This window comes from Ailuropoda melanoleuca, chromosome 14 (assembly GCF_002007445.2).
Source record: "Ailuropoda melanoleuca isolate Jingjing chromosome 14, ASM200744v2, whole genome shotgun sequence".
Lineage (NCBI taxonomy): Eukaryota > Metazoa > Chordata > Mammalia > Carnivora > Ursidae > Ailuropoda > Ailuropoda melanoleuca.
The window spans coordinates 10,468,727-10,609,338 of record NC_048231.1 but is presented as its reverse complement, the minus strand read 5'-3'; the positions used below and the strand labels follow the sequence as shown (position 1 = coordinate 10,609,338).

General features: G+C 53.0%; 1 protein-coding gene and 1 long non-coding RNA gene across 4 annotated transcripts; both read left to right on the top strand.

The window, feature by feature from the left end:
• The first annotated feature begins 30,451 nt into the window (after positions 1–30,451).
• Positions 30,452–124,221, top strand: ACTN1 (actinin alpha 1). 3 transcript variants are annotated; one of them, XM_034642784.1, is made up of 22 exons: positions 30,452–30,905; positions 80,937–81,051; positions 84,955–85,074; positions 92,669–92,755; positions 94,657–94,744; positions 95,313–95,391; positions 98,835–98,916; positions 100,214–100,299; positions 107,941–108,033; positions 109,341–109,571; positions 111,316–111,463; positions 114,414–114,564; positions 115,040–115,148; positions 115,472–115,612; positions 116,414–116,596; positions 116,897–117,031; positions 118,146–118,325; positions 119,018–119,164; positions 120,124–120,204; positions 120,672–120,737; positions 121,916–122,074; positions 123,479–124,221. In XM_034642784.1, the coding sequence occupies exons 1-22, from the start codon at positions 30,801–30,803 to the stop codon at positions 123,635–123,637; spliced, it is 2,745 nt and encodes a 914-aa protein (XP_034498675.1). In that variant the 5' UTR covers positions 30,452–30,800; the 3' UTR covers positions 123,638–124,221. The 3 variants fall into 3 exon arrangements, with proteins under 3 accessions (XP_034498675.1, XP_034498678.1, XP_034498676.1); XM_034642787.1 differs by lacking the exon at positions 120,124–120,204 and having other exon boundaries at positions 123,479–123,637; XM_034642785.1 differs by lacking the exon at positions 120,672–120,737 and having other exon boundaries at positions 30,455–30,905.
• Positions 124,222–124,813: 592 nt separating this feature from the next.
• Positions 124,814–132,661, top strand: LOC117796030. Its single transcript, XR_004620349.1, has 3 exons — positions 124,814–128,820; positions 129,222–131,742; positions 131,824–132,661. It is a non-coding gene; the product is annotated as an uncharacterized LOC117796030 (long non-coding RNA).
• Positions 132,662–140,612: the final 7,951 nt, after the last annotated feature.

Below are 140,612 nucleotides of genomic sequence, written 5' to 3'. Positions count from 1 at the left end.
CCTCCTTTTTCCCTGACCAGGGCTCTTTTAAAGGCTCCAAGCCTTAAAAGGGTAAGTTCAGAGGGATGAGTTCCAACTCTCCTGCCTCAGACAGCCTGGGGCTGCCTCCTGTCTTTGAAAGGGCCTTAGAATTCCAGGCTCCAGGCCTTAGAGCCTTTGTCTAGTCAAAACCCAGTGAATCATAGGCTGAGCTCCCATTCCTTCCTCTGGATTAGTTTGTGCACTATCTCTGGAATCTGGGGATTTTCTTTTCTTTCTGTTGAGCTCGGCTGTGTATTTTCAAGCGTTGTCTTATGCTCTGTGCAGCATATGGTAGCAAGGGAAAGGCAACCTGAAATTGCTCAATCCGACATGTTGCCTAAAGGATTCTGATACTTGATCTGCGTGTTGTCCAGGTAATATTGGTCTCCCCCCCTAGACTGTAAACTCCGTGAGGCAGGGATTCTGTTGGCTTTTGCTCCCAAAAAGGGCTGAGCATATGGTGAGAGCTCAATAAATATTTTTGAATGAGTGAATGAAGAAGCTCTCTCTGGGGACATTAGTATCTAATTCATAGGGCTGTTGGTAGAACTTAGCAAAAGAAGGTATGTGAGACGCTTGGTATATGGTGGGAGCACAGAGATGGCATCTGTCATAATCACCACGTCTATTAAGGCAGAAGCACTACCTGTGATGGTTTCCCTATAATTCAGCTCCCACCCCTCAGCTCAGACATTAGTTCTGGCCCAGCGGGGCAGACAGGTTCTGTGGGTCTGGCCCCCTGATCCTTCCTCAGAGGACAAAAATCAGGCCTGCCCACCAGAACAGCTCTCAGTTTTAACCTGAGCCCCAACGCCTGGATGTGAATTGGTGAAACTTGTCCCACCACCACATTCTGATTTATCCTGTCCTGTCTAGGGGTCCTTGGCCATGTCATTACCAGTGATTCCCTCCTATGGCCAGGATTTTTCTCTAGAAATCTTCATTTTTGAGAGGTTTGTGGAGGAAAAATGCACATAATAAGTAATCATTGGTCTATTTTTGCATCTTAATTAATCACAGGCATTTAACTGCCAGGGCTTCCAATCAGTGTGAGTGAGGTAAGATAATTTTAGCCCAAAGCAAGGAAACAGCATTTCAATCAGGCTGGGCAGCACCTCCTGGGTGAATGAATGGGGGACCCTCTCCCCATTCCTAACCCAGGGATTTGAAGACTCCAAATGAGAAAGTCCTGTCCCAGGGAGACCCCCTAGTAATAGCAATGCCTTACAGATCAGACCTAAGGAGGACACAAAGAACCTTCTAAGATGGGACCCAGGAGTAACCTTATAAGCATTACAATAATCCCAAGAAAATAGTTGGCAATGGTGTGAGGCAAGAGTGGGACTGACAAGGTGTACGATTGGATTCATGCAGCCTCAGGAGGAAGAATTTAAAATGTATATGTATGGGGAGGGTGGGTAATATCTTCTTGGGCATGTTGGAAGGTATACTCAACCAGTGAGGGGAACTTTGAGCTACGGACTATAAATAATAATGCCTATTAAAATCCTATCATGTATCAGGCACCCTATTTAAAATACTTGAAGCTATTCCTCAAAACCCACCTGTGAGGTTGATACCTCCCCCCCCCCCATTTTATAAATGAGGAAGTTGAGTCAGAGAAGTCTTAAGGAACTTGCCCAAGGTCATGTGGCTAGTAGGTCAAGAGCCACCTGTCTGACTCCAAACCAGCCTCCAGCCCCTGGAGACTGACTGTCCTCTGCATGAGGAATAACAGCGAGCGAGTATTGACTGCTGGTCGGAATCTCCTGGGGAGCTTTAAAAAAATATTGACGCCTGGGTCCCACCACTACAAACTTTTATTTAATGGAGCATCAGGATTTTTTAAAAGTTCCCCGTGGGGTTCTAACATGCAGCCACTGGCTTTGTGGATACCAAGCCCACCGAGGTCATTGGCTGTAAACGTTACATTACGTGGCCTGCCCAACCCCAGGATTAAGAAAAAGGCCAGAGAAGCCCAGGACACCAGCCCAGGCTCAAAGTCCAATGTCTGTAACTGGGGCTGGCCCGGAGCCAAACTGGAAACTAGGCACCACTAATGGTAACAGGATGTCAGTAACCGTGACAGGACAGTACTGTGGTCGTAATGTATTGAGCTTACAGGTGCCGGGCACGCTCTCTCCCCCAGCAACGTTGCTCACAGCAATGCTGGGAGGTAGGTACCACAGTGAATTTCTCCAGTGTGTAACTGAGGACACTGGGGCATAGGCCCGTTAAGTCCAGGGTCACTCAGCGAGGCTGGGTTGGGCTGTTGATCCCTGGCTTCTCTATGCTCTATGCTGCCTCTCCAATCCAAAACCACCTCCAACTTTGCAGCCCCTGGGCCCCCCCGGAAGTCTTGTGCCACCGACAGCCCCCAGTGTCTGATTGGCTGGGTGTCTGCTCTACACTGGAGAGGTGAGGTCGGCAATGAAGGTGGGGAAGGGGGAACCCTGTCCCCCACCCCTAATGGGTCTCACAGTCTGGTGGGGGGGGTAAGGCCAGAGAACCCGGGCTCGTAGAGCAAGCAGAGAGAGCCAGGACCTTGCGTGGTCGGGGACACATGGACACAGAGGAGTTGAGGGGGTTGGGGGTCCTTCTGACCTCCCGGCTGATGGAGGGATCCTAACCGCAGCAAGCAACCAAGACCCCTCCAACCCTCAGGGTCACATGTCAGAGGCTGGCTCCCTGGGCTCTCCTTCTGCCCCCACATAGCATCTGGACAGGGATAGAACAGCAGTCAAGACACACCTGGTTCAGGGCCAGACCTTCCAATCTGTGGACCCTGCTTGCCTTCCTATTACAGGCCCTCCCGGCAGGTTTGGGGGCGGGGGAGCCGACGGAGCCAGCCTGGCACTGCTCAGTGCCCCTCGCCCACAGCCGTCTCTGCCCCTTACCCTGTACTTCATCACCAGAGCCCAGCGTGGCTGTCGAGCCATTTCCCGAGCTCTGACTGTCATGATGAATGGAAACTCTGAGAGGGACCATGTCTCTTTGCATTTCCCCAGCAACCAACAAGGGCCTGGCACCAGGCTTCCTTGGAAACGCTCGCCAGGCTGAATTGTTCACGGCTGGCAGCGCGGCTCGGTGACTCAGCCCGTCCGGAGAGATGCCCACGTACCCAGGGCCTTCGTTCCAGTCAACGCCTATTAGCCAGCCCGGAAAGTCAGTGGTTCTTGGGCCCAGCCACGCAGGAGAGTCCGTGGGGGGCGCAGTAGGGTGGGAGGCAGGGGGCGTTCAAGTCCTGAGGCCCAGGGTGCCCCAGATCAGACAAAGCAAGGTCTCGGGGCAGAGGCCCAGGCAGCCTCTCACACAGTCCCTGCCGGGGTCCCCTGAGGGTCTTTGTGTTAGAAGACAGGACTGTTAGCTTACAATACGGCTTCCAGTCACAGGCCCCAAACCAGACAAATCTACGCCTTTGACCCATCCCAGGGGATTTTTGTTTCTTCTTTTCTTATGATTTTATTTGCACAGTAAGGTGGAGGAACTTCTGGAGGGCACCAGGGTGAGGAAGAAGCAGGCCCGGCCCCCAGGTGTACCTGGCGTGGTGAAGAGGTGGAGGGGGTGAGGCCCCAAGGGACAAGGAGGCACCTCTGTGGAGGGAGGGCCTGGCAGGGCCGGGAGGGTGGGGGCTGGGGGACTTCTTGCAGGAGGTGGAGCTCCATTCCTCTCATTCCTGAAGAATGAATTTCTGGAATTCCTGACTAGCTCAGTTGGTTGACAGTCCAGCTCCTGATCTCAGCTCAGATCTTGATTTCAGGGTTGTGAGTTCAAGCCCCCGTTGGGTCCCATGCTGGGTGTGGCGCCTACTTAAAAAAAAATGAATTTCTTTATTTTTTTAAGATTTTATTTATTTGTGAGAGAGTGCACACTAGAGTGAGCTAGAGAGAGCACAAACAGGGAGGAGAGGGAGAAGCAGACTCCCTGCTGAACAGGGAGCCCGCTGATGCAGGGCTTGATCCCAGGACCCCGGGACCACGAGCTGAGCAGACGCTTAACTGATTGAGCCACCCAGGTGCCCCAAAAGAACGAATTTCTAAGGGTAGAATTTCAAGGGTGGTAAACAGAGAGGCAAGAGGAGCTTTCACTTACTTATTTACTCATCCATCCATCCATTTACTTCCTCTAATGCACTCCTGGGGCTAATCAGCTCACCCCAGGGCAGCCTCCAAGGTCAGCTTCTCTAACCTCCCAGCCTGGCTGAAAGGACCCATGCAGGAACTCACACCAAACCCCAGGGAAAGCTGGACGTAGGACAGAGAAGGTGTGGGGGTGGCTTTTAGCCCCAGGAGAGCTCCAGAGCTCCTACTCCTAGTCCACAGATCTGACCCAACTGTTCCTGGGCCTGTGGAGCCCCAGGACCGGGAATGAAAGACCAGGATCTGAACGGCCCCCAGGGCTGGCTGAGGGGTCCTTGGGAGGCTGACCCCGGGGGCAGCAGCTGTGGCTCAGGTGACCACAGGCTCAGGAACAGGCCCTGGCTTCTGCTCTAGAAGCAGCTCTGGGGCAGACATGTGGTCTCTTAAGCGCGTTAGTCTAAGCTGAGACACCTTCCTCACAGCCCGTGTCAAGTGTCCAAGGCAACACACACTCACTCGTTCATTCGACACTCACTGTGGGCCAGGCACGGTGCTGGGCTCTGCAAGTTCGCTGTGAATGACACAAAAAGTCCCCGCTCTGGTGGAGTTTACAGACAACAAAACCATAAACACATCTGTGCAGAACCAAATCAAGTCTGTGGTGTCAGGAAGAAAGACGATGGGAGATAAGGGAAGAGAGGGTGGTTGGGGTGGAAAGGTGAGCTCTTCCTGCTCCTGCGCCGGGGAGGCCTCTGAAGAGAAGACACTGAGCAGAGGCCTGAGGGAAAGGAGTGGGACCGACAGATGGGAGGGAAGGAACCACAGATACCAGGTACCGAGGTTCTGAGGCCAGAAGGAACTTGAGTCGTGACAAGGAGGTCAGCATGGCTCCCGTGTTGGGAAGAAGAGTGTGGCTCAAATGGGGGTGCAGAGGTAGACAGGGCTGTGTCTCTGGAGCCCACAGAGCCCTGCTCTTTCTGTGTGTCTGACAGGAGGCCACAGGTTGGCTTGGGAGGTGCGAGGAGTGAGGGATTTGAAAGCTGCCAACTATTAGGAAAGCTGAGACGGGAGGATTCGATGCTGGGACAGAGGCAGGTGTGAGGAAGGAGGAGGCACGGCTGGTTCCTAGGTTTGCCTCTTGAGCTTCCAAGTCGACCGTGCTGGTGAGGGGAAGTTGAGAATTCTGCTCAGGACATGTGACGCCTGAGGTGCCCATCGAGCACCCCATGGAGGTACTGGCGTGGGGCTGGAGAGTGAGGCGGCAGAGTCTGGCTTGCAGGTGGAGCTGACAGCTGCGGGGGAGATGGGATCCCTGGGGAAACTTAGAGGGGCGGAGCAGGGAAGTGAGCCCCGAGCCCCCAGCCTCTACCCCGGAGGTCCGCAAGAGGAGGCTGAACCAGCCTGGGAGACCGAGCCAGAGGAGCCAGAGAGGAACGATGAAGCCAAGCGGGCGAGGTGTGCTGGTGAAGGCACCCGGCAGGAAAAGGGCAGGCTGACCTGTGCCCAGAGCTGCTCCCAGCTGAGAACGTTTAGACCGGCACGTTGGAGGCCGTGGGTGACCCGGACAAGAGAGCCTCAGCGGGGTCGTGGGGCCTGAGGCCTCAGAAGAGTGCGCACCGGCATGCATGGCACGGCAGGAGACCCAGAAGCAGGGCAGCCAAATCTCCTTGAGGGCATTTGCTACGCAAGCCAACAAGGAAACGGAGCCGTAGACCAGTCAGTCGGACCTGCAGGGAGGAGAAGGTGGGGGGCTGCGACGACCTTGCTGAGCGCTGTCAGCGTGCGGAAGTCGAAGGGGACTGCTCTGTTAGCCAGGAGGCTGGCAGGTCGTCCTGGACATTGGAGGGAAACGGGTAAGGAAGGGTAAATATGCAGATGACTGCGAAGGGGATGGGGGGCCTCTGCCAAAGCTCGTTCTCTCTGGCCTGAAATTTCACCTTGACTGTGTTTGGAAGTCTGACTTTCAGCAACCGAAGAGAAAGAAGCTACCTGAAGCGGCACCCCCTTATTACAGCCAAGAGCAGAGCCGAGATGGAGGCTGGTGGAGGAAGGCCCCCAAGTAAAGGGGGAGCTCTAGCTAGAGCCCTTTTACCCAAGGCTGCATAGGCCTGGGTGGGTCATAAGAGCGGGCCTGGCCGGGGCAGCACGCCCAGGAGAGCACATCCGCAAACAGTCTCCAGCCTCACAGCCCAGTGTTGCTTACTACCAGATGAGGCATTCACTTAAGAACCCATCAGCTCTGGCTGGGGGCCTGGTGACACAGAGGGATAATAGACCTCTGGCACGGAGAGGCCCTTCCTGCTGTCTCGCCATTCCCAGAGGGCTTCCTCCACCCACACCAGCGAAGTAATGAGGATGGACTTTTGCCTCTAGAAAAAGGATGTACTGGTTAGGATGCCTTCGGCCAACATAACAGTGATGATCGATGCTCAAAGTGTGGTTCCTGAACCAGCAGCAGCCACATCACCTGGGATCTTGCTAAAAATACAGAAGCTCAGACCTGCCGAATCAGCCTTACTTTAATGAATTCCCAGGTGACTCATAAGCACATAAACACTGGCTTCTGCTACTGGTTCTCAAATTTGCTACACCTTGGAATCACCAGATTTTTTAAAGTACTGATGCCTGAGTACCACCCTACCTTCTACAGCCCTCCCAGAAATGCTGATTTTACTGGTAGTGGCTGTGGCTTAGGCGTCAGGAAACTTAAAAGCTTCCCAGGTGATTCTAACATGCTAACTTAGTCACAAACTTTGAGAACCACTAACTGAAACTGTAAAGAAATTTATTTTGGGAGTTCGATTCCAGGGTGCCTCCAGGGTAGGTCCAGCAACCCTCCCCCCGCCCCATGTAACTGAGAACAAACCATTATTAGAGGGTTTTTTGATCCTTAGGCTGGTCACCTATCTCATGGTTGCAAGATGGCTGCCATAGTTCCTGGAATCATTCACCCACATGACAGGGGTCAAAAGCTGGGAATGAGGTGCAGGGCCAATGTGATGAGTCTGTTTTTTGACTTCTCTCCTTTTGTCAAGCGGGGAAAAAACGTTCTTAGATCCTTGCAGCAGATGTCCCCTTGGCTCTCATTGGTCAAAGACAGGTCACCCTTAGCTGCTGGGAGACTGGGAAAGTGAATTTTGGGGTTTTTCACTGTCCATAGCGGGAAGCGGAAAATGGAGAAGAGGGCTGGAAAGGCTCCCGGGCAGGCAGTCATCCGTGGCTGTCAAAAAATGCGCATCTGAAATACACCGCAGCAAGCTTAACACGTGAAATAACCAAGTCATTAGTTAACTCCCCCCACCCCTAAGCAAGAAGCCACTCCCCGACGACTCCCCCAACTGGGAATGTTCTCGGAAGCTTCTGGAGACCCCGCCCACTTGGCGCAGTTTATGTTTTGGTGGAAACTCTTAATATTTCCATTGTCTGACTTGAGAGTGTTGAAATTATTCATCTTAATTAAGTGTTGCCTAGGTGTTATTTTGACAGAGACTCTCACCCATTGAATTTTCTTTACCTCTTCTTTGTTTTAGAAGCCAAGAAGGAAAATGTGTTAGCGGGAGGGCAACTCTCCCACCTGCAGTATCTGGAAGAAACGACAGTCAGCTTGGCCTCAGGCTGGCCTGACTTCCCACTCAGCCGGTTTTTTAGAGACTTGAAAGCCAGCAAGAACTCCTTCTTTGCAGAAGTAGCTGCCAGGGTTCCAAGGTAAGTCGAATAACATCCCTTTCCTAAGTGGACCAGGTGCTGGTTTCACAAGTGGACGTGTATCCTCTGGACTAAACTGTGTGTTCCTAATGTGCGCAAGGAGGGTTTGTGAGGAGAGGGAGCAAGTCTAGGTTGGTGACCATGGGCAGCCTCTCAGAGGTGGTGGCATTTGAGCTGAGACTTGAATGGACATTCAACCATAAGCAAATCTGGGGAAACAGAGTTCCAGAGGAAACAACAAAGGAAAAGGCTCACGTGGGAATGAATTTGGCCATTTCTAGGAAAGGTGGAAGCCTGGGAGGTCTTTTTCTGGGATAAATTCCCACAACGGGGTGACAGGAACAAAGGTTATGATAAATTTTTACAAGATTTTATTTATTTGAGAGAAAGAGACAAAGAGCAGGGAGAGGGGCAGGAGAGGGAGAGAGAGAATCTTAAGCAGGTTCCACACCCAGCACAGAGCCCCATGCAGGGCTTGATCTCACGACCCTGAGACCATGACCCAAGAGTTGGGTGCTCAACTGACTGAGCCACCCAGGCTTCTCAGTTATAGACTGTTTTATGACTTTTGATACACACACATACATATATATGGCTGGCTTCTTTTCCAAATGTATATAGGATCATGTATCCAATTGCTAACAGTTGTTGTTCCTGAGGCGTGGGATTCAGAGGCTGACATGAGGAGAAAAGGGGCTTTGAAGTTTCCATCTTCTGCATGATTAGAATTTTGGCTATATATTTTGGTATATATCATTTGTAAAACTTAAAGTGACCTAATGTTTTAGAATATTGGTAACAAGCAGGGTGGTAGATATAGTGTTCTATTATTCTAAATATCATATATGTATTATGTGAATTCCATTATTAGTAAGAAATATTTCATAGCAAAAATTTGATTTTTAAAAAGTGTATTAATTTAGTATTAATTTATACACCACCAGGTAGCTCTAAATGTGACAGTTTCACCACATATACACAAAGATTGATGATTATTCCTTTTTAACATTTTTGCTTCTTTATTCGGGGTTAGGCTCTGATTTGCTCTGATAAGCCACTTTATACTCTGTAGCTTTCAGTTTTTTGTCAAATGAGAAGAAAGATCTGACTAACCTCTCAATTCCCTAACAGAATTGTTCAGGAAGTTAAATAGTAAATGGAAGGTACTCTGAAAATTTTTATTTTATTTTATTTTTTTAAAGATTTATTTATTTATTTCTTTATTTATTTAAGGGGGAGGGGCAGAGAGAGAGGGAAAGAGAGAGAATCTTTTTTCTTTTTAAGATTTTACTTATTTGAGGGGCGCCTGGGCGGCACAGTGGTTGAGCGTCTGCCTTCGGCTCAGGGCGTGATCCCAGCATTGTGGGATCGAGTCCCACATCAGGCTCCTCTGCTATGAGCCTGCTTCTTCCTCTCCCACTCCCCCTGCTTGTGTTCCCTCTCTCACTGGCTGTCTCTCTCTCTGTGAAAATGAATAAATAAAATCTTTAAAAAAAAAAAAAGATTTTACTTATTTGAGAGAGAGCAAGCATGAGTGGGGGGAGGGGCAGAGGGACAAGCAGACTCCCCCTTGAGCAGAGAGCCCAATGTGGGGCTTGATCCCAAGACCCTAAGATCATGAACTGAACCAAAATCAGGCCAAAATTAACAAGACAGGAAACAACAAGTGTTGGTGAGGATGTGGAGAAAGGGGAACCCTCTTACACTGTCGGTGGGAGTGCAAGCTGGTATAGCCACTCCAGAAAACAGTGTGGAGGTTCCTCAAGAAGTTAAAAATAGAGCTACCTTATGACCCAGCAATTGCACTACTAGATATTTACCCCAAAGATACAGATGTAGTGAAAAGAAGGTGTACATGCACCCCAATGTGCATAGCTGCAGTGTCCACAATAGCCAAACTGTGGAAGGAGCCAAGATGCCCTTCAACAGATGAATGGATAAAGAAGATGTTGTTCATGTATACAATGGAATGTTACTCAGCCATTAGAAAGGATAAAAACCCACCATCTGCATCGGCATGGATGGAACTGGAGGGGATCATGCTAAGTGAAATAAGTCAAGCAGAGAAAGAATTATCATATGATTTCACTCATATGTGGAATATAAGGAATAGAGCGGAGGACCACAGGGGAAGGGAGGGAAAACTGGGAAGAAATCAGAGAGGAAGACAAACTATGAGAGACTCTGGACTCTGGGGAAACAAACTGAGGGTTACAGAGGAAGGAGGTGGGGGTGGGGTAACCGGGTATTGCAGATGGCATGGGCTGTGATGAGCATTGGGTGTTACACACGACTAATATGTCGTCGAACACTGCATCTGTGTGCTGGCTAGCCGAACATACAAAAAAAAGTCGGACACCCAACCGGCCGAGCCACCCAGGCTCCCTTCTGTAGATTTTTAAATGCAATGGAATAGATTGGAGGAGGAAGGAGAATTAGGAAGGAATTTTCATCATTGGGAATGAATTCCCCCCTTTAATCACGTCTCACCAAAGCCAGCAGCTTCGCACTGCAGCCTTCCTAGACTTTCCCATTCACCCTGATCTCTCCACTCTCTTAATTCTGTCTCGAATGTTCTTAAATCTAAGGCTACACAATGTGACCCTTGGATGGTTTTGTGGACGTTGATGATGACCTCCCCCAGAGAAGGGCCCCGTGAAGGCACCGTGTCCTGATGGTGGGATCTGAGGCATTCGTGAGTAGGTAGAGAGGAGATAATTTGAGGGGAAAGGGTGGTCTTTTACACAGAGCTATGCGTGTTGGGAAGAGCTTCACATTAAGCTGTGGAAGAACCAAGTTCTAGTTTGAGTATTTCAGTGATGAGCTCTGAGCATGTCAAGTCTTTTCACCTCTCTGGTTTCAGTTTTCATGAGTTGTGGGGCAGTTTACACCTTCGTTCTGCCATTTACTACCTGTGAGTCATTAAATGTCCCTGTGGTCAACCTGCTCTATGTTCACCACTCTCCGGGCCTTCTCCCCTTCGCAGAGTGTGGAAGCCTCAGCCCTCTCGCGGTTGGGTGGGGCCATGGGACGAGTTCTGGCAAACGAAATGACAGAGGCAGCTCGCTTCCAGGCTGAGTGAACACCGCACGCCTAGTTCTCCAGGCTCTCTCCTGCCCTGCCACGGCAATTGTGGAGGAGGCTGGTGTGGACGTGGTGGGCCGAAAGGTCAAAGCAGCCCGATGGCTGAGTCACTGCCTGGAAGGCTGCAGTGTGTGTGGGAAATGCACTCCAACTCTGTAAAACCGCTGAGATTCTCGGGACTGTTCGTTACTACAGCCCAGCCCAACCTAGCCTAACGAACACACAGACTGAGCCTCAGTTTCCCCTCCTCTGGGGGAATGACACCTAGCTTACATGGCTGTGGTGAAGATTGAACAGGAGAATGGGTGTCAGATTCTGAGCTCCACGTCGGTTCACGGGAAGAGCTCACTCGGTGTGCACTTCTTGCCCTGCCCTAGCCAGATGCTCGTTCCCGGCAACGGCAGGCAAGGCCACGGGACCAGGCCTTCCTGTGGACCTCGGGGCATGACGAGGTCAGTAGGTCCTCAGGGAAGGAGGCCCACCGTCCTTGTTAAGCAGCACTTCTGAATTCTGTCTCTCTACACCTCCCGGTTCCTTCCGTGTAAACCCCAGGCAGTGATCTGGGTTGTTGAGCGACGTGGGACTGATGGCTTCTGACGTCCACCTTCCGCTAGCAACGAGCCGTGGCAGCGACACGTTCTCCCCACCACGGCCACCGGCTGCCTCCGTCTTGCTGGGAGGGGACTGCGGGGTGGGGGTGGGGAGAGAGCCTTCCTCATTGACCAGAAACTGTCCCCTGGGTGCCATGAAACAGGGAAGAAAGATTTGGAAATATGGGCACCTGGTAGGGCCTCCGTGCCTCACTTCGTCTATGCCTTGAGCCTAATAACAACAGAATAAAAATAAAGTGAAAACAAGCCTCTGAGGTGCAAGTGCCCTTTTTTTTTTAAGAGGAAAGTTTAATGAAATGGTGGTGCAAGGAGCCGAGCATGAGCTGAGAGTTCCGTGGGGAGAAACCATCCCCCCTGTGAGCGACGGCCGGCTCTGCGCGGTGGCTCTGGCTACCAGGGGGATACTTGCGGGTGCCTCAGGACAGCAATTTCTTGAATCCCACAGCGAGGGACAAGAGAGGTCAAAGCATTCTTAGGAATTTAAATCAGGGCGATGGCAGAATGTTCCAGAGCCAGTGACTCAGGATTGCTCACCTGGACACCTTCCCCACCGAAATCCACCCTCCCCCGCACACACGTCTGGTTATGGAGCAGAGGATGGGAGCAACTTGGAAATGCTTTTAGCTCAAACTTTAAAGACGCAAGAAAGTAAGTCCGTTTTCAAAGTCTGGGCCTGGCTGTGGTAGGGCCTGGTCCTACTTCAGCCACTCTCCTGACCCACAGGAGCTGTAGTCAGGCAAGTAATGAGCTATTCTAGAGAGTTCAGAAAGATGGATTCCACTGCCTGTGCTCCATCTTATGAGAAACAGATGACTCCCTGCTCTGAAATGGCGAGTGCCTCCAGGAATCTATCCTTGTCCCTTCTTTGTTCCAAAGCAAACACTTGCCTTGGCTTCTGTTCTCACGCCCAGACGTGCTCTATGGGAGTGGAGCTCCTGAGCCAAGGACCTGAGACTTGACTTTGAATGGAACTCAACAAGCCTACCCATGAGCTGTGACCACAGAGTAGTGGGACTGCCTTCATAACGAACCTTCCAGACTTACACATCCACGTAAGTGTCATTGCCTGCAACACAGTCACCTCGGTGTGCTACAGATTTGTAGCCAAGGTGTAATAATAGCAAGGTATCAACATTTACGGAGCATTTACTAAAATTTAGGCTCTGTGCTAAAAACCGTAGGGGTGTTTCTCATTTGACCCTCACAGTCCCATTACCAGATGAAAAAAACCAAGATCGAGAGAGATCAAGTCATGTGACCAGTGAGTGAGGAGGCTGGGAGTCAAACCCTGTCCCAAAGCTGTCCCCTGCAGGGTTAGAATGATGCTGAGGACTTGGAATGACTGCTGTCCGTTCAGATCTTCACTGATGGTGTGAGGATTCACCTTCACTCAGGTTTAGCCCCGGGAATCAGGAACTTTCACATTCCTTGCTATGTCGTTGAAATCTCCCCACAGGGAGGCAGGTGGACCATCATCCCAGCCCCCAGCCGTCCTCGGGACGAAGTCAGTGTCACTCAGGGAGGGTAAGGAACTTGCAGTAGGACGCAGTGCAATAACTCTTGCGAATGGACTCAATTTTTTTTTGAAACAGCCAAAAGTTATTTGGAGCCAAGTCCACTAATCTAGGTAATTCATCCAACTTGGCAAAATTAGGCATGTTCAGTATAAATTTACACAAGACTGCTCATCTTGTGGGGTTCATAGTCTGGTCATGAAGGCAATTCCAGAAGAGATGTTTCAGGAATGGTTAGAAATTTCTTTCTAGGGGCGCCTGGGTGGGGCAGTTGTTAAGCGTCTGCCTTTGGCTCAGGGCGTGATCCCGGCATTCTGGGATCGAGCCCACATCAGCCTTCTCCACTAGGAGCCTGCTTCTTCCTCTCCCACTCCCCCTGCTTGTGTTCCCTCTCTCGCTGGCTGTCTCTGTCAAATAAATAAAATCTTAAAAAAAAAAATTTCTTTCTAGTCTGAACCAAAATCTGCCTTCTTGTAATTTGCTCCTGTGGCTCCAGTTTGAATCCTGGAGCTGCAGACTTGGCCTCATCACCGGCCCTCCCCACACCCCACTCCGTCCTGACGAGCTCCGCGATCTGGTTTCGAAGCAGCGAATTTGAAAAGACGAGCGTGCACCTTAGAATCACCTGGGACCTCTCTGAGCTGCAATGTCCAGAGAGTCCCGCTTTATCCAACAGCCTAATGGATAAAAGCATAGCTGTGTTTTGAAGTTTATCAAGTGANCTGAGCCAAAGGCAGACACTTAACCGCTGTGCCACCCAGGCGCCCCTATCAAGTGACTTTCACACGGGGTTGAGAACCACTGTTAAGAGAGGAGAATTTAAACCCAGAGCAGCTCAGTTACTCCTGGCCCAAGCGTCACAGGAGCCATGCCCCAGAGCTGGGCTTCAAGCCACCGCCCAGCTGCCCCTTGCTTCCTCTGGACTTGCCCACCCTCCTTGGCCCACAGGGTTCCCTGAGCTTGGGGTCCCAGCAGGGACAACGAGGGAGGACAATCTCTGCAGCGTGCCCCATTCTGAAGGCGGTGCTTATCACCCCAACAAAGCTGGATTCCTCTTTCGGAAGGCATCTGTGTGGGATGTGCTGTCTGGAAAGCTGGGAAGCTGGGTGTAGATGATGCTCGGGTGCTCCTGGGTTCTGACTCTGCTCAGCCCCCACACGAGGATGTACCCCTAGAGACACGGATTGGGTCCAGAACCAGGAGAGGCCCCTGTTTGTGGACATTCTCTTGATTACACTGGATTGTTAGAAGTGGGTTCCTCTGGAACCATGATGTAAGCTCCATTGCAATAGGGTAAGAAATCTAACTTTCCAGTGAGATCTTACCTCCCAGGGTGGAGAGCAGGCAGGCACCCCCACACCCCCTCCAGAATTCCGAGGGCCAAAGGAAGCTTCAGAGTGATGCCATCTCTGTCACAGCCTTTCTTCTGATAAGATTGAACCTAGCCTTACAGGGATTGAGTGCAGCATCAGTCCCCGTAACCTTTAGCTGGGGACATGAGGAGGGCTGGCCTCCTGGCCCTGAGCCTGATAGGAATAACAGGCCTAAAGGAACCAAGGCAGGGATGGGCTGGGGTTGCTTCCACCGTGGCTCCTCTGGGAGTCTGCCCACTAGCCAGGCCTTGCCTCCCTGGTCCCTCTGTCTATAGCCCCTCTATTTCAGCCTCTCCAGTGGTCTTTTTTTCTTAATCCCAAAGTCTCCCAAGATGTTCTGGTCCCATCTCTCTGTGAGCTCTCTGCTCCTAACAGAAACCCCTATCTGGCCGCTCCTCCCCTTCCATTTCCCTTCCACGGCTATCCCCATTCCCTTCCCTCAAGTCAAGGACATGCTGAGAAAGGACAGGAGGGAATTTCAGGCCAAGAGCAAGGCACAGTTGTAGTGGTTACTCAAACGCCGACCATGGATTTACATGAATACAAATGAACGGCTTCCACAGACACAGAGATTTTGTGTGATAGTTTATGTTAGGGCCTGCTTGCCTGAGCCACAAGTGCCCAGGTATTTGGTCAGACATTATGCTGGGTAGTTGGTTCTGGAGGAGATTAACATTTATTTATTTATTTTAAGATTTTATTTATTTATTTGACAGAGATAGAGACAGCCAGCGAGAGAGGGAACACAAGCAGGGGGAGTGGGAGAGGAAGAAGCAGGCTCATAGCGGAGGAGCCTGATGTGGGGCTCAATCCCATAACACTGGGATCACGCCCTGAGCCGAAGGCAGACGCTTAACCGCTATGCCACCCAGGCGCCCCTGGAGCAGATCAACATTTAAATCAGTAGATGGAGTAAAGCTGATGGCTCTCCTTAATGTGGGTGGGCCGCAACCAATCAGTTGAAGGTGTGCATAGGCCAAAAAGGCTGACCCTCTGCTGAGTAAGGGAGAATTCATTCTGTCTGATGGCCTTTGAACTGGGATGTCAGCTTTTTTCCTGCCTTCGGACTTGAACTGAAACACTGGCTTTTCCTGGGTCCTGAGCCTGTTGGCCTTAACTACAGTATCAGCTCTCCTGCTTCTCAGACATTCAGACTCGGACTAGAACTGACCATCTGGCTCTCCCGAGTCTCCAGTTTACCAGTGTACCCTGCGGAGGCTGGGACTTGCCTGCCTGTATAATCAGGTGAGACAATTCCTTGTAATAAACCTCTTTCTCTCTCTGTATATCCTATGGGTCCTGTTTCTCCGGAGACCCTGACCAAGGTACCTTGCCTCACAGATATTGCTAATATTCCCATTTTATACGTGGAGAAAAGCCCCACCCCCACAGGTCTACACTGCCCTGCCCTCTCTAGCAGCACCATCTGGATCCCACTCACTCCAGCCCCACTCTCCTCCTCCTCTCCTCTCTCCATCCGGGCATCCAGCTCACCTTGTCTAGCTGGAAGCCCCACCTCCATCTCTCTGCCCGGCTGGGCCAGGCCATGCCTGGATCTAGGATCTGTGATTCTTCCCTGCTTCTTTCAGAAGCAAGTCCGTATTCCTGGGGGAGTTAAAACACACTTGCTGGCCTTCCCTGGTTCTGCAGTCACTTCCTTTTTAAACAGTTGGAAATATTTCAGTACCCACATGATTCCATTTGGTTGTCAAGCCACATCATTGTTTTGGAGAGCAGGCTATATTTCCTGGAGACTGTGCCTGGCCTCCATTTCTTTCCCCACCTCTTTACACATTCCTTTCTCACTCAGACCATCTCCTCCTGCCTGCGGATTTATTTCCAAACAGCTCAGGAAAAGGTGTTCAGCAGGCCCACACATTTGACCCCTGTGCCTTCCCAAAATCTAGGTGGCACATTAGCTTCTTCTTGGCCACAGCCTGGGTAATTTTTGTGCTACAGCAAATGTATTCTGAGTTTTAGATGGTAGAAAGAAAGGAAAGAAAGGAAGAACAAAGGAGAGGAAAGAAACCAATAGCAACACCCAACAGCCAAATTGATATGCACATTATGGTAATAATTCTGCAAGAACAGCTTGTACTTGCAGATAACTTAGCCTCTGGCCAACCAGGAACAGGGGGTACCCACAACCGCAAGCTGTATACCAACCACAAGACTATATTTGCCCAGTTTTTTTCCCAACCCTATTCAAAAACACTTCAGCACATCAATTCTCCTTCCTTCTGAGCATACAGAGAAACAGGTTGGCGAAGGGGATGGCTCAGGCGGGTGGACGGAGGCGGGAGACAATAAGATCTTTGAGGCCTGGACAGTGTTCTCTGGGAGGCCTCTCCTCAAGGCTGGAACCTGGGAGGGGGTGTCATAAGCTGTAGCACAATGAAGTTAGAGAAGGTGGAGGAAGGCTTTCCAGAAGGCAGGAGCATGAAAGAGGGATTGAAAAAAAGGCTTGTGAAGGGCGTGCCAAGAGGGCCATGAAGTAATGTTCCCAGAGCCCTCCAGCCCTCTGGTTAAAGGACCATTAAGCACGAATTATTATCCTGGCTATTATTTCTGTCTGCAATAACAGCCATGACAATGGATGCCGCAGAGGTCAACCCTGGGGCTCCTGTTGCCTAATCCATTTAGTGAGTGATGGAGGCGGAAATGAGCTGATGAAGTTTGTTGTCCATCCAGACACGTTTCAGCTGGCTGGGCCGCGCGAGGCCTGTGAGAAACTCCAGATGGAGTCCGTCTCCTCTGTGTCCCAGGCAAGGATGGCGGCTGAAATTGAACCTGAGCCCGTTCAAGGTAAGTCCTGACAGGGAGGAGGCATTCGCCCAGTTCAGGGCAGTGGCCCGCCGTGGTCACCAGAACACGCAGCTTGCCCACAGAAGAGGGGCCCTCGGCTCCCACCTCCCAAGCAGCGGCTAGACCCCCAGGAGTCTCGGCTGCCCCTTTCATCTGGAGGCATCTCAAATCCCACCAGGCACTGCAAAGACCCGCCCAGGGTCACCCAGTTAGATAGACGCTGAGCCAAGACCAGACGCTGGGGCCCTTGGCTTCTGGCCGGAGTATTTCCACCCCACCTGTCTGCAGCTCCCCTGCCCCACCGGAGGCGAGTAAGCTGCAGCCCTGAAGCCTCCAGCTGGAGATGTGGGGGTTGGGGAGCCTGACCGCCCCATTCCCTCCAGTCAGGCCTTCCAGCAAGTGCATACTGAGCACTTATGCATTTCATGCACTGCTCCATGTGGGGGATGAGGGCACGGAGTCTGGAGTCAGACCTCGGTCCTTTAATCCTTCTGAGCCTTGATTTTTTCATCTGGTAAATGGGCAACATTAACCCCTGTGCCTCACACATGAGTGCTCCATGAAAGGTGGCTGTATAAGACGAGGGCCTTGGTCTCCTAGGGCAGGCAGATCCATCAACGACCATACGCAGTACACAGGGACGCCGCGTCTGCGAGCGGAGGAAGGAGTGCTCCGCCGCTCAGCAGCCGGAGGACTGCGAGCAAGCTCCTCACCCTCTTCAGGGGGGCCTGAGTCCTCTTACCTGCGCATTGGGAGAATATAAAGAGCCCACAGAGTCAGGGTTATGGATCTGTGCTTTGGACCTGATAAATACCAAGGGCCTGGTGCTCGGGGGGCATCGAAGTAGGGGCATCGGTTTGGAGGTGAAGTCAGAGAATCTTCACAGGAGAGGTGACATTTGAATTGGGTTTTGAGCAGAGCCCTACAGGCGGAAGTTAGGCCGAACGGCCTGGACAAGGGCATGAAGATGCGGACACATGGCATATTCAGAGAAGAGCAAGCAGCTTGAAGAGCCTGAAGCAGGGAGTTGGTGGGAGAGGGGCGGACAGGGCTCTGGGGACAAGCTGTGGTGCCCGATGGAAAGAAACCTGAACTTTCGGACAACGAGGGCGACTGGAGGTTTTTGAGCTTAGGCAGGACAGGATCAAAGTGGCATTTTTAAGATCTACTTTGTTAGCACTTTATTGGCTGCTGGCTTTTAGTTTTGCCAAGAGCCATGTTGTAACAGCAATAATACAGCAGTGATAAACTCCTCAGTAACTGTCCAAACTCTATTGGTTGCAAGTGACAGAAAACCAATATCAGACTAGGTGTGCTGGTTTTCAGATATGTCCACAAATTCTTTGATCTTCCTTCCTTCCTTCGAGGCCCGATTCCCCTCCCCTTGAGTGTAGGCCTAAGGTCCTAAATCACTTCTAACAAACGGAGTGAGTGGGAGTGACAGCGTGCACTCAGAGACTAACTCAAAAGGCACTGCTCACTTGCTCTCTTGGATAGTTCATCCCCGGGNCCCCCCGGGGGGGGGGGGGGCGTCAGCTGCCATGTTGTGAGGACATGCAATCAGCCTCTGGAGAGCCCACGGGACAGGGAGCTGAGGGCTCCCACGGCCAGCCACGCGGCCAGCCACTGGGAAAGCACGTCCCTCAGGCCCAGTCAGGCCTTCAGAGTCCTTGCTAATACCCAGACTGAAATCCTCAGAGAGACTCTGAGCCAGAACCACTCAGCTAAGCACACTCCCGAATCCCTGACCTACAGAAAGTGTGAGACGAGAGATGTTCTTTTCAGTCTCCGCATCTTGCGGTAACTGTGCAGCCATGGGTAACTAACACCTCAGCTTATGCAACAAAACAGGCAATTAATTGGTGCACATCGACTGAGACGTCCTGAAGTAGGTACCACTTGATGCAGGGGATCACAATCCAAATATGTCTCCAGGATTCAATTTCCTTGCAGCCCCTAGATCTGTCTTCCTCTGCATTGGCTCTTTTCTCCGGTTCCGTGTGGTGGCTCCTGAAAGCTCGAGGCTCCTCTCATCTTTACAGCTAAGATCTCCAGGGGAAGAGACTGTGTGTCTCTCTCCCAAGAGTGTGTCATTGATTCTGATTGGGTCCCCTGCCCATTCCTAAACCAATTGTTGGACTCTGATTGGCCAGGCCCATAATTTGCCCAGCCCAGGGAGGGGGTGGTTAGGGGTGGGGTCACCCTACCCTGGGGCAGGATGTGGCCTGGGGCAAGGGAGGTGCCTCCCTAGAGGAAAGTCACCCGTGCAGTTGCCAGGAGGGGAAATGGTTGCTGGGCAGTGAAACAATGGGTATCTATTATACCCACATTTGCATTGTATTTTCCGTGCATGTGTGTGTGTGTGTGTGTGTGTGTGTGTGTGTGTGTGTGTCTGCTTTGAGTTATTCCACAAAGGCTACCTGACCTCCTGGGGGCTGTTCCTCAAATGCTTTAGCTTCCTCCATCTCATTCAGGACTTAGATGTTACCTACTCAATGAAACTTCCCCTGAACCTATGCCAGTTTAAAAATGTAACCTCCCTCTACTTCTCCACTGAGATATTGTAATTTTTTAAGTGTTTTTGTTTGTTTGTTTTGTTTTGCTTCGTTTTGTTTTTTAAGTAATCTCTACACCCAGTGTGGGGCTTGAACTCACGACCCCGAGATCAAGAGTCATGTGCCCTTCTGACTGAGCCAGCCAGGTCCCCTGGTATTGCGATTTATAATAAGAAATAAATATTTGGTTTTTGTGCCCATTTCTGGCACCAAGTTCCTAAAACCCTTGCAATTTCCTATGGAATAAGAGCAACCAAGGTGCTCTTATTGAACCCCTTTCCACAACACCTGAGTTTATGTCAATGAGGTGATTTTTGGAAAGTGCTGGGTGGCGCTGGTTGCCAGGGGAGCCAACCATGTGATGGAGGGTTAGAACCTTCAGTCCCATCCCCCTGACCTTTAGGAGAGAGAGGGATCAGAGGCTGGATCAATTGCTAGTGGGCAGTGATTTAATCCGTCATGCCTATGCAATGAATCCCCTGTAAAAACCCATAAAAGGATGGGGTTTGGCAAGCTTCTGGGTTGGTGAACATGTGGAGAACCCAGGAGAATGGCACCCTGTCCCCATAGGCATCTCTTCCATCTGGCTGTTCCTGAATAATACCCTTTTCTAATAAACCACTCATCTAGTAAGTAAAGCACGTCTCTGAGATTGTTGAGCCTCTCTGGCAAATTAATCGAATCCACGGAGGGGGCTGTGGGGACCTGGGATCTATAGCCAGTCCATCCAAAGTAGAGGGGACATCCTGGACTTGGGATTAGCATCTGAAATCTTGCAGGTGTGGGTACCTAGCCAGTGGGGCCTGATGCCAGCACCGGGTAGACAGGGTTGGAATGGAGGCGAATTGTCGGGCATCCCGTTGGTGTGAGGGAATTGCTTGGTGACGTTGGAAAACCCACATTATCCGATGCCCATACGCTGTTCCCTTCCCTGCTTTGTTTTTTTCCTTAATACTATCACACTATTTTCCTAATTTATCTTATTATCAGTCTCCCCACTGGAATGTCAGCTCCACAAGGCAGGGATTTTTGTCCATTTTGGTCACTGCTATACCCTGTGTGTCTAGAACAATAGTAGGTACTCAATAAATAATGATAGGATTTACATCCGGGGATGTACTGTATGGTGACTAACATAATATAATAAAAAAATCATTTAAAAAATAAAAAATAAAAAAATAAAAGGTGATAGTAAGAAATCTAAAAAAAATAATGATAGGATGAACGAATGAATGTTCACAGTCATCCTGTGAAGTGGGTAGAAGCAACGTGATCCTCCTTCTCTCTCTCTCTTTTTTTTAAAGATTTATTTATTTATTTGAGAGAGAACTTCTGCGTGGGTGGGGGTGGGGGTTGCACGGAGGGAAGAATCTCAAGCAGACTCCCTGCTGAGCGTGGAGCCCAAGGTGGGGATCCATCGCTCCAGCCCTGAGATCATGACCTGAGCTGAAATCAAGGGTCGGACACTTAATTGAGCCACCTAGGCGCCCTGGTGATAATCCTTCTTTTATATATAAGGACACTGAAACTTTTTTTAGATTAAAAATTTTTTTTCGGGGTGCCTTTGTGGCTCAGTAGGTTAAGTGTCTGCCTTCGGCTCAGGTCATGATGTCCTGGGATGGAGCCCTGCGTCGGGCTCTCTGCTCAGCGGAGAGCCTGCTTCTCCCTCTCCCTCTCCCTCTGCTGCTCCCCCTGCTTGTGTTCTCTCTGTCAAATAAATAAAATCTTTTAAAAAAATTGTTTTTTCTAAGTAAACTCTACCCCCAACGTGGGGCTCAAACTCCTGATCCTGAGATCAAGGGTAGTATGCTCTACCGACTGAGGCTGAAAAGGCACCCAAAAATTTAAAAAAAAATTTTAACTGATGTGTAATTTACATATAACGTTATATTAGGTTCAGGTATACGACATAACGGCTCGACAATTTCAGACGTTACTATGTACTCAGCATGATAGCAGAGCTACCATCTGTCACCACACGAAGTTATTACGGTATTACTGCCTATATTCCCTATGCTGGACTTTTCATCCCTGTGATTTATTTATTTTGTAATGGGAAGTGCGTACCCCTTCCTCCCCTTCACCTATTTTGCCCATCCCCCACCCCAGGCTATTGAAGCTTGAGAGAAAGATCCTCTTGGCAAAAAGATTAAAAAGAACTTAAAAAAAAAAACACCAAAAACCCAAACCTTTAATTGTTGAGTGCTAATGAGAACCCAGCAGAGGGGAACTTAACGCATTACAGTGTGTTCCCACCAAGCGAAGGTTAAATGGTGCCCTGATGCTGTGGTTCAGACTGAGAAAGTAGTAGGAGAACTGAGTCATCGCCTGGCACGTGGTGATGCCGGCGGCCACCTGCTCGATCACAGCGCGGCAGTCACGCTGGGCCTGGCAGATTCATTTCAGCCAATAGCAACAGTCACATTCAAATTAACGTGGCTACTTTGAGTCTTAGTGGTTTTACAGTTTCTTGTAGACAGGAATTCGTAAGCTTGTTTTGATTTTAATTGTAAACCTAAAACCTTAGGAAGTTTGTACCGAGTTTTATGTTCGTAAACATTTGAGAAACATTAAAACAAAAATTAAGTAACTTTGTGAGAATTTGTATCCTTTATAGAGGGCCTGGTTTATTATTGAAGATTGAGAAGCACGGTTTCAGAAGACCCAAACCCTCTTGTCATTGGTGGCTGAGAGAAGCAGCCTGGGAAGGATCTTCTTAGGACAGGGCTCAGGGCTTAAGGACCATCAAGCCCTTTTATGGTGCAGGTGAATAAACTGAAGCAGGGACAGGTCCCCTGATCCCAAAGGTCTTTCTCTGAAGTCATCCTGCCAGCCAGAGAAGGATGCCTGTCCTCCAGAAGATATCTTTATTTTTTTCTTTAATAGTTTATTTAAATAGTGACATAGGGCTCAAACTCATGACCCGGAGATCAAGAGTCGCATGGTCCTCTGACTGAGCCAGCCAGGTGCCCCCCCCCCCACCGAAGATGAAGATATTCTATCACTTCTAGGAAGTGCCCCAGGCAGGCCTCTGGGCTTGAGCTTCTGAAGACCAGCGGGACCCAGCTGCTAAGAGGGGGAAGCTGAGGTTAATTGGGCTCCCCTGCAACTCATTCCCCGGCCTGCAGTCTGCCTGTCAGCTCCTGAAGCGGGGCAGCGGAGTGTCTTACTCACCAGGAATTTCCCAGCTGTGATTTGGGTGTTTCGCTCTAGTATTTGCTGGGAAACGGAGATAGCCGGGAGAGCTCGCAGGCCTCCTCGGAGGACTCAGGTTGGGCAGCTATCAGGCATGACTATCTCTTGCACACGGAGCTGACCTCAGGGTAACTGTCTGAGCTGGAGATTTCAGAGGGCCTTGCTTGGATGTGACCCCTGGAATTTGGGGTAGAGATATATGCAAAAAGATGAAAAAGAGGGCACCAGAGAGGCCAGATGTTCCATCACCTGACACCCAAGGCCGGAGAACTGGGCAGAACTTGGGAACCAAAAAAACTTCTGCCCGCTCCAGGCCAGTCCCTTACCAGAGACACTGCAAGAGGGAAACTGACTGTGTTCTCTCCTCCCCTGAGCAGCCTGTGGTGGGAGGGGCAGGAACTGGCCTAGAGGCAAACAACCTTTCACTGGTGGTGAAGACATGGGCCTGGTGAGGGCTGGGAGCTGCTGGCTGAGGCATGGGAGCAAGATGGCCAAGTCGATGTCTCCAGCACTGGCTTCTTGGGTGGTCAGAAGACCTAGGAAATGCTTACATGGACTATGTCAAGGACTAGCCTTCCAGGGCCTCCCACAGCTTGATGAGAGAAACTGAGGCACAGAGATAGAATGTGCCTAATGCCATTTTTCATTCAGCAAAGACTGAACTGGACCACCTACGGTGTTCCACGCCCTGTGTTAGGCTGTGTGGGAGAAAGATGAGGGATGAAACCAGACAGGGACAGTAGGAAAGAAAATGTGGACAAAGGAACACAATAAAGAAGAGGGACTTATCGCAGTCATCAATGGTGCCTATGGGAGTTCAGGCGAAGAAGTGGTCATGAATTCGATTGCAACTGTGACTGGCAACCAAACTAAGGTCTCTGATCAACTGAGCAAGAGACCCAAGAAACCATGGTGATTTTCCCTCCCTCCTTTCAGCCTTCTACAGATCCCCAGTGCCCTTAGCTCTCCTAGGAAGAGCCGAGAGGAAGCCTATTACCATTAGGGGGGAGGGTTAAAGATTCAGGACATGGTGAAGAAAATCCCCAGCTCTTTGGGCTGGGAGATCCATGGTACTTTTAGTTTCCAGAATCTTGCCGCTTCTACTTTTTCCGTGTTTCCCCACGGGGACTCACAAGGCCAGTGACACATAGTAGCGAAAGAAAAAGGAACTTCTGAGCATCTAAGTGGTCTGCTGCATGCCAGGCACAGAGCTGCCACTCTACATTCTTGATGCCACCTCATGTGGCAGTCCAGTTTGTTCCCAGTCTCTCAGCCTGTGCCTGTCAGTTAAGTATCTGTTAGATGATGAATCTAGGGGAGAAAGCCCATTGTTTAGTCCCAGCTGGACAAGAAGGTTTGGGAGGAATTGGGCTCTTCTGTGTGTCTCCTAGTATCCTGCCTGGCACAGCGTGGGTACCAGTAAATACTCCCAGAAGTCATAGACATGAGAATTCCTCCTTCTTTCTAAGGCAACTGGCTTAGCTACTCCAGAGCAAGGTTCTTTCACTAGCAAGGCACCTACGGCTTTCTGGGAGACTCAGTACCAGCTGGACTGGGGCAGAAACAGCTGGCTGCGGGGCTGGTGGTGGATGGGGCTAGTCTCAGGGCCTGCTACTGCTGAGTCAGGACCTTTCCCTTCCTCGAGCAGCTCCAGAGAAAGGCCTGACTGGGGCCTGAAGGGACATCGATGCTGTCTTCCCTGCCTTGACTTGAGCAGACTTCTTGAGCCCCCTTTCCTGCCCCCCCCCGCCTGTAGAATGGCAAGAACTCTGCCCACAGTCTTGGTTCCTTTGTAGTTGCACCCAGAGAAACGCAAAGGATGAATGGAAAAGGGGCATCGGAGAATGAGCCTCTGGAAGGAGAGGAGTCAGGACTGCTTCCCAGATGAATCCTACCATTTTCTTTCATGACCTTACCTCACTCCATTTTGGCTGCCCACATGACTCCAGGGATTTTGTTGTGTTTTTAAAGAGCTATTTTCTCTTAAACTTTTAATTGAAAAGTCATATGAAATGGACATGTTGCGGCTTCCCACCAAAACAAGCCCAAACAAAACAGCTCCCGAGACGGTGCAAAGAGCTTCCCCAAACAATCATTCATGGACTACTTATTAAGCATCTACTATCTATTCTAAGAGGGACATGACCACTCTTGCATCTTTATCTAGCACGGTGCTGGGCATAGAGTAGTTGCTTGCTAAATATCGAATAAATTACATTTGGGGAAATTGATATCATATGTATGTCATTGTCCCTTATCTCAAGCCCCATGTCGGGTGCCCCTCAAGCAGCTAATACATTAAGAATCAATTGCTATTAAAATGAATGGCAGTGGGAATGGAAGTTTTTTATTCAAAAGGTTGGTAAGACTATGGCAAGATTAAACCCATAAAAAGAGACCACTCCTCACCCACTGTAATGGCTGAAATTTAGAAAAAAAAAATTGACAACATCTGGTGGTAGAAGGATGTGGAGCAACTGGATTTCTCACACCTGCTGCTGGAGAGTCAGTTGTTACAGCCAATTTGAAAAGCGTTTGGCAATATCTACTAAAAGGAAACACAGACCCACCCTATGACTGGATGATTCCATTCCTAGGTATATTCCCAAGAGGAACGAATGCGTATGTTCACCGAAATGCACATAAAAATGTTCATGTCAGGGATGCCTGGGTGGCTCAGTCAGTTAAGCATCTGACTCCTGATCTCAACTCAGGTCTTGATCTTGGGGTTGTGAGTTGAAGCCCCGACCTGGGCTCCATGCTGGGTGTGGAGCCTACTTAAAATAAATAAATAAATAAATAGTGTTCATGGCAGCTTTATTCATAGTGGCTCCAAACTGGAAACAAGGCAAGTACCCATGAACAAGAGAGTGGATACATCACTCAGCACATACTCACACAATGAAATAGCACACAGCGAAAACAGAAAAACAAAGACAAATTAACTACTGATACAAGCCATAACAGAAGCAAATCTCATAGACATTAAATTGAGTGAAAATTCCAGAAACCAAAGTGTATATACTGTGTGATTCCATTTATATAAAGTTCAAAAACAAGAAAGAACAATTATTGGCAGTAGGAAGTCAGAATATTGGTTTCCTATGTTGATTGTGAGTGAAGACTGGGAAGGGGCATGAGAAACCTGAGGTGCTGAAAATGGTTGATGCTGGTGTGGGTGGTAGTTTCATGGGAGTAAACCCAGGAGAAATGTCACTGAGCTGTATGCTGAACATCAGCACCCTTGGGGAAGGTGTTTTACTGTATGTTATACCCCATTTTAAAAAATTTTTATTTTTTTAAGGAATCTCAGTATCCCTAAAAAATTAACCTGTTTAGTAATTCTGTTCTCTCTATAGAAGGCGGTATTATATGGGACTAGTATCCCCAGTGCGATGGCCACTAGCGAGTCCTGGATGGAAAGACTGGTCAATTCATCACCTTCGGTCCATCCATCGGGGTCTCCTCCCTATTGAGAATACTAAGATCATCAGTAATTGCTTCAACCCACTCCCTTACCCCCTTCCCATTCACTTATGGACACCCAGGCCCATCCTGGGAACCCCTCCCCCCTCTCAGAACACCAGGGCCTTTCCTTTGTTTTTTTTTTTTTTAAGATTTTATTTTTAAATAATCTGTCTATCCAACAAAGGGCTTAAACTCACACCCCCAAGATCAAAAGTCACATGCCCTACTGACCGAGCCAGCCAGGTACCCCTCTTTCCTCTTTTTATTAGCCTGCCCTTTAGCCTGTGTCCTTGAATCCACATGGTACTGTCTCCTCAAGAACTGTGCCATCTCTCACTTATCTCTGGCTTGCCTTTTCAATTCTTTCCTCTCAACTGAATCCTTCCTTTCAGGCTAAATTTCTCCTATTCAAAAAAAAAAAAATTCCTTTTGGATCTCCTCTAGGAATGCCCTATATATATATTTTTTCCCTTCTATCCCTTCTTTTTTTTTTTAAGATTTATTTATTTATTTATTTATTTATTTATTAGACAGAGACAGCCAGCAAGAGAGGGAACACAAGCAGGGGGAGTGGGAGAGGAAGAAGCAGGCTCCTAGCGGAGGAGCCCGATATGGGGCTCGATCCCAGAACGCTGGGATCATGCCCTGAGCCGAAGGCAGACACTTAATGACTGCGCCACCCAGGCACCCCTCCCTTCTATCCCTTCTATATTCACTGTTGTCCTTTATTCACTGCCTAGTGTCTCTTAATTCACAGCTTGGCCACACTACTAAAATTCCACAGGCAAAGGACACTAGTGAATTTTCAATGATCACATGCAAGAATACCATGAGGCCTTATTTTCCGGATACATCTGATACTGCTGACTCCCCTCACTTTGAAACTTCGTATCTTTGACTTTCACGATGCCACGTGGTCCAGGCTTTGTGTGTTCCTGCTGATTTCTTCCTCTCTGTCTCCTTCAGGGGATCTCATTCTTCACACTCCCTTCTAAGTGCTGCTTCTCCAGGTTCCACCCTTGGTCCCCTTTCCAGCATCACTTAGGCATCCTTCGTGGGTGGTCTCATGGTTGTCAATACCATCTGTATACTGTTGACTCCCAGACCTGTTTCCCCTGAGTTCAGGGCCATGAGGTCAACTGATGGCTGGTAGAGTCTGAACATTCTCAGAGCACTTCAAGTTCAATGTGTTCAAACTCAATCCAGGATTCTACTCCCAAATCTGAAATTCTTTATCTCAATTGGCTGTACTGCTGCCATTCACCAGATCATCCTGACTAGAAACCAATAGTGAAGGCAGGGGTTCTCAACGCTGGTGGTATTGCTCTCTTGGGCTGGATCATTCTTTGCTGTGTGGAGACTGTCCCTCCCACTTGCAGATGTGGGCCTCTCTGGCCTCTCTCAACTCCATGCCAGTAGTGACCCACCAGTTGTGACAACTAAAAAATGTCTCCAGTCATTGCCAAATATCCCCTGGGGGAGAGGGTGTCAAACTATCCCAGGGTGGAGAAACACTGGGTCCAAAGCATGGGTTTAGGACTCACATATCCCGTGCAACCGTTTACTAGTTAGCCACCTTCCCGAGCCTTAGCTGGTTGTCCCTGTAAGGTAGAGACGGTTCTCATTGCATAGGTAGGGCTTCCCTAAATCATACAGATGAAGTGCATGGTCTGTCCCATATGGGCATTGGGCGAGAGGAGCAATGACTCCTCCCTGTCCTACATTGAAACTCTGAGCCCTCTCAGTTTTGTATTGTTTCTTGTCTAACCACTCTTCTCTGTTTGCGATAGCCTGAACGTTCATGTTCCGCAAAAATTCCTATGTTGCAGGCCTACCCCCCAGCGTGATGGTATTAGGAGGGTGAGGAGGTCATGAGGGCAGACAGAGCCCCTTGCACCATGTGAGGACGCAGAAGACGGCTTCTAGCAACCGGACCGCAGGGCTCTCACCGCACCGAATCTAACCTTGGACTTCCCAGCCTCTGGAACTGTGAGAAGTCAGCCACCCGATCGACAGTACTGTGTGCCAGGGGCCCAGATGGACCAAGACACCATTCCTACCTGGATTATCGCGACTGCTCTGCACCCGGCTCTCAGCTCCTGCACAGCCTGGGTCCCCTCAGATCCGCACTTCCCACGGCGCACAAGGCCTCAGGCCTTTGCGGTCTGGCTGCTGCCCACCTCCGCGGCCCCATCTCTTGCCTCTCCTGGCCTTGAATTTCTCGTCTAGCCACGCTGAAATGTTAGGCATTCCTTTTATACCAGGCAGTTTCCTGCCCCCATGTACTTACACTGATCCTTCTGCCTGGAACAGCCTCCCACACTCTGCATCTGGCTGACTCTTGTTTTCAAGGCTCACTTGAATTTCACCTACTCCAAAAAGTTATACCTGGAGCCTCCTCTCCGTGGCTGGGCTCAGGGGTCAGAGTGCTCCCCACCGGAGCTGTCTCCTTGCGCTATATTTTTGTTTCTGCATCTGTCTCTGCCGGGCTGCATGGGGAAGAAATTGTGTCTTTTCATCTCTGTATACATAACATCTAGCACGTCCCCTGACAGGCAGACGGGGCTCAGCAAGTATTTATTGAGTGAACGAATGGCCGCGGCACTGTATTACCCTCTATGTTAGGTTTAGAGCCATAGTTTAGAAATGGTTATAAAATAGTCCATAAATCTGCTCTCTCTGGCTCAGAGGCAGTGCTTCCTCAGCCAGGGGCTTGTGGCGCGCAGGGCACTGACGGTAGCACTTGCATCAATGTGAGGTTGACTAATGATGCAGGGAGCGACACCAGATATCTGCTTACAACAGCATCCGTTCCAGAGAGTCGGGGCACTTTCTTCACCTTTTACATCTGTAGCCCTTCCTGGCAATGCACTCTTTTTCTCACTCCTTCACCTGCCTCCCGGTTGACAAGCTGGAGTTTCTGCAATTGGCTCACCAACCCTCGGGGCACAAAGATAAAAGCACTCCTGGGTGCACGACCTGTCCGGAAGGCTGTTCTTCAGTCCCGAACCCCCTAGAGGAGCCCACCAGGAGGTCAGGCCTGCCTTTTCCCAGTATCTGTCATAGCTAGGCAGTGTATTTCCACTCTCCTTACTAGGCCTAGGGAAGGAAGCCCAGGCAGGCACCTAGAAGTCAGAGGTGTTTGGCCAATCTTGCCCTCCTTCCTCCTCCAGTAACAATAAGGCTTTGTCTGTCAGGCCTGAGGTTACAGGCTCAGCCTTGGAGTCCTGAAAACCTGTTACATGCCTTTTCCAACTCAACTCTTTGAGCCTCCATTTACCCATCTGTCAGGTGTGTATGCTGGGGGCGGGGCGTGGAGTAGGTAGACCACTCAGGGCTCTCCCTCCCAGTTTTCAGGGTGCTGCTGGCACTTGTAACAGGGTAGAACCCGCCTGCCCGCCTGCGGGGACCTGCAGGGGATCCCGGGAAGCCGGGCGACGTAGGCGCCAGCGGGAAGCCCCTGTGGCGAGGCGGGAAAGCTCTGTGGCCCCAGAACGCCGTTCGCCTGCCAGACACCCGGCTCTCAGAGGGCAGGGGTCGGCTGGGCTGCGACGGGCGGGGGCGGGCGGGATGGAGTCAGGAAATTCCCAGGAAATTCCTTTCCATTCCGGCATTCCCTGCCCCCTTTCCTTGGGTGCTGACTTCTCCGGACCTACGAAGGAGAAATGAAATGCTTTCCGGGTTTGCTTGTGTCCCTTCTCCAGCCCCTGGCCCCCCGGGGTTTGGAGCGCATGGGGGGCGCAGTCAGGCCGGCGCGCCCGAGTTCGCCGCCTTCCCGCGGGCGGGAAGCGTATCCAGTCCCCGGCGGCGACTGGGGCTCCGGGGCGCGCTGCCGCTCGGTCCCAGGGCTCGGGGAGGCGTCCCCCGGCTTCGGTCCCTTTCAGCTTAAGCTGGTGTCACATGAGCGGCGGGGGAGTGGGAACCCAGGGAGTGGGCGGGGGCGTGCGCGCCGGGAGGGGGCCGCCCAGTCCACCTATATGCGCCGCGGCCCGGCTGACGGATGCCAGGAATTCCCAATGAAAGGCGACGGGGGGAAGTTTGGGCAACTCGGCCTGGCCAATGGAGAACCTCGGGAGGGCTCTGCCCCTTCCCCCGCCCCCGCCCGCCTCGGCTCCCGCAGCGCGAGTGTGTCCGCCTCGCTCACTGTGCGTGGAGATTAGGTCCCAGGCAGGCAGTCCGCGAGCTCCAGCCGCCGCCCCCTCCAGCAGCAGCTATCGCGAGCAGCGCCGCGGCGGAACCGGGCGCAGGGAAGCGAGCCCGGCCCCGCTAACCCAGCCCAGCCCAGCCCGGCCCGACTCCCTCCCCACGCCGGGGCAGGAGCAGCAGCAGCCGCAGCCGCCGGGAGAGAAGGTGGAGGAAGAAATCCAGCTCGTAGCACGCGCGCACCATCATGGACCATTATGATTCCCAGCAAACCAACGACTACATGCAGCCGGAAGAGGACTGGGATCGGGACCTGCTCCTGGACCCGGCATGGGAGAAGCAGCAGAGAAAGGTCAGCAGCCTCCCCAGCCCGCCGCAGCCCCCCTGCCGGAGCAGCTCCGCCCGCCGCGCTCCCGGCTCGGAAAGGGCTCCAGGCTCGCACGAGCGGGGGCGGGGGATGCGCGGCCGCTGCGAGGTGGGGTGTTGGGTTACAGGCGCGGGCGAAAGGGGGAGAGCCCCTTTCCCAGAGCCCGCGAACGCCGAGCCCGAGCGCGGGGAGGTGGGGCCGCTGGCGGGCAGGTCGCCTTGGTGTCCGCGATTCAGGCCACCCGGCCTCAGCCGCACGGTCCCCGCGTGGGCAGGGGGTGGGAGGCGGTGCTTGGAAGGCTCGGCTGAGCCGCTGGCGCGGTGGCTGCCTGCTCCGGATCGATTTTCCCTTCCCTTCCCCGCCCCCTGGCCGCCTCTCCCTACGGCGTGCGGTGGCAGCGCGCTTCCTGGGTCGCCCTGGGCTTGGTACCTGCGGGGGGCGAGCAGTGCGGGACCCTGCACCTTCCAACCCCAACCCGCAGGCCGGGGGGAAAGCGGACGCCGCGGGGATTGGCAGCACCTTCGGGTCTGCCTGTAGGTGGACTTGCTGGAGTGGGGCTGGAGCCGGTTCCCCAGCCGGCCCTGTGGGGGCGGGGTCAGGACGGCAAACCGTTTTATTGCTTAACTCGGGCGGGCGGAGATGGGTTTGCGTCTGCGTCCTGCCCCTCCAACACCCGCTTATTCCGGGGAGAAGAATTTGGGCAACTTGATCTGAGCTGAAGGGCTCCAGGACAAGAGATTGTTTACTGGGATATTTGGGTCAGTCATTGGGGAATCCCTGCTTAGCCACCGTCCCCAGGCGTCCCAGACGAGGTGTGCCGGGTGCGCACCCCGCCACCCGGGCTGGCTCGGAGCTGGCGGTGGGACCCGGGCATAGTGGCCGGTGGCAGGAAGAGGTCAGAAACCACTCTTGTGGGGAGGGAGGGGAGGGCGCCCCAACCCTGCCTCTGCTTCCTGCCTGCATCCGGTCCCTCCTCTTCATCTCCCCCCCACCCCCCGCTGATCTGGGAATGGGGGGGGACAGGATGGCGCGTCCCTTTGGATAGTGCGGTTAGGGCTGGGCTTGAGGGAGAACGCTCATTTCCAAAAATGGTAACATTCATTCCCTTTTTTAAACTTAAAAGGGGGGGAGTTTAGGGAGCCGACTGAAGTTTTTTTTCAGCCAAAGGCATCCTGTATTAGCTCACTCAGGAATCCTAAGCCCTGAATCGCGCCCTTTTACTCACTTCATCAGACAAGCAGAGGTAATTTAAAACACACGCACAAAGGGCTTCCTCAAAGCCCAGCGACCTGAGACTCAGGCCCGGGCTTCTGCTGGACCCGGCCCTAGGGCTTGGAGCTGACTTACTTGCAGTGTGACAGTTCCTTAAACATCCCTCCCCCACTTCCTGTTGCCCACCCCCCTGGGGGGGACCTGGGGGAGAGGCTGTGACAGTCCCTCACTCACCAGGCTTATTTCCTGGGACAATTAGGCTGTTGGTGGAGCTGAGAATGGAGTGGGTAATTTGGAGATTATCGAGGGGTCAAGGGGGGGTGCTTTTTTAAATTCAGGGTGAGGCCTTCTTGAGACTAGATTTTAAATTGGATAGGAGGGGATGACATTGGGCGGTGGATGTCTTGGGATCTTCCATGGGGAGCAGAGGAGACACGGAGCACCTACTATATGCCTAGTTGGGGCAGGAGTGACAGGACTGTGGGATGAAGTTCCTGGGAGGGCAGAAGTCTCTTCTCCTCGGTGTGGGTCACTGGACCTGCATATAGTATTGTGTCTTATCAAACGAATGAATGAATATATTAAATATAGTTGGGGACAAAAATTATATTGTCTCTGTCTCTTTCTCTGTGTGTATATATACGTATGTAGACTCATAAAACTCTGCCGTGGGTGGCGGTGGGTGTGTCCCAGGCCACTGCGTAGCCAGGTGGGAGCAGGGTCATCTGGGAAATCTGGCGGTCTAGGGGGTAAACTCAGCGTGCGGGAACTGGCATTGGTGGATGTGAGCCTAGCACACTAGAGGTTGAGGAAATGAGGGGCAGAGGGAGAAGTAACAGGTCCAGAGTCCTAAATGGTGCAGGGGGCGGGGGGGGGGGTTTGAATGCAGCCACGTTAGGGGCAGGAAGGTTCCCCTCACTTGTCCCTGGGTGGTAAGGAAGGCAGGAAAGTTGGGCTTGGCATCCAGAGGCTGTCAGGATCTCTGGACCAAGGGGAGCCAACCTGTGCTTTGGTGGGGTTGATGGAGGGGGTGGGGGCATGGCCCAAGCTCTGGGCCTGACTTTGAAAATCCAAGGGTTGTTTTTTTTTTTTTTTTTTTCTGCCGTTCATTCCCTTACCTTGCATGGGCCTGTTTTCTTGTCTGAAAATTTCACCGAGTTCTCAGTGGGGTGGTGGGGATATGAGGAAGTGGTGTTACATGGGAGATCAGACCTAAAGTAACTTCTTTTTTAAAGAGTTATTTATTTGAAAGAGCGTGCACAAGTGGGAGGGGCAGAGGTCGAGGGAGAGAGCATCTCAGGCTGACTCCATGCTGAGCACCGAGCCCAACAGGGGCCCTGTCTCATGACACTGAGCTCACGACCTGAGCCCAAACCAAGAGTTGGATGCTTCCCCGACTGTGCCACCCCTGACGCCCCAACCTGGGTGTTGCTTTTGACAGCCTCTCTGCTGAGCGTGGGAGGTGAAGGCTGAGGGTGATCAGAGCAGGCTAGTGGACAGAGGGGGCTGGCCATTCCGATGCAGGAGGCTGAGTGTCTGTGGGTGGTTGGGGGGGTGGTGGGAGGACACAGTGCAGTGGGACACAAGGGCCTCTGGGTGGGAGGCAGAAGGCCCTGTTTTTAGCTGTGGTGCAGTCACAATTTGAGAGACTTCGGGCAAGTCCATTTCATTTCTCTGAGCTTTTATGAGAGTATTCAACAGATGCTTTTTGAGCACTGACTCTGGCCGGCCCAATTCCAAGGGCTGGGGCTGGAGCCCTGAATGCTAGAGACAGGTGCTTCCAATCCGTTTCCTCCTCTGTAAATGGGCTGCATTCCTGTCCTGCCCTGCCCTGCCCTGCCCTGCCCTACCGATCCCTCCGGGCTCTGACAGGCCTCGGATGAAATGATGTGGTAGGAAGTACTTCCCTGGTGACGGGTTAGGCCTAGGCAGCTGCAGGTAGAAATCCGTGCAGGCAGGAGGCATGACTCAAGAAACCCGCATCGGTGGGCTGTGGCTTGTCCTGTCTTCAAAGAATGCTTCCATGCGGAGTTCACGGGGCTGGACCCCCTGCCTCCGGACACAAAATGCGGTGGCTTGGGAGTTTGCTGGCCTGTGAGGCTGAGCTCTCAAGCCGCCTTTTTGAAGGGAGCAGGTCTGAATGCCCATCTTTGCAGGATGACGGGAGCCCCTGGTTTATTCCCTCACGTGCATCTCTGCACACCCTCCTGTGTGTGCCCCCGGACACCAGGCCAGCTGGAGAGAGCATGGGCTCTGACTAGCACCCTGGCTTTACACTTGCAGGCTTGTGACCTTGGGCAAGTTACTTTAACCTCTCAGCCTTCAATTCCTTATTTATAAAAAGGAGCTAATACCCCCACCTGCTGGGTTGACGAAGATTTGTAAAATGGCAGCTTTCAGCTGTTAAATTTTATTCCTTCTTCCCTCTTGAATCCCAGAGGCTCGAGTTTAATGGGTATTCCCACAGGTGCCAGCCCTCTTTTTTTTTTTTTCTTACATATAGGAGCTTAGTCAATATTTGCTGAGCTACTGGTGTTGAAATAGGCATTCACATGGCTGGCAGGTGAATGAAGGTGGTTTTCAGTAGGCCCAGGTCCCGAGCCTGCCAGGCCTTAGGAAAATGGGCCCTCTTGTTTACATTCCCTGCTGGACTGCAGGACCATTGCAGGAGCTAGCCAAGGCCACCGGTCAAGGGGGAGGCCTGCTACGGAGGGGTTTACCTGGGGAGGAACAGGACATCCATCTGCCTTGAAGGTTAGGGCTGCAAAAACCAGAGTGATGCCTGGTGGAAGTAAAACATGCGGGAGGAGAGAACTGACTCTCATTTCAGTCCTCCTGCTCCTCACTGTTCTGCACTCCTGCCTGCTTCACCCTGTGCCCATGGCTGTGGGTGCAGGGCCCAGCCTATTCTGTTCTCTGCTGAATCCCCGGTGCCTAGTACAGGACAAGGTGTCAAGAAACATAGCATCACGCATGGCTCCGAACTCCGGGATGGGAGGTGGAGATAGGGATGGAATACTTGACATTCCGGACGACCCAGCCCATCCTGGGGCTGTATCCTGGCTTCAGCCTCTGCAGATAGACGTGCTCTGGGCACACTGGGTTCAAATCTTGGCCCCTCTGTGGACTTCCTATGTGATCTTCAGTGAGTCACCTACCTGCTCTGTGCCTGATGATACCAGTGGGGAAATGAGGAAATTCATCATTCCTGCCTGATATAGTTGAGTGGAGGTTTAAACCAAGCAATGTGTAGAGGGAATTTAGCATAGTGCCTAACAGGGAGCGCTCAGAAACATGTTAACTCTTTGAGGAGCCAGAGTTGGTGTGGCCTTTATCGTATATTCTTGGAGAGAAGGTATAGTATATAGACCCATCTAGTTGGCTCTGAGTATCGCACGAAGTTGTGTTCTCCTTGACCTTGGACCCTGAAGTGAACTCGGGCTCATTCTGTGTCACTAGACCTTTCTGATTGCTCAGTCCTGTCACTGTAGAGTGGTGTGGACTCCCTTGCCTACCTTTACCTACCTCCTGGGTCTCCAGGCTGAAGAAATGGATGTGAAGTGCTCACTTTGTCGGTTTGTTCCAGTGCAGGTAAAATGACCTCAGAGTATGAAATTCCTCTAGCGGATACAGCCCGGAGTGTCTTCAGGCCCCACCGTCACGTAGTTGAGGGCATTCTGGAGGCCCTGCCCGTGCCTCCCAGCCCTGCTCTGCTCTCGGACCGGTCACAGCCGCATCCTCTCCCAAACCTGTCTCACGTGGGTGCTCTGAGAACACGTGCCCCACGGTTTGGCAAGCTGATCAACAAAGCCTGAAAGAGAGCTGGACGGGGGCCCGCAGCATCGGGGCTGCCTCTGGCTGCCACCTAGGCTTCCCTGGGACAGATGCGAGAAGGCCCGGAGCCCACTAGAAGCAGATTGTCCAGTTTTGAGGAATGATGAGATCTTGAGAGGCTGTTGGTCCCTGGAGTTGGGCTTGTAGGAGTGATAGGCCCACAGGCTCCTGCAAGGTCTGTGGTCACCAAAGGAAAAGGAGGAAAGTGGTTTCCTGAAGCTGTCTGCTTGAGGAGGATTACCAAGGCTGAGCTCACCACAGTGGGGGTGCGGTTGGGGGGAGCCCTGGACCCCTGGGCCCTTGCTTGCAGGCGGTTCTAAGGGTGAGGAGGTCAAACCAAATGGGCATCCTATAGTTTATTGTTGGTGGTTGGGATTTGGGCCTCCCCTCTCCTCCTCCAGGCAGGCCCGGAGCTGGGCGCCTGGCCAGGGGCCACAAACTGTAAGCCTGGCTTGAGGACTTGTCGCACAAGACTCGGTGCCTCCTGTGGTTCTTGGAACCAGCGTGGGCATTCCAAGCCTGAGACCTGAGATCTGCTGCAGTGTGTCTCTAGAGAAGAGCCGGTGTCTCTGTTCCACTATTCTAGTCCCTTCTGAGTGTAAGAGCACCAATAGTTTCTCCCAGCAGAGTCCATCAGTGAGCACTGGTTGAATCCCTGTCAGGTATCCGACGCTTCACCCATCTGGGGTCATGCCATCATGGTTTAAGTGGAGAGGGAAGCAGAAAGAACATCATGCCAGGCAGCGCCCAAAATGGCCAGAGGCGTGGTGGTGGCCGCTGCGGGGCGGTAGCGAGCACTGCTCCCTGCCTGCGTTGGTGGAGAGGGTGAAGAGCTGCTGGCATTTGAGCTGCATCTTGAAGGATAGGCGGCGTTGGAAGATTCTCCTGGAAGCTTCCCCCTTCCCTGGCAGCTGGGCTGTGCGTGTGTACGAAGGAGGGCAGGGCAGGAGGGAGCCAGGAGAAATGTGGAAGGGCAGACCAGAGGGCAACCATGTGTAAGCGGCTGCAGGCCAGGCAACACCCGCTCCCATTGTTCTTCTCACTGTCCCTTGCGCACAGCCGACCTCTCACCTTTCTGAGAGGCCAGGCTGTTTGTATAGCTCACAGGTGGGGGTCTTGATTCCCACAGCTGTGCAGGTGTTGTGGGGACCATCCCAGCAAGTTAACCCCACCTGAGCTGCCCCCATGTGTAACCCACCCAAGCTTTTCCTAGGATGGGGTGTGGAGCCAGTGGGCTGTGGTCTCAGGGCACCATCCCCACCAGCCCTGCTTTTCTCCCTTCTGAGTATACTCAGGGGGCACATATCTCTGCAAGGGCTTGGGGAGCTCGGCTCGGTAACTTGCCAACGACACCGGAGAGGTTCCAGAGCCCACCAGCTGGTTTGGATGGGTTAGTCTGCAACTCCCCAGAGAGGTCATGGCTGGGAGGCCATAGGCAGAGGAAACCCCTTAGCCTGGTTCCTTCGTCCTGGCCACACTGGTCAGCCCGCTCAGACTCCTGATTCAGGCCCAGGGTTGTCTCCCTGCTGAGGCACCAGTGTCCTGCTGGAGGCAAGGGGCCTTGGGAGTGGTGGGGGCAGGAGACCCAGCAAATCAGGGCTCAGAGCCAGCCTGGAGCCCACCTTCCTCTTTTTTTTTTTTTTTTAATAGATTTTATTTTTAGGTAATCTCTATACCCAACATGGGGCTTGAACTCACAACCCCGAGATCAAGAGTCACATGCTCCACTGACTGAACCAGCCAGGCGTCCCCACCTTCCTCTTAACACATCAAGATTTCTCACTTGGTTACCTAAGCTAGGCATCAAGTCCAAGCTCCCAGAAGCCTTCCTTCTCAGTGGGTAGGGGTACATTCTTACAGAGAGGGCTGGTCAGGGGCCCTCTTCTCTGCCTTGTTTGCCCTAGCCCCTGCTCCCGTGTCCTGGCTGGGGATTATCTGGCAGGTTCCCAACATATTGGGCACCTCGAGTCTGGTATAGTGATGCGTCGGCCCCAAAGCCCCATGGGCAACACTCATGACCCCAACTTGCTCCCTCTGTGTGCCCCATTCAGCCCTCCCAGACAAATCAGCAAAAACGGTGGCAGTCCCCAACAGTCACAGTCTGTTGGGCACAGTCATCTTCCCAGACCAGACTGATGGGCACAGTCATCTTCCCAGACCAGAGCCGGGAGCAGAGCTGTACTTAAAAAAAATTCTTTGTCTCGTCATAGTCATAGCGGCTCCCCCCACTTCTGGGCACAGGCTAAGTACCAGGCACTGTGTTGGGGACTGTGTGTTGCATTAGCACATCCGATCCCGTGAGGTGGGCACTTTATCCCCATTTCACAGATGAGAGAGCTGGCTCAGAGCAGCTGCGGACTCCCAAGATCACACAGCTGGTAAGGGGTCGCCTGGACCCGAGGCCGGGCAGTGTGGCTCCACTGTTTGCCTCCTCACCACTTTGCAGCTTAAAAAAGAAATGCTTGTGTTATCTAGGGACGTTTGACCAGAGACAAACATATATGAAACAAAACCCAGGGATGAAAACATTCTGGGATTAGACAGTGGTGATGGTGGCCCAACCTTGTGAAGACACTAAAAACTGTGTACTAAATATACTAGAACTTGCTCAAAATATGTATACACTAAATATATGTAAATATAGTCTAAATATATATATAAATATACTCTATACGTTTAAATGTTCTAAAACCCGGGTGACTTTTATGGTATCCTTCTATCTTAATTTAAAAAACCTGAGAACATGCTAAGTAATACAGAGAAGAAAATGACAATTGCCTGTCCTCCCACCTCCGGAGCTCAGCAGCCTCGCAGAGTTTCTCGTGCTCTCTGCCTCCTTGCCCCTGTTCCTCATTTGTGTCTGTCCGTTCTCTCTTGCTCGCTGTTTACTCTAAGGTCGGGGATCCAGGTTCAGGGTGAGTGAGTGGGAGAGCCGCAGAAGAGCAAGATGATCAAGAGCGGCAGCTTTCATAAAAAGCTTGATGTGACCCTGTGCTTGGAAACTGCTTAAGAATAGATCACACATAAGCACAGGCAAGTAGAAGGCTGGGGCGGGGAAGGAGGGGGTGGCTCTCCTCGTTTCCCCAAGATCGAGTCCCACCACACCTGCACCCCTAAACCCTGTTGGTCTGGGAGTGCTTCTCACCTTCCGCCATCCCCGGGGTTAATGGGGTGGGGTGGGAGTGTCCAGAGGGGGCAGCTTTCCCCAGGGCCTGAGTCCTGGGAAGGGGAGGGGGGCCGGGGTCCTCCCCCGGGAGGCAGCTGCTCTGCTCTCAGGGTTGCCTAGCAATAGTGGGAAGAGGTGACTTAGCCCACTACAGAGGCGGGAAGAGAATCAAAAGCAGCCGGGGATGGAAATCGGGAGTAGATTCAGAGGATGCTGTTACCCTGGAAACTGCCTGCTTGGTCCTGGGCTGTAGCAGGCTACTTTGGGGCTGGGGTCTGCACTTCATTGAGAGGTTGTGGGGTCCTCTCCAGGCCTGGGGGTGGGGACACAGAGGAACCCCTCTTGCACATGGCTTGCGTATTAGACATGTTCTGTCGGTGGCCCCATTTAGCATCTGTGGCAGCCTTGGAAGGGACGTGGGATGATTACTCCTGACAGATGAAAATCCCAGGCCGGGAGATAGAAAGTAGCATGCTCGACAGCTGCAGAGCGAGAAGCGCCTGGGAAGGAAGGTGCTGATGTTCTTAGTCCTTAAGGGGAACCTTTTGGTTTAAAGCATTTCCCAAGCCCAAGATCTGGGAGGTGATGTAAACACTGTCTACCTCCTGGGGATGGAAGAGAAGATGAGAGAGGGAACGCTGGAAAGGAGTGTTTTCTGCTTTATATCAACCAGCCAGTATTTATTAAGAACGTCTTGGTTCCCCAAATAAGTAAAATGACTGATGGTTCACTCTATTTGAGGGTTGTGTGGTTTGGATTACCTAAGTCTGTCAACTCTTTGAGGAAGGCCCTGTTATTTTCCTTGTTGCAGATAGGGAAACTGAGGCTCAGAGAGGTTAGGTATCTTGCCCAGGATCAACCAGCTAGTAAGCTGGTTATGAAGAAGCCCAGGCAGATTGACCTCGGGATTCAACTCTTAAGCAGAGGTAGGGACAAACCTTTTGCTATTCTGGAGACAAGGCTTATATAAGTGAAATCATAGGGAATAACTAAAGATGGTTTATAATCAGGTACTCATTATAGGATCCATGGGTTTTGTTTTAAAAAGATTTATTTATTTTAGAGACAGAGAGAGAGGGAGAAAGAATCTCAAGCAGACTCCCCATTGAGTATGGAGCCAGACTCGGGGCTTGATCTCATGACCCTGACATCATAGCCTGAGCGCAACCAAGAGTCAGATGCTTAATTGACTGAGCCACCCAGACACCCCAGGATTTGTGGGTTTTTTTTTTAAAGTAAACTCTATCCTCAATGTGGGGCTCGAACTCATGACCCCGAGATCAAGAGTTGCATGCTGTACACACTTTTGAGTAGGAGTAACTGACAGGAACAGACTCAGGTCCCCTGAACCTGAAGGGCCCCCGTGTCCTTGGTGGCCTCCGTAGAGCTGACCCCAGCTTTTGGGAACTGGCTTTCCTGCCTTAGGACTCAACCCTGTCCTTCTCTCTTGTTCTGGGTCGCTCAGCCTCACCTGCTCGTCTTTCCCTTTGTTTGGTCACCAGGGGAACAGGCTTTGAACCAGGTAGCTGAGGCTCACTATTTATTTTGATTTTAAAAGAAACCCAAAGCTGGAGGTTCTCTGTTTTTTTTTTTTTTTAAAGATTTTATTTATTTATTCAACAGAGATAGAGACAGCCAGTGAGAGAGGGAACACAAAGCAGGGGGAGTGAGAGAGGAAGAAGCAGGCTCATAGCAGAGGAGCCTGATGTGGGGCTCGATCCCATAATGCCAGGATCACGCCCTGAGCTGAAGGCAGACGCTTAACCGCTGTGCCACCCAGGAGCCCCTGGAGGTTCTCTGTTAAGCTGTGAGACGTTAAGAAAGTTGGTGAGGGAAAGTTGGGGGGCTTAGGTGGGAGTCAGTTCAGGCTTTTAAGCGCTGCAGGCCAGCCCAGGGGACAGCACTGGGGGGAGGACAGTGCCCTGCCTGACCCCCAGTTTTGAACCTTTCCACTCAGGGTGTAAATCAGAGGCCCCAAGTGGTTCAGCTGGGGGAAGAGTGGTCGGTGGGGGAAGGGAGTCTGTGACAAGCCGCCTTCTCTCTGCCTTGCTTTTCCTGTTGCCTACTGGTTGGTACCGTGGGCCCGTTCAGAGCGCAGACACAGGCCAGGCCAGGGCTTGCAAGGGAGCATTTTTATGGGCCTGAAGATTTATGTTTAAAAGCCATCTGTAAAGCTGATATAAACGGATGGGAACAGAATGGAGGGGTGCTGAGCTCTATTTTCAAATCCTCTGTAGGTGAGACGATAGGAGGGCTGGCTACGTCGAGGTGGGTGGCCTCCTTCACGCAGGTCTCTGAGTGGAACTTGGCTTTCCATCTTGGAGGACAGGCCGCCAGCCCTGCACGTGGGTGGCTGGGGGCTTGTTACAGTCAGACTATCTTCTCCGGTTACATCCAATGGGGGACTGTCCACCATCACAGCCTGTGGTTTGGGGATGGAGAGAAGTGGGGCTTTCGATTCCCCTCAGTCCCAACACCAGGAAATGGGATCCCCACCGCCCCCCAGCGTGGGGTCTGCAGGGAGGGAGGCATCAGCTTTAGCAGAGGTGCTGTGGTTCTGACGTCCGTGTCTGTCGCGGTCTGTGAGCGTGCAGGCCGTGCACACGTGTGAATGCAGGCACACGTGTGTGTCTCTCTGGCGCTCAGAAGCCCCTGTGTTGATTTTGGCCACGGTCTTGACTTCAGCAGAGGAGTGGCTCCCTTTCAAACACCGCAGACATCCTCCAGATAATATATAATGGCACTTTCCAGTGGAGTTCCCGATATTTCGGAAAGGCCTTTCTTTCCAGGAACCCGAAGTACTTTTCCAGACTTGGCTCTGGGAGCCGGGAGATGGAGGAGGCGGCTCGTGAATCCTGCTTTCCCGGAGCAAGGGAAGCGGGGCCAGACCCCTGGTTTCCTGCCCTTTATCCTGGATCCCGGCTGGGACTGTTCGGAGGTATCTTTGCATGCATGAAACCCTGAGGCCTCTTTTTAATTTAGATGTTTCCCCAAACGCGAGTCTCTGTGAAAGCCGCTGTTTTGTTTAAATTAAACAGTAGTTAATTTAGAGGTTCACTGTGCATAACTAACTAAAAAAAATTCAGGAATGCTGCACTGGGGTCTCAGCTAAGCGGGCCTGGCTGGAACTCCTGTCATGGTAAAGGCCACAGTGGGGTGCAGGGGTGCCAGGCTTGGGGACGTGCCCCTGATCCCCTTCCCACGGGAGCTGCTGGTTCCGAAGGCCCGGTGTAGGCCCAGGCCCAGAGAAGGTGTCTGGGAATGCGGAGCTGAGCATCCGCCCCGCCCCTCCCCCTGGGTGCACCAGCCTGGTAGGGTGCTGTGGGCCAGGTGTGGTCAAGGGTTTCCCGGCTATTCATTCATTTAGTCTTTTTTTTTTTTTTTTAAGATTTTATTTATTTGAAAGAGAGAGCGCACAAGCAGGGGGAGTGGCAGAGGGAGAGGAAGAGGGAGAAGCAGATTCCCTGCTGAGCAGGGAGCCTGATGCAAGGCTTGATCCTAGCACCCTGGGACCATGACCTGAGCTGAAGGCAGACGCTTAACAGACAGAGCCACCCAGGCGCCCCTCATTTAGTCTTTACAGCACCCTTTGAGATAACTTAGCTGGAAGTAAGGAAATTCAGAAAGGCCTGCAAAGGCTCAGGCGGTTCCATATGGTAGTTCTAGGTTTTCTGCCCTGGAGGCCAGTGGAGGTGAGGTGCTGGTGTGCCTGCCCCCCGTGCTGTTCCCGTCCTCCCTGGAAGTAACAGCTGTCTGGTGTTCGGTGCTTTCTGTCCTCAGCGTGTGTTGTATTATGCAGTCCTGTCTGCGTTGTCGTATTTTAAATGGTGTCACAGCCAAGATAGCACCGTGCATGCGCGCTGTCCTTTCTGCTCCCACCTTTCCTGTGCCCTGGAGCTGTCAAGGTTGGCCTGGCCCACCCCCTAACCCCGTTTCACAGATGAGACCATGGCTGAGGCCTAGAGGGGCTGAAGGACTTGAGGGACTTGAGGGACTTGTCCAGGTCGCACAAAGGCTTACAGGTGGAGGCAAGACCAGAAGCTGGGTTTCCTGCCTCTGAGGGTTGCTGTCTGTGTTACACCGGCTACTGTGCCCCCCACCCCCCGCCGGGGTTCAAAGACTCCCTGGTGTTTGAGGAGGGAGGGCAGGAGCAGGCAGCCTCAGTTTCTTCTTTTCTTTCCTCCCACACGTGTTTGGGCACCTGGCTCCGATTTCCTGGGGGGCACCGCACCCTTGCCCGCTGCCCTGCTTTCCCCAGGGCCTCTGAGAGTCAGCTTCTTAGGGACTCACTGCTTTGCCGGTTTTTCTCCTCCCAGAGTAGCAGTTGTGCTTTTATTGCTTCTTGATGAAGCAAATATGTAATGACAGAAAGCTGCTGTGGATTTGGGAATGCTTCTAAATGAGTTTACATTTTATGTCTCACAGTGGCATCTTGCAACATTGGGAAGTTAGTCGTTCTCTGCACGTAGAGTTTTGGAAGAGGCCGAGGTGGGGAGGCACAGCTGAGCCCTTCTTGGCTGGGCCCCAGGGGCAGCCGGTGGGATTCCAGTTATGTCTCCCTGCCCCGGCCTGGTTTCCTGGCTCTGGCCTTTTCTTCCTTCTCCGCTGGCACTCGGCCACTCAGCGCTTGCCTCGCTCACTTAGCGCCTGGGTAGAGGATGGGCAGGAAGGAGCTGGAAAGGACAGGCGTGTTGGCAGCCTCTTGGCAGCCCTCGTCACCCTCGCTTTGGGCATTGTGAAACTCTTGGCTTTGAGGACATTTGGAGGGTTCTCAGGGGATGTCACTGATCTATGAATGACTTGGGGCTCGTGGATGATGGGAGGTGGGTCTGGGTGGTCTCAGGAGCCCCCCTAGTAGGGGGTTTGTCATCTGGGCCTCCTGGAGGCTATGCCACCGTGATCCAGACACACTTACACCACCTTGTCCCAGAGCCTTGAAACCTGGAAGGGTGGTTCTCAAACGTGACCGGGCATCAGAATCACCCAGAAGGCTTGTTAAGGTACAGATGCTGGATGCCATCTTCAGGGTGCGTGTGGGTCTGGGGTGGGGCCTGAACATTTGCATGTTGAACAAGTGAGCAGGCACCTCAGAGTTACGAGCAAAGGAGATAGACACAGGCAGGGCTGAAGAATTGGGGCTGCTTTTGCAATCTCTGTAGAGGTCTTGACGGAGATGGTGACTTTGCTGATATTTACTACGTCCTGCCCGCCCCCTGCCCCCCACAATAAGGGAAAGTTTGGGTGGCCTGGGCCTGGGGGGAGGTGCTCCTGCTCCCTGAGCGGGGTGAGTCCTCAGGAGCCTCCTGCTGGCCCAAGTAGGTGCTCACCAAACACTGCATGTGCTGAGCCGTGACAGTGGGGCCTTTGCAGGGGTGTGGCGGCCACAGTCCAGCAGATGTCTGGCAGAATGCTGGGTGGCCACGGTCCAAGGCACCAGGGGCTGCAGCACGGATGGGGCTGAATCTAGGTCCCAGAGCAGAGCCCGGGCTGGCTCCCCAGCCTCAGAGGTGTGCCCTGAAGTCTGGAGGAAGCCAGAGGCCGGGGAAGCCTCAGCTTGACATGGGGTTCGAGCCTAGGATGGCCTTGGCCTGCTACACTGCTCTGCACCCCCTCTTGGGGTGTTTGACTGCAGGCCGGCCTGGAGCCTGTGTGCCCCCCCGTCCTGCCCCCCAGCTCCCTGTTAGGCCGTCCAGCTGTGTGTTTTCCTCTTGTGGCCATCGGCCCACTTCAGATTCGTCTCCCGAGGTCCCGGCCATGCTGACACGTCCCTCCGCTCCCGGCCCTTGTTGCATTTGGCTAGGGCCCTGCTTCAGAAAATCTTAGGGAGTTTCTGATCCTCTTGTGTGGGTTTGGGGGCCTCAAAGGAAGTAAAACCTCCTTCCAGCCCCAGCACTGAGGGTTCTCTCAAGCAGTGGCCGTCAGCAGCCTGCTGTCTTTAGCCACAGCAGCCTGGGGCGCGGAACCTGACAGAAGCTTCAGACCCTACCGCTCACCAGCCTGTGGGGTCCAGCAGGACCTTGGTCCACCTGCCTCCCTTGCTGCTGGGACCCTGGTGGGTGGCATTTAGGAGAGGAGCAGGTGTGGAAAAACCGTCCTCTTTTGGACTATCAGTCCAGAGAGCTTGGGAGTGCTGGGGAGGACCCTGTTCTGTCCCCTGGGAACAAGGAGAACAGGCATGCAGAGTGTACCAGGGCCCGTGGCTGCTGCATGATGCTGGACAAGCCACGTCAGAGCCTTACCTACAACGCGAGGGGGCTGGGTTACAGGTCGGTGGGAGTGGAGCCTTGTAAATGCCTTACCTGGATTATCACATGGAGATGATCTCAAGGCCTGGGTCAGTGCCAGCATTCCGTGTGTCTGTCCTCTTGATGGGGGTTGCTTGGTAGAGCCAAGCATTTCTAGAGGTGATCTAGAGGTTGATTCCTGGGCTTCCCAGCCTGGCCCTGAAATGACTGTTCTGCCCACACAGGGAGACTCTTATCTTTAGAAGTCTTCCATGTCCTCACCTCTCGGGAATTTGTTCCTTGCCTCTAGGGAGGGCGTGGGTGGGGCCAGGTGAGTTTCCCTGATGGCTGCAGTGGTGCTCTGTGTTTTGGGCCCTGCATCACTCTTATTCTGGAAATCCCTGCGTGGGGTGTGGCCATGTGGGAAGCCTGGTGCCTGTGGAGGGTAGGCAGCCTTATTTGGGATTGGTGAAGGGTCCCTTAGCCCGGCCTTCTAGCCTGGGTGCTTCGGGTGTGGTCTGGGGGTGGGGAGAGCATCTCTGCCCACTGCAAGGTGGAGTGTTCATAATCCAGCTTTTGTGTAGGCTAGCTGCGTCACAGGACTGGTGCAAGGTAGGGGAAATGGTGGCCTGTGCCAGGGAGCCAGGATTTCAGCCTGGAATCTGCCCAAGGGACAGGTGTCAGTAGGCGGCCTTGTCCTTCACTTTGTTTACTTCCAGAACCCAGCTCTAGCCCTTCTTTCCCTCGTAGCAGTGGGAAGAACTCAAACCACAGAATGCAAGGCCAGAAGGGGACTGTACTGTCGCCTGGCCCTCCCCTCTCAGATGAAGAGACTGAGGTCTGTCGTGGTGATCTGACTTGTCCAAGGACGCTCTGCCGTGGGTTCATTCCTTGTGGGGCTGGTTTCGTTAAGGACTGTTTGTTCAAGCACACACACGCCATCTTCTGCGGGCATGCTTGTGGGTGGGCTCTCAACACCTGCAGACAGACAGGCAGCCTCAGACCTGCGCTCTGAAGGCAGAGGGATGGAGCTGCTGGGGTTCTGGCTCACGTGTGGGTGGTCAAGTTCAGGTGGATTTCACACATGACGCCAGCTGTGCTCTGCCAGGTTGGAGGTGATGAAGGACAGGTGGGTCCTTTGTATGGCTGCCCATACGCTCAGATGGTCCTGGGACTGGTTACTGAGACTGCAGGTGAGGAAGGGAGTGAGAAATGAGCCAAAGGGTCGAGGCTGGTGGTGTGGGGGGGACTAGCGGTGGTGGTCCTGCTATTTACAGCTACCACGCCTGCACACACGGCCCTGTGCAAAGTCCGCGATGTGCTTTATGTCCATGAATCCTCACAACCATACTGGGCAGTAAAGGTTCTATTCCATTTTCATCTCCACTTTACACGAGAAGTTGAGCTTCAGTGAGATTAAATAATTTGCCCCAACCCACATAGCTCTTGAGTGGTGTTCTAGCCTCTGAACCGAGGGCTGCCTGGCCAGAGCCCCAGACCTCATCACTGACCTGACCGGAGACCGGAAGCCCCTCACTGGAGACAGAACTGGGTCTCCACCCTCCTTGGGCCCCAAATACCTCCCTGCTGACGCACACATTCCTGCACATTCCTGCGGAACCTGGAGCTGCTGCATGATGCTGGATGAGCCACACCTGCTCCTTGCCTGCAATGTGGGGGGGGGTGAGTGATAGGATGGGGGGTGCCCTATTGTCAATGCTGCTGGAGTTCTGGTCCCTGACACTCCATGGCCCAGTGCTGTGTCAAGCAGTGGGCATGGGGGCAGCTCAGGGCGAGATGGGGGCTTCTCTTAGGCCTCTTCCCTTCTTCCCATGTCTTCTCTCTTTCCCTCTTGCCCTGTGTGACACGCCAGGCACTGGCCATCCCCAAGGCTGGTCTTGGGAATGAGATTGTGCTGGGCCTTGCCTCTGGGGAGTGGTGGAACTCTTGCCTTGCTGGGAGCGCAGGAGTGCTGGCCATGCCTCTACTGGCTAGCCCAGAGTGTGGCACCTTCTTGGCCGTGTCTGGGTTGGGCTGGCCCTGCGTCTGTGAAGGTGCTCCAGGCCCCACCCCCTGATACAGTCGTGGTGGTTGTAGGCCCTGGGTTGGCTGTTTCATCCCCACAACAAGGCAGGAGGCATTAGCTCTATTTACAGGTGAGGGGATCAAAACCCTGAGTAGTCAAATAACATACTGAGGCTCGCGTGCTGCAGACTGAGGTTCGCACCCAGGTCTGTGGGGGCTGAAGCGTCCATACCGCCTAGGGCGCAGAGTGAGCGGAAATTGGCAGCTGGCTCCAAAAGACAAAAGCCCAAACCCCAAATAACAAGGAAACAGTGCTCAGCCTGGCTACAGCATCCTGGGTCTGGGCAGGCTGGGGAGGAGAGGGGCGCTGCTGCCAGACAGAAAGCTTCCACAGGCTCACAGGCACCATTTACCCATTGGGCTGTGGCTGGGCCATCGCTCAGGAGAGCTCCGACAGGCGAGCGTATGGGTGCAAGGACAGCCAGAGCCAGTCTGAGCCTGTTTCTTGAATCTGGCCTTGCCTCTGGGATTTTGTTCTTTGCATTTCAAACTGCATCGTCACCTAGACCTGTTAATAGGCTGTAGGAGCCTGGTGAATAATACTAATGCAGGAGTCACGAAGTAACTCTTCCAATGCTGTGTGCCTGGCATGGTCCTTAGCTTTTCACATTTAAGCACGGGGACAAGGACTTTCCATGCACTGACCCATACAGCCCGCACAACCACCCCGCAAAGTGGGCGCTAGTATCCCCCTTTTATACATGGGAAAACCTAGGCCCAGAGAGGTTTAGTAATTCGCCCAAACTCCCACGGCTAGTAAGTGGCAGAGCTAGGATTTGAATCCAAGGATTTCCGGTCAATAGGACCTTGATTCCCTTGAAGTCAGGGACCTCCGTGTGGCCTTTATTTTGATCTCCAGAGCTGTCCTAGTGCCTGATACTGAGAAGGCTTTAGGAAAAGTTGTAATGATAGAATGAAGCGTGTTTGGATCCTGCCCTTTGAGGGAAGACTGTCTTTTGCCGGTATCCTGGCCTGGCTTCCTGTGGGCTTGTGACATCCGCAGCAGCCCCCAGGCCCACCCTTGGTGTCCTGCAGCCACTTACTAAAGGGGGTGCCGCCCCCTTATGGGGGAGACGGCAAGGGCAGGTGGAGGAGGCAGGGCTGGGGAGACAAGCCCAGGAGAGACTGCACCCAAAGCCCCTTGTTATCTCTTCTGCCCTTTGGGGAAATCAGCATTGTCTTCATGTCACACGTGCCATCAGGTGTTGAATTTTTCCAGGAGGGATTAGATAGCAAATAATTTAGAATTTAATCAAGTTTTCAACTCATGGCAGCTGGAGGGGGTTGTTTCTTATTTCTCTCTTTATCCACCCTGCCTGGCATGTGGTAGGCACTTAGGGAATGTTAGTTGCATGAATAAGTTAAAAAAAACTTATGGAAAATTCAAGTACAGGAGTAGAGAATAATATAATGAATCCCATTGTACCCATTACCCAGCTTCAACACTTAGCAGCGAAACCCCCTGTCACATTTAGCCGTCTGGGCTAGTTTGCAGTGAGATGAGTGTGCTCGCTGAACTGCTCTTCTCACGTGTGCAAAGGACAAGTGGAGATGAGATGACCTTATCGCCCTAAAGGGGGCTCACCCTCGTGCCACCTCTGTTCCAGGCACGGGCGATGCAGTTCTCCAGGCTTGAACTACTTGGTAACTGGCCACATGGCGTGGCTCCAGCCCCAGGGGGAGGGGAGTCTCTGAAGGATGAGTTCAGCCAGATAGTTGAGGTGGTCAGACATAATCTGCGGCCAGCAGTAGTCTGTGCACTCAGGTCACATTTACTGTGGGTCATTTCATTTTTTTAAATGACATTTTAAATCTAAGAACAAGTACGGAGAATAGTACAGCAAAGACCGATGTGCTCAGTGTCCAGATTTAACAGATATTAAGCACTTGCTTTTTCCAGGTCAGGGTCCGGTGCTTGAGAGGCCAGTGGGTGACAGGCCTATGAACCGGCATTTCCTGGTCACAGTAAAAGACGTCACATGTAGTATAGGGAAGGGAGCCCAAGGAAGGCCTCAGCCCACCTTGGAGGAGACAGGTAAGAGTTCCCAGGGGAGGCGATAAAGTGAGCTAAAAATCAAATCCGGAGTACGTCTGGGTGAGTCAGGCCAGGGGGGTGGTGGTGAAGGGTGGGGAGGTGGGCCAGGCAAAGAATGCGAGCAAAGGCATGAGCGATGAGTATCAAGCTCTGGGAAGGGCGGGGCAGGGGATGAGCGAGAAGGAGTGGGCTGGGAGCAGCTGGAGAGAGAGGCCTGGGGGTGGGTGGCAGCGTACCGGGTGAGTCAGCAGAGGGACGAGCACGGCCATCTTCGGGGCAGCAGCGGGCTCTGGGCTTGCCCTGAGTCCCGCTCGGCGCTCGGCTGTCTGAACTGGACACTGCACGTTGAGAGGGCTGGAGACGCATACGGTCCGGTGGGGAGGGTGGGAGCTGTGTCAGGAGTGGTGGAACCCGGCTGTGTAGAGAAGGCTCCAGGCCACGTTGCAAGGCCCGAGGGAGAGAACTAGTACTGGTGGGAGCTGTGTGGGAGATGGAGTGTGGCTCAGAACTTCTGATCGTCAGACTTTCCAGAGAAGGAATGAACTGTGGGGTCATGAGTTTCCTGGTCTGCAGAGTGTTTGGGTAGACCTGTTGAAGCCCTGGGGGTGGTGGAGGGCTCTGCCTTGCCTGGCGCCCACGGTCCCCGCTCACTCCGTTCTCAGGACTGAGGCTGGGCTGGGCGGGGTAGGTGACCCTGGCACGGGCGGAAAGCGCAGTGGAGGAGAGGCTGGCCGGTTGCCATGGGAACCACCTCTGCCGTGGGTTTCTGTTCCGAGGATGCCCTGGAAGGGAATGAGCTCACTCCACCTGCGAGGTGATGAGTCAGCCTCCTACTTGCTCCCCAGGGCGAGGCTTCTCTGCCCGATGTGGGCTGTCGTCCCTGGAGAAGAGATGGACAGAGTAGAGGTGGCCACCAGCCATGCCGGCAGCCACTGGGGTCAGGAGGAAGCCTCTAGTCCACTCGCCCAAACCTCGGCCCTCAGCAGGCGCTGAACCACCCCGGCAGCCTCTGGCCACTTGGCTCCTGTGGCCCGGGCACCAACCGCACTATGCTGGCCTTGGGCTCGCGGTCCCCTGGGCTGGGCGGACATGGACAACGTGATTGCAGAGGTGCCGGGGGTGTGGAAGGAGGCGTGCAGGCCATTTGTGAATGGCTGTCCGTCAGGTGTGAGGGCAGTTTCTGGGGATGGATGAGGAAGGCTTCCTGGAGGGAGTGGCACTTGATCTGACGTGGTAAGGCGGAGGGGTCACTCGTCGGCCAGTCAAGTCCTAGCATTTGGAGGTCAGGGGTCATGCCGATGGCTCGTGCCACTCTCCACAGCCGTGTGTCCAGGTGTCTAGTTTCGTGCTCTTACTAGGGTGTGCTCGCACATGGCTGCTGACCGATGGCGAGAATCTCCCACAGCTGTGCTTTCAGGCACCAGGAGTCTTCCTCAGTACCCTAACACATCCAGACCACACCTGCTGGGTTCCAGTCCCTGAGGAGCCAGATGGGGGCATGTAGCCTGTCCCCTGCCCCCAGTGTGGCAGCCTGGGGGATGACATGGGAAAGGCCAGGGAGCTCTGGCTTCTGCTTGCCTGCTTCCTTCACCCACATAGGCTTCTGTTTCCATTCGAGAAGATAAACGACTTCAGGGGGGAAAAATGACCATAAAATGGTCACTGTTTTACCTAAACACACAATTTATAGTTTCAGAAACCTATTTTTGTTTTCATCCTCATACATGCATTGTTTTGATAGTGGTAATCATAGTGTATATACAGTTTAGTATCTGCTTTTTTATTCCTCCACATGGCATTTTATCTAAGTTTTTTTTTTCATATATAGCTGCACAGCCTTTGTGTTCCTTCCCTGGAGAAAGTGAGATCCAAGTATAGAGTTCGTTTCATGAATATTTTTTTATTTCTACTTTTTTTGCCTTTCTCCAAAAAGCATTTGAGGAGAGCACATTAAAAGGCTCATGTATAACAAAGTTTTAAAGTTGCAAGATCTGAGCTTTGTCAGGGTGAGGAGGAGGTAATTGAGAAAACAGTGTTATAAGAGGTTAGTTTTTGTAAGTTTGCCTTGACCCTAGTTCTGAGCTTCCTGGTAGCCAAAGCAAAAGGGGAAATTGGACTTATCATACGTTTGTTTCCTAATAAAAGGAAGTATATCAGTTCATGGGAGAGACACTTTTTGTAAGTACTGAATACCAGGGGCTTTTCCATTTTAGGAGAGTGGTGTGCCGGACGATGCTGTCAGTAGTGGTTTCGTGGAATAGTCGTTCTTTTTGTGCATAGTGGTTCTTTTTTTTTTTTTTTTAAGATTTTTATTCTTAAGTAATGTCTACACCCAACATGGGGCTTGAACTTACAACCCTGAGATCAAGAGTCACCTGCCCCACTTGAGCCAGCCAGGCCCCCCTGCATATTGGTTCTTAAATCAACCCCCAGGAGACATGATGTTAAGTCACAGTTCAATGAAAGCATTTCTGTGAGAAGCTGAATAATGAAATCTCATCCTGCTGCTTCTAGGGGTTCAGCTTAGGCGAGGCCTCACTCCTTGCAGATGCTTGTCATGAGAGACCCTCACTTGCAGCTGTTCGTCCGGGGCTGGAGAGCCGCCTGTGCGGACTCCTGGGCCCTGTGTTTATTAGAGGTTTTCCGAGACCTTTACAGAGAAGAGAACTGTTTGCTTTAGGTACAAGGCACGTGAGAACCAAAGCTGCTCTTTTGTTAGGAAAACGAGAGTTTGGCCCATCTACATTTTCAGAAGGAAGGCGGTGGAGGCCGAGGATGTCCTCTAGAAGCACTTTTGGATTTGCTCCACGTCTCAGCCAGGCGCTTCTGGCCCAGGCTCCTTGCCGCGGATCAGGGATGAGGTCTTCTGGGGAGAAAGTGGTTTGCCCGTTGGGGCTGGGCCTAGCATGGCACCTTTACCAGCTGCTTCACTCCTCACTGAAGGGACAGATATTCTCCTCTTCATTCTCCCAGTGGTGGACGTTTCCATGCTTTCCAGTTTTTGGCTATCCTAGCTAATGCCTCTGTAAATATTCCTTTCATGCGGACACCTTCCTGCATTTTAGGTTAATATCTGGGATCTGAGTTAATTGGCCAAGGAAGATGACCATTTTACATATTCATCAGTTGCCTTTATAAGATGGACCGACTTACTGGGGCGCCTGGGTAGTGCAGGCGTTAGGTGTCTGCCTTAGGCTCAGGGCGTGATCCTGGCATTCCGGGATCGAGTCCCACATCGGGCTCCTCTGCTAGGAGCCTGCTTCTTCCTCTCCCACTCCCCTGCTGTGTTCCCTCTCTCACTGGCTATCTCTCTGTCACATAAATAAATAAAATCTTTAAAAAAAAAAAAAAGATGGACCAACTTACTATGCCACCGGCAATACATGACCTATTTTTTTTTAACTAATTAAAAAAGAAAGTAATGCTTATTGTGGAAAATACAGCAAAGTATAAGGAAGAGAAAAAAGATGACCTGGAATTCTACCATGCTGAGAGTATGGAGATGTTGGTTTGGGGCGCTGCTGGAGCCAGCCCACTGTCCTTTGTCAGGCTGGGGTCAGAGCTAGGGCAGTCCCCTCTTAATGGCTATCCTAGGTGTCCCCTATCTGGCGGGGGGCAGGGGGCACCCAATTTTCCTCTGACCCAAAATATCTTAGCCCCTGACCTGCCTGGCTCTGGGCTAATCTGAAGGCTTGTTCACATTTTCATCTAGTGTTAGATGCATAGTAGGTGATTCAGAAACTGTCAGGACTTAAATATTTGGGAGGAAGATGTGAAATATTATCCCCCAGGGACAACCTAGCAGATTCTTCAGTAGCTGCCACATGCCAGGGCGGGACCTCGGGGACGAGGGCATGAGGCGTATGAGCGTCTGGGGGAAGTGGTTGAGAAGTGGAATCCGCGTCGGGGAAGATTTTGCCCAGACCTGGCTGCTGACCACATTCTCCAAGTTCCTGTCTCTCCGTGAGGCTCGTCAGAGGAACCCGGGCGTTTGGTAACATTGAAGGGAAGTGGGAGAAGTCCTAGATGAGAACTTAAAGCGGCCGGCTCCGCACCGGCTCTCACTTCTCCCATCCACTTCCCCGGCCCAGGCGCCGCTCTCCTGTTCCCCCATCTGCAGGAGGGAAGCCTCCGGGCGGGAGAGCGCGCTTCCCGTGCTGGCTGGGCCCTCGCTGATCTCTCGGCGGGGGGCTGGTTCTGGGCTGAGGGTGGCCGAACCCCCAGCCCGCAGTGTTCCTTCTGTCCCTGGGCAGCTCCGCTGTCGTCTGAGCAGTTGTGTGTCTGACAGAATTTCCCAGATGCTGGGATGGGAAGAGGAAGTTGGACTGTTCGCGAAATGACTTGACCTGCAATAGGGAGTGAGGCCTCAGTCCCTGGGAACTCTTAAGAGCCAACGAAAGGTTTCTCAGGTGGCTTCAAATACCCACATGGGTGATGCTTGGGAGCGCTTGGTGTCTGTGCACGCACCAGTGACACTGCTGGGTGTTCGCGGCGTTTTCAAGCTGTAAGAGGCGATGCACGAACATTCCTTTCTCCTGCAGCTCTGGCGCTCCCAGTTTTTCATCGTCACCGAGCGCTAGATACGTGGAGTTGGTGCACTTTGGCTGGGCACCATACCTGAGGTCCATGGGTGTTTCTTGGGGGAGGAAGAGATGGCGCTTCCATGATGGCGTCTTAGAGTTACCCAAGCCCCAGTGCCCGCGTGTGGAACTTTTGGGCTGTCTCGGAGGTGCACTGAGGGGATGCTAATGCTGAGTGTTCCTGATGCGGAGTGTGCTACGGCCAGCCCCTCCGACACGGTTGCAGACAGTCTTCCAATGTCCAGGGGCTGTGGAGGACCAGAACTTTGGAGCCATGGGATTCGCCAGAGGGATTCTTGGTGTTGGGGCATTTCCTTGGGGGCACCGAAGGGGGAAGCCACTGGAATGTCTCAGCTGCTGTTCGGGTTGTCTGGGTAAAGAGCTCCCTGTCAGGGCCTTCTGGTGCTCCAGCTTGCGGCCATGTGTACGGGCTGGGATTGATTTGTTCTGTCTGGCTTGCTAGACACTCTACCCTCTTTGCCTCTCCCCACCCAGAAAACCACAAGGAACTATAAAGGCTGGTCCAATGAAGACTCATGGTAATTGGGAAGGAGAGAGGGACTCCTGAGGAGCCAGCAGACTTGTGCTTTGCTCTGTGAAGGAGAGGGTCCTTTGCTCTGAGGAGTGGAGGCAGGGGACAATGAAGGCCTCCTGCCTACACTTTATTAATTGAGCACCCACTCCAGGTGACTGCAACTTCCCTGTAGGTCTTCTGTTTCCAGTGGGCCTGTCTGCTCTCTGCCACCCACACGGAGAGTTTCACTCCGATGCCATATTTACTAGAGAGTGGTCCACGGCCCACCTAGGGTTCATCTACAAGCTGTAGCCTCTTGAGCCTTGGCCAGACCTGCTGCACCAAATGCCCTGGGCTCAGAGCCCAGGAATCTGCATTTCTAGCAGATGCCTATTTAATTTTTGGGTAATGCTAGAGACCTCTGTGAAGGATTCCCTGGAGAATATTGTTGCTTCAGTCTGAATGGTAGGGGTATCCCAAAAATGTGAACCAAGTGTTGGACCCTAAACCCACATTAGTTAGAGGGGAAATAAGGGAAGGGAAGAAAATCTGTTCTTGCTTCCCTGACTGTACGTTGTTTTGGGCCAGTTGGCTATCTATCTGCAAGGCTGTTTTGTTTTATTTTTAAATTTAATTCTTTTTTTTTTTTTTTGGAGTAGGCTCCACACCCAATGTGGGGCTTGAATTTATGACCCTGAGATTAAGAGTCGGCATGCTCTCCCGACTGAGCCAGCCACGAGACCCTGTAAGGCTGCTTTAAAGCAATACTTCAGGGGCACCTGGGTGGCTCAGTCAGCTGGGTGTCTGCCTTCGATGTGGGTCGTGATCCCAGGGTCCTGGGATCGAGCCCCGCATGGGGCTCCCTGCCTGGCGGGGAGCCTGCTTTTCCCTCTCTTGCTCCCCCTGTTTGTGCTCTCTCTCTCTCTCGCTCTGTCAAGTAAATAAATAAAATCTTAAAAAAAAAAAAAAAGCAATACTGCCGTGCTCATGGTGGAGGCCATGCTTTTCTTGTCCTGGGCTTTCTGAGGGGCCTTCTCTACCAGGCAGGTGGCCTTCGCTGCTCACCGAGCACAAGCATCTGTGTCCTTCAGTGACCGTCCAACTCTGTTGTTTGGTTTCCTGTGGAGAGAAGGCTTTTCAATGTTCTGCATCCTGCCTCACCCTGCACCCTGCCCTGTCCCACCTTAGTAACCTCTGACCCTCTAGTGTCCACTGAGCCAGATTCTGACTGTAGGCTGTTGTCTGGGCTCTAGCTTTCATGCATACAGCATGACCACAGGGGTTTGGTTTGGCTCTAGACTGTGAACGCCTCCTTGTTGTTACGCTCCTGGGTCTTTTCAGCCAGGGGGAGGGGCGGGGGGCTGCCAGCAGCAGTCTCTTGGCATAGACTCAGCCTGGCCCCTGGAGATGGGCCCAGGCAACGGGGAGCCTAGAAGGCCTGTGAGACTCAGTTGAACTGGGCAGTTTGACATCCCCAGGTGTCATTTCAGGGGCTCTAGGTCAAGGAGCCCTTGGCTGCCTGTCTGTCTGTCAGGAGTTTCTCAGGGGGATGTGGTACTGTGGGGGCCAAAGGTAAGCAAATGTTTACAGCCTTTGGCCTGGTCATTCTACTCTCTCCCAGCCTCCAGGATTTTGTCTGAAGAAAACTGTCTGGCTGAAACGGAAATGCCTAAGAATATTCTCTGTGCTATCTGGGAAAAAAGCTTCCATGTCTAAGTAACATTAGGGGAGGAATTTCACAAACCTTCCTGATACCTGATAGTGCTGGAACATTTTTTCAGCCTTTAAAATGACGTTTATAAAGATCGTACAGAAATGAAATATTCAGTAGTCTGCTGATTACTAAAGAACACGGTATGTTCTGTGCATTATAATCAGTTGCAACCATCAAAACTAGTATAAACAGAAAGATAATCAAAAATGAAAATGTGTTGAGGTTGTAGGATGAAATTTTTTTTTTAAGATTTTATTTATTTGGGGGTGCCTGGGTGGCTCAGTCATTAAGCGTCTGCCTTCGGCTCAGGGCATGAACCCGGAGTTCTGGGATCGAGCCCCACGTCAGGCTCTCCTGCTGGGAGCCTGCTTCTTCCTCTCCCACTCCCCCTGCTTGTGTTCCCTCTCTTGCTGGCTCTCTCTATCTCTGTCGAATAAATAAAATCTTAAAAAAAAAAGATTTTATTTATTTGACAGAGAAAGAGCACAAGCAGGGGGAGCGGCAGGCAGAGGGAGAGGGAGAAGCAGGCTTCCTGCTGAGCAAAGAGCCCGACATGGGACTTGATCCCATGACCTGAGCTGAAGGTAGATGCTTAACTGACTGAGCCACCATTCAGGTACCCCAGAATGAAATACTTAAGAAAAAATACTATTTCAGTTTTACAGCAAGTCAGGTAATTTCTATCTGAAGCACCATCACTCTCCAAATACTTTTTTTGCTGTCACCTGTCCTGTGCTTGAGTCATGGCAGCTCCGTGACGGTTTGCCATCTGTTCTGAGCATGCTCAGTGTGTGCCGTGTACCGTTGGGTGCTGGGGAGTGCGCAGAAGGTATAGGACGAGCTCAAGGCAGGGGATGTGTCCCCTTGCTGGGGAGAGAGGATGTGTCCCCGCTGCCCCAGCTGATTCGTGCTCGGTGTCGCGGCATGGCCCTAGAACTGATGGGGGGCGTGGGGAGGTGGATGGGCTGGGCCTGCAGCTGGGGGTGGGAGGGTCTGTAGGACCAGGAGAGCTTTCAGGTCAGGGGAGCAACCAGTCTGGTAGCCCAGCACAGGCCAGTTCTCTTGAGGTGGGCTCTGTCTGGATCCTCATAGCTGCACATGAGATCAGAGATAAAGAAGATGCCTGTTACTCATCTTTGGAGACAGTAAATTCTAGTCCTGGAAATGGACTCTTCTAGGAATCTCCAGAGTCCTCTAGGGACAGGGCTGGTGCTCCCCAGGAGCTGGCTGCCCTGCCTTTGCAAGCCCTCCCCGCGCCTCCCAGGCGCAGATCCCCAGGCGCAGGAACCACCTGGAAGGCTGCCCTTTGGTCCCTTCTGGGCTGGCGGTGGAGGATCAGCATTTCTTCTCCAGTGACCTCTTCTTTTAAATCTGTCCCTGGCCCGCATGGGTGCCAGGCGCTCCTGGGGGGCCGCCCCATCCACACTTGCCATTTGGGGACTTTGACATTTTGTTTAAGCAGGGATGTGATTGAGAACGTGTGAGGGTGAGAACCGGAGGTGCTGGCTCTTTAAGGCTCGGCCTTCAAGTGAATTTGGCAGAGGAGAACTGAATGTTTAATTTTAGGGCCAGGAGGGGGTGGGGGAATGTCCCTACCACATCTGGTTTGTGTTAAGCCCTTCCCTTCAGAAAAGGGCTGTGTTTATGGTTCAAATCCAGCAGAGATGGGGCGGGAGGGGCGCCACTTTCCCCTACTAGGCATTGGGGCACCGAGAATGCACAAAGCTTCCTTCTGGTCCTGTGACCCCATCCTGAGCTAAACAGTTCCAAGTTTGAGAAATGTCCGACGTCCATTTTATCCCTGAAGTGACAGCAGATGTTCGCCCTCAGACGGCCTCCAGCAGCTGGGATTGCGGGGCTGAGCTCTGTCCCTGGTGCCGCAGAACTCCCCGGAGTTGGCTGGCTGTCAGCTCGGCTGTCTGGGGTCCGCAGGTCCCGGATGCTCAGGGGTCAGCAGTGCTGCTGGGATCCCGGGATCCCAGAGGCATTCCAGGCTGTCAGAGCTGGAGGGTCCTGCAGAGACCAGCCCCAGGCCCCTCTTGACAGATCGGGAAACTGAGGCCCAGAGGGCTGAAGAGGCTAGTCCAAGGTCACGCAGCAGATCAGTGGCAGACGCGGGATTCAAACCACACTTTCCTGGCTCTCAATTTGGTTGGGTGCTCTTTTCGGGGCCCCGTATGGCTTCCCCTTTGCCTGCTGTTTGTATTACTCTTGCAGGCTCTGCTCTGAGGGCTCGGGGACGGTGGGGTGGAGACGGTGCGGAGGCTGCGAGTGCCTCGAGGCTGGGCTGCTCACCAGCTTCCCGGCACTGGCACGGCCCCTGGCACAGGGCGAGAGCTTCGAACACATGAAATGAGTGAGCGGTGTGGTCTGAGGGTGGGGGTGCTGGTGCTCCCGTTAGAAGCATTGCTTCCGGTGGGGGTGGATACCGGGCATGGGTCCCTGTCGCGAGGCTCTCCTTGTTCCAAGGCCATGTCTTGTCTTCCCCAGCCCTTTCCCCATTCTGGAATATCACCCAGCTGGTACGTAAGCCCATGGTTTCAGAGCCAAAAGGAGCCGCTGATAGCAAGCGTTCCATGCCTTTCAGGTGACAGATGAGGAACTAGGGGCAGGGCCACACAGCTCGTCGGTGGGCACCCGAGCCCGAGTCTGCAGCCCTCCTGGTTGCTCAGGGTGGGGGCTGAGGGTAGAAAGAGGAAAGGCCCATCTGGTCCTTTGTGCCTCCTCCACCTGTGTCTTCCTCCATCGGGTGAACGTTTTCTCCGTCTCCCTCTTCTCTGCAGCTTCCTATCGCCCTGAGGGTGGAGGTGGACGGGAGGCGGTTTTCCCAGAGCCCCCCCCATGTGGGGACTGGGTTAAGTCATTCCCTTGTGCCTTCCTAGAAGGGGAAATGGGGAGACTGGCTCATTTCCTCCCAAAGCCGGAGTCACCTTGGAGTCAGAGCCCAGGGAGGGGCACCCCAGTTACCCTTTGCCTCTGGCCCTGGGGGCACTTAACCCGCCACTGTTTTCATGAAAGGTGGAGGGCCGGGGAGGCCCTGTGCATGATTACTGGCCCCCACCCCAAGTCTGCCTTTACTGCTTTCGGGGGGGCGGTGTTTCTCATCCTTGGTGCCAGGCAGGCTGGCGCTGGTGGCAAGGAGAGTGTCAGGCAATGGCATTGCCCCCATCATGTGTGGAGTGGGCAGCTCTTAAACACTAGCATGGGTCACGATTTGCAATGTTCTGGGTTGATAAGTCTTCGGTGTCTCTTTTTGTCTTATTATGGGAGTATAACTTGCTCATGGTAAAAAAAAAAAAAAATCCCTTCAGGTAATATGGTTGTTTTTTCTATGCCACACATAAGGTTTTGTGTTTAATCTGTATCTCTATTTTTATATATAGAGAGAATTTGTGGTAAAATATACGTAACATAAGATTTACCATTTTTACCATTTAAAAAAAAATATTTATTTGAGAGAGAGAGTGCATGCACACGAGTGGGGGGATGGGCAGAGGAAGAAGCAGACTCCCCGCTGAGCAGGGAGCCCAATGTGGAGCTCTATCCCAGGACCCTGAGATCATGACCTGAGCTGAAGGCAGAGGCTTTAACTGATTGACCCACCCAGGCACCCTCCCCCATTTTTACCATTTTTAAGTGTGTGGTTCAATGACATTAAGTGCATTCACAGCGTTATGCAACTGTCTCCGCGATCCGTCTCCAGAACTCTTGTCATCTGGCAAAACTGAAACTCTGAAGCTGTTAAACATGAACTCCCCATTCCCCTTCCTCCGGGCCCAGGACAACCTCCCTTCTATCTTCTCTGTGAACTTGACTGCTTTAGGCACCGCGTTAAAGAGGAATCATCCAGTATTTGTCCTTTTGTGTCTGGCTTATTTGCTTCGCATCATGTCCTCCGGTTCATCTGTGTGGTGACCTGTGTCAGCACTGCTTCCTTCTTATGGCTGACCAATATTCCAGGGTATGCATACACCCCGTTCTGTTGACCCGTTCATCTTTTGATGGACATTTGGATTGCTTCCACCTCTTGGCTGTGGTGCATAATGCTGCTGGGAACGTGGGTGTCCAAATATCTGTTTGATTCCTTGCTTTCCATTCTTTTCTGTATCTACCCAGAAGTGCAATGGCTACATTTTATGGATTGACTGCTTATGCTTTCCAGGCACTTTGAGCCCCCAAGGCAGCACTGATAGGTCAGCAGAGGGCTCTGGACACCGGCCCTCTTTCCTCCTCCCCCCGGGCCAGGTCCCTGGTCTGTTGGGCTTGCCCCAGTAGCTGCCTGCACAGGTGGGCCAGCTGGCCAACGGGGTCACCCCAGGGGTGCCATGGCCCGTGCTGGCTGCAGCACAGCTCTGGGGACGTCTGGGGCCACTGAGCTAATGAGAAGCTCTGGCAACTTCTGGTGAAGAAGGGCCTTTTGGGGCCAGGTCCCAGCCTTCCTCCTGCTACAGGGAAGGGGACTGTAGCCTCTTGAGCATTCTGGGGAGGAGTGGGGACCCCAGAACCAGTAGGACCCAACTCTCCCCATGGCCACCCCCCCGGCCCCCTCCTGTTCTTCCTGTCCTGGGCTGATTCTGTGCCAGAGGCTCTCCTGGAGGGTAACTGTGAGACAGATTTTTGGCCAGTGAGTTACAGAGACAAATGTAAAATCTTCTAGCCTCCTTTGGAACTGGAGACCGTTCTGTCTGCTGCTTGGTAACAGAGCAGGATCTCCTCTCCCGATTCCTGCTCGCACCACGTCTGCTGCACCTGCGGTTGGCCGCTGGCTCAGGTCGGGGCTCACATGCGGCCGCACCCCAGAGTCCCACACGGAGCATTGGTTTCTGCCTGCTTGCTGGTGTGGACCTCCACCACGAACCAGGACCCTGGCTCTCTGCAGGGATCTGTGCGTCATTACCTCTTGGGTGCCCCGCTTGGCAGCGTGTGTAGTGAGGGTGGGGCCGTCTCTCGTGCTGGTAGTTGCTGGTTTGCTACCCCGTACTCAGGAGATGCTCAGTGAGGGAGACAGAAAGCAGGGGAAGGAACTCTGGAGTCGGGTGTTAGGGAACTCCTGGTTTTTGGTTGAGGTCTTGTTCTTTGCCAGCTGGGGTGCTTAACCCTCTGGAGCCTCAGTTTTTCCACCTCTGAAATGGGGGGGTCACAATCTAACTCATAAGGTTATGGTGAAGAGTCCATGTACAAAGTGCTTGCTTGGTGAGCGAGCGTCACTGAATGTCAGCTGTGGGCATCGCTGTGCCCTCTCAGTGGGAGGGGAGCCGCCAGCCAGCAGACCTGGGCGAGGACTTGGTGCAGGACGGTGAGGTCTGCAGACCGCCCTGTGCTTTCCCTCTGCTGCTCTGTTGTCCGGTCCCAGGCCAAGCCGCCTGGGAGAGTCTGGATGAGAGGAGGAAGGGGCACTGTGAAGCTCTCTGGCTGGGTGGCTGCAGCTTCCTCCCCGTGCACTGTCGTGGGGCCAGCTGCCGCTCGCCTAGCAGGGATTACGTGTTTGCGGGAAGAAGGGGGCCAGGGTTCCTTGCGCTTCATTCCAATGCAACGTGTCCTTGGATCCCGGCACCCTTTCCTGCCAGACCCTCTTAGAACCCCTCACTTAGAACCCCTGACCAGGCATTCTGGCTCGGCACTCTCTCCAAGCTGGGTCGCCATATGACTGTTTCTTAGGTGGGTCCCCCCCACCTTCCTAGATTGCAGGCTCCAGGACTCCTGTCTCCCCCATATTTGGGGACAGGAAATAGAAGCCTCCATCTCCAGGCAGTGGAATGCCCCTTTCTCCTGCAGGATAGGATGATTGGGACCACCTGTACATGGGTCACGTCCAGGTGCAGGGGAGGGAACAGGTGGGTAGTCCTGCTTTCTGTCTCCTCCTTTCTTCCCTAGCCTGCAGGAGAGTCCGTCTTGCAAGGCTGCAGTGTGTTGAGAAGGGCTCAGCTTTGGTGTCGGCAGTTCTGGGGTGAAGGGAAACTCTGCTATCTTCGTCCTGTGTCCTGCCATCTATCCTGCAGGGTCACTGCCAGGACTAACCGAGAGGAGGGATGTCAACCAGAGGAGCCTGGTGGGCTCCCTAAGTGTGGGCAGGGGTTGTTATTTCCTATGTGTGCACAGAGCCAGGGAGCGTTTTAGCAAACCCTGCTTGCCCTTCTCTGCACAGGGGAGGTGGTAAAGACTTTCTCCATGCTCCTCGAGCCTGGAGTTGCCCCAACTTGCTCGATTATAGGATTCACTAGGAGTACTTGCTACTTGTTACAATTCTGATTCATGGGTCCCACCTCTGAACTCCTGAACCAGAATGGCCGTTGTTGGGGTGGGATCTGCATTTTCAGCATGTTTTATAATGAGGCCAATTTTGGGAACTCTCGCATTTGCTGCTCTTGGAGTCCTGTCCCAGTGGCTGTATGATTTGATTTCACAAGAGCCCACTGAGACCGCTATGAGGCGGGTATGGCCCCCCCTAACCTGGAAGACTTTCTAGGTGAGGAGACCGAAAGGCTTCCAGGACAGCCTCAGGCCCTGTGCTCCCTCGCAATGGAACCGGAATTAGAACTCAGATCTCCCAGTACCATGCGTCCATTGTGCCTGCCACCGTTCTGTTGAAGCATGGAAAAGGTGGGGGATGGAGAGAGGTGCGGTGACAGGAGGGAAGTGAGTATCATGGCTGCGGTGGTGGCAGAGGGGGAGCAGTGGCTACTGCCCCTTGAGGGAGGCCCGCGGAGACCAGGGGCGGCGGGGGTGGGAGCTTCCCCAGTGTGCCTTCTGAAAGCCAGGGCCCAGCTGAGCGTGGTGAGCCGTGGGCTTTGTCCCGGGCCGCTGCAGATCCACAGGTGGAAGGAGGGTAGGGAGGCGGCAGGGGCCAGGTGGACAGAGCTCGGACACCGTCCAGGGTGGAATCCTGGAAGTCCCATGGGTAGCTAGTGTCCACTCCTCCTGCCCCTCCCCCTGTTGTGGTTAGGTCTGGGAAGCCTTCTAGAAGCACAGGCAGGGCGAACCCCCCAGCTCAGATGGTGGAGGGCGGAGTGTGCGGGAAGTGAGGAATGGGTATCGCCAGGCCCCTCCAGGGGCAGGGGTCCACTGCCTCCCCTGCTTCCTTATTCCCAAGGTTGGCTTGGTCCATGAAAGGAAAACCCTTTCAGGTTCTTCGTGTACCCCGCCCTCCCTTTTCAGTTTCCCTGTAAGAGGCTCTTAATGATTTCAACCTGATTGTGTCTGGGTTTTGGTGGAAAGGCTGGGGGAGGGTCAGGCGGGGGAGGGAGACACCGGACTTAGGTTCTAAGGCCCAGCTTGTCCATCCCTTCTGCAAGTAGGATCGCCTTTCCCTGGGGAGCTTCAGGTGCGCCTGTGCAGGCTCCGCTCCTGGAGGGCGATGGGCCTGGGTTGGGGGGATGGGGGCAGTGAGAGGGGAGGAGCCTCATGCTGGGCCTGTGCATGTCACCTGCTGTTGGGTGCTCGGGAGAGAGGAGGTCCAGGCTGACCGAGCCTGCGGTTGGAAGCACGGGCTCTGCAGCCTGAATTCTGGCTCCTCCCTGTGCTGTTTGATGGGACGTTGAGTGACTTTGTGAGCTCTGTGTGTCCTTTCTCATCTGGAAAATGCGATTGACGATAGTCCCTACCTCCTAGGGAGATTGGGAGGATTATGGTGCCGGTGCTGGCAGAGCACTGGACAGTGGGCTTGGAGGGCATCCTGGTCTCTCAGATCCTTTCCCTCTTGACTTTACATTCGGTTGTCAGGCCGAGGGCTGTAGACCCTTCTTTGTAGCCATGGTGAGCCGCTGGAGGTGTCTGGGTGGGCAGGGGAGTGTGGTAGAAAGCTGGGTTTCACTGGATGGCATCTTCATCCATTCATTCCTTCATCTCTTGGCTCAGGTACAAAATCTGAGGGTGACCTCTGATCCCTCCCTGACCCCCCAGGTGTACTTGCGTCCACGCACTTCTATGTCTCCACCACGACCACCACCACCCTGGTCTAAGCCACTTTTCTCTCTTGCCTGGACCTTTGTGTGGTCCCCTTACTGTTCTCTGCTGACGTTCTTGTCCACCTCTGATCTGTCCTTCACCCCAAAATTAGGAGTCTCTTCCCAAGATGCAGGTGTAATTATGGGTCAGCCAACACCTGATTCCTGCACCCACCTTGTCCTCACCCCTGACCCTTAGCTGAAGTCAGACAGACCTCTTCAGGGGCTTCCATTGTTCTCAGAAGAGACCATCCTAACCTCCCGCGCGAGCCTTGAGCCCCCGTGGCCTGCTGAGCTCAGCCTCTGCCCCTCGCCTTCCTCCTGCACCATCTTCCAGTGGTTTGAGCATGGCTTCATTGCTTTGTGCCTGAGGACTGTGGTACTTTGTTCCCCCTGCTCGGGCAGCATCGCCTCCTGGCCGCTCTTGGCCCCACACACGTGCATAGGGTGACCGTATGGCTTGGTTTGCACCTGTTGCCCTGATGTGATTATTATCATCTTTTAAAATTTAAATAAATTCAGTTAACATACAGTGTATTATTAGTTTCGGAGTTAGAGTTCAGTGATTCATCAGTTGCACATAATGCCCAGTGCTCATTCCATCACGTGCCCTCCTCAATGTCTATCACCCACTTACCCCATCCCCCCACCCTGCTCCCCTCCAGCAACCCTCAGTTTGTTTCCTGTGGTTTAGAGTCTCTTTTGGTTTGTCTCCCTCTCTGATTTCGTCTTTTAAAATTTTTCCCTCCCCCTGTGCTCCTGTTTTGTTTCTTAAATTCCACATATGAGTGAAATCATATGATAATTGTTTTTCTCTGACTTACTTCGCTTAGCATAATACCCTCTAGTTCACCCTGGGCGTCATTGTGAATGGCAAGATTTCGGGGTTTTTTTTGATGGCCAAGTAATATTCCATTGTATATACATACCACACCTTCTTTATCTATTCATCGATCGTTGGATGCCCTGATGTGATTATTAATAGCAGCTCCTTTTATTTTGAAGTGCCTTGGTTTGGATGATAAATTAGATGGTCCCCCTTCCCATTTACAGTATTTTCGTTTAATTAAAACTCCTCAGCTTTAGAAATTCACTGACTGGTGTGCCTGGTTGGCGTGTCAGGTAAGTGTCCGACTCTTGGTTTTGGTTCAGATCCCGGTGACAGGCTCCCTGCTCAGGGGGGGTCTACTTGAGATTCTCTCTCTCCCTCAGCCCCTCCCACTTGTGCTCTCTTGCTCTCTAAAATAAATAAATAAATCTTAAAAAGAAAACTCACTGACTTCCTCAGGGCCGTAGTCAGGTGTGGGTGTGCGTGTGCACTCCTACACACACGACCAGGTTAGGGCCCTGTTTTGGCCCCAGACCTTCTGGAATTTTTCCTGTATGCATTTAAACTCAGTTTGCAAATATACAGTCACTTATGAGTCTTTGATTACCATTTGTCATCCCCGGCAGACAGAAGGCTCTTTGACTTAGGAGCCCAGCATGTGACTCCAGGCCCCATGTGAATCTGGCTCCCGGCTCTCAGGGGGGGATCCTGGGGCCTGGGCTAGGCAGGAGCATCTGCAGTGGACCGCTGTGGGGGAGGCTGCTGACATCAGGCCAGTCCAAGCCCAGACAAGCCAGTTGCCCACACTCTGGCATACACACCCCCAACTTGGCTGCCCCTTTAATTATTCCTGATCTCTCTCAATGGGCTTTGTGTTCAGAAAGCCAAAAGAGGCCAGAGTTCAAACCCTCTCTCCACCTCCCTAAAACAGAGTCAGAAGAAAAACCTGCCAGGCCCATTCTGCATCCCCAGGGAGCCACCAGGTCTGGGACCTTGTCTCGTGGCTGGATGTGAGCGCTGGGGGTGACCCTTAGCCCGGTGTCCTGGGCTGGCCTTTAGCTACCCTCCTTGGTCCAGGCCCAGGGACGGCCTGAGGATGGCTGTCCAGGTGCCCCTGTAGTTCTAGACAGATGCAGAGCTGGGGCAGGATGGTGGGTGGAGCTGCGTGGTTGGAGCGGGTGGTGCTGGCTGATTCCTCATTTATTTTGCACCCTGAGTGAAGGGAGAGGGCTTCCCTGGAGGGGCCTCAGCCCCAGCATAGTGGACAGGGCTTGGGCTTTGGTGTCCCTGGGACCCCGGTTCAGATTTCAGTGCTGCCGTTCCCTAGTTGTGTGCCTGGGAAGGTTGTCGAACACTTCTGGCCCTCAGTTTCCTCCTCTGGCATAGGGTTGTTGAGCAGATTTGCTGAGGTGGTGGAAACCTCACAGAGTGGGAAGGATAGCCAACATCTTTGATCTCATTCCCTCTCTGCCCCCCTCCTCGGGGCCAGAGGTCCACATTCCCTTAGAGTCCCCTTCGCGGGGGCTTGACGCTGTATTTTCCTCTGGACTGAGGTTTGGGGGAGGCTGTGGTGCCCTCCGGCTGCCCCTGCTCTCTGCACCTTTCTGAGGTGAAGCCCAGCGCTGGGGCACAGAGCGGATGTGGCTCTCGCAGCTTCGAGGAGGCTGTGAACACACTTCCCCACAGACAGGAGCCCCGTGTCCTGCCGGGTCCCAGCAGAGGGTCCTGGCCAGACCCACCTGTGGCTGTACTTCTTACCCTCCGAAAACGTGGGCGATCCTGCAGACACATCCCCGTTCCCCAGCCTCCTGCTTCCAGCTTCGGACCCCTTTGCTGCCCTGTCCCTCGAGCCAGGCTGGCCAACAGGCCCGCCCACTGCGCTGGCTGCCAACGCCCCATCCTCCTGACAGCTCCGGTGGCCGAGCCGGGTGGGCAGTGCTGGCGTGGGGTTCCATCGGCCTAGGCCTGGGTGGGCTTTTCCTTGGCTCACGGGTTGTCTTTGGGTCCTTAGTAGGGAGATTTGGGGGTGTCTGTGTTGTTTTATAGTGTGCTGATCTGTGTTTGGGTTTTGAGAGAAGAAACTTGATTTTCCTGGACCTCAGGTGAGGAGAACTGACTAAAGAGGCCCTCAGCTCATGCCTCCAGTCACTGCAGGTCCGTGTCCAGTCTGGTCACTGCGCATCTGTCACCTTTTTACCCCACCGTCTTCCTACAGTGGGCATGCGAATCGTCCCCAACCCCTCCCCTGCCAGCACGGCTGATGGGACGCTGAACATTCCCCCACGTACCCGGCGTTCACCATGGGAGGGGTCCTCTGGGAGGGGCCTTCCGGCGAGCATTGCTGGGTAGCTGGGCAGGTGCACGTTGGGGTTGACCTCTAGTGCTGGATTGCACTCCAGAAGGGCCGCGCCGTCTGCTCTCCAGAGGGCATAAGAGCCCCCGTTTCCCTCGACCAGTCTCTTAGTTGTGAAGGGGCAGTTACTGCTTTATAGGCAACTCAGGAGGCACTCCACGTGCCACGCCTCTCCTTCCCTTCCTCCAGCCAGCGCTCCAGGAACCAGAGACTTCCTCTTAGGCACAGGGTAATTGCTGTCACAGAGGAGAGGCATGGAGATCTTCTGCAGAAAGCCCTGTGCCCTGGGTGGTGGCAGTTCATAGCTGCAGTCTGTTGTTACCGTTTAGGAAGTTTGCGCTTCACCCCACCCCGCAGGGCGCCAGTCACCGGGGTGACTCCTCCTGACTTGTGATGCTCCCAGGGTGTTGGACTCTGAGCTGGCACTGCCACCCTGTTTTCTGCTTGGGGCGTTTGTGGGTTCCCTGGAGCTTTGAGCTTTCCCTTTCGAGGCCGTGTTTCTACCTCCATTTGGTGGGAGGTCATGTGGCTGCTGGGTGGCAGTCCCCTCAGGAGGGAGGGTGGGAGGCATCATGGCGTTGGCTTCAGTCTGGGCCTTGAGCTGAGGGCCTATCGGTCATGTGTCCTTGGGCCGGAGGAGCTGGGTCACAGAACCTGCCGGAGCACGCGGATCAGACTCAGGGACACACGCGGCACCGGGGCCACCTCCCTGACTCCCGCAGGGTGCCCACTGACCGTTTGCACACACTTCACGGCCTCTTGCGGGCCTGTTGCTGCCGAGTGTGATTTCACAGACGGAGGCTTCGAGAGGTCAAGTTGAGGGTCACACCTCAGCTATACAGGGAAGTCCAGTTAGGGTTGAGTCAGCCAGACCACAGATCCCCATATTTCATGAATATGAGGCAGGGCCAACTCCTTGTCATCCGGGGAACCTTTCTGTGGAACTGAGTGGCCCATAGCTGTAAGCATCGGTGCCAGAAAAACCAAATGACCTCACTTTTGGGTGGCTTTTCCTTCTTTGGAAAAGGAATGTGTAGGCTACTCCTGTGAGCTCCAGCCCGCCGAGGCCTGTGTGCCGTCAGACCTGCAGGGGCCAGAATTGGACTGCAGACGTGGGGGAGGTGTCACAGGCGGCACCAGCTCAGGCTCAGCCGTGGGGAGCAGGCCTTTCTCACACTGGTCTCCAGGGCAAGGTGTCGCCCTGCTGCTGGGTGGTGTGAGGTATGGCCAGAGGAGCAGATGCCCTGGGCTGGGAGCTGCCCTGCAGAGTAGCCACTCCTGGGGGAGGCATCGAGAAGGCCAGTAGTATCTGCAGCTCAGGGTTCAGGCCTGGCACCGCTGCTACGTGTGGCCAAAGATGAGACCAGTGCCTGTCACCTGAGAATCCTCCTGTGAGCTTGCTTTCCGGCCACAGTCAGTAGCTGGCTAGTTCAGTCCGTGCCCTCGGGGCCTGGATGAGGGGAGGGTCCAGGGCCTGCCTTTGTGGCTGGTTTCTTGCCAGTGGGACTCATGGGTAAGCAACAACAACAAAACCGAGGTCAAAGGCTTAGCGGGGTCCTGGAACAGGAGTTAATTTAGTGTTTGGTATTTTTTTGTAACAGCTTTTTTGAGACATGATTTACATACAGGTCCCCCATTTAAAGGGTACGGTTGGAAGGTGGTTAGTGTTCTCACAGCTGTGCAACATCCGCACAGTCCGTTTGAGGACATTTTTTTTTTTCTTCAAGATTTTATTTATTTATTTATTTGACAGAGTGTGGGTCGGGGGAGCACACAAGCGGGGCAGCGGCAGGGAGAGGGAGAAGTAGGCTCCCCCTGAGCAGGGAGCCCGACGCAGGGCTTGATCCCAGGACCCTGTGATCATGACCTGAGCCGAAGGCAGATGCTTCACCGACTGAACCACCCCGGCGCCCCTGAGCTTAACCCTGCTTTGTCCCCTGCTTCCAGCCCTGAGCAACCAGGACTCACTTTCTGTCTCTGTAGATAGGTTTTTGGTTTTTGACATCTAGCGAGCGCTTATCTGCGTCCGGCACTGGGCTAAGACCTTTGCGTTACTCCCACACACCCTCCCACACAACCACCGTGTGGAACAGAGGCTCGTGTTTGTCTTCTTGATGTGACAGCCGAGGCCCCGTGGATCTGGATCAGAAAGGCCGCCGGAGCCTGCTGATGGCGGCGGCGTCCTTATTTGGTCTCTGGCTGCTGCAGTGGGGATGGTGGAGGCTACTCTCACTGGCCAGGAGCTAGTGGGACAGCCTTTGCGTCTTCACAGGGATCACGTGCCACCTGTCTTTTAAAATGGTTCCCAATTCTCTCAGGAGCCAGCAGTTCCACCTACACTGGCAGGAAGGCTCTGAGCTGCCCAGGCCTCCGTCTGCTTTCTGAGGGCCTTGTCGGGAAGGAGGCGCCAGGGCCTCATCGAGGCCGCAGGAGCGCTCTCCAAGCCGGGTGCGTTTATCAGGTCACACCGCCTGCCAGGAGGAGCCATTCAGCCCATCACCTTTGTCCCCCAGTGTGGGCTGCAGGTGGACATAAAGGAGGAGACATACAGGCTCCTGGTCCCCCTTCCTAGTCCCCACCCTGGCTGGGAGGCTGGTCTCGAGGTTTCCTCATCAGTGGGGGAAAAACAATAACAGGACGTCTTTCTTTCCAGCCTGTAGAACTCTGTGAATGATTAACCTTGATTAAACAGAAAGGGATGGGAAACGAGAGCAGAATGACCTCCGATGTTTATGGGCTCCCGCTCTGTTGTGTTTGCTTCCATTGGCCTCATTTTGACAGCAGCCTGCAGAGTAGGGATAGTATGTAACCCCATTAGTCAGATGAGGGGATGAAGGCCAAGACAGGTTAATTAGGGTCCCACAGCCAGTGAGGGACAGAGGTGGGCTGGATTAAGATTTTTTAAGTATCTGCTGTGGACACAGAACCAGGCTGCCTTTGATAAAGTACTTAAGATCTAATTTGGTCCTTTCTGATGCTGTGCTGTGTAGGTCTTGTGGGTTTGTTTGTTTGTTTTGTCAGAAAGGGAGCATAAGTAGGGTGAGTGGCAGGCAGAGGGAGAAGCAGGCTCCCCACTGAGCAAGGAGCCCGATGAGGGGCTTGACTGGGGCTTGATTGCAGGACCCTGGGATCATGCCCTGAGCTGAAGGCAGGCGCTTAACCTGCTGAGCCACCCAGGCGTCCTGCTGTGTAGGTCTTGTTATCCCCATTTTACAGGTGGGCATCCTGAGGCCGAGACTGAGAATCCTGTCCAAAGAGAGCTAGCGAGAGGTATAGGCTGGGACTGCAGCCCCAGCTCTGCCCGGTTCCACAGTCCAGCTCCCTCGGGTGCCCCAGCCACCTTCACCCAGAGTTTCCAAGATCCTAGCATTTGCATGGCCTTGGGGGGTAAGCTGTGAGAGAGATACCCTTTCCAGACAGAGGAAACTGCCTGGCGGTTCTCAACTTTGTCAGCAACCACTCCCAGGTTGGGGGAAAGTAAATAGATCTGGGTGGAGATGTTCTTGAGGACTCTGCTTTTCATCTTCGAGCGAGCCAGCTGACAGTTTGCTTTGAAAGGCTGGCAGCATGCCCTCGATAAGTGAACCAGATACTCCTGTTTATGTTACTAGAGCAGCGGGCATCTGAGATCACTTCTGGGCAGCTCTTTGCCTGCACAAACCACCCCGTGCCCACACTGGCTAGACTGGCCATGTGGGGACCAGAGGGTCTCCAGGGTGGCCCGCGGGAGAGAGAAGGCACCCTGGCTGTGCCAGCAGATGCCGCCGAGAACTCGACCCGGCACACCCATGCTGACCTGGCCCTGTGGGGCACCTGGCCCGATGCCCACCCCCTGCGGCCGCGGGCGGCACAGGAGGGGTGTGCTCTGACCGGCAGCCATGGCGGAGCTCCCTCTGGGGGGGAATTGGGGGCTGGGGGCCAGAGAACAAGACCAGGTCCCTGGTTGCTCTACTCCAGGGAGGGGCACTGGAATTGAGCAGCCAGGTACCAAAGAGGCTGAGAAGCTAGACTGGGGTTTTTCTGGAGCCTCCTGGCCAGGGGGCGCTGCCCTTCATCTTCCCCCATGGTTAGCAGTTTACAACTATTGGGGTGAATATGTGTGTGTGTGATTGCTGGCTCGTTCTCCTGTCCTGGCCCCTAACTATGACTTTCTTTGGAATATTCTAGACTGATAAGGCACTTTAAAGTTTTTCAAAACCCTTTCTCTATGTAATATCTTAATTTGATTCTCTTACTAATTCTTTTAAGTAGATAGGACAGTTTTTTCCTTTTTTATTGTTCTTTTTTATTTTGGAAACATCTGCTTTTTTTCCCCCCTTGTTGCACGGATCCTTCACCCCCACAAAAAAATTCCCAGAGAAATGGGAAGTTCTCTATATCCCATCCCAGAGGTCTGACTTAGATAAATGTATATGCTTGCAGGCGGACTTTTCTTACATTTGCATAGCTTTTCTTTTTTTTTTAAATAGGTAATGACTGTATGTGGTATGAAATTCAAAAGAAACAGAAGGGTATTCTGTCAAAAGCAAATGTCCTTCCCTCCTTTGTCAGGAGGCCCCAGCTCCCCTCCCTAGAGACAGCCAATGTCTCAAGTCCCTGTATGTCCTTCCAGGGGTGTTCTGGCATACAGCTGCTGCTTCTTTTTTTTTTTTTTTTAAAGATTTTATTTATTTATTTGAGAGAGATAGAGACAGCCAGCGAGAGAGGGAACACAAGCAGGGGGAGTGGGAGAGGAAGAAGCAGGCTCATAGTGGAGGAGCCTGATGTGGGACTCGATCCCATAATGCCGGGATCACGCCCTGAGCCGAAGGCAGATGCTTAACGACTGTGCCACCCAGGCGCCCCTGGCATACAGCTTCTGTAGGTGATCCAGTAAACTACTAACAGGTGTCCGGTTGTGAGAGCGGGAGCTGTCAGTCTCAAGACTGAAACACTGATCATACTTTGAGTTCATTGACATGAAACTCTTCCTGTTTATTGGCCTCTTTGGAAAGTGAGAAGAGCCTACCAATCAGAATCAGCCCTACAGGGAGCGAAAGATTGCCCCTGCATGCTCTATTCGCTTGTGCCTTTTTTTTTTTTTTTAATTGAAGTATAGTTGACGCACAGCATTGCATTTGTTTTAGGTGTACAATAGTGATTCTCGACAATTCTGTACATTATGCTATGCTCCCCACAAGTGTAGCTCCCACCTGTGCTTCTGTCTTTGAATTAGGCACCTTATGATGGGAAAAGTGGCTGGATTCCAGCCTGCAAGGTGTGAGAGACTTATTTGGGGTTCCATAGCTTCAAGGGGTCGAGGTGACTTATCTGGGCTCACACGCACACCAGGTTCCCTAACCCCTATCCTCTGAACAATAGCTCCCCTGGAATGATCCCAGAGGAGTGGGATGATGTGCCTGGGAGAGGTGTGGTCAGTACGTGAGCCTGGGGCCTGTGGTGGCTGGGTGAGGTGGCCCTGCTGTCCCCCTACCACTGCCAAGCCATCTTAATTTGGCTGCAGGTGGGCTATCTTGTTTACTCTGTTGTGCAACCAGTAGAAAAGGCACCTTTGTCAACGGAGGCTTCTCTGGTGAGGTCAGCCAAGAGTGGACGGCCTGGATTGTGCTGGGAGGCGAGTAAACATCAAAAAGGAAAGTGCTAGCAGGGAGAAGGGTGAGGGAGCAGATCGTGGACACCGGCCATATCTGCAGATGCCTGATCAAAGGAAGCAGGGGGAGTCACGGACACATGCTTCCTGGAGCAGGGGTGCTGGTCACGTGTGGGTGGGGCTTGTTCAGGTGCTTTTCGTGTTCCTGTGATCACTCACTTGGCTTTGAACCTGCAGTACATATAGTTCTGTATCCTGCTTTTTTGTTAATTATATCTAAGGGTTCTTTCCATAATAATAGATGGTTTCAGAACCTCTCATTTTGACCGTGTAATGTTCCATTAAGTGGATGAATCATAATTTACTTTACTGATACTTTATTAATGTAATTTGGGGCCATTTCTAATTTTTTCCTCTCGAGTAACGCTGACAAGAACATTTTCATACTCATGGCCTTTATTTAGCAGTGTTTGCCCAGAATAGCGCCCCGGCTTTGGGCTAGGGCTTGTGCGCATTTTAGTTCCCTTGGTGGGGAGCTTTCCTCAGGAGGCGTGCGCATCAGCCCACCTGCCGTGACGTCACCCCGTCTGCCGTGATGCCGTGATGTCAGCCCGCCTGCCATGACGTGTTGCGGGCCTTGTCATGGTACCCACCCTGCCATGGGAATTAGCAGAAACTTATTTTTGCAAAGGTAACAAATGAAAATCGGCACTTTTGGTTCAATCACCAAGTATGGCCGTGTGTGTGGTACCTCTCACTATCATCCCTGGTGACAGGTATGAGTCCACGATCAAGCCCAAGTGAGGGGAGCCCCCGTGGCCCCTGTCAGGAAGTCCTGTAAGCTTTTGCTACCAGATCCCTAGATGGCTGGCGTCAGCTACGGTGGTAGGAGGAGCCAGAGACCCGAGGAGTGTTGTTGTTTTAAAATTTTTAATGTTTTATTTCTAAGTAATCTCTACGCCCCGCGTAGGACTCCAACTCACAAGCCCACGATCAAGAGTCACTCACTCTGTCAACTGAGCCAGCCAGGTGTTGTGAAGATGTATGAGTTAAAGGGGGCAAAACACGCAGAAGAAGGTCTAGTACATAGTACGTGCTTAGTAGATGTTAGCCGCTAATATTGCTATTATTTAGGGCATATGTTTGTCTCCTCTAAGTTCTCAACTGGGGGTGCTCTTTGGCTGTCACCACTTGAAATGGGGAGATGCTAGTGGCATCTCATGGGAGGGCCCAGGAATGCCTCTCAACGTCCTATGAGGCATAGGACAGGCCCCCCGACCGCTGACAAGAAACCAACCCCAAGTATCAATAGTACGGAGGTTGAGAAGCCCTGCTCACACGTTTAAGTGTGACTCTTGGTAACTGAGCTCTTTAAACACATCTCTAGAGTAACATTTTCAAGGACTGCCTTGGTCTCTCAAAGAATCAGCATCAAAGGGACCTTACTTCACTCAGTCCCCCGGGGGTGTGTGGATTCCTTCCCGGCACCCTTACCAAGGACATACCATTGGCAGGTAGCACACTGTACGTTTGACATTTGGTGCTTTATGACATTGAACTCCAGCCTTCCCGGCACTTTCCTGTCTTCCATCCTGGTAATGGTAGCCACCATGCTTTGAACCTTGGGCATGGGTGGTTGTGCTTAGTGGTTGCCATGTATTTGCTGCATTGATCCCCACCATTCTTTGATTTGGGTTTTATTCTTATACCCATTTTACAGATGTGGAGATTGAGGGTGGGAGAAGTGAAGTCACTTGTCCAAGATCGCAAGGGGGCAGAGCTGGGTATGGATCTGGGTCAGCGTTGGTCTAGAATCTGTATTCCTCACTTTGCTTCCTGCCTTGTCCTGCTTGGGGCTGCACCCAGCAAGCTTATTTGCTCATCCATGGGAAGGTCTTCCAAATCTTTGAAGTGAGTTCCTCAGTCCTCTCTTCTGTCCTCTGGTCAAAGAGACCCAGTTCTCAGAGTTCCCCGCAAAGACATGTTTCTGAACTGCTCACCAACCAGAATGCTCTCCCATGTCTTAGTAACCGCCTGCCTGTTTCCTGGCTCTGCTCCCGTCGCCTCTCTCCACCACACTGCCCTCAGAGAGGCTGCCCGTCCCACACCAGCACTACGGATACTCCATCAGCTCAGACTGTGCCAGTGCTGACCGGAGTCACCCAGATTCCATCGGTTGGTGGTGTCACTTCACAGTGACCCATTTTCACTGATACTCCGTAAGATTCAGCCTGCCCATGCCTACACCTGAAGTTCACAGTGTCCCGGTGGAACAGAAGGTGTGTGGAACCAGGAGTCAGGAGGCTGGGTTGTGAACATACCTGACTTTGTGGCCTGAGAAAAGCCACTTGCCTTCTCTGGTCATGGCCTTTGACTTGGGTGCTGTTGGTATTGCTTCCAGCTCTAACATTTCTTCGATGGAATGTGTCGAGCAGCAAGAACTTGTAATAATTGTAGTTCTGATTATTGTGGTAGCAGTAATAATAGGTAATTATTGGCCAGCCGCTCCGTCCCAGGCTCTTTTCAGTGTTTTAAATGGATCGTCTTACGGAATCCCCTGACCCCATGCTGTTATTACCCTCATCGTATTACCCCCACTCTACAGATGAATGGCTTGAGCAGAGCCATGTTGAGTTGCTTGCCCACGGTCACCAGTTGACCAGAAGTGGTTGGACCTGGGGTTTGCATTGTCTTCGTTAGAGTGAATCCGTCCAGTCTCTTGGATGCTTGCTGTCCAGAGTGATCCTGAGCACGTGCCCTGACCTTGCTGTGTTTCAGCATCTCTGCGTTTGACCACTCCCTTCCCCCACCAAGATGAAGGCTGTGAACACCACTTGACTTTAAAGGCTTGGTCTGTGACTCATGCTTATGAGGTGATCCTCTGTACCCCAGATCCCAGCTGAATGTGATTATGCAGATATTCTTTTAGAATCTAAAATAGAGACAAAAATGATGATGATAGGGGCGCCTGGGTGGCTCAGTCGTTAAGCGTCTGCCTTCGGCTCAGGGCGTGATCCCGGCGTTCTGGGATCGAGCCCTGCATCAGGCTCCTCCGCTGGGAGCCTGCTTCTTCCTCTCCCACTCCCCCTGCTTGTGTTCCCTCTCTCGCTGACTGTCTCTCTCTCAGATGAATAAATAAAATCTTAAAAAAAAATTGATGATGATAGTGACTCTTCCTTACACATTTACTATAGTTCAAACATATATTAGTAATATATTATCATTCTTAACATAAATTAGCAATATTAAGGTTAATATTATCTTTTTTCTAATTTTTTATTGTTTAATTTTATCTTATTTAATTTTCATCACAGTTCTGCCTGGTAGATGCGTCCCCATTTTACAGATTTGAATACGGAGGCTCAAAGAGGCACGTGTGGCTAGAGTCACATTCTAGTGCATCTGAGCTGGGAGTGGGGGACAGCATGTTCTCAAAAGCCATTTACTTTCTCAGCACATTTTAAGGGAAATATATACTTGTTAAAGATCTAATGGAAAGGTGTTAGAGGATTCTCTGTGACACTAGGGCTGTGAGACCCATAGAAAAGGTAGACAAAGGTGCTTCTCCATGGCCAGCTCCATGGAACTCAGCCTGGGCTCAGGCACCCTCCTTCTTCTCCCCTGTCGGGATGTGTCCATCTGTCCTTCCTCCCCTCCCCAACTTGGGGCCTGGCCAGGCGTATTCATAGCCCTGACTTTCAGTGCTGTTCATTAGGTAGGGTTAGATATGCAGATTGGATACGGGTAGTTAATTCAAGGTTGGAGAGAGGTTGAATGGGGGTCCGGGATCTCTGCCAGCCCCTCCCTCGCTCCCAGCACCCTCAGAGGCTGCAGCTGTTGGGGGGTGAAAGGGAACCCCTGAGCACTTCCAGCATGGGGCCCCTCGCACATTTCCTGAGACCACCCTGCATCCCTGAGCCCATTTCTGCAGCGGAGTGCATCCACTAAAGGTCCACCAGCAGCTTCTTTCCTTTTTTTTTTTTTTTTTTAAAGATTTTATTTATTTATTAGAGAGAGAGAGCATGAGCAAAGGGAGGGGCAGAGGGAGAGGGAGAGGGAGAAGCAGACCCTCGCTGAGCAGGGAGCCTGCTGTGGGGCTTGACCCCAGGACCCTGGGATCACAACCTGAGCCAAAGGCAGACGCTTAACTGACTGAGCCACCCAGGTGCACCCCACCCCCGCCGCCATCAGCAGCTTCTATCTGTTTAGACAATGAGCTGAAGATGGACCCAGTGGTAGGGCTCTTGGAGCAATGGGAAGGTTTGATAGGGTGAGGCGGGGTTGGGACTAAGGCAATAAAATGATCCCTGCCCTTCATTTGAGTGAGGCTGGACCTCACTGAGGCTGGGGTGGTACTGCTCACCACGGCTGTGCTGTCTGGGCCGGAGGCCGTGGGGCCCCGGGGCTCTAGCCATGGGCATCACTTGTGCTTGGTGGCTGTCCTCCTTGCTGGACCCCTGGGGCACTGCTAAGGGGCAGGTGTCCTCCTTTGTCATAATGTTGGAGCTTGAGCTTCAGGACCAAGGTCTGTTCGTGCATCTTCCCCAGCACCTGGGACGTCTCCACCCTTTGTGTGTCTAGTGGAAGTTACTTGAGCTCTGTGCTTTGAATCCAGTTTAATAAGTCCTTGACTAAGGAACTCCTGGAGTGCTGCCCTGGCCAGGGAACCGTGAATCTTCGGTCTCAGACATGAGAGGTCGGTTATATGCCAGAGGAGAGAATGTGGCTGCATGGTGTGCCTGGAAGCCCACGTTGTCTTCCCCACTCCTTTGCCCCATTGGTTTCTTCTCTGGTGAGGACCTGCAAGGCCACTGTCCTAGTCACAGGCTTTTTGCACCCCACACCACAACGTTAGTCCTTTCCCTTAACACATCAGAGTTCTCAGACACCCCAGGTGTCATCTCGGGAACTCAGGGCAGCACTTTCGGGGTGGGACCCGGACAGAGTTTGGTGGCTGAGGGCAGGGGGAGGCTGCAGGCTGGGGGCACAGAGTGGCTGAGTCCACTGGGAGGTTTCAGGGGGAGCTGCTTTTTCTTTTCCTTCTTACCACTGATGGCACGCTAGTGACAGGCACTTTCTAAGTGTTTTCTAGTTAATCCTCCTGACTTTATAAAGTGCTGTCACTATCTCGCTTTTACTGGTCAGGGAACTAGAGTTTAGGGAGGGTAATCTCAAAGTCACACAGCTGGAAAAGAGAGTCAAACCCAGATGTGGTACACCCCCACATGCATGGTCTGTCACTGGGTGACCTCCACCCTTCCCTGCCTCGGCCTGAGCTGCGTGAGAGGTGCTGCTTATTGGTGGAACTTTCCTTATTTGGGAGGTGCTCAGGTGCCCCTTCGAGGCAGTCACCTGTGGGGCCCAGGATGGGAGACTGAGGGTCTCCCAGGGCAGTGCAGCCCCAGAGGCCTCGAAACCCGGGCTTTGTGTGGGAACCCTGAGCAAACACAGGTGCATTTCTGTCCCAGGGCTCGGAGCCTGGCTTCCCCAGGAAATGGGGCTGGCTGCTTTCAACAGCATTTTACTCTTGCAAAAGCAGTATTTTTTTTTTTTCTTTCAAAACCAGCCTCTTCTTCCTCTCATCCCCAACCCCTCTCCACAACTGAGTGATAAACAGATTAGACAGCCCCCAGCTGTGTCGGTGTGGGTGATTCCCACCAGGACCCTGGCCACATTGGACCTGATACTGTCCCCTGCTGGGGGGATCCACATCCCCTTGTCCCCTTGAGTCTGTAGAAAACCCCAGGCGGAGGCTGAGTGTGGGCCTGGAAGGGAGATGAGAGCAAGGCGCAGTGGAAATTCTAGATGGTGGTAAATGAAAAAAAGCTGCCCTCCCCCCAGATAACACTCTGTGTGATGACACCCGGGGCAGCAGTGTATGGACAGGTCATAGCTAGGAGAGAATTTGGAAGCACGAGATAAATTCTCTTCAAGATGAAAAAATTCTCTAATATGTTTTACTATAAAAAAAGTTTTAACAAAGTGAAAAAAGAGGCCAAGTACCCTCTGGGCTCCTACCAGGTTGCGGTGCCAACACTAGAGGCAGGGCCCCCAGTAAACAGGCCTCCCCTAAGGTGTCTTACATTTCCGGAGGGTCCCCGAGGGCGCTGTTTGGCTCGTCAGCACCCTGCCCTGATACCATCTGGCATCATCCACAGGTGCAGTTGGGTCTTCTAGAACCATCCCCCCCCAACTTTGCGTGAGCTCCTCACTGGCTCCTTTACCCAGTTGTCCAGTTTTCACATCCCCTAGAATGTCCGCTGCACAGGACAGGGGTTTTTGCGATTGTGGTCACTGCCGTGTCCCTGACGCTGTGCCCTGGGACTCTAGGCAGAGCATCGAGGCCACACCTTCAGGAACTCCCATTCCAACAAGTGGCCAGGCGAGGACCGTGCACTGGGATATGGGCAATGATGGAGTGGGCGCAGGGTGCTTTGGGCTCTGTGCCCCAACTCAGATGTGGCGGTGGGCTGGCTGTCAGGAAGGCTTCCTGGAGGAGGTGATAGCTTAGCCTGATCTTGGAAGATGAGGGTGAGCTAGCCAAGCGTGATATGGAGGACGTTCCAGGCCGAGGATCAGAATATACCCTCTGCCCACCCTCGTCTGTGTGCCAGGCTTCCCAAAGGTTTTCGGTAGCATCCACGAGCCTCTTTGTCACGGGAGCACACTGGCCTGCAGAGTGGAGCCGTGTTTGTAGGGAGAGAGCAGTTGCCTCGTGAGGCCTGATTTAAAGATGAGGCCAGGACTTGGGGTTGTCCTAATGCTGCCTCCTCCTGCTCACCTGTGTGAACTGACACCATCCCTTCTTGCTCACAGCTCTTCAGTGCTTGCTTATAAACCTAAGCAGCCATTTCTTTTCCCCTAATGATCACTGGGGTGGCATTCCTCCCTTCGGCCTGTTCCTTGCCACTTCCCTTTGTTCCCCGGGGCAAGAGGAAGTGGTGGGGGAAGGGGATCATGAGTCTGGTGACCTTTCTTAGGAGGGGTGGTTCTGGTGTGGCTGTTACTGGTTGAGTAACACACTGCTCACCATTGCAACTTTGCAGGGTGGGTGGGAGGGGAGCTGACTGGCGCTGCTGGGGGGTGCTGGACGTGGGCGCTCGAGCCCCCATATAGTTGAGGGTGCCGTTTGGTGCTTAGAAGTCTGGAGTTGCCGAGAAGTATGTTGGATCTGGAGCTGGAGAGCTGTTCTTTCTGTTTCCCGTGGAATGTGACAGCGGGGGAGAGACCCCTGCCCCCATTTTAGGTGGGCCTGGGAAATGGAAGCACAGGCTTCTGTTTCTGTTCATGGGTCAGCCTGTCCCTTGTGTGAGCCTCAAGGTGGTGCTGTCCGTGCAGGACGGCTTGGTTGATTGGCGGGGGGAGGGCTTCAGTGTTGCTGCTCCCCCCACCCAGCCCCCCACAGACTAGAAAATCACAATAGAGATGGTCTTTCGTTGAGTCTCCTTAGATTCCCCTCTGGAATTCTTCCTCACAGTTTTGCAGCTTGAGGTGACTCACACCCTGACGCCAGACACACACACACACTCACATGCACACACACATGCACACGCACGCACACACGTGTGCACACACACGTGTGCATTGGGGTCCTCACCTTTCTCTCCTTGTCCTGATGCCGCACCTCTGAACCCAACAAGACTTACTGATTCTTTCCCTTAGGCAGCTGCCAAGCAGACAAAGATTTAATAAACTCATTTGCCCTGGTTAATTAATTAAGGCTTGCTGTGTCACCTTTCTGAGCGCGGGTGGGGGGGCATTAAAGCGGGGTGCTGCGTGGCCCATCCCACGGGTCCCACTCACGCCTTCCTCCCACAGCAGCCGGAGAGGGCATGAGGCGGGCGGGTGCTGGGGACTCACCGAGGCCCCTGTGAGGGTCGCAGAGAGCCTGTGACGCGTGCGGAGCCTGACCGCTTGCTCGTCTCTCTTTCGCGCAGACATTCACGGCCTGGTGCAACTCCCACCTGCGCAAGGCGGGGACACAGATCGAGAACATCGAGGAGGACTTCCGGGACGGACTGAAGCTCATGCTGTTGCTGGAGGTCATCTCAGGTGAGGTGGGCCGCCCTGGCCCAGGACGAGGTGCCGCCTGCTGGGTTCGGCCGCTTGGGGGTGCTGCCCAGAATCCTCAGCTTCTGCTCTGCCTTTGCTCGTGATGACCTTTGGGTCTCTTGAAAGACGTTGGGGGCACCGCGTAGGAGATTAGGTTTGGTCCCGGCTCTGCGGCCGACCAGCCACGTGTCCTTGGACACGTCTCTGCCTTTCTGCCTCAGCACCCTCGTTTGCAGAGAAGGGTCCACCATGGCTGACCATTGCCAAACCTTGGCTCCCCTAGTACCTCTCCACCTATATCCAGATGATCCCACTCCCTCGCCTGGCCCCCAGTGCAGAGTTTGGATGTCCAGAGATCTGGAGGGACGGCTCCCCTGGAAAGCAGAGCTCCACTTTCTCATGAATACCTTTCCTCCTCCGTGCCTTAGAGGATGGTGGTTCCCATAGTCTCGCCTTGCTTTATACACTGGGTAATCTTAGCTACTCTCTTCACCTTACCTTCTACACCAGTGAGTCCCAGACCTGGTGTCAGTCCTGTCTTTTCCCTCAGGCCCCATCTCCGCCCAGGTGGCCCCCAGCGACCCCTCAGCATGCCCAAGGCTGTGTGGACTACCCCTGGCCCTGACTGACCTCTTTCCTCCTATGATCTCCATCTTGTTCTCCTGCACCTACTGTAGGAATCAGACAGCCCTACCTTTGCTTCACTTTCCAGCTTGGCATTCAAGTTCCATTCATTCTGTCTCCTTCTTCCGTTAGCCTTTTAACCTCTGCTACGGTGTTGTCAGCGTGGGCCTGCGTCAGATCTCACCTAGATGATCCTCAGAGGCCTTCGACCCTCTCCTGGCTCCTTCCCCACTGCCGCAGTCCATCCCCCATGCGGCAGCCAGAGGGGCCATCTGACGGCCCAAATATGGACTCGCTGTTCCCTGCTCAGAACCCTTCAACGCCTCCCCAGGGCTCGAAGCCTGCAGCCCACATTCCTTAGCATAGTTTGCAGGATCCTTTGTGAGCTGGCACCTGTTTTGTTTTCAACTAACTTCCCAAAAAGGTATCAGACCTCAGACCCTCTGCCACCCAAGAGACACGCAGTCCTCACCAAGGACAGGCTCGCTGCTCTCTGTGCTTCTGCGTAAGCTCTGACTGACTTGTTTCCTCTTGCAGGTGCAGTCTGTGTGTCGTGGCTGGGGGGCTGGGGCTGGGGGATTGTGTGTGTGTGGTACAATCTGCAGAACGTAAGATTTAGCTTTTGAATATTTTCAGTTTCATTGAGTATTTCGTACACTCCCGTTCTTGTGCAGACACCCCAGCATCCATCTGCAGACTCCTCCATCATCCCGCGCTGAGACCCCGTGCCCATTAAACACTGGCTCCCCGTTCCCGTCTCCGGAGCCCCCTGGCAGTCACCCTTCTCTTAGTTTCTGTGAGCGTGACTGTTCTCAGCACCTCGTGTTAGTGGAATCAGACAGTATATGTCCTTCTGTGGCTTATTTCATTGGAATGTCTTCCAGGTTCATCCATGTGTCAGACTCTCTTTTTAAGGCTAGCATTCCATTGCACGTACGCACCGCTTTCTGTGTGTCCATTCATCCTCTGAGGCATGTTGGGATTGCTTCTATCTTTTGGCTGTGGCAACTAGTGCTGCTGTGAACATGGGGGTACAGATACCAGTGTGAGTCCCTGTTTTCAATTCTTTGGGGTAAATACCCAGAAGTGGAGTTGCTGGATCATATGGTAATTCTGTGTTTAATTTTTTTAAGGAACCACCGTACTGTTTTCCTCTAACTGCCTTTTAGATGGTCCTTCCCTGCCTCCTCTTCCAACATTTCTTAGCTTACGCAAACCTGGTGTTCTTTTTCATTCTTTAAAACTCAGCCCAGAGTTTCCCTCCAGGAAGGCTTTCCCCGTATGAGTGGCTGTCCTCCTCAGGGCCCCTGTCACACCCCATTCATCCCTCCGTCATGTCCGTTTCTCCATGGCATGATCATTTTTGGCCCACTTGTGCTTTTCCCCGTCCCACCCTGAGCGGCTTGGGGCAGGGATGGTCTCATCTCTGTGTCCCAAGTGCTCAGAATGGTACTTGGCATGTATGTGATGCTCAACAAATAGAGTGACCAGATGCCCCGCCCTGGGCTTTTCTGCATAACCAGCACCATTTTCCCCACCGAATGTGTAGGCCTGTGCCCAAGGGGGACCCAGGCACCTCTGTGAAGTGGGCTTATCTCTTTGCCTGGAGTGGGGAACATCGAGTCACTGAGACATTGCCTTTTCCTCCTTGAGCATCATGAGGTGAGTAGAGGGACAGAAGGAAGGGGCTGGTGCCCCCAGAGTTCCTCTAAGTAGCGTCCCCGGACCACCCACCTCAGAATCTGCAGGACTGCTTGTCCATATGCAGATTCCCAGGCACACCCCAGACTTCCTAAATTAGAAACTTTAGGAGGCAGGGGAAGGGGACTGGGCATCAGAAGTGTGAGAACTGCTGGCCTTGCTGCCTTCACTGTCCCGATGGAGAAGTCCTGTTCCAGCCAGTGTGCACAGCTGGGGGCCTGGCTGGGGAGCCCAGGCTCGGCAAGACCTAAGGGCTGGGGCTTTAGCAGGACAGCCTTCAGGGCTGGGGGTGGGATTGGGCACTGCCTCATTCATCCTATGGGAGGGAACCCCAGGGCATTTGGTCTGCCCAGGGGGATGGTGGGGTACCTAGCTGGGGAGGCTGAGAAGTGGCTATAGCCTTTGAGAGCCACAAGTGGAGAGTCTTAATTTAATCATAAAAACCCAGCTCTGCTTCCCTGGGAGCTGCCAGGCCTAATCATATCTGCTGCAGGAAGTCTGCTCTCTAGAAGCTGGGGGGCTGGGAGGCCCCCTGGAGAAGTGCTGCTCCCACACTGTGCCTGCCCCCCTCCTTGAGCCCTCTAGGCCAGGCTGCTAATGTGCTAGGTGTAGTGAGGCGGGGATGTGCAGCTGGGCGGGGCTGGAGACCATGGCAGGTGCAAGGGCCCTGAGTTTTGGGCTCTAGGATGGTAGTTCTCAGCCTTTTGGGGTCCCTGGGCTTTTAGAGACTCTAAAGCTATGTGCCCTTCCCCCAGTATGGGCATGCATGTTATACATTTCAATTTTAGGTTTTAATTTAAAGAGGTCTGCGAGTGCCTCTGTTCTGAGCTGAAACTGCTCTTAATGGGGTGTTTGGAGAACCAGCTCTTTCCCCGCAGCTTCGGACCCTGGAACCTGCGTTGGAGGAATCGGTGGGCTGAGGGTGGGCAGGTGGCTTGGAGCTGAGCCAAGGATGCCCACGAGAAGCAGCGGTTCTCAAGCGAGATCAGAACACTGTGGGCAGCTCTGTTTAAACCCTAGGGGACTTTTTCAGAATATTCTAAAATGCCCACACATGTTCCTGGGCCAAACAGTATAGACTAGAAGGGGTTCGGGGCCTTTGCATGTGCTGTTCCTTCTGCCTTGATAATCACTCCGCGCTGTTGCGGCCTGGCTGCCCTCCCACTTGGAGGCGTTTCCTGACTATCCCATAACTCCTTCATCCCCCACCTGCCCTCCTATGCATCTTCTTTTTAAGTATTTATCCTTCTTGGTGTTTGTTCATTTGCATGTATTCGTGTGTTTCTCTGTTGAAGGTCTGTCACCTCCTGGTCCAGAACTGCACGGAGGCAGGAAACTGTTTTGTTCGCCTCTGAGTTCATAGCGCCCAACCACGTCCCAGACATACAGGGCTTACTGTTGGGTGGAGGCAAGCAGTTGAGGTCTGAGAAGTGGCAGAAAAGAGGCAGGGTCCACTCTCCCTGTCATTCCCTTCGAGGGTGGTCCTCCCCACTCCTGGGCGAGGGTGTCATGAGAGCAGCCCTGCTCCTAGGAAACAGCATCTGACCCTCCCTGCCCTCCCTCTTGGTCTACATTCAGGGGAGCGCTTGGCCAAGCCGGAGAGAGGCAAAATGAGGGTGCACAAGATCTCCAACGTCAACAAGGCCCTGGATTTCATAGCCAGCAAGGGGGTCAAGCTCGTGTCCATTGGAGCTGAAGGTGAGTGAGGCCTGCTGTCTGGCTGCTCTCTGGAGCCTGATTTTCTGTTCCCTGTTCTCTTGGCCTTTTTGGCCCTGACTCCCGGGTTCCCACACCGCTGGTGCATTGGGAAGTGGGGCTGCCAGCACCTCCATCTGGTCGACCTGTGGATTCTTCGTGTAACAGCTACACTTTCCACCCAGTCTCAGCACCCTCCACATCCAGCTCTGCCCCCTGGAAAACCAAGGGCCTGCTCCCTGGTCCTGACTTTGATGCCCCCATCCAACCCACCAGCTGAATCCTGGTGCCATGAGGTCCTGTAACAGTGGAATGCCACCTCCCTCACCCACAGGCCTGCCTGCACTTTGCTGCCTGAGGCAGAGAATTCTGTTGCCTGGAGAGTGTCAGACACGGGCTGGGTGGTGGGTGAAGGCTGCCCTGAGGCCCCATGGAGCCCTGGGAAGGCTGATGTCCAGAAGCCTTCAGGAACATTCCTAATAGCATTTCTCTGCAGATTAGCTCCTTGACTCTTTTTTCTTCATTTTAAGCTCAGTATAAATTGTTATTCGTTTGTTCTCATGCGCACTGCGGTGGCCCGGAAGGATTTGGGGAGGGTGGAGGAGAACCGAACACCATAGCTGGGCTGTGTTGGCACTGCGCCCCGTGGATCCAGCCTGGACTCCCTGGGCACCTGCTGTGTGGCACCAGAAATCTAAAGACGGGAAGGGTTTCCATCCATTCGTTCATCATTTGACATATATGCTTGGCTGTGCTCCCTGAGCACACGTGCCCTGGTGGGGACTGTGCCGAAGCCCTTTGTGCCGGGGATCTCACTGATCTCTCCCACAGCCTCTCCGCTGGCTCTCGTTATTATCCTCCTTTGATGAGAAGGAACCAGATGCCTAATGAGTTGACGTAACCTCCTGAAGGTCCTGATGTTAGTAAGTGGCAAAGCCAGAACTCAGACCAGATCCTTGTCAGAGAAGTCCCCTTAGAGCATGGCCTTTTCTGGAAGAGGGTGGGGGATTTGCTCCAGGAAATCATAGGAGCACATCTCTTTTCTGGTGGATGAGTTTAAAGGCCTCCCCGCCCCCCTTTCTTTCTAGAAATTGAGGGATTTTGTATTGCTACATCAAACACGAATTTTAGCACAGTATGGGCAAACCACAGTCCCCGGTGTCAAATCCGGCTGACACGGGTTTTTGTAAATACTGGAACCCAGCCACACCTGTCTGTTTACATATTCTCTGTGTCTGCTCTCCTGCTACAATTGGCAGAATAGCTGTGGCAGAGACCGTATGGCCTGCAAAGCTGAAAATATTTCCTATCAGCCTTTTGCAGAAAAATTTCGCCAAGCCCTGCCTTACTGGGGACTCAGGCTGATGCTTGAGCATTCGTGGGTGCTGCCTCATGGGCCCAGCACACCTTTGGCTGTGAAGCAAGGAGCACGTCTCTGCATCCGTGTGGCGCCAGCCCTTCACCCTGTGACGCGCACAGCAGGTTCTCAGGAAGTGTGCGAAGGACTCGCACCTAGCAGGGTGCTTTGTTTTGTGAGTGGGAACATACGTTCTGCTTCTTGAAAGAGTAGTCCGCTCTCTTAGGAAAGATTAAAGGCTTGGCAGAAAAAGTTTCAACTAAGCAGGGCTGGGAAACCAGAGACAGAGCACTCAGCTGGTCTGGTGCAAGCCCCAGGGAAGTAAAGGATGTGTAAGGGGGCCAGGGGTGACGGGAGGGATGGGTGGGGATTGTGGAGAACTGGGGGAGGCATGTCCTTCTAAGCGGGGCACCTGCCAGGCACATCTAATCATTTGTCGCTGTGTGGGGATGCAGGTCCAGCATGGCCAGGTGTTCCAATTTTTCAGCAGAAGCCAGAAATCCAGATTTTTAGAAAGAAGAATTAAACAGCTACTTAACAATTTTTTTTTTTTTTAATAACTCTGAGGTCCAAAGGGGAGGAGGAAAGGGGAAGATGGGAGAGAAGAGCACTTGGTTCCAGTTCTTTGTCTGGCTAACGGGATGCTTTGTTGGGCTCTCCCCTTCTGCCTGTGAGCAGGCCTGTACGGTGGGTATCACCAGCCACATTTTATAGTCAAGGCAACTGAGGCTGAGAAAAGTTGCTAGGGTGGAAGCCTGCGGTGTGGTTGAGCACGGGCTCTGGGCCAGACTCCTTCCATGTGGCAGAGCCAGGTTGAACCACAGAGTTTGGGCTCCAGAGCTGAGGTCTGAACCTCTTCCCATCGCTCCAGACATGGAGCGTGGGGACCGAGGACAGCACTTCCCTGCCTGCTTTTCCTCAGCTACGGAGGGGTGGGTCAGGTTCCTGTGCTTGCCCCGGACGGCGAGGAGCGGAGACAGGCTCGGGCATAAACTCCATCCCGCCCCTCCGACCTTCCGGGAAGTCAGCCTAGCTGGCCACGGATTTCCAGGTTTTTTCACACAGGCCTCACTTCTCTGAAGATTTTGAAGGGCTGCTCTAAAATGAGATAATCCTGACCTCCTCGCTGCCCTAGGGAGTCCTGCTTTAGGCTGAGCCTTCCACTTTGAAACGAGCTCTCCTGTTCCAGACTGAGCGCTATGATCATGCTGGCATGGCTGCTGTGCTGTGCCAGGAAACTGGATGAGGCCACAAATGGGTTTTGTTTATTTTAATGAGGTGCGGGTTATTGCCGTAGACTGTAAAATACAAGGGGTGCAGCAGATCCCCTAGAGGAGCGCTCGTGGGGGGCTGCTGGGGAGATGTTGCCGGTTACCCCGAGGAGCATCCTGGGCGGAGGGGGGCAGGCCCAGCATGGGCAGGACCCCAGAACTTTAAAGGATTATCACATGGTGCAGGACTAGACTTTGGTGAACCCCTGAGGGGCAGACCCAGGCCCGGGAGGCCCTGTGGCAATGGAGTGGGTGCTCTGGAGGGGTATATGGTCCCTGTCCCCAAAGGTGTTCCGATGGAGGCTGAAAGCAGGGGATGTCCGTACATCCAGGAGGGATTAGAATAGATCCTTACGGTTTCCAGTACTTGATTTAGAATGTCTAGACTTCATGCCGTTGAGGCTTGACCTAGGGGAGTGGTTGGGATTTAACCAGGTGAGAGGACCTGGAAGGATTTTTAATCTTACGATCTTTGGGGGAGGAAAGCTTGATGGCTTTGGGTGCCAAGAGCCTGTGTGGTCTTGATGATTGATCACCTGTCCTCGGGGTGGAGGGGGCGGTGGGTGCAGTAGCTAAAGCATTGGTCTGGGAGCTGGTGATCCCCAGGGGTCTAGTTTCTGTCACGTGGCATGTCTTCCTCCTACCCTCTGAATCACGCCTGGGTGACTGCATCCCTGGAGTGTGGGCAGGGGGTCAATGTAGGATGCAAACCGCTTCTTGGCTGGATGTAGACCAGGAATGGCAGACACATGCCCCCACTTCCCGCACCCACAGCTGACATTGTAGTCTATCATCATGTTTTGTCCTCAGGGCCCAGTTGTGTCCTTGGGACCCTCCTTCGGGACCCAGCATGGCTGGCAGCCCCCTGACATAAAGCTGCTGGTGAGATGGGGCATCCTCGGTCCAGACATACAGATGCCTGGGAAAGGATTTGTTCTGGGGGCCCTCTGGTGGGGGGGGGCCTACTCTCTGGGGGTGGGCAGGGAGCCAGTGGTCCCTGAGGCTGGGGTGGTGCATGGGGTATCAATACACCTGACTCTTTTTGCCTGTACTTGGCTCTCCTGTTTCCTGAAGGATCTGGTATGAGTGAGAATTCAGAGAGCAAAAATCCCTGGGGGTTTCTGGGGAAGGGAAAGAATAAGTAGGCAAGACCCAAAAACGAAGCCACTCTTGTCTCCCTGGGTGCTGGGAGGGCACTGAACTTGAGCCACAGCAGGCCCAGGTATTCGGCCTTCACAAGAAGGGTGCAAGAGGGTGCTACAGGATGGGGCAGAGGTGGGGGCCAGTGCTGCAGCCCCCACTCTTGGAAAGGTCAAGAGTGGAGGCCTCTTACCACCGGAGCCTCTTCTAGACGTTAAAAAAACATCCCCCTGGGGCGCCTGGGTGGCACAGCGGTTAAGCGTCTGCCTTCGGCTCAGGGCGTGATCCTGGTGTTATGGGATCGAGCCCCACATCAGGCTCTTCTGCTGTGAGCCTGCTTCTTCCTCTCCCATTCCCCCTGCTTGTGTTCCCTCTCTCGCTGGCTGTCTCTATCTCTATCGAATAAATAAATAAAATCTTTAAAAAAAAAAAATCCCCTGTATTTGAAACACTGTCTGTGAAGTTTCACACTTGCTTTTTCCACTTTCCATATTATAAAGATTTCTCCAGGTCATTAAAAACTCATGAATGTAATTTTTAGTGACTGTGTTAATCATTGAGCACAGCTGCGCTCTGTTCCAGACCTGGGTCCTGCCCTGGGGGAGCCTGAGTGCCCTTCTGTTCTCCCACCCACAGGCCTGGCTGCCCATTCACCCGCATGTGTGTAGTGCCCTCCAGTACTCATTCATTCATTCATTCATTCATTCATTCATTCATTCATTCATTCAACAAACGATGGAGGGCTTTCTCTGTGCTGGGCACTCTGCTGGGCTATAAGCAGTGGTGCAAAATGGAAAAATTGTTCCCCTTGTGGAGCTTATGTTCCGGAAGGGAAGAGTGAAAACACACACACACACATGCACACACACACACGTGTTAAATGGAGAAAAATCAAGCAGGGAGTAAAGTGGGAGGTTTCCAGGAGAAGATGAAGCGGAGATGGAGGGAGGTTAGGGACAAGTCACGTGGATATCCAGGGAGGAGAGAGCTATGGGGGGGCCATGTGACTGGAGAGGGTGGGGGACCGTCAGGGTCTCACTGGCCACTGGCTTTGACTCCCAGTCAGGTGGGAAGCTGTGGGGGTTCTGAGCAGATGGGTGACGGGCAGGGCATTTAGTCCATCACATCTTGTACTGGGTATATTCTCGCTTTCCAGCTTGGGGCCATGATAAATGATCCTACTGCAGGCTCCCCGTATGGCAGCCTTAACTCTGCATGTCGGATCATCGGCTAGGCAGCGATTCCTAGAGGGAGATTTCACTGTCAAAAAGTCTAATGATTTTGGGGCGCCTGGGTGGCTCAGTCGGTTAAGCATCTGCCTTCGGCTCAGGTCATGATCCTGGGGTCCTGGAGTCGAGTCCTGCATTGGGCTCCCTGCTCAGCGGGAAGCCTGCTTCTCCCTCTGCTTGCTGCTCCCCCTGCTTGTGCTCTCTCTCTCTGTCAAATAAATAAACAAAATCTTAAAAAAAAATGTTGAACAACTTCAAGATGCTTGATCCTGTTGCCAAATTATTTCCCAGAAAGTGTTTCCTTTTTTTAAGATTTATTTGTTTTTGTTTTTTTTTTTTAATTTTTTAAAGATTTTATTTATGTGACGGACAGCCAGTGAGAGAGGGAACACAGCAGGGGAGTGGGAGAGGAAGAAGCAGGCTCCCAGCGGAGGAGCCCGATGTGGGACTCAATCCCGGAATGCCGGGATCACGCCCTGAGCTGAAGGCAGACGCTTAACGACTGCACTACCCAGGCGCCCCTTAAGATTTATTTGTTTGAGGGGTGCCTGGGTGGCACAGCGGTTAAGCGTCTGCCTTCGGCTCAGGGCGTGATCCCGGCATTATGGGATCGAGCCCCACATCAGGCTCCTCCATGATGAGCCTGCTTCTTCCTCTCCCACTCCCCCTGCTTGTGTTCCCTCTCTCGCTGGCTGTCCCTCTCTCTCTGTCGAATAAATAAATAAATAAAAAATTTAAAAAAAAAGATTTATTTGTTAGAGAGAGGACGAGTGAGAGCGTGAGGGGGAGGGGCAGAGGGAGAGAGAATCTAGAGCAGACGCTGTACTGAGCGTGGAGCCCAACCTGGGGCTCGATCTCATGACTGGGAGATCACAACCTGAGCTGAAACCAGGAGTTGGACGCCTAACCAGGTGTGCCACCCAGGCTCCCCAGAAAGTGTTTTTTTTAAAACCACTTTTAGCCACAGTGCGGTAGGTAGTCTTGCTACCATCAACACACATCAAGGTGTGGGTTCCTTGTTTTTTAACTTTGCTAGTGTAACAGCTGGGAAACTGTTATCTTCCTTAATTACAGGGGAGATTGAACATACTTGGAAATTGGTTGTATTTCAAGTTTTTGTGAAGTATTTATTCAGGTCTTTTGCTTGTTGTGAACTTAGACTTTTTTCCTTATCTATTTATATAAACTCTTTAAATGTTATACAGATGAAACCATTGGAAATCACAAATGAAAGGGCATTTTTTAAACACCAAATCTTTATGAACTGGTTCTTCACTGATGAAGTGTCTCTGTGTCCCCCAGCATGCTCTGCACGGTGCTGGTTGGCTGTTTTACTTCTTAAAGAACATGGTTGTATGCTCCTGAGTTCTCCGTCTCTCACCCCAGCCCTCTGACTCGGGTCTGCGTCCCACTAGTGTCTGTGGCTCTGGGAGGGGCATAGAAGGCCCTTGTTAGCAGGAAGAGTGACATCCTGTCCCCTGCCCGACTTGGACGCTGTTCCCCCCTCCGCTCCCTGATGCAGGCTCAGCGGAGTCGCCCGCCCTGCCGGGAATTAGCAGCCACGCTCTGCACTTTGTTGGGCCCACAGCGGCACGCGGTTTTGCCCTCCCTTTTGAGGAAGGTGATAAGATCTTAGAATGTGATTTCCTTAGTGGCATCCACTCTTGCTTAACCAGTTTGTGGGAAGCAGACCCTCGTGGACATGGGCTCAGGATATTAGGAGTTCCTGGAAATTATCCCTTCTCATGGTCCTGTTAGGTTTCTCCTTAGTCAGTTTTTCAGGTTGGAAAAAATAAGATATTCTTTGGATGCCAGACTGTTAGCTGAGAATACCTTGCCACGGGGCTGGGTTACTGTCTCCTGGTTTGGAAGCAGGTGAGGGTGAGTCTACATTTGATTGTCACGGGCTCAGCCCCCTACGGCTCCATGTCTTAGGCTCCTTAGACAGGTGTTTATGTTTGTAGTCCTTGCCTCTGGGCCTCGTACAGGGGGAAAAAAAGAATTACTTAATAGAATTTATAGCATTTTTTAAAAGTCTAAAAAGTGTTGCTTAGACTGAATTTAGTGGGTTAGCGCTTAATCATGATCTTGAAGCTGTTGTTTGACTTTTTAAAAAATACACATTTTGATACCCAAGTCATGGCATGCGGTTGATTTGTGAGTTGGTGGATCCTTCAAGATGTCAGTTTATAAACCTTTGTTGGATTGATTTCTTTCTGTTGCCTACAGTGGCTTTTTGGGCGTGGATGGCTATTTTGAGAGCTGTGATTACCCAGACTTCCCCAACTCAGAGATGCCAGACCACTTGTGATGATTTAGAAACCTGTCCCTCTTCTGTCAGTCTCTCTTGGCTTCCCTGATGCACCCAGTGGAATTGATCATACCTCCCCCGTGTCCCGGGTCACCCCCAAATAGACTTCTCTCCTGGCACCTGTGATACCTCATTGTACTTCTAAGAACATACTTAACTTTATCCTGGCAGTGGAGCTGTGTGGTCTTTGATTTCCTACGTGGTACATGCAGTGATGTGGGCTCTCCGAGAATTTTAACTCTGCCCCTGCTAACAGCCATCCTAACATGTCCCGATGCCATTTCCATAGAAATCGTGGATGGGAATGTGAAAATGACCCTGGGCATGATCTGGACCATCATCCTCCGTTTTGCCATCCAGGACATCTCTGTGGAAGGTGGGTCTCCTTTTCTGTTTCATTAGTCCCCAAGTTCCTGCTCTCACCATCACGTCTTCCTCCCTGAGCTCAGCCTGGAGAACCCCCGACCCCTGGCAGTGGGGGCCTGATCGTGGGCCACATCCTGGGCTTCTGACCCGTCACGGGTATCTGCCTTCCCTCCTGGTCTGTAGAGAAATAAGAACTGTTTAGGTGCTGGTTCCCGCTGGTATGTTGGCCCCAGGGAATCCTGCTCACTTTGGGACTGCCCAGGGGTGCTGTGGGGACCTATTGGCTCTTGGGTTGTTAAAGCCAAAAGGGCACGGAAAAGCTTAGCAGCCAGAAGGTGGCGTGGCAGGATTTCGAGGGGACCCGAGGTCCTCCACTTTGTTCTCATAGCGCCCTCTGGTGGCCACTTCACAGATCTTCAAGAGGCCCTTCTAGTCTGGGGCCGCGATCTTGTGATCTTATTCAACTTTTGGTTCCACACTTCAGCATTTTTTGAGCTTTACATCTGATATGTGTGTATTTATTTTGTAATCAATTGTATTTATGTGTTGATATTCGTATTATGAAACACACATACCGAAACAAATTTTAAAAAGGTGAGATGGAGATAATATTTTAAAAATATGTTTTATTCATGGGGCGCCTGGCTGGTTCAGACAGCAGAGCGTGCGACTCTTGATCTTGGGGTTGTGAGTTCGAGCCCCACACTGGGTGCAAAGATTACTGAAAAAATAAATAAATGCATATTCTTTACAAAATATATTTTTATTCATTTTCATGACCCAGGAATCTTATAAAGATTTTTATTCAAAGTAATTCTTTTGATGAGAGGAATGTGGAATAAATTGCTTTCTTATGGAAATTTTGGTTCGACACATGATGATACAGCCATGTGAAGGCCTACATTTGATTTATAGATGCTTGGTATTTAGGGCTGAAGCAGTTAAGAAGGTGTCCACAGTAGTCAGTTCGAACATGGTTCTTGTTAGGGATGGTGGATATAAATCCGCTTTCAAATCGCCTTCTTGATGAGATCAGTTTGATTCTTTGGGGGCTGATTTCTTGTCAGCTCTGGTTAAATTGTCATTGTTTTAATCTAGTAATATCGCAGATGAACTTGAGCTGAGTGGAAGCATTAGCTTTGCTGATTTTTTAAAATTGTGCTTGAAATATTATCTTTGCAGAAATCATTTAATGTCCTCTTAAAGTCCATTTTGTGAATTGAGAGTAAGTGAGATTGCCCATGAAGCCTCTTCGCTGGGTACCATTTCTGCAATTCACAGATGTGAGCACATGGGGGCAGTGTGGTTTGCAACCCTCCTGTGCTGGGAGCTCCTGGGGTCTCCTCTGACGCCTGGCTGCTTTACCTTACAGACGTGTGTCGGCTTCACACATCCAGCAACGGTGTCAATCATGCATTAAATATAAGGAAACTTTATTTTTTAGATAATTCTAATGCTTCTGTCCCATACGGCTCTGTGCACTCTGCACGGCCTGAATGCCCCTACGTGGAGATCCCAGGACTTTAGATTTCATAGACCAATCAAACGTAGACCTGACATAGGTTGCTGATTGACTTTGTAATGCTACATGTCTTTGAATAAAAGGGAATGATGGGGGAGATATTCTGAAAATTTAAAAGGCCATTATATCAGTATTTAAATGTGTTATGTGGCTAGCTTGTAAAAGCTGCCTCACTTGCTTCTTTGTTTCCTCAAATGACTGCTCAAAGTTTGTTGAGGAAACAGACTTAGTGGCCTGGTAGCCCCAGGGTTGGAATCTAGGGGTCTTTGGACCCCTCATGTGAATGAGCATGGACCCCGTGGTCACGGTGGGGCTTCCCGTGAGTCAGCACCCCTCTCTGCACTGAGCCAGCCCACTGACCTCTCCGCTTGTCGTCCCCCTCCTCACAGAGACCTCTGCGAAGGAAGGGCTGCTCTTGTGGTGTCAGAGAAAGACAGCCCCTTACAAAAACGTCAACATCCAGAACTTCCACATAAGGTGAGTGGCTGGGGGCTGAGGGGCTCTTGCAGAACCTGGGCTGTTTCCCCAAGACCCCTCGGCCCCCTTTGGCTGGGTTAATCTCAGTGCTAGAACACAGCAGAGCTCCCTGGGGAAGAAGTTTCTCTCTAGGGGATGCCACACACCCTCTGAAGCCACCTTCCCTCCCAGTGGTGCCTTTGATGTGGCTGCTGCTACCTATGCTTTTGGTTAATGCTCAAGCCACTGGGGAGCTCCCCAAGGAGGTGTCCAGAAAGTTCTGGCCTGGGGCACTGGAACAGAGCGGGGAAGGAGGGGGAACAGAGACCTTGGTGGAGGGTAGAGTTGCATGTGGTAGGTGTCTCAACTTACCAGGCCCCACAAAATCTTGACCCCAGTGCCTGGGATTATGGCAAGAAGAAATGCTGCTTCCCATCCTGTCTTCTCCTCACTCCTGCTCCGAAGCACTATGTGTTCCTCTCTGAAAAAAAGGAGGACGCCCTCCCAATCCTTGTTTAGAGCTTTCTCCTTAGTTAGTGCCCGGCCCCACTCAGCAGCTTGCCCCCCACCTTCTCTCCCCCTCGGGCAGCTGGAAGGATGGCCTCGGCTTCTGTGCCTTGATCCACCGACACCGGCCTGAGCTGATTGACTATGGGAAGCTGCGGAAGGTACGTGCACTTACCTGACTCCCTGTGGCCGGCTCCCGGCTGCCAGGTCCCTGCTGGGTAGCGGGGAGGTGGACAGGCAGGACTGGGGCCCTCTTCTGAGAGCCCATGGCCATGGTCAGGGGTGTCATTCCCCTCAGACTGGCCCCGGAGATAGCCTGTAGAAGTCAGAGAAAAACACCTTCACCATGGGGCTACGTGGGCGCCCTGTGTGCACGGCACAGAGTCCTCGCCGACGGAACAGCTCACAGCGTGTCGGAAGCACCACAGCATGTTGTCGGGGTGATGGGACCCCACTGACATTTCCCCTGCTGTTTCCCGGGGTTTATAAAGTGGATGTGATCCTTCCATAATTGAAGCTATTGCCCATCAGAGGCATTTGCTTCCACCCTGGCCCAAGGCTTGCCGTGCAGTCCCAGCAGGTGCCCGCCAAGTTCACTGCTGAAGTTGGGCTGGGGGGTTTGCTTGCGCTGCTGCCTGATGTCGCTTCTGCTCTTGGCTTGAAGCCGCTGCGGGATTTTCCGGAGCACGTGTGTGTGTTGAGGAGCAGACGGGAGGTGGGAGCTCTTCTGAACTTTGCGGTGGTTCTGGTGTCCGGGCTCACCTAGACCTTGCAGAGGCCTGACCGGGACCGCTCTGACCTCACTCACCAGCTTCCTTCTGAGCCCATCCCAGTGCGAAGGGGCCTCCCGTGGAGCCCTCCCCAGACCCCCAGCTGATGATCTAGAACTCGGGTTGGAATGTCCCCGGTCCGTGTGCCCATCTCTCGACAAGGCAGCTTCTAGGAATGCCTGTTCTTGTACTTCTCCACTTGACCTTGACACTTGGAGAACACGGTGCAACGAAGACCCCCATCTGGCTTGTGCCCCCAGAGGCCAGGCTTGATGTTGCCAGTGCAGGAGCGACTCTGGCAACTCCATGATGGTGTCAGGGCCTCAGTTTCCAGGGCGTGGGGGAGAAAAGGAGTAGACTCCCATATCCTCCAGTACCTGAAGCCAGGCTGAAGCCGGCGGCCTGGCCCTGCATGTATCTTTAGTCAGGGGTCCAGCTGTTCGCAAGCCACCATCTTGGTGGGTGGGAGGGTCCCTACACTCTCGCTCAGCTGCCTCGCAAGGAAGAAAATCAGGTCGAGAACCCCCCACTTACCCGAAAGCTGTGTGGCCAAATCAAACAGAGCCAAGGCGGGAAACCCTAGAGGTGGCGAATTTTCTTTCAGAGGCATCATCACATACCTCCTTAGTGTTTGCCTGACGCGCATTGGTGATAGGTGTGTGTGTCTGTCCTTGTGTCCGTGTGCTGGGAGGACAGCTAGTTAGTCCACAGCCGTTTGGGGGCGCTTGGGTAGCACAGTCATTAAGCGTCTGCCTTCGGCTCAGGGCGTGATCCCGGCGTTCCGGGATCGAGTCCCATATCTGGCTCCTCCGCTGGGAGCCTGCTTCTTCCTCTCCCACTCCCCCTGCTGTATTCCCTCTTTCACTGGCTGTCTCTCTGTCAAATAAATAAAATCTTTAAAAAAAAAAATCCACAGCCGTTTGCCACCCCGTATAAAGTGGGGCCCTGCTGACTGTGGCTGTCCAGTCCCTTGCCCAGTGCCAAAGACTGCAGGGGTCTTGGCCCTCTGGGAGGTGAGAGTCTAGGGCCCTTTGTCTGCTACCCGGCCAGCTGCCTACCCCCACGTGTCTTGTCTTATCTCCCTGTTTCACTGTGTCTGTCTCCTCTCCTTAGTTCAGTAGCATCAGTAAAATCCAACCCAAATCCTAGCACAGACCTGGTCCCACTGAACCATGGATGCTTTCCAGGAAGCATAGGTTGCCAGAGCCAGCTGCTGTTTGGACATAGGGGAGAGCCCTGGGGCTCTGGCTGGGAAGCTCTTCCTTCCCGGTGTGGCCTTACCTGGGCGTGGGAGCCTGGCTGTCCCTAGAAATTGAGTGTGGCCAGCGGGTGTAGCCCGGGGCCTGAGGGCTGCTGGAGGCCCTGGATGGAAGTGACTTTCACTGCTTGGCATTTTTTTTTTTTTTTATCATTCTGAAAGCTGTAAAAAAAACTTTCCCAGAAGGACTCCACCTTCTCTATTTTAAGCAGTTTCCTCCTGAAAGCATCCTGGATGAATGTATTTATTTCTTTGTAACTTTGTGCTTCTTGTCTTAGCAAATGGGGACACTGAGTCCTGCGCTGACAAAACCAGGTGGCTTTAGGTTAGTCTGGGGAACCAGGACATAGTGTGGAAGGACCAGCAAGGAACTCCCATTACTGTGTGGTGGTTTCCTACCCACATTAAAAAAATTCTTTTAATTGTGGTAAAACGTACATAACATAAAATATAACATATATAAGAACACAAAACATGTATGATCTAAACGTTTGAGCCATGCTGAGGTGCACGGGGTGGTGGCAGGGGCATGTCTCCAGTGCTCTTGGTCCCGCACAACTGAGATCCTGCACCCAGGAAACCATCACGCCCCGCTCTCCGCTCCCCCGGCCCCCGGCAGCCACCATCTGCTTTCTGACTCAATGACTCTGATTGCTCTAGATGTCTCGTATACGTGAATCCTGCAGTATTTGTGTCTGGCTTACTTCCCCAAGTGAATGTTTTCAAGGCTGACCCAGGTGGTAGCAGGTGTCAGTCTCCGTCCTTTTGAAGGCAGGATAATAATCCATTGTACGGACACCACTTTAGTTTGTGTGCTCGTCTGGCAGTAGCAGTTGTGTTATTTTCGCCTCGTGGCTCTTGTGAATAATGCTGCTAGGAATATGGGCATGCACATAGCGATTAAAGTCCCTGCTTTCAGTACTTTGGGCTGTATACCCAGAAGCGGGACTGCTGAGTCATATGGCAGGTCCTAGATTTAACTGGTTGAGGGCCCTGCATGCTGTGCTCCCAGCAGCTGCCCCAGTCTGCACTCCCACCCACGGCGCTCATGGGCCCCGCTTTCTCCGCATCCTCCGCACTCCCCAGGACGTGTTCTGGAGATGGTAGCAGAAGTCAGAGTAGTCAAATTGTGGCTTTTGAAGGAGCCCCCAGATTTCATGGGATGCGAGCAGCCTCCTAGCCCAACTCCTCGATAGCGGAGGGGAAGCCGAGGGTGGGTCGCTGAGCCGTCGCACCGGCTGCTGGCAGAGCCGAAGCCAGAAGCCAAGACGAGCGGCGCCCAGACCAGTGATCTGCTCTTGGTGTGTACTTCTTAGCCATTCTTTCTTGGGCTGCAGGCCAGCATTCTTCGCCCTCTTTCTATGACAAACTGAGGCTTGAGGAGGAAAAATGGCCCTATAAACGCCCACCCAGCAAGCTCTAGAGGTGAAGCCGGCCTTGTACACCCAGAGCTGGGCCCTGGGGACCAAGCCCAGGGGACCATAGACATCCTCCCTGCACCCGTCTTTGATCACTCAGATGTGGGTGACCAGTGACTTCTTGGGCCCCCCATGCCTTCATCCTCTTCTTCCTCTAGGACGACCCACTCACAAATCTGAACACGGCCTTCGATGTGGCCGAGAAGTACCTGGACATCCCCAAGATGTTGGATGCGGAAGGTAAAAGGTGTTTCCTTCTGTGTCGGTGGCTCTTCTCTCACCTGCCCGCCAGTGGCTGAGATGGGTGGGCCCCAGCAGCCGAGATGGGAGGGGAAGAGGCCTGGCTCTGCGACCTCATCTGGGGAGCCCGGGGGCACCTGCCTGTCGGGGATTCCTCATTGCCTGTGGTTTGGGGGGGAGGCCAGCTGATGCCTTGGAGGCTGGTCTGCAGCACCTGCCTGTTCTCATCTCTGTCTTGGGGCTGGGGGAGTGGGCGCTGGGGGGGAGCACAGCGTTCCCTTGTTGCTGTAGGGGACGGAAAAACTCTGCCCTTACCCTCTTAGGCACTCCCACTGGGATCCTCTAAGTTAGACCGGCAAAAGACAGATTCACAGAAAAGCAAACAGAAGTATGTTGACATGTGCATTCACAGAGAGCTGTCAGTGATGGGTACTTCACAGGGGTGGTGAGGGGTTTGGGGTCTATATCCACACCTAACTTGTAGGGGAAAGAGAGGGGCCAACTGGCATTTATGGCAAAGCAAGTGATTTTTAAAAAGATGACTGGGCCCTTAGGAGACTGGGAGGGAGAGGTGAGGGTTGGTGACAATGTCTGTCTGGGACCGTTTCCAGTCTATGCAAAAGCAGGAAGAATAGTATAAGAACTTCCACAGACGCATCATCCCAAAGAAACAATTAGATTTTGCCACTTTTTTCCCCCTTTGTTTTCTTAGTTGAAATATTTTAAAACAAATCCCAGACATCGCAGCATTTCACCACTGCATACTTCAGAATACATACCTTAAAAATATGGATATCTTCTTATGCAACCGTAAAACAAATTTCATACCTAGCAAGGTGACTGTAATTCCTTGATATATTTACTGTCCAATTCAAAATCAAATTTCCCCAGTTGTTTCTTTTGAGAGTTGGTTTGTTTTAATCAGGATCCAGATAAGGTCTGCACGTGGCATTTAGTTGTTCTCTTTCTTCTGTCCTTTCCCATCTGTAGCGCCCTCCTCTTCCCTCCATTCCTTTTTATTCCTGCCATTGAACTCATTGCAGAAACAGGGCCAGCTGCTCATGGGACGTTCCTTATTCTGGGTTTGTTGCTTGCTTCCTGGGGACACAGTTTCTCTGCTCCCTCTCCCTCTCCTATTCCTGGAAGTGGAGGTTGATGCCAGAAGCAGGTAGGATTCAGGCTTGGTTGGCACTTGGGCAAGGAGACTTAGAGGTTCTGCAAGCTTCCTGCCGCATCACCTCAGGAAGTGCGTCATGTGTTCACCAGCTGGCTTTTAACTCCAGATTTTTCTTGACAGACATCGTCGGAACTGCCCGGCCAGATGAGAAAGCCATCATGACTTACGTGTCCAGCTTCTACCATGCCTTCTCTGGAGCCCAGAAGGTACCTGGGGCCCCCTGCTCCTTCCTCGCGCAGCACACCTCATGCTGGGCCCCAAACCATGCGCCCCCCCCCCACCCTACCCACCTCTCCCTGGCAACGGGGTCCGGATGGTCTGTCTCTTTGGTAGAGTTAGCTCCCGGTGCCAACGTGGCATGCTGCTCTTGCTCCGCTCTCTCCCGCCCTGCATCTCCACCCCTCCTCTCCTCTTCCTCTACAGTCTGAGAAGACTGGGCTAGACCTTGCCTTCTGGGACCCAGAGGGCTGGCTTAAGCAGGAAGAGCTGCATGTGTGAAATCAGGCTGGGGGTTCTGGACACCTAGAAGGCGCAGTGGCCAGCAGCCCCTCCGTGCCCACCTTTGTTGGAACTGTAGGCTTTCACAGAGCCACGAGGCTTCCCCCGGGGAGGCATCGCCTGTCTTCACTGACCTATTTTACAAAGGTGTCATGAAGCCCCCACCTTTCTCCCATTCACGGGCATGACTTAGCAGATCTATCCACAGCTTTTTTGGGCCCTGGTGCCTTTCATATCGTTCTATATCCTGCCTGGGACCCACATGTGGGGTCACTCTGCACTCTGTATTCGCAGACATAAGCACAACCCCTTGGAGTGGCGGGGGCGCAGGGAGGGAGGAGGCAGGCATCTGTGAGCCCCTTCAAATGCCCTGGCTCAGTTTTGCTCAGGGAGGCCTGAGTTTAAAGTCCAGTTGTACAGGTTCCACACTGCACAAGGGTACCACGACTAAAGAGCACCATTCACACTGCCGATTTAAAGATTGGAAGATTTTTTTTTTTACTAGGCTTAGCTCAGGCAGCAGAAGCCCCTCTTCTAGACCCCTCTCACAGGCAGGACCCTGGAAACGCAACATGCAGGCCGACACAACCACAGACCACAGGCTGGGCCTTCATGGTTTCGGGCTGTGGACCTGTCCCATCACGTGGATGTGCTCAGGCAAATTTCCCACCGTCCGCATGGAGTCTGAGTGACCTGTCTCCACGTGCATGATGGGGGTGCTCCCCCCACCTCTGCCCAACCTTCCCCTCTGCTCTCTCTCCCCCTTCCCTGTCTCAGCCTGTGCTCTCTCCCCTCCCTGCGCCTTTTCCTCCCACCATCTCATTGCTCCTCTCTCTGCCCGTTCCCTCACTTGCTGTCTCTGCGACCGTCCTGTGTTCTCTCTGTCCACCACGCTGTTTGGGTTTGTTCTGTGCCGCTGCCGCCCTCCTCTCTCCTCTCAATCTCTTCTCCTTCTCTGTGCAGATGTGTAGGCTCGCTAAGGCCGGATGGGAAGGCCATGTGACCTAGTGTGTCATGTCACTGCCACGCCTTCTTGGGTGCGCAGAAGGTGAGCTCTCCCTCGGCCTCGCCCGCTCTCCCGGCCGCCCTCCGCCCAGCTCTTCCGTCCTCCCGGGATGCTCTAGCGACAGTCCCATGGGGCGCAGCCCCTGCAGTGATGGGAGGGACTAGTGAAGGCCCCTGCCTCTTGTGCTCTCTGAACCTTGGCCAGGACACCTGAAGGCGCCAGAGAGCCCCAGCCTCAGGCTGGCCCCCGTGTCTCTGTCCGTGCACCCTGGGCTTAGTGGAGGCCACAGATGGGAAAGAAGCTTGTGGTCTCAGTGCCTTCCCTGGACCCTGAGTCAGGAGCCCTTACCTGAAGTGGTACAGCTCCTGGCTGTGCTTCCTGACTGTTCCCTGAAACATTCAGGACCCCTTCATTTTCTCTCCTTCCCGCTTAGGCAAGACCATCCCCGCAAATCATCCAGCAGACAGGGCAGGGAGAAATCTTCCTGCCTTCTCTCTAGTATCCAGGCCAGAGGCTCAGCGCCCTTCCCAGCCAGGCCTGCCATGGGCATGGTGCAGGCTGCACACTCCCCAGGGGTGCCGTGGGTGCCCCGTGGACCATGGAGATTTGAATAGTTGTTACTGAAGCAGGCCTGCAGCTGGCAGGAAGAACGGGCTCTAACATATCGGTGTGATAGCTTTCCACTAGAAGTGCCTTGGGAAGAGGCAGCTTTAACCCATCCCACAGAAGCACCGTATGGGCTAGCAGCAGCCCTGTACCCTGGCTGCATGGGCACCCAGAACCCTCCTCGCCTGCCTTCCAGGCCTTGCCTCCTTGGCACAGAGACAGGAGAGCTGTCCCGTGTGGAGGCTTCCTCACAGGTGTCCTGGCCCTCCCAGGATCCCCAGCCCCTTCCAGCCTCTTCTCTGGTCTGCCTCTTGCTTCCTATTTCTCTCTGTCCCACCTCCGCTACTGCTCTCTTGCCAAGTTTTTCTGGCCCCTCTGAGTCCCCCACCTTTCAGCCAGCGTGTGAGCAGCATCTGTCTACTTCCTGGGTGGGCCCCCAGCCCTGATAACCACAGAGGGCCCCCCCACCCCCGCTTGCCTGCGTCCATAGTTAGAGGGCGCTCTGCTGTGGGGTTTTCCTCTTTCCATCTCTTCCCCTCTCTCCCCTGCTCCTCCAGGGGTTCTCTCCTGGGCTTCATGCCTGCTGCCACTGGCCTTCCCTGTGTCCTGGCTGATGAAAATGCTCGGACAGGAGTGCGTGCAAGAGTGTGCGTGTGCACGTGCATATGTGCGTGTGCATGTAGCGGCCTGCTTCCCCCCCTCCCAGACCTCATGCCACCTCCCCCCATGCCCTCCTGCCTCCCTCTCATCCTTGTTGCAACCATTTCATGCTCCTTTTGTCCACATTCAAGGACAAGGTCACCAGTGTAGCCAGGGTGAGGTAAGGGTGGTGTGCCTCTCATGTCCTGGGTCGGGAGCCCCTCCCAGAGTTGTCCCTAACCACTTCTTAGGATTCAGACAACTGCTTAGAGCCAAGTGGGCCAGGGGAAGAGGAAGCTTTGCCCTCTCCTATGGAAGAAGGAGGATTCTTTCAGACCCACACATTCTTCTTGTCTTGACTGTCCCCATGTCTTGTGCCAGTGGGGGGACATATCCCGAAACCCATGCCCAGTGCTCTCCATCCCCTCCACTGTCTTTCTCTGGTCAAGCCTTGGAGGGAGGAACTAGAAAGGCAGCAGAGTGCCTTGCGTGCACGCACGTGACCCATGCATGTGCGCACGCGTGTGTCTAGCAGTCCCCGTGCCCACACGGGCGTATGGTGTGCAAGTGCACATCATTGGTTTTCCCTGTTGGACAAGGGCCAACTTCTGTTTGACATGTTGGTTTGGGTTCTGATTCTTTCTCAGTTTTCTTTTCCCCTCCTCTTCCCCCATGTCGACTGAGAATCAACAGAATGCGACAGGTTTTGTTTATGTAGTTTGTGCCTTAAAGTTCATGGTTTGTTGGGAATGGTTGTGAGAAATAACCCGCTACACAGACTAGCTGTGCTGTAGGTGTTTCTGGATGCTTTCAGGAGTAGATGGTGACGTTTACATCTATCCGTTTGGCCCGTCGGTTGCTTTTTTTCACATTATGAATCTCCTACAGGAGAGAAACACCATTCCTGCCTCCAAGGGATTCACCGTCCATCTGGGGGGAGCCCTTACACCTAGAAGCCAACAATGGCTGTGGACTGATCGGTGGCCGCTCTGCTACAGACTTGAGCAGGGGAGGGGCAGGCCGGAGGGCTGCAGGGCTGCACAACACGGTGCTTTCTTGAACAGGAAGCCCTTGAGCTTGGGGGCCTTCAAGGTTGAGTAGGGGTCCTCAAGTGAAGATGTGGCAAGGGTAGGGAAGGCAGTCACAGTGTGTGTGACAGTTGGAGGTATGATAGTGTAGCCTGCGAGGGGAGGACGAGTTAGCCCTGGTGGCCAGGTCTCTCCCACTGCGCAGAATGAGGCACCCAGGGGAAGCCGGAGATGGCACTGGGGAGTGTCCTGAGCCCCTTTACCTGAGGCCCCCACTGGTGGGGACACCGGGCCTGGGTGCTGATTTAGACACGGGGAAGGGCTGAGCTGTGGGAGGAAGGAAATGGGCCATTCTATGTAGATTTGGGAAATTTTTGGCTACAAAGGTCACAGATGACATTTTGGTAGCATTCATGCGAATCCCTGTAGATTGTGGGTGGCAGAGCCATTGTGCGTCATTTGGCTACATTTGTCTCCTTAATTAACTACCTGGACCAGCGAATTCAGTGTTGCTTTTTAGAGCAGCAGTCTGGCTTGGGATAGCTGAGCTTCGTGTGGGATAGCGAAGTTGTTAGTACTCCAGGAATAATAGGCCCTAACTTACAAAAAAATAATATAAAACCAAACAGATTGTTCTATGTAAAGCTGTATAATAATACAACTTAAAGTAAGGCATGAAAAAATAAAATAAACCAAGGGAAGGTAAACACAAATTTCTAAAAGTCTTCCTTTGGCATTTAGAAGTAATCCTTTTGGGGCGCCTGGGTGGCACAGCGGTTAAGCGTCTGCCTTCAGCTCAGGGCGTGATCCCGGCGTTGTGGGATCGAGCCCCATGTCAGGCTCCTCTGCTGTGAGCCTGCTTCTTCCTCTCCCACTCCCCCTGCTTGTGTTCCCTCTCTCACTGGCTGTCTCTATCTCTGTCAAATAAATAAATAAAATCTTTAAAAAAAAAAAAAAGAAGTAATCCTTTTGCCCAGTGTAATAAAATATTTTCTCAGCCCTTTGAAGATATTTGTGCTTATGTCCCTTATCTCATGCAAATTCTGTCAACATCAGAAAGGTCTGGGTGATCTGGTTTGGCTTCTCCGGTTCCAAAGCAGCCCATCTCTTGCGGGAAGAGCCCGAGGCCAGGACTCTCACAGGGCTGGTGCTCTGATGGCACTTCAATTCCATTTCTTTCAGAGATTGAATCTTTCCTCCCCTAGAGCAAATCTCTCCTTTGAGCAGTCTTTATGACTTGGTGGTGCAAATCTCTCCTTTATGACTTGGTGGTGCAAATCTCTCCTTTGAGCAGTCTTTATGACTTGGTGGAGCCCGAGGCCAGGACTCTCACAGGGCTGGTGTTCTGATGGCACTTCAATTTCCATTTCTTTCAGAGATTGAATCTTTCCTCCCCTAGAGCAAATCTCTCCTTTGAGCAGCCTTTATGACTTGGTGGTACCTCTCTCCTAAGTCCCCCATAGTGATGGAGTTCTTGTAGCCACGGGAGAAACAGTTTCTAGAAAACTAGAAAGTGGGACAACGAGGCTAGGCCTCGGTCCCACCCTCAGGGGTCTCACTTGCCTCCCACTGCAGCGATTCTGTCCCACACGCCTTACTTCCCTGTGTGGCCTCTGTGGCCTCCTGGACTAGGGGTGGTGGATGACCAAACCTTCTTTGCAAAGGGACCAGCTTAGGAGCAAGTGTCATCTCGTAGGCTTCTGCGGGGAGGGGGGGGAGGGGGGAGTTCTCAGTGAGCGAAAGAAACGGGTCAAGGTCTTGAACTTGCTACCTGCCCTTTTTTTTTTTTTTTCTTTTTTTTCCTAAAACCAAATCTGGATTCCGGGAACCTGCTTCTTTGCTAAAGGGAACCGTGGGAGCGGGGCTGTCCCTTGAGGGCAGAGGCGCCCCCACGGAGTTTGCAAACGGGCCATTGCTGTTTCTAAAGAAAGTCCTCTTCTTCCGCAATGCCTGTGCTCTCTTTCTGAAGGCAGATTTCCTGGTGATAATGACCGGTTTTCTCAGTCTCTCTGGGTGAAGCCACCTGGGCCTGGGCAGGCCGAGTTGCGGGCCTGGGAAGGAGGTGGGTCTCTGTGAAAAGTGCCCAGGAGGCCCACTGGGGAGCTCCTCCAGACTTCATCCGAAAGGAGCCTCCGTTGACTTTGAACAGGCAGCAGGCTCCGAGGGGTGGGCGGGGCTCCCAAGGGAGGCTCCCAGGATCTGTCTCCTAAAATTCCACGAACACAGGCCTCATTCAGTCTGTTGGTTTGACAGATGGACACACAAGTCAAAGCTTAGGACTCCTGAGCCCAGGATTTCAAGATGAAGTGGGGGGTAACAAGGCCAGGGAGAGCTTTATCTGGGAAACCTCACAGTGGTAGCTGCTGGTTGCCCGTGACGTGGGGCAGAATCTCGGATTCTTACCCCCTTGGTCAGCGTGCTGGACATAGCTTACCTATGTCAGTACGGAGACCGCTGCCCTCCCCCCCCATCCTCCTCCCTAGCCGTCCTCGGCACGTCGGCCTGTTTCCTATGACCTTGCCCTTTCCAGGGCCCCAGAGGGAAGCAATTTCCCTCCTTGTCACCTCTTGGGGTTCCCTGTGGTTACCTGTTGGTTCTTAAGAGGAAGGATGATCAATCAGGAGTTTCAGGTGAGATGTGGCCATGGCATCTCCAGGGCAGAGTTAGGCTGGAGGGCAGAGGGGGAGGGTCCAAGGATGTGACTCCTTGCCTCAGTGTCTTGAGACCTGGGACTCAAGCACCAACCCCATCTCGGAGGCCCTCTAGCCCTTCCCACAGTCGGACCTGGTGGAGGCCTCCTTGCTCTGACACCTCACCCTGGAGGGTGCAGTCTCTTGACTTTGAGCTTGAAAGGACCTTTATGCTGACCTTCTTCTGCGCCCTCACACACACACACACACACACACACACACACACATGATTCGGTGGGCGTGTGTCCTATTTGAAAAGTTCTGCAAAGAAAAAACATTTGCATCTTAATTATTTCTTTTCAGTTCAAAGCACCCTCATTCTCAGGCAGTTCTTCTTATGCCTAGCCTCAGTGTATCTTGCTGCAATAAAAACTCATTTTGTCTTGTTCGTCAACCAGTTGTGAGATCTCCTCTTTCTATCCCTTAAACCCTTGCCATTGGCAGGGTCACCCTTCTCTAGGGCCCCAGAATGCATATCTGTCTTTTCAACGGCATTATCTGCTCCCACCCCTAGGCTATGTTTCTATCCCGGGACCCCAAAAAGGCTTTGAGCTCCCCTCCCCTTGGAGTTGGGTCATGATGCGAAAAGATGAATTTAAAAATCACCGGAGTGCCTGGTGCGTAGGGCCGTGTGGCCCTTGCTGGTGTTGGGTCCACAGTGCCCTCCATGGCCCGAGAAGGCAGTGTCTCTTGGAGTTTCCGGGCCTTTGCCTCTGATTTCCAGTCAGTCCCCTCATTCCTCTTGTCTCCAGGACCCATGTCGGGCGTCTGCTAGCCCAGCACTCACTCAGCGCGAGACCCGCACTCAGCTTTCCCCCAGGCGCCTGTGCCCAGCTTCCTGGACATTCTGCCCGTGCTGGGTTGATCCTTAAGTCTCGCCCTTCGTACCGTAGAGGTTCTCCAAGTCTTCTCTGATGTTCTTTGGGCCAGGAGCAGATTCTGTAGGGATCTCGAGAGGCCCTTCTCCTTCTCATTCTTATTCCAGACTCCCAGCTTTGAATTTCTGCATCTCCCAAGATCCTGGCCAATCCAACCTGAGAGCCTGAGCCTTGGGAATCCCAGGGGCTCCACTTGGGATTCTAGGCTGGGTGTGAATTTGCTCACATCTTTACCTGAGCTGAACATTTTGATTGTCTCAGTCATCACGTTAGTGTCTTCCAACATGCATGGTTGGCCTCAAACTCAGGTCCTTCTCCAGGGGCCCCTGGTTCAGCCGCAAGATCTCTCTTTGGGCTCGCTTGATCTGTGGGACCCAGCGTGGGCTGGCAGAGGCTGGCGAGGAGAAAGTGGATTCGAAGCGTTGGGAGCTGCAGGGGTGAGAGCTCCTGCTACCCAGGGCTGACTGTGACCACCCCCTCCCGCCCCCTTTCTTGTTGCCAGGCGGAGACAGCAGCCAATCGCATCTGCAAGGTGTTGGCCGTCAACCAGGAGAATGAGCAGCTCATGGAAGACTATGAGAAGCTGGCCAGCGATGTGGGTACCTCCTGCATTCTCCTGGCCTCACTCGAGCAAGGCTCTGCTACCCCACCCTGGGGGCAGATGGAGCCCCCAGAACCTGTACCTCCAGACCCATCCCTGGGGTGCAGTCTGAGGCTGGGCGTCATCCTTGTCCCAGCACAGCAGCTCTAGGGAAGCTTTAACTCCTCTCCCATTCTCCCAGAAGGCAGAGGCGGGGCCGATATCCAGGCTCCAAAGAGCCAAGTCCCCAGCTTTTTCTCTCACCAACAAACAGTAAGCCTGGCAAACTGCACCTCTCTGGGTCTTGGTTTTTTTCACTTGTCAAGTGAGAGCTAAGCCAAGAGATCTCAGGGGCCTTTCTAGCCTGGTATACTGTTGTTCTGTGAGTGGCTTGGCCTAGAAAAGGAGGACACCTGGTTCTGAGAGGATGTGAACTGGAGATGGACCAGCGTTGGCTCAAGCTAGCACAGCAGCTGGGCCCACTCAGGGGACAGCAGGAGACAGCGCTGGGTCTGCTGTTCTGCCATTGACCATATTTGGGTGAAGGCTCTACTTCTTCCTTAAAAGAACTCAGCCTTCTGAACCGCTTAGCCTGGCCTCTTGGTGGATCTGCCATCCAGCATAATAAGAACCCAGGTGCCAGGCTTAGCCAGTTTGCTCACCTTGGCAGGTCACATAACCTCACGGTGCCTCGGTCACCCCTCTGCAACCTGGGGAAGGATCACAGCATCTAACCCCATGGGATTCCCGTCATTATGCCAATGAGTTCGTTTGAGGGCCAGGCTGGCACCTTGCAGGCGCTCATGCTATTTGCTGTGACCACCAGCACTCGCCCACCACCTTCTCCTCCATCATCACCTCATCCAGGCTCTTCCCTGCCTGTGTCCCCGAAGCCGGCCTCTTCCATTTTGAATCTGAGATCCTGCTTCTAGAATTTTAGATGGCCAGGTGACGGGGTCTCAGGAAACAGCTGTGAACCCGCTCTCTGGTAGGGATGAGGACACAGAGGCCCAGCCGGGTGGTCGAGCTGGAACCAGAGGGTGGGTCTGCTCCTAGCTGAGCTGACTTCTCACCAGGTCTGGCAGGGCAGGGAGATGGAGTTACCCTCTTCTCCTGGTGGAGAGGAGGCTGGTGGCCAGGCTGCATGAAGGAACACCCCAGAACCTGGCCTCATGGCCGGGGAGTGGGAGTTGGGACACAGTGTGCTGTCAGGAGGGCCCTCCGCCGGCTCCCCCAGTGTGGGAAGGGCCAAAAGGCCCCTCAGGAGGAGAGGGAAGCAGCCCTCGCCCCACTCCCAGCAGCCTCGCCCCTTCCCCTTCCAGCTGTTGGAGTGGATCCGCCGCACCATCCCGTGGCTGGAGAACCGGGCGCCGGAGAACACCATGCACGCCATGCAGCAGAAGCTGGAGGACTTCCGGGACTACCGGCGCCTGCACAAGCCGCCCAAGGTGCAGGAGAAGTGCCAGCTGGAGATCAACTTCAACACGCTGCAGACCAAGCTGCGCCTCAGCAACCGGCCCGCCTTCATGCCCTCCGAGGGCAGGATGGTCTCGGTGAGCGCCGGGGAGCGTGGGCCCCGCCGGACCGCCTGCAGCCCCTCTCTGCTCCTGCTCAGGGCGGGACGTGTCCTCTCCTGCTTGCACCCCCACCCCCAGGCTCGAGCCTCCCCCCTCCCACTATCCCAGGCCAGACTCGCCCTTCCAGACCCCAGAATATGCACCTGGACCTCCCAGCACCCCCTTCCCCCCCACCCCTCAGAAAATCATCTTTGCGAACAAAATGCCCCTTGACATACTGAACCAAACAGCATGATTCGGTGGCAGTTAGGATAATTTTTTACTGCTGTGGAATCTTTTTTAAGCACTTAAAAAAAAAAGTATTAAGAAGGTATTATCTATTAAGCACTTTAAAAAAATGTATTACCGTACAAAAAAATGTAATGGACTTATTTTTTTTTTGGTAGGATATTTCAATGATATGAATAGGCAAAATACAGAAAACCAAAAGTACTCATAATCTGAATTACCCAGTATCAGCTTAAAAGGTGTTTTTTAGAGGTGCCTGGGGGGCTCGGTTGGGCATCCAACTGTTGATCTCAGCTCCGGTCTGGGTCTCAGGGTCATGAGTTCAAACCCTGTGTTGGGCTCCACGCTGGGCATGGAGCCTACTTAAGAAGAAAAAAAGTTTTTTGGAAAAGATTCTTTTAGTCTACATAAATATAATTTTTAAGGAAATCCTAAAGCATGTTTTATTTAATAAGCTGCTTTTTAAAAAAACTAAAAATTATATTGTGAATGGCTTCTCGAGTTGTTAAATTCTCTTCATTTAGGTTACTTAACGTTATTTCTGCTTCCCACTGACCCTATCTTCAGACTTGGGAAGAAATGTTATGAGCCAGAGAAACGTGCAAAAGAAAATTTAAAAATTCACCAAGATAGAGCTTTTGCCCTTTAAAATGAGAAGTCATGAGAAGTCGTGCGCATATAAGGTGGGAAGGGCAGGGGACGGCCGAAGCAGGCAAATCAAGTTGGAAGGAGGCAGGATCCCAGGGGACACTGGAGAAGAGGAAAGAGGCCCCGGCCATTGTTTCTACGCTTTGGAAATTGCAGTCTTTTTTACAGATTTCAGGCTGAATCAGGAGCTTTTAGGTGGCTAGAGCCCCTGCTAACCGGAGGGTGCTCTGCGTGGGTTAGAAGTGCCCCCTCCTCCGGGTGGTTGCAGCCTGTCCTCTGGGCACGCAGGTGGCACGCAGGCCGGTTCAGCCCCTATCGGCCCAGCGGGCACCCTGTGCCAATCGCAGGAGCCACCCTGTGGGTGGCTCCCTGTTTGAAGGGCTGTGGGTTTGTGCTCAGCAGCTGTCACTGTTCTCAGATGCTTGGCCAGCTTGCCCAGACCAGGGTCCCTGCCGGGTCCAGGCTGCTGCCCAGAGCCCATGAGCAGATCCAGAAATGGGGGCACCTAGGAGGCTCCCATGCCTGCTTGCCTTGTTCCATTATTGTTCTTTCCCCCTGGTTGGCCCTATATCCTCTGTGATCGGTCAGCATCCTGGGCCACAGAGGGCCTCAGGCTCTTTCCCCACAGGGCTGCACATCCAAACCCCTCTAGCTGGGGGGCCCACATGGACTTGGGCCTCACTTCCTGCTCAGGAGGCCTGGTGCCCAGGGGCCCAGGAGACGCCAGTGTGGGGCTGGGTGGGTGTGGCTGAGACGGGGAAGGGGCTTCTTCTAGAAGGCGTGGGGCAGCTATGGGGGTCTCAGGGGCCAGGAGGGGCTGACCCTGTGCCTCCCATCACTACAGGACATCAACAATGCCTGGGGCTGCCTAGAGCAGGCGGAGAAGGGCTACGAGGAGTGGCTGCTGAACGAGATCCGGAGGCTGGAGCGGCTCGACCACCTGGCAGAGAAGTTCCGGCAGAAGGCCTCCATCCACGAGGCCTGGACGGATGGTAAGGCCAGCCTAGCCTCCTGTTTCCCCGAGGGTGCCGGCTTGCTTGCTTCATCAGCTGAACCGCCAGCCCTAGCTCCTTTCTCTTTTGCTGCTTGTTTTGCCTTGTCTCTTACTAGTTCCTTGTCGTTAGACAAGGTCATTAGCCTTTGGGTGTCTCTGCTTCCTCGTCTGTAAAGTAGGGATAATCCCAGTGACAAGTTCATCGGTTTAGGGGAGTGGAATGAATGAATACCTCTGAAGCACTGAGAATTCCTGGCATAGGACGATGCTATGTATGTGTAATTCATTGTTGGTTTTGGTCACCGTGATGATGTCTCCTTCCCTGAGTCCGTTTGGCTGGGGTTCCCATCCCGACTCTGCCGCCTAGAAGCAGCGTAAGTTTGGACCAGTGACTTAGCCCCCAGGTGTCATTCCCTCATCTGTGACACAGAGATGACGATGCACCCTCTCCTGCGTTAGCTTCCTAGGGCCACCAGAAAAAGGACCAGACACTGGGTGGCTTCACACAACAGAAACGTGCTCTGTCCCAGGTCAGGAGGAGTCAGAAGTGGAAGGGTCGGCAGGGTTGGCTCCTTCTGGAGGCTCTGAGGATGGGGCTGTCCCTGCTTCTTCCTGGCATCTGCTGGTTGCTGGTCACCCTTGGTGTCACTGGCTTAGTTCAGTTTCTGCCTCCAGCCCCCCATGGCTGCTTCTGGGTCTCTCCTTCCTTTTCTAATCAAGACTCCAGTCGTTGGATTTGGGCCCTCCCTAGTCTCCCATGACCTCATCTTAACTAATTGCATCTACAAAGACCCTATTTTCAGTTAAGGTCAGATTCTGAAGTTCTGGATGGACCTGAGTTTGGGGGATACTGTTCAAATTCAGCATGCCTCCTCCTAGTGTTGTTGTAGGAGTAAACGTCGTAAGGACGTTTTATGCTTAGCTGAGTTCCTGGCGGGTAGAGCACACTCCGTAGAGGATAGTCCTGGATATTTTTCCTCCACTGCTTTCCCTCTTCCTGTTTCCGGCCTCCAATTCTAGTGACCAGAGCCCTTGCCGTGTTAACACATGTGTCTCCATTTCTCCAGTTTGGAGGCACTTGGGGCCATGTCCGGTGTCTGCTTGTTGGCAGCTGAAGTTAACTCCAAAGAAAGAAAAATCACACCTGGAATAGTCTTTTCCTCAGAACCCGGGTCAGGGCTGGAGAGGGACCCACACTGCTGTTTCCCCCTGCAGCCGCTTCAGCTGGGGCCCCTGGGGCACACCCTGCTGGCTGGTGGAGCGTAGGGTCTCCACACTCCCCCATTTGGCTCCCTTGTGCTCCTCAGCTCTTGGGCTGGAGACCTTTAGGGACGGCCGTACCCTGTGGTTACTCGGGAGCAGCTTGGCGTGGTGGGGGGTGGGAGTGTGCTTGACTCGGCCTGAGGGGGTCGGGTTCAGCTCCACATCTGTGAGTGCACAGCGATGTGAGGTTGCTGTGTGTCCCCCCCGCCAGCCGCAAGCCTGTGAGGCTGTTTACCCAGGTGTGCCTGGTGCAGAGTGAGAGCTTGCACCCGCTCACCCACATGCTTCGATCACGTCCTCTCCAGGGCCCAGGCACAGCTCGCAGGAAGGTACGGAGCAGGGACCGGCCCCGTGGGCCGGCCCGCCTCCAGCACGGACGTGAGAGTCGCTGGCGTGCGGGCAGTAGACACTGGCACAGCCTCGGGGCCCAGACTGTCTGCCGCCCAGGGATTCTTGGGACTGTCTACAGAATTAGTCCTAAACGTGGGGAAATCACACGCCTGGAGAGATTTGCCGTGAGACTGTCTCTAATAGCGCAAGCTGAGGGGCCTGGACCCCCACAGTAGGGTGGCAGGTGGTCACGCCAGCGGTGGCTCAGCCACCAGAGGGGACACACGTGGGAATTGGAGCCAGAGCAGAGACTCTGATGATGTGATGCTGAATGAAGACCAGGAAACACAGCTTCCATATACCTGATGGTTGTAAACAGCACCCGTATAAGACCGAAAAGGAGTAGATAAGTAGGCTCAACTGTAATTTTTTTCTCCCTGCAAACGTGTCATATTATCATTCTGACTTAAAAAGTAGGGGGGCGCCTGGTTGGCTCAGTCAGAAGAGCATGGGACTCTTGATCTTGCGGTTGTGAGTTTGAGCCTCACCTTGAGTGTAGAGAGAAGTTAAAAATAAAATCTTAAAAAAAAAAAAAATAGAAGTAGAGGGCAGGAAAGAAAGGCCACACTGGGCACCGTCTTTCAGCCTCCTCAGCCCGGCCTTCATTTGCTGAGCAGGGCTGAGCATCCCTGATGGGCCCAGACGTGGAGGGTGGGCGTGTGGCTAGGCCAGGGCAGCCCCTGTCCCGTACCAGGCATTTCACGAGACCGCTGGCACACGTCATGTAACAATAGTCCCAGGAGGTTCGGTTCTCATCCCATTTCCTCCTGGGAAACAGAAATCCAAGACATGCCAGCCCTACCCCTCTCTTAAAGAGACGGTGGTGCCCCTGACCGTCAGAGAAGGTTCTGGCCACCAATGGATTCTGTGTAGAGTGCACTGGACGTGCTGACCACAGTGAGAGTAATTACGGGGAGGGGTCCCTGCAGGGCTGCAGGGGGCTAGCAGCAATAGCTGGAGAAGCTCTAAAGAAGGGGTACCTGTGAGGCGCTTGGCTGGCTGTTTCCTGGCTATACCACAGGACAGAGCCCTATGTAGCCTTTGTATGGAACCACTCCTCGTGGCCCCGTATGTGTTCCGTGGAAAGTCGTAACTTCCCTGACCGGGCCTCGTTGTGGACGTTCTGGCTGCACGTCGCTTTCTCAAACTGCAGATGATGGATCACTGTATGGTGGACATCTGGGGATGCACCCCCGAAAATGGGGCTCTTGGGGCCCTGGGAGTGGACGGTCAGGGCCAAGAAGATGGGGCCTCTGGCTTCTGCTCAGCCTCCTCCCCCCTCTCTCCAAACCCAGGCAAAGAGGCTATGCTACAGCAGAAGGACTATGAGACCGCCACCCTCTCGGAGATCAAGGCCCTGCTCAAGAAGCATGAGGCCTTTGAGAGCGACCTGGCTGCCCACCAGGACCGCGTGGAGCAGATCGCTGCCATCGCGCAGGAGCTCAAGTAGGCGTGGCCCCGAGAGGGCTGGGGCTGCAGTGGGAAGTGGGGTATAGCTGTGAAAAGCGAGGAAGGTGGGTACAGCGGGTGCCCAGGTGGGAATGGCGTCCATACAGAAGACTGTGAGCGTCGCCCCAGGAGGAGAATGAGCCCCTGACCCTCCTGCTGAGGGCATCCGGTCCTTCCCTGTAACTAGTGCAGGACCCCGAGCTCTCGCTGTGCCTCAGAGGCTCCCTGCCATGGGGCATTGGGATCAAGACTGGCATTGCCTCCAGCCGAGGTGTGGCGAGAACTGGCCTTCATCTGTCTCCCAGCAGTCTTCTGGAAGCCAGGGAGTTGGGGGTGGGAGGAGCACCTGGAGGTCTCGAAGAAGGGAGCACACCTGGTCTCCCTATACCACGCGCGCCCCAGCCCCGGGGAGAGGAGAGCAGGCCTTGGAGGTAACCTGGGTCACCAGACCTTCCTGTCTCCTCCCTTCTAGTGAGCTGGACTATTACGACTCCCCCAATGTGAACGCCCGGTGCCAGAAGATCTGTGACCAGTGGGACAGTCTGGGAGCCCTGACCCAGAAGCGGAGGGAGGCTCTGGAGGTGAGGACCCCTGGGGGGATGGAGGCCTGCCTCGAGTGGCCATTGGAGGACTTTCCTACTCCACAGATCAGACTGGGGGCCAGGCTGGGGGATTCCAGTGTGGGACGGTCTGTAGATCCCACATTAAGAACCAGTGTCCCAGAGAAAGCCTGTTCTTTCTGTCTGACTTAGTCCAGTGCTTCCAGACCTAGACCGCTTGTGGCTGGCCAGGAGGACCTTGGGGGCACGGGATGAGGGGCGGTGGGCAGGGAGCGGTGATTCCAGATAGGACTCTGCTGAATACCTCCCTGTATCCACCCCTTCCCCTCAATTGTCACTCCCAGCGGACAGAGAAACTGCTGGAGACCATTGACCAGCTGTACTTGGAGTATGCCAAGCGGGCTGCACCCTTCAACAACTGGATGGAGGGGGCCATGGAAGATTTGCAGGACACCTTCATCGTGCACACCATCGAGGAGATCCAGGTGTGCTGCAGACCCCCTCACGCCGGAGGCCGGCTCCCCCAGGCCCCTGTGCAAACCACACTCCTGCAGGGCTGCTCTGTGGGGGTGGGGAGAGCAGCCAAGGATTTTCTACATTTGAACGAATTACATTTTATGTATTTTGATTAGGTAATAGATGTAGATGGCATAAAATCTAGAGGATAAAAAGGACATGCCGTAAATTCTCCCTCCTACCCTAGTGTGCTCCCCAGAGGGAAGCAGTATGCCTGTGCTGTCTCTGCATATGCAAGCGAAGATATTTATTTATTAATGTGGTTCTTCCCCGTACCCCTTTATAACACGAGAAGCAGCTCTTATTATGTGCTGTATTCTGAACCTTTGTTTTTAACTAATATTTTGGAGCTCATGCATTGCAATAAACAGCTGCCTCGTTCTTTTATACAGCTGCAGGGGATTTGATTTAAAAGATTTTGCCAAGGAAGCCTGGGTTGGGGAAGGTCATCTGGGGAGCAGACCTGGGGCACCGCTTGTCCCTGACCTGGCTGTGGGGTGGTGTACCCTCTAGGGCGGTTGCTCCTGGTTTCACTGGCCCTCAGCGTGAAGCTCTTGCTTTGATGGCCCTGCCTTCACCTCCCCACGGCCAGCCCCGGCCTCCTGGTTCTCAGCCATGAGCATCCTGGCTTGATGCCTCTGGGTCTTCCAGCTGGTGTGGGGCCAGGCCTTCAAGGGCCCTCCCGTGCCCCCCACCCTGGGACCTGTAGGGCTCCCTTAGTTCGTCTTGCCCACAGGAGGCACCAGTCACCGTGCTTCTCTTGCATCCAGGGACTGACCACAGCCCACGAGCAGTTCAAGGCCACCCTCCCTGATGCCGACAAGGAGCGCCTGGCCATCCTGGGTATCCACAACGAGGTGTCCAAGATTGTCCAGACCTACCACGTCAACATGGCGGGCACCAACCCCTACACAACCATCACTCCTCAGGAGATCAATGGCAAATGGGACCATGTGAGTCCAAGGGCTGGGTGGGGCATTGGCTGGGCCGTTGAAAGTTTTATGAGGGCAGGGATTTTATCCCCTTTTTAGATTGATTTTTATTAATTTTCATTGATTTTATTTTTTTCGTTATCACACTGTAAGCACTCATCTGTCCAGTTAATGAACGATGGAGTTTCTGGAACAGGTCCATGTTCATTCCTGTTCTGTAACTGACTGGCCCCTTCCCTTCATGCCTCCTCCATTTCCTCATGTGAAGTATGGGGCAGGTGACTGGCCCGTTCCTCCTGTCCATGATTGTCCCCACCCCAGGTGCGACAGTTGGTGCCACGGAGGGACCAGGCCCTGACGGAGGAGCACGCCCGCCAACAGCACAATGAGAAGCTACGTAAGCAGTTCGCAGCCCAGGCCAACATCATCGGGCCCTGGATTCAGACCAAGATGGAGGTGGGTCCCCTCACAGGAGGCAGGGATGGGGCTTCCACCCCTTCCCAGCACTGTCCCAGCCAGTCAGGCTTGCCCTGTCTCCTCCCAGGCGGGACCCCGGGAGGAATGCTGGTTCCAAGCCCATGATTGGTCTGCTGCCCTACAGAGGGCGTGGAGCCTGTCAGGGAAGGCCAGTGGGTTGATCCCCATCTCTGGTTTGCGAGCAAAGACCCACCCAGGGCTGCCATTAAAGAGCCACATGAGAAAGTCCCACAGAAGGATGAGTGCCTGGGAACCGACTAGCTTATTTATCCTTTGGCTTATTTGCCTGACCAGGTCTCCCTTCCTCCCGAGCAGAGAGCTTTGTCAAAAAGGAGCATCTTTCCAGAGAGAGAACTGAGTCTCAGACAAGCGTGGAATTTTTTTGTTGAATTGTTGGGCATGGTGTCCCTCTGAGCTCCTTGAGGGCAGAGACCATGTCGCTCGAGCTTGTGTTTGTGTGTCTCCTGCACCCCACCCCCACCTGCTTGGCACACTGTGCATAGTAGCTGCTTAGGAAAGACTTGCTGGGTCAGTTGAGCGCACAGAAAAGGCTTTTACAATCAAGGTTTGTTTCCAGAGATGAAGTACAGACAGAAAGGGGGGGATGAGGCAGGCCGGGGCAGGCACCCTGGGTGCAGGGCGGCAGGTGCGTGGCCACCGAGGAGGCACGTCTGGTGCCGTGAGACTGTGAGGAAGCTGGCTCTGTGGGCAGAGAGAGAGTCCCTGAGGTGGGTGGTAGTTGGGAACAAGGCCTGGGCTGGGGGTTTGAATGGCAAGCAGAGGAGTGAACATTTAGGTTGGGAACTGACCTTGCAGCCCCTTTCTGAGGCTGAGAGGCACCCGAGGGATGGGAGGTATGTCGTCTGGTGATGACGGTGCTTCTCATACCCCTTTATGGTGCTGTTTCCATACCAAAGTGTGTCCCTGCTGAATGTGTCTTGTTCTCGGTTGACTGATTACCACTGATGGGGTCCCTGGTGCTGGGGTGGGAACCGAGAATCATCTGAGGGGCTGACGATGATGAGCTGGGTGCCCCAGTCCCTACCCCGGGGACGGAGTGGGGCGGTCTGACGAGGGCTTGCTCCCTGAGCAGGAGATCGGGCGCATCTCCATTGAGATGCACGGGACCCTGGAGGACCAGCTGAGCCACCTGCGGCAGTACGAGAAGAGCATCGTCAACTACAAGCCCAAGATCGACCAGCTGGAGGGCGACCACCAGCTCATCCAGGAGGCGCTCATCTTCGACAACAAGCACACCAACTACACCATGGAGGTGGGCGGCGCCAACCTTGCTTCTCCAGGAGGGGCGCCCCGGAGCCCCTTCTGCTCCCCACCCCCCGGGGCTGACGCAGGGGCAGTTACCAGTCTCCCCAGGAAGGTGCTCAGAGTGGGAGGACAAACTCCCACTTGGGAGTGAGGGGGTACTCGGTGCCACTCCCCTCTGGAGCTCCGGGTCCTCGGGCCCTTCTGAATTTCCCAGGGAGCTCGTGGACAATGCAGACGTCCAGGCTCCAGCTCCAGGGTTTGATTCACTAGGTCCAGGATGAGGCCGAGGGATCTGAATTTTGAACCAGCGCCCTGGTGATTCAGAGGCAGGTGGTCTCCAGACATGGGCTTAGGCACCTGATTTCCAGGTGGCGAATTGTCTGGACCATGAGGGCGTGTGAGTGTGGCGCTAGAATGGGGTGTGCAGGGCCCTCCTTCCTGGCCTGACTCACGCCGTGCGTTAGTTCTGGTCTCTGCTGCCCCCCCACCCCCGTGGAGGCCACGCCCGCCTGTGCTTCTCTTTCATCATCTGGGTCCTCTGTCCTGGTGTCTTGTCCTTGCCTGTGATGCTGTCAGTCTGGCTCAAAGTCCAGATCTGATTGCTTGGGCCGTTTCGATAGTTGCTGGAAGGAGTAGCCAGGAGCAGCCAAGGCCCAGGCGTGGGGCCCCTTTGCTGACAGGCTCCTCATCCCCCCCCAGCACATCCGTGTGGGCTGGGAGCAGCTCCTCACCACCATCGCCAGGACCATCAACGAAGTGGAGAATCAGATCCTGACCCGAGATGCCAAGGGCATCAGCCAGGAGCAGATGAATGAGTTCCGGGCCTCCTTCAACCACTTTGACCGGGTGAGAGCCCCAACCCCCGCACCTAGAGCAGTCCCCACCCCTGCCCCAGGGCCCTGGGGGGCACTGCCCAGGAGGTGGGCAGCCATGCTGGGCCAGTTCCTGGACAAGGGAGGAGGAGGGAGAGCAGGAAGTCAGCCTGCCCTGACTTTCTGCACCTCACAGCTGGCCTTAGAAAGCCTGTCCTGGTGTGCTGTGAGCTTCCCTGCTTTTCTGGATCAAGAGCTCATGTAGCGAGTGGAGAGAGGATCTCTGGCCCCTGACACTTGCTCTCCTGCCACGAGGACTTGGGAGCAAGGCTACCGTAGCCTCAGGGGCCAGCCTGCTATCCCCTGGCTGTGGGGACTATTGCTCGCCTCTGCCTCAGGACAGAGGAGCAGAGGCTCCCTCCCCACCCCACTCCCAGCAGCCTTTGGGAGACTCTGGGGGGGTGTCAGCATTATTCACCCTGGGTTCTCATCCTAGCTCTCGGACGGGCTGGGCTGTACATGGGCCGTCCCTCCCGGTGCCCTGGGGCCTCTGGGTAGCCAGAGGGGTGGGAGCATGGGGTTTGGTGCTGCCCACCGCCCTGCCTGCTTCCCTGTCCTCCAGCCTCCTGGGTGGGTGAAGCCCTCTGGGAAAGCCAGGTCGGGGCCTTGGGGCTGGGGTGGGCCGGGCCCTTCTGGGGGAACTTCTCACCCCCGTGGCTCACCGTGTCCCCCTCTGGCCTGCTTCCCGGAGCAGGGCTGCGTGTGCCAGGGAGAGGGCACCCTCTGGACCTCATCCGTGTGTCTAACTGTGCACTTTTATTTCCCCTCCTCCCCTGCCCCTTCCACCCTCCACCCTCTCCCTCCGCATGCCTTCGTCCCTGTGTCTCCCCACACACGCCACCCTCCACCTGGGGCATGGCCCACCCCCCACCCCTCACGGCCTCCACCTCCCTGGCACCGCATGGCTGGCTGCCTGGCGCACGGCGGCCCCAGGATCACTCCGGCACGCTGGGTCCCGAGGAGTTCAAAGCCTGCCTCATCAGCTTGGGTTATGATATTGGCAACGACCCGCAGGTACTTGCCTCCTGCACGCAGCACGCTCAGGGGTGGCGTCCGGGGCGAGAAATAACGCGTTTCTCCTTTTTCTTTTCTCTCTCTGTCTGGCTCTCCCTGTCTCCCCTTTCCTGTGGGCCTCGGGGCTCGTCCTCTCCTGCTGTCCCTGCCTGGCCCACGTCGGGCTCCTCTTCCCACTGCTCCAACCTCTGCCCTCCGCCCTCTGTCATCTTTCGTGGGAACCTGCTCGGGGCCCCCCTTCCTCTCTCCTCGTCTCTCTCCATCCTGTGGACGGACTTTGGCCTCTCCCTGTTCTCTCTCCTCCCCTTGGACGTGTCTCCTCTGTGCTCCTTTTCCCTTCCTGGCCCCGCAACCGTACACCTCGACCTCCTCTTCTGGCCGTCTGCGCCCTGTCTTCCTGGCCCCGGGCCGGCCCTTCCTCCTTCTGCCTCTGACCCTCCTGTGTATTGGTGCCACTGCCCCCACAGAAGAAGACAGGCATGATGGACACGGATGATTTCCGCGCCTGCCTTATCTCCATGGGTTACAACATGGTAATGTAAACCCCACCCTCTGTTCTGACGAGGGCCCGCCAGCTGGCCAGAGAAGCCGAGGCCTGGCCAGGGCAGGCTGCGAGGCCTCAGGCTGGGGGCTGCCCTCCCTGGAGGGGCCTCAGAGTTCCCGTCCGTGGGGAAGATGGCGCCCTGGTGGCTGGGCCCAGCCTCATGGCGCGTGTGTGTCCCAGAGGTCTGGCCTTCTCACCTTCTCACCTTCTCACCTCGGTCTCTGCGCTGGCATATATTTTGGTACTTACTGTGGAGAGGGGCTTTTTCACTCCCACGGTGGATGGTGGGGCTGGCCCCGAGGCTAGCAGGAAGGACTGGAGGTTTGGACTTCCTGGGTTGGGTTTCATCTCTCAGGAAGCGCAGAGATTTCTGCCTCGCCCTGGTGGTGGCTCCAGCCACGCCCGTTGCCCCTTGGCCTTCCCAGCCTTCCCAGTTGTGTGCCCTCATGCAGGCCTTCTGAATAGAGCGGGGACCTGAGCTGGGCAGCCAGGCAGCTCCCGGGCCACGGCGCAAAGGGCAGAGCTTGTGGGCTGCCCCATGCAGGGCAAGGGCTCTAGACGCAGGGAGCCCAGGAGCAAATCCCAGCTCTGCCATCAGCAGCTTGGGGCCCAGGATGAGGTGAGGGGACCCCTGCAGGAGCTTCTGTGAGTGCTGCGCACGGGTCTGACGCAGGGAAAGTATGATGTGCTGGGGAGAACACAGGTTGTGGAGCCAGACCAAGTTCAAATCCCAACTCTATTACCTGCTGGCTGTGTGACCTTGAGCAAGTCACCAAGCCTGTCTGGGCCTCCAGTTGCCCCTCTGGAAACCTGATGGAAATAATAACGACCTGTGCCATATGGTGGTGGGGAGGGTGAAATGAAGTGAAATGCATCCAGCCGTTAGAAGAGTACCTGCCCCATGCTCTCAGCCGTGACAACTGTCAGCATTGTCGCCGTTTGCTTCGACTGGAACCTGTGGGGTGTGGGAAGCCTGAACTGGGTCTTCGCTCTTGGGTGTGATGTCCCTATGATGCCCTTAGGACAGCCCAGGTTAGGTCAGGGAGCCGTTGTGCCCTAACAGCCTCAGGCCACTCTGAGCCCCCAGGGCCTTCTGGTCCGTATGAGACATTCCCAGCGGCCTGTGGCTGAGAGGCTGACGGGCCTGGGGTTGGCTCTTCTCTCCAGGGAGAGGCAGAATTTGCCCGTATCATGAGCATCGTGGACCCCAACCGCCTGGGGGTAGTGACATTCCAGGCCTTCATCGACTTTATGTCTCGGGAGACGGCCGACACAGACACAGCAGACCAAGTCATGGCCTCCTTCAAGATCCTGGCTGGGGACAAGGTGGGTCTTCTATGCTGTGGGCACTGTGCAGGGGCCACTGTGATCTGGAGGGGAGGTCGCTTGCACCCTGTGGCCCCTTCCTCCCACTGGGGCTCCCCATGCTGTCCATCTCTACCTATTTCGGTAATGCTTTGGGATCAGCTAAGGTGTTAGGACACACTATGAGTTTAAGGGGATCTCCTGCCAGGGCGTGGGACTCCTTAGCACTTGGGCAAAAGTGATGAGTGGTAGAGACGGGTAGAGTGGGGTGGGGGGGTGTGACTGAATGATGAAAGGGCCAGGTGAGAACTTAGACTTTCACCGTTACATCACTCTGGGCGCAGGCGCAGAGCGTCGGCAGGGAGTGGGAGGCAAGCACATTTCGGTCTACCCTGGGCAGCAGTCAGTTCTGGTTTCCAAATTTCCCAAGTTCCCTGCAGTGCCCTGCCTGGCAATGGAACAGTGGGAGCGCGAGGGGAAACTGGCAGAGAGGGGGATGTCTGGAGGCCAGATTTCCTTTCTATAAAATCCATAGGATAATCCTTCTGCCATTCTTCGTTCAGACTGAAAAGATTTGAGTTATAAAAAGCCAAAGCCAATGGGGAGCATAATTTCTGAAATGTCTCAGTCTATAAGGGAAAAAGACTGAGCCCACAGAGGTTCCTAAAGGTTGGTTCCTAAAGTTTAAGGACACCCTATTAGAGTCCTAGCACCTTGTCACTTGAAGTGACTCTGGGTCTGTGAGGTCCAGAAAGGGGCCTGGGCTCCTGACTTTCGGAGTGACCTGGGGGTGACCCCGCCCTCCTGGTTCCTAGGGGACTCTGGCAGAGGTAGGACATGGGGCTGGGGGCCCCCCTTTTGGGTCAGAGCCTCCAAGTGAGCTGTTCTGGAGCCTAAAACCCCCAAAAGAAGCAGCTTCCCAGTAGACCTGTCACAGGCACCCAGAGACCTGGGCTGGGAACCAGGCGGGGTGAGGGCAGACCCACGTCTTGCAAATGTGGTGGAGATAGCTGTCTGCCACGGCCACGGCCACGTCACACTTGGGTGCTCACTGTTTTGGCTGAAATTATATGACCTGCAGAGCGCTCGCTTGAGCGGGCGTGGGTCCCGCTCTGTTACCAGACCCCCTACTGGGTTCGCTCCAGCCCGTGGTGCCTGCAGTCGAGAGGGATCCATGAAATTACAGGCGCAGTTAGCACTTGAATTAGCATGGAAACAGGCCAGAGTAGGTATGGAAATGGCAAACAGGAGCTTGGAAATGAACGTGTATTTTGTATATGCACACGTGCATGTGTCTATACATACACATGATATACGTGTGGATACGTGTGCCCGCGCACGTGTCTGTATCTAGAGGGAGGGGACGGGGCGGGGTGTTGCCGCCCCCACTGACATCCCGGCCCGCCTGCCCCGCGCTCTCTGCAGAATTACATCACGGTGGAAGAGCTGCGCCGAGAGCTGCCGCCCGACCAGGCCGAGTACTGCATCGCTCGGATGGCCCCCTACACCGGCCACGACGCCGTGCCGGGTGCTCTGGACTACATGTCCTTCTCCACGGCGCTGTACGGCGAGAGCGACCTCTAACCCGCCCGCCCACCCAGGCCAGCGCCCTCGCCCTGCCCGCTGTGCGCCCTCTGCCCTGTGCCCCCTGCTGCCCCCTCTCCCGCCCAGGTTTGGTCTCCTCGCTCAGGCTCCAACCGGGCGAGCCTCCCTGCCCGCAAAGTGACAGTTTACAAAATTATTTTCTGCAAAAAAGAAAAAAAAATTACGTTAAAAAAAAGTAAAAAAAAAAAAAAAAAAAAAAACCAAAAAACCACATATTTTATTATAGAAAAAGTATTTTTTTCTCCACCAGACTTAAATGGAAAAGAGGAAAAATTAACTGTTTGCACCAAAATGTTTTGTTTTGTTGTGACATAGGACAATAACCAAGCACAATGTTCTATTCTGTACTTTTTATCGATTTTTTTTTCTCTCTGTATCATCTGCTGTATTCATTTCTCCAATCTCATGTCCACCTTGATGTGGGAGTTGGGGGGGTGGGGGTAGGGGGGTATCTCGTCAGAAGGCACATTGGTGCATGTGTGTTTGCTAGCTCACTTGTCCATGAAAATATTTTATGATATTAAAGAAAATCTTTTGAAATGGCTGTTTTTTAAGGAAGAGAATTTATGTGTCTTGTCTTCTCGGTTATAAGTCCAGAGGTGTGGTTAGCTCACTTTTTTTCCTTTAGTTTTACTATTGCCGATTAAAAATGAACAAGATTGGAGAGTGTGGACAATTTTGATAAAACTTGTCACACACCATATTAAAGCAACAGCGCTCCCATGACTAGTCTTGGCCTGCTCCTTGCTTACTGTTTTCCAGAAGGGTGCATGAGGTCAAGGACGATGGGGGCCGCCTGTACCCAACCTTAATGGGTTTTCGACCCTGGCACAATGCCGCCCTCCTACACTTCACTATGTTTATTTTAAAAAAGGAACGGTGGTTTCCTCAGAAGGCTCCTATGAGTTGAAGATAAGGTCACAGATGTGTGAGGAAGGCACTCTGTAATAAGTCCTACCTTTGTTCTCTATGGCATCAGACAGCTCTGTGACATCTGTGTGCCCCCCCTTGCTATTCAAAAGGTCCTGCAGTTGGGGCGCCTGGGTGGCTCAGTCAATTAAGCGTCTGCTTTTAGCTCGGGGTCCTGGGATCGAGCCCCAAGTCTGTTTCTCCCTGTCCCTCTGCCCCTCCCTCTGCCCTTCCCCCTGCTTGTGCTCTCTGTCTCTCAAATAAATAAAATCTTAAAAAAAGAAAACAAAACAATGTCCTGCAGAAAGCAGCTCTCCAGCATCACCTGGGAGCTTGCTGGAAATGCAGAGTCTCAGGCCCCACCCCAGACTTTCAGAATCTGCGTTTTAATAAGATCCCCGTAGACTGCCGTTTCCAAAGTGGGGAAACTGCACTAGAGTTCCCTTAGCTATTACGTGGCAATAATAGTGCTATTGGAAAGCCAGTGCGGCAACACGTAGAGCTCCTAGAATCCTAGAACGTTCTGGAATACTCACTGCCCAGGAAAGAGGCGAGAGGACTGTTCAGAAGGAAGGACATGGGGTAGAGGTCGGCATTTGCTTTGGAAACATTCCCGTAGGATTTACCACCGGCTGGTGAAAAGTCCGGTAAATGCTCGGTGTTGGTCTGTGGTGGGTGCAGCTCCAAGGGGGAAAACCGTGGAATAAGGCCAGGGCCTTGTCTCAGAGGGTCCAAGTCCTTTGACAGAGGGTAGGGCACAAGATACTCCGTTTTCGCTATTGACATGCAAGTCGAGCCGAGGAGAGGGGAAATTGTTCCAAGCAGAAACTTTCCCAAACCCAAGGTGCCAGCACTTTACCGTACCACAGTTTCTAGAGGTATCAGTCGACCTTTCCACTGCTCACATTAGAAAAGGGTAAGAGTCATTTGAACCACAGTACGCTTACTGAGTAAACTGCACGTCCTTCAGACAAATGCCCTAATTTGATATCCTCAATATTCAAGTGTGCTTGTTTGTCTGCAGATGACTATAGTTGCTTTAAATTTTCAGTCTGCTAAAGAGAAAGCATTTTAAAATCTATTCTTGAAGCTATTTAGGTGATCGCACACGTCTTACTGTATTGATAATGTCATTTTTTCTGTAAAAATAAAAAGACTCTTGCTTGTCCTAATCATTCATACATGTAACAGTTAACCATCTCCCAGATAACCCCATTTAAATCTCCCAAAATGATTAAGTCCCTGTAAATATTTTAAACATATTGACAAATTTTAATAATTCTTTCCAGTACATCAGACTCCCCACTGAGGCGAATTCAAATGGAGGCTGCAAATTCTTGCTCAGCACAAAACAATTGAAATATTAGAAATGTAAATCACGTTCTCTGGAGCAGTTCAAAGCTGTTTACTAACAGTTCTCTTCCACCTCCAAAATGAAAATAACACATCTCATCTCAATTTCACATTCCAGATAAAAACCCCCAAGCGAATATATGCCAGATTCTCTTACGAGTTCAAGCTTCTTAAATGAATCCACAGGTTGTATGTGTATAAACCCGCTGAACACCCCCAAAATCTTCATACTGAGAGTTGGATTTCCTTCATCCATGCACTTCTTTCTACATAGCTGATCTCAAGTCCCCCTGTCACTCATTGCTGGGTTTTCGGGTCACAACTGTGACATGCATCAGCGGGGAGTCCGAACCAGGACCCAGAATGAGGTGCTCACCCGCTTCCAGGCTCCACCCAAGGCACCAGGGAGCTCATGGCATGGACTCCAGAGTCCAGCATTGTTTGCTTTGTCACCAGGGTCCCCGGGCCAAGGCCTCTCCTCTGGGGCTTTGTCTGCAGCCTGTCACCACACTCCCTTGCTGGTCATCTTTTGTATCTCACCGTGGGCTGCTTTTCATCATGAACCATTCCAGTTTGCTCTAAATGATTGGGTACGTGGAGTTTTCTACCCTGACGAAGGGGGCAGTTGATTGTTCTGCATCAGTGGGAGGAACGCATCGAGTCTCTTTCTTGCCCAGCTAGGGCATGCATTTCTTTTGTATTTTCATCTGCCTCTGCCCATACCTTTGGAGGGAATTTGCTGACAGCCTGATGAAGGCCAATCTGGAAATACAGATCCTCTTTCTTTGGCCTGTCAAGCCTTCAGTGAAATCCTATGACCATTGCAAATCCCAGGCCTGTCTCAGGAACCTCTGTGTCCTCTGTCCCTGAATAAGGACCAGTGCCCGAAGGGTACAGTCAGTAGGGTGAGTGAGTTACCAGAACTGAGGACAGATAAGATTTCCTTAGGTTGTAAGGACATCAGAGGCTTTGTCAGTTCTTTGGCCTGTGCCACGGGGGGGACTGTGGCATGGATGGTGTCCCAGGGTGGCGTGCATGGTGGGGAGTGCCTCTGAGCTGCCCCATCTAAACCCAGCCCGGGACTAGGGTCTGCCTTCCTGTCACTGAGGGAAGAAATACAACCTCTCACGACATCAGTGCCTTTCAAGGGAGACACATGGGCTCAGGTGTGCCCTGCTACTTCCCAGCTGGGCACATCACCTCCCTACATGGTGTCACCAATGCCACTTTCCGTCTGTGCTGGCACATTGTAGGCAGTTAATAGGGGACAGTAAGTATTAATACAGTTTCTTTTTTAATTAGCTATGCTTTGTTAAGCTATTTTAAATATTCTTAAGGCAAAAAGGCCTGACTCTAGAAAAATACTGGTAAGGGGAGTCCTCTTCCCATCTTTGAGCTCTGTGGTGGGCTGAATACTGGTCCCCACAGTCCACGCCCTAATACCTGGAGCCTGCGATTACTTTACCTGGCAGATGGGACTTTGCAGATGTAATTAAGGATCTGGAGATGGGGAGATGATTCTGGATGATCTGGGTGGGCCTTCATCAAGAGGTAGGCCAGAGTGTGAAAGTCAGAGAAGAAGTGATGGAGATAGAGGTTGGAGCGCAGTAGGCCGTCAGCCGAGGCATGCGAACGGCCTGTAGAAGTTAGAGCAGGCAAGGGCCCGGAGCCTCCCCTAGAGGTTCCAGAAGAACGGCAGCCCTGCTGACTGACTGGCCTCCTGGCCTCCCGAACCACAGGCACACCTGGTTTCATGTAGCACTTGGTAGGTCATGTGTTTCTTACAAATTGAAGGTTTGTGGCCACCCTGAGTGGAGCAAGTCTTGGTGCCATTTTTCTAACAACATTTGCTTGCTTTATGTCTCTGTGCCAATAAAGTATTTTAAAATTAAGGCCCATGCATTGTTTTCTTTTCTTTTTTTTTAAGATATAATGTTATCGCACATGCAATCAGCCGAGGTGTAGTACCAACACAACTTTTACCTGCAGTGGGGGACCAAGAAGTCCCTTTGGCTCGCTTTATTTTTTTATTGTTTTTAAAAGATTTTGTTTATTCATTTGAGACACAGAGATACAGATAGAGCACGAGCAGGTGGAGAACAGAGGGAGAGGGAGAAGCAGGCTCCCTGCTGAGCCAGGAGCTCGATGTGGGTCTCGATCCCAGGACCCTGGGATCATGACCTGAGCTGAGGCAGACCATCTGAGCCACCCAGGCGCCCCTGGCTTGCTTTACTGTGATGTCTGCTCTGTTGCGGTGGTGGGGATGGAATCTGCAATAGCTCCGAGCTAGATGCCCGTAGAAGGTAATAAATCCTTGTTATCTTCAGCTACGACGTGTGTGGTAATTTATTGTGTCAGCCGTAGGAGACTAATACACGCTCCATCATCCAGGCCTCTGGGAAGTCTGGCTGCTTCCCTGATGTCAGTGGCCCAGGTTAGAGGCCTGAGGCTCTGGAGAAACCACTCCAGCTTCAAAGGCCTGAGTTGGCAATGTTGGTGCTTGGGAGGCCGCCATGGCTGTCGGACCAGAGCCGCAGCCCCAGTCACGCTAGCCCACAGAGGAGGGAGATGGAAGCTACAGCCGGAAACCCCAAAAGGGCCAGAATGGCTGGGCCTGCAGGAAGTTGGGGAGCTGGTTAGCAGCATGGGGCTGAGGGGTTGAGGGCTGCAGGCAGGACACAACCGAGGCCACTAAGCTGTTTGAGAAAATCAGGAGCTGAGGTTTTATTTCATTTTCAGTTTCTGTGGGTCAGACCTAATGGAGATGTCCCCTTGTCCTTTCAGAATTTTCTGACCCTCCCAGTCTGTACTCACTGCAAAATTCTTTTTAGTTCCAAATTTAGACCCGGTGGTGAAAGTAGCATTTCAGGAAGAGAGGAAGGAGCCATTCTCATGACAAGGTAATAGCATGGGGAGGGCAGAAGGGATGGGTGAACCACTTCCCAGGAAGCTTAAATGGGCCTCTGTGACGGGCTAAATGTGGGATGAAGGATAAGAATGTCCACAGAATGTTAGTGTCAGAAAACGGTTGAGGTCCTGGAGTCCAATCTTTCCATGTGACAGAGAAGAGTACGGCCTGAGAGCAACGCTTGCTCGAGGTCACAGAGGTAGGTTGAGGCAGAGGTGCAGGAGAATCCAGGTCTCCTGACTCACAGCCCAGTGCTCTGTGCAGAACAGCCAAGTGGGAGCCAAGGTGGGTGGGGGGAGAGAGAGATAGGAAGAGAAAGAGAGAGGAGAATATTTCGTTTTCATACACAATCAGCCTGAGCTCATCAGATGTAATAACTCGTTACCCAACCAGGTGTCATTTGTGGATGAAGCTCGATCGCTACTCGGTTATGTGCTGATAAGGACACTTGCAGTTAGTTGCCGGAGTCACAAAACGCAAGCTGCGCGGCTGAAGCCAGAGGCTGGTTTTACCGGCTTGGATAACCGAAGTGTGCGGGCTCCTGCTGGCTGCCCAGATGCCTGAGGCAGGGGCTCCCGTGACTCCAGCAGGACATGGTTTCTCTGGATTGACCCCATTCTCACGTAGGCTCTCCCTCCCAGGGGGCGAAACGGCCAGGGCTCCAGGCTCACAACCTTGCAATTTCGAGTTTAGCAAAGAGACTCGAGGAGAGAGCGACATCCCCCAGAGGTGTGCAACATGGTGGCCTCAGCCAGGGCCACGGGGTTGCTCACTGGCTGCGTCCGGCCTGTGTGTGCACCCTAGAGGGGAGGGTGCAGCCCCCCCCACCGGCCACCTGGACGTGCAGCGGAGGCGGCAGGGCCCTTTCTGGCAAGCGACCCACAAGACGCTGCCTCCCCACAAAACTCGCGTAAGGGGTGGGCTCTCCAGAAGCTGATGCTGGCCAGCCAACAAACAGGACATCCTCCACGACAGCGGGAAGGAACGGAGTCCCCGCGCAGGTCAGGGGCTGTGACTGGAGGCGAGGGCAATTGGGGCTGGCACGACGGCCGGCACCGCGTCACAGGCCGCTGCCCTCACCGCCCTGCTCATACGCAGCCAACTTCCACCTCCTGTTCTTGCATCTCTGTGCCCGGGGACTTTCCTCCCAGAGCCACTGAAGGCCACCCTGCCCGAGGATGAGCAGGCCACCAGAGGTAGCTTCTAGGAAGAATGCGCGCCAGCTCCCTCCCCCCTCGGATGGCATTACTGGGAGGCTCGGGCTTGGCAAGGTTTCACAGCGTTATCCCAACAGGATTAAGCCCAGCTGCCCACAGAGCTCAGGGCACAGGCAGCCCCGGGAGGTGGCTTTGGGGATACCCCACATGAACACAGAGCCCATTCGCAGGGACGTGCCCCAGAGTGACCCCCTGAGAGCCCCCATCCAGACCCTTGAGATGCATCCTAGGGGAGTCCCGGGCCCCGTCCAAACACCGTCCTAGAACACGTGGACCTGCTGGTTGGAGAGTCTCCGCCTGAGGCACGTTGAGAAGGAAACACCAAGCGAGCAGGGAGGGGGCCACCTCCTCTCTCTGGGCCGCAGGCCCGTGTTTCCTCACGTGCAGCTGGCGGCTGGCAGCCGGGAAAACAAGGCGCCTCCGGTGGGCTCGCAGAGGAGTGGGGCATCCTGGTGTCAGGCCCGTGGGCACTCAGAAAACTGTCCCTGGGCACCTGTGGGAGACTCGAGGCTTAGGAGCAAAATTCCCCTCTTAAAATTCAAGGCAATGGGAAAACAGTTCTGTATGCAAAACTTTTCACTGTAGGTTATATTTAGGACACTTATATCCACGAAGTGCCGCCCGGAGGAGGGCAGACGTTGGGTAGAGCAACTAACCCAGAGCCCAGTAAGCACCCCCCACCCTCCCCACCCACCACCTGAAAATGCCGTTTGAGAAGGCGGGTCTTAAAACGAGCTGGGTGGATGTTGCCCTCCAGCGGCCAAGCGCGTCCTTACAGCGTGTGGCGGGGGGAGAGCGGCAGGGAGCAAAACCAGAGCTCTCACCGCGACATCCTGCCCTGCTTCCATTTGCTCTGCTACCAACGTGTCTCAACCAGGGAATTTCTGGGATGGCGAGAGCCCTTGGCCTGTGCCACAGAGGGACAGCGGGAGCAGCCGGGCACGCTTAGCAGGAGAAAAACAAGGGCTAACATTTGTTGAGCACTTCTTTGGTCCAAGTCTTAAGCCATTTACGTGCATTCAGTCTTCACACAGACTATTATTATCCCTTTAAAAACCCTGAAACCAAGGCACAGAAATCTTAAGTTAGTGATGGGGATTTGAACCCAGGTCCCTCTAATCCCCAGAAGCAGAAACCGCGTTTCTTTCACCTTATTAGTGGTTCTCAGACCCTGCTGAGCTCAAGAATTGTTCTGGAAGTTTGTCAAGGATGCAGAGTCCAGTCCAGGGCTCTGCCCCTGAGAACGTGATGTAGTGGGTCTAAAAGGAGCAAAGACACCTGAGGATCTGTCCTTAGGACATTCCTGGTAGAACCCAGCAAGTAATCCAAGCAGGTTCACGGGCCACACTTTAGGAAACACCTAAGTAAAATCTCATCATTGCCAAGAGGGCGATCTGGATATGGGAAAGAACTTCCTTTTTTTTGTTGTTTTTTTCGTTTTTTTGTTTAAGATTTTATTTACTTATTTGAGAGAGAGAGAGAGAGAATGAGCAGGGTGGAGGGGCAGAGGGAGAGGGAGCAGCAGACTCCCCACTGGGCAGGGAGCCCGCCAAGGGGCTTCATCCCAGGACCCTGAGATCATAACCTGAGCTGAAGGCAGATGCTCAATGGACTGAGCCACCCAGGTGCCCCAAGAGAGAACTTTCTAGTCATGTATGCAGATTCAATTCATGTCTGCATGCCAAGCATTTTGATAGGTGCTCTCACGAACACAGTNGAGAACTTTCTAGTCATGTATGCAGATTCAATTCATGTCTGCATGCCAAGCATTTTGATAGGTGCTCTCACGAACACAGTCTCAGCCCCCTCCCTGGTAACTCTGGGGGCTCCGTGTCCCCAGTGTGCAGATGACGATGCCTCTCAAGAGGAAACAACCCCCCCCACTTTTTTCTACTTGGAGGTTCCTTTCAGTCAGCATTCCACTCTGTGTTTACAGTGGGTCTCCCGTGATGCCCTCCAAAATAGGCCACTGCTGCATAGGGATCATCTTGAACTGAAGGCAACCGGGAAGCAGATACAAGAAAGGCTCCCTGTTCTCCTCCTATTTGCTGGAAAGCGGGACACACAATCGTGAAAGCGTCCCCTTCTGCCCTTTCTACAGGGAAGACAGAAGTTGATCACCAGAGAGAACTCTATCCCCATATCAGCCCACGATGGCACCGGAGGAGCCCACATTACAAACCTTGCTAAAACTGGCCCTTTGTTAGCATTCATTTCCCCGTTTGCCTTCCCACAATTTGCTGCCCTAGAAACTCAGTCTTTTTTCTTTGTCTTGCTGTTTCTCTAAAAATGCATTGTTCTTCTGTCGAGATGCTGTATAAGGCCAAGTTCTAACCACCCTTCTCAGTTATTCAACTCAGCACTCCTGTGCGAATGTGGGAGGAATGTGTCAAAAAACTTCCGTTTTTCGCTTGTTGATCTGTCCTTTATTCGTCAAAACTCCACCCTTTGTCATTAACTTACGTTTACCTCATTTGGTACTTCAAAATGAAGGATAACTTGGTATATTAAAAAGTTAATGAAGATTAAAAATTATCTCAATTTTCTTGGGGCGCCTGGGTGGCACAGCGGTTAAGCGTCTGCCTTCGGCTCAGGGCGTGATCCCGGCGTTATGGGATCGAGCCCCACATCAGGCTCCTCAGCTATGAGCCTGCTTCTTCCTCTCCCACTCCCCCTGCTTGTGTTCCCTCTCTCGCATCTGTCTCTCTCTCTGTCAAATAAATAAATAAAATCTTAAAAAAAAATTATCTCAATTTTCTTTATCTACCTTTTAAAGCAGTTGAGTGACTTCCTTCTGTTTTGAGGCTTTTCCTCTGAAGTATAATGATCATTATTTTAGATTTATGATTTTCACAGAGAAATATGGCTTGAGTCAATAATCATCCATCTGATTTAAAGAAGAGCTACCATTTAAAATAGGGGTGCCTGGGAGGCTTAAATCGGTTAAGAGTCTGACTTTTTTTTCTTTTTAAATGATTTTATTTATTTATTTATTTGACAGAGATAGAGACAGCCAGAGAGAAAGGGAACACAAGCAGGGGGAGTGGGAGAGGAAGAAGCAGTCTCATAGCGGAAAAGCCTGATGTGGGGCTCGATCCCATAACGCCAGGATCACGCCCTGAGCTGAAGGCAGACACTTAACCACTGTGCCACCCAGGCGCCCCAAGAGTCTGACTCTTGATCTCAGCTCAAGTCTTGATCTCAGGGTCATGAGTTCGAGCCCCGTGTTGGGCTCCATATGGGGCATAGAGCTGATTTAAGATAAATAAATAAATAAATAAAATAGACAAATATCTGAATCATTCTAGAAGATCTACTATTTGTTAACCTTTTTTTTTTTGAATTTGTGAAATTATTTGCTAATTTTTTTTTCTTGAGAATCTGAGTCCAAATACCTATGGAAACAAAACTCAGAAGAAAATTTTTGTTCTAATATTACATTTGCTATTATGGAAGTAGTTCTAGATAAAGTGGAAAATACTTCTGAAATCTGCTTTTGTTAGTCTAATTGACAGTGCCCCAGCCAATGAACCTGAGATGAGTAGAGGAAAAAAAAGATTTTCTTTCCTTCCCCTACACCCCCGTGGAAATTAAGCACCTTGATGTTGCTGGGGACATTTGCATCGTCTGGCAGGGGCCCAGAGTAAGTGCGGGTACTGCTGTTGTGCCGAAATGCCCCAGTTGCCAGGAGCAGGCTCGGGGAGGCGTTGCCAGGCCTAGGGAGCAGCGGCCACATGGGTCACCGGGGGGGGGGGCATCAGTCCTGGGATCTGGAGGAGCTAATCCCCGGGATGGGATCTGGAGGAGCTAATCCCCGGGCAGGCCCTCGGGAGGGGCAGGTGGGACCCAAGTCCTGGTCACTGTGGGGCTGCCCGCAGAGCGCCATCGAACCAGGACACATTGTCTGCGAGGAAGAGGTCCTGTGTGGCAGGCCGAGGGGCAAGGGCAGCATGACAAGTCCCAGCAGGCTGGGAGGAGGGAGGCCAGCTTGCTCTCAGTTGGGGGCCCTACCTCTGCGGCCCCTTGTCATCATCTTCCAAATAAACCACTCGTTCTTAAATCCCTGACTGAGGGTCTGTTTTTAGGGCAAACGCAAACCAAGCCGGTGGCCCTCCCTGGGCCCCGAGCCCCTGGCAGTCTGCTCCTTCGGTGGCACGATGATCTCTATGTAAGATCTCACTGACTAGCAAATACGAAAAGCTCTGGTTTGCAGTATTTGCTGATTTCTGGGTGTGAGTACTCCCACCGTGGCTGATTTCCATCGACCGAGTTGATGTCCCTGCCCACAGGGTAGAGAGGGGGTGCCCGCTGCTGGCTCTCAGGGTGGGGTGAGCTGGCTCAGCACGGCCCCACCCCTGTGACACCCAGCATGCGCTACTGTAAGTGTCTGGCCTTGCTCCGTGTCCCTCTGTGGTGTCCCGTCGTCTTAGCATTCAGCAGCGCCCACTCATCCTCGGTACCAATATCTTGAGCCGATGAGAGGAGCAAAGTGGCAGTAGAGTTGAGAACAGCTGCCAGAAAGGTGTGTCTGGGCGGAGGAGAAGGGACCCATGGGCCTGGCAGAGCCAAAGCCTGCCTGGAGGTCGTCTTCTGGCCGAGACCTGAGTCTCTGAGCATAAATTTCGAATCCACCAGATCCGGCAGGGAGAAACTGAACACCCAGGCGTCAGCAAGAATAAAGCCCGATTGGGGTTAAAGGGCATGTGGGGGAATGTCAGGTCTTTGGGAAGCAGGTGACTGCAGCATAGAGGAGGAGAAAGGAGAGGTGTCCCTCTGCCTCTGGGGGATAGAGGCCCTGATTTGATCTGCTCTCCCACTGGCCCTCCCTAACCCCCCAGGCCAGAAGCCAGGCAGGCCTGCCAGTGGCCCACCAGCTGTTTTGAACATGGGAGCCCTGACTTGGCCATCCTGTTAGTCAGTTCCAGTCAGTCTGACAAGAGAACTTGCAATTCGTGTCTTTCCCCAAACTGCCACCTTTGCGAGCTCCTGCAGCCTCTTTCCCCAGGGCCTGGGGAGAGAAGTGGGGAGCAAGCTGGGTCAGTAAAGACCCAGTAGGGCTGGGAAGGCAACAGGGAACCCACAGTGAGAGCTGGGAGGACGGGAGGTAGAGAGAGGTCAGGGAGGCCAAGTTCACTGAGTGGCTGCAGAACCAGGTGAGCTGGGAGCCATGAACCAGGCCTTCTAGAAGCTTCTGAGCTTGGAGCTGAATATTAAGGATTCAAATAGAGCAGATGAGAATGACCTACCTACTCTGGAGAATTAGCCTGGGCCCGAGGACAGAAAGGACAAACTGGCTTTTGTCTTGCCCCATCACCTGATCTAGAAGGCGAGAGACTTGGACAACACGGTGGGAAGCATAGGGCCAGCAAACCTGGGTTTGAACCCTACTTCTGCTGCTTACTAGCTTTGTGACCTTGGGAAGGCTGTTGACGCTGGGTCTCACTCCTCACCCGTGGGGTGGGTTCCTGGGTTGTGTAATCACGTATGCTAGCTGACCAACACGGTGCCGGCAATATGATTAGGGTTCAATAAGTAATACCGGATTTCACTAAATCTAACATGTCATCAAATGTTATTTCTCAGTTTATTGAGATATTATTGAATGCCACGAATTTTAAGAGGCATCTTTTGGGGGAGAATGCTTTTACAACATGCATCCTGCACACTTTACATATCTCACCATTTTATTTGTCAGTTCTACTTCAATTAAAAAATAAAATCATCTTTATTTTATGCTCTTCTAAGAAAGAAAACAAAGCTGCCAAATAAACCGACCTGCCATCAATTGTAAGATATATCCAGATTTCAGAGATAATAAAATGTGAAAAAAATGTAGCCCTTAGCACTGAAGACATGCTGTAGTTCTTTTTTTTTTTCCTTCTCATTTGTGATTTTTATGCTTCTGGACTTTTCTGCCTCTGGAATATTGTAGAGTGTCATAACCCCTCACTGAGCACCCCGCCCCCGGCCCGGTTGAAGACATAGTTTCCGACCCTCTTGCCCTCTCTTTCCCTTGCATATGCTGCTGCCCTCCCACCACTGGAGCTTGGGGGTGGGGGATGTGCGTCCTTTCGGTTTCAAGGGGCCTAGGAAGTCAGGGTCTGCAGTAGCTCGCACTGCGTCCAGGACTTTCTGTCCTCCCGGGGCTGTGGATGTTGGTCCCCATGGGTGTCCCATCTTTTGGGAGGCTGACAGGCCGGTCTGATTGCTCCCAGCTGCGGCATGCAGAAGTGTAGGACGCAGTGAGACAGGCCACAGGCTCCCTTGAGCAGCAACGCTAACCGTGTGTCCCCCAGGGGCTGGTTCTGGCATGTGGCAGTCTCTGAGCCTGATGCCACTGGGGCACACGTCCCGATTTGGCTTTCCCTTCAGCTCTCTGTCCTGTCAAATGTCTTCTTTTAATGCACAACTCACGACTTACTTCCCTTTTGCTACACTCTTAAGGTGAGGCTGACGGCTATGATGCCAAAATTGGTTTCCAAAGATTTGTTGTTGTTTTGAGATATCTTGGCAAAATAGTTGATAGGTTTCTGTATGAAAGTCATATCTGCATTCCAAAACCTATCGACCAATCGTCGAGCTCCTCAGTGTACTCTGAAACCCTAACCCCGACCCCAGTTTACTCTGGGTACTTGGACACCGAGAAAAGTGGTTTTCTTAGGAAAATGTACAATAGGATTTTTTTTTTAAATTGCAGAGTAGGAGTTTTGGAATTAGATGGACACTTCCCGGTGTGCTGCTGTTATGAATGAGGCTACAGAGGAAACCCCTGAACATTATCTTTATACCCGTGAATGTGGATGTGTCTGTAAGGCTCATTACCAGTAATGGGATTGCTGTATTGATGAGATGAGAATGTGCTTTTATAATTTGATAGGCTGGAAATTACCTTTCATTTATGTTCCTACCTTAATGTTTGAGAGAGCCCATTTGATTATGTATATTTTTTGGATTTTTTTAAAATTTATTTTTATTTGAGAGAGGGCAGAGTGGACAAGAGAGAACACGAGTTGGAGGGGAGGGGTAGAGGGAGAGGGAGTAGCAGACTGCCCACTGAGCAGGGCGTCAGAGAGGGGGGCTCAATCCCAGGACCCTTTGGGATCATGCCCTAAGCCGGAGGCAGACAGTTAACCCACTGAGCCACCCAGGTGCCCTGAGACCCCATTTGTTTAAAGATGAGCTTAAGACAATCTAATAGGATAAAAGCTGCATAACTAATTTGATATATGAAGTGGTAGGGATCAACAGCAATTAGATGTCAGCATATTTGTATATGTGTGAATACAAATACATCATCTTTTCATTGCCTAAGGTTTATAAATTGGGTGCCTGGGTTTTTTTAAAAACACTGCTTTATTGAGGTCTGATTGATAATTAGAAAGCTGTGGATATTTAATGTATACAAGTTGATGCACTTGTGTCTGGAACCTTTTAAGTCTCTCCACTCCTGGATTTCACACAATTATCGTACGTGGGGGCCAATAAATTACACATCACTGTTGTTGCCGGGCTTTTAAAATGAGAAAAATCAAGTCCAGCTGGGAGGACCTTGCCGCAATCCTGCTTTGGGCCAGCAGATGGCGCCTGTGCTCTCCACTGGCCACCCCGCTGTGAAACTGGACTTAATATAGAAACCCGTTGTTGCCCTGAACCTATAATTTTCAAACCTCCGATCCCACCACAAGGAAAACCTCGGAGGATTTTCTTCTGGGAAGAGCAATTAGCCTAACCTCTTAGGAGGAGAAATTGCATCCCTGAGCTTGACTGGGAAAGTAAAATATCGTCCCTAAGAGGTCTTGGGGGGGTGGGTGGAGAGAAACCACCAAAGGTCTTTGGGAAGGAGGGAGTGCTGGGGAGGACTGGGAACTGTAGGACCGGGGTTAGGGCTCGGGGTGGGAAGTGCCTCGGATCTGAGGAAATCAGTCCCCAACCTGTCAGCCTCTGGGTTTAGGTGGGAGGGTGATAGAGATACTGAGGAATGGCAGGATTACTTGGGGTGGGGAAGGGGCCTCTCACCTGTACCCAGCTCAGACCTATGGGGACCAGGCCAGCGCAGGAGAACCCCCTCCCTGCCCCCCCCAATCTATAGTGATCAGATGTCATGGGGATGCAGCTGTGACAAGGTGGGTCTGGTCCTGCCCTCACAGAGCCCACAGTTTGGGGCGGGAGCAGAGCAGCCTTTGGTGGGGTCTCCTCTCAGTCGGGGACCCAGGTCCCTTGCCTTAGACTCTGGACACCCTGAAACTGGAGAGAAGACTGGAGGGAGTGACCTGAACCAGAGAGAATGGCCTAGAAAGGCCCATACAGCAGGAGGAGAGCCAGCTACAACCTATCGATCATGGGGGAAAGTAGAGAGCTTGGAACTGGGAGTGGGGGGGCACTTGTCACTAGGACTGCAGGTGGCCAAGACTGTGTGACCTTGGGCAAATACTTAGCTCTCTATACCTCTGTTTCCTCTTCTGTAAAACGGGAACAATATTAGGATCGTCATAGGGCTGTTAAAAGGGTTAAACACAAAATAGTGCTTGTAAAGCACGTAGCACCGTCCCTGGCCCCCAAGAAGGTCTCAGGTGGTTGTTGCTGCTATCATTTATCATTGTCATTACGAGTTGTCATCTGCTGGAAGAGGAAGGAGGGAAAAGCGGAATCCGGATGGGCACGGAGAGGACAAGCCATGGGGTGGGAAAGGCAGAGCAAGCTGGAAAGTGAGGGAACAGTGGGAGCGAAGGCCAAGAGGTGAAGTGTCAAATGACAAACGTAAACAATTTAGTGATGAGTTCGGTGTCTTTTATTTGAGGGAAAACAGTCCACGGCTGGGGGGTTACAGAGCCTCACAAACGTGGACCAGGCTTTCTGAGGAATTTGGGGCAAGAGTTTTTCATGGAAACAGGGCGTGATTGGCTAGGAGGCCAGAGATTCCCTTAAAAATAGGCGGGTCCTGACTTCCAGGGTGAGGTCAGCTAGCCGCTCCTGAGTTGGAGGATTGTGATTGGTGTGTTAGGTTTCCTGACAGTGACATACTTCCTGTTCAGTGCGGCCTGACGTCGGTTTTAAGATTGGTGACGTGAGCCGGGCCATGCCGGCGGCCTCACTTTTTTGAGTCCCGGTATACGAATTACCTTTATCAGACGGGAATAGTCTAAGGCCTGGCTCCTCCCCGTGCAGCCTGAGGGCCCGGCAACAGCACCTGGAGCTCCTTAGAAATGCACACTCTCTCCCCGGCCCAGGTCTTCTGACTCGGAATGTTCCGTTTACCAAGCCCCGCAGATGGTTTGTTTGCGTGTTGGCATCTGCGAAGCAACCTCTGAGCCACGACTCATGGGCGAAACCAGTTCGGGGGGGGTGGCAAATGGACAGAAGACAGGAGAGACAGGTTGGGACCAATCAGCCCCCCCCCCCCCCCCCCGAATACTTCCACAGGCAAGTTGTTAATTAGGACCCAGTATTTGTTTATAGTCGTCCCCCCCCCCGTAAAACTTACATACCATGAAATGTACATATTAACTGTCACAGAGGCAACTGCGGATGAAACCAGGCTCCAGTCAAGTTAGACAATGTTACCAGCAACCAGCAAGTTCCCCCATTGCCTCTTCCCAATCAATCCCTGCCCCGGCCCCTGGCCTCCTGATTTCTTTCCCACCAGAGGTAATTTTGCCAGTTTTAGAACCCCATATACGTAGAACCACAGGGTAGGTTTTCCCGGCATGATGTTTCTGATACATCCATGGCATCGCGTGTGTCTGTGATGTGTCCCTTTTCCTGGGGCAGTTGTGTTGTCTCGGCATGCCTCGGTCTGTTTATCCACTAGCTTGTTTCTGATTCGGGGTTCTTAGGAGTAAGGCTGCCAGGAACATTCCTGTACAAGTCTTTTCGTGAACTTATGTCTTCATTTCTCTTGGGTAAATACCTATGAGGTGGAATTGCTGGGTTATAGAGGAGGTGTATGCTTGGTTTTAAAAGAAACCTCTAGACCTTTTCCAGAGTGATTGTACCATTTTATGCTTTTACCAACAATGTATGAATATTCCAGTCAACATTCTCACTAGCATTTGGTTTTGTCGGCTTTTTTTTTTTTAAGATTTTATTTATTTATTTGAGAGAGCATGAGAGAGAGCACAAATGGTGGGGAGAGACAGGGAGAGGGAGAATCAGGCTCCCTGCAGAGCGGGGAGCCCGAGGACCCTGGGATCATGAGCTGAGCGGAAGGCAGATGCTTAACCAACTGAGCCACCCAGCAGCGCCCAGGCTTTTCAATTTTCACCATTTTGATGAGTGTGGAAGGGTATCTCTCTGTGGTTTTATTTTGTGCTTCCTAATGATGACTAATAATGATGACTATCTTTTATATGCTTATGGGCCATTTGCATATCTTTTGAAATCTTTTGTTTAAATCTTTTGCCTGTTTACAAGTGGGGTTATTTGTCTTTTCATGACTGAGTTATAGGAGTTATTTCTATATCCTGGATACTAGTCCCTTGTCAGATATGTTTTGCAAATATTTTCTGTGAGTGGATTTTTACAGGAATCTCAGCTATTGGGTTTGGCCCCAGGCGGGGCTTGTGTGGGT

What these genes read in the sequence shown, in the direction of transcription:
- ACTN1 (XM_034642784.1), top strand. Translation starts at nt 30,801, where the DNA reads ATGGACCATTATGATTCCCAGCAAACCAACGACTACATGCAGCCGGAA. An exon ending in ATGAGAAGCTGGCCAGCGAT is followed by an intron (nt 108,034 to 109,340) that starts GTGGGTACCTCC and finishes TTCCCCTTCCAG; the next exon opens with CTGTTGGAGTGGATCCGCCG. An exon ending in ACACCATCGAGGAGATCCAG is followed by an intron (nt 115,613 to 116,413) that starts GTGTGCTGCAGA and finishes TCTTGCATCCAG; the next exon opens with GGACTGACCACAGCCCACGA.